The sequence below is a fragment of the Callorhinus ursinus genome, unplaced genomic scaffold (genome assembly GCF_003265705.2).
Source record: "Callorhinus ursinus isolate GAN/ISIS: 27379988/994484 unplaced genomic scaffold, GSC_fseal_2.0 scaffold21, whole genome shotgun sequence".
NCBI lineage: Eukaryota > Metazoa > Chordata > Mammalia > Carnivora > Otariidae > Callorhinus > Callorhinus ursinus.
This window is the reverse complement of record NW_027397083.1, coordinates 15005804-15149982: the sequence shown is the minus strand read 5'-3', so window position 1 is coordinate 15149982 and position 144179 is coordinate 15005804. Positions and strand designations below refer to the sequence as shown.

At 43.0% G+C, this 144179-nt stretch overlaps 2 protein-coding genes, 1 long non-coding RNA gene and 1 pseudogene across 4 annotated transcripts; 2 read left to right on the top strand and 2 right to left on the bottom strand.

Annotated features, from left to right (window-relative positions):
* The first annotated feature begins 47488 nt into the window (after positions 1-47488).
* LOC112829780 (thyroid transcription factor 1-associated protein 26 pseudogene) lies at positions 47489-51039 on the top strand (annotated as a pseudogene).
* A 344-nt stretch (positions 51040-51383) lies between these two features.
* Positions 51384-54522, bottom strand: LOC112829082 (uncharacterized). 2 transcript variants are annotated; one of them, XR_012381840.1, is made up of 3 exons: positions 54383-54522; positions 52591-52683; positions 51384-51585 (listed from the first exon to the last, which is right to left on the bottom strand). It is a non-coding gene; the product is annotated as an uncharacterized lncRNA (long non-coding RNA). The 2 variants fall into 2 exon arrangements; XR_003209658.2 differs by lacking the exon at positions 54383-54522 and adding an exon at positions 54189-54360.
* CAT (catalase) lies at positions 54404-91688 on the top strand. The gene is made up of 13 exons (XM_025878438.2): positions 54404-54532; positions 69761-69932; positions 70878-70988; positions 71960-72090; positions 72540-72644; positions 73462-73587; positions 76307-76498; positions 77156-77308; positions 80486-80624; positions 83424-83554; positions 89030-89137; positions 90575-90658; positions 90985-91688. The coding sequence occupies exons 1-13, from the start codon at positions 54467-54469 to the stop codon at positions 91048-91050; spliced, it is 1584 nt and encodes a 527-aa protein (XP_025734223.1). The 5' UTR covers positions 54404-54466; the 3' UTR covers positions 91051-91688.
* Positions 91689-99091: 7403 nt separating this feature from the next.
* Positions 99092-127424, bottom strand: ELF5 (E74 like ETS transcription factor 5). The gene is made up of 7 exons (XM_025878983.2): positions 127251-127424; positions 120295-120419; positions 110674-110907; positions 107750-107800; positions 101656-101724; positions 100270-100465; positions 99092-99828 (listed from the first exon to the last, which is right to left on the bottom strand). The coding sequence occupies exons 2-7, from the start codon at positions 120413-120415 to the stop codon at positions 99732-99734; spliced, it is 768 nt and encodes a 255-aa protein (XP_025734768.1). The 5' UTR covers positions 120416-120419; positions 127251-127424; the 3' UTR covers positions 99092-99731.
* Positions 127425-144179: the final 16755 nt, after the last annotated feature.

Genomic DNA, 144179 nt, shown 5'->3' with positions numbered 1-144179 from the left:
TTAAGACATATCAACTAGTTAGTCATAATGTGTGGAATTTATTTGGAACTTGATTTTTTTAGATTCAATAAACATCTGACATTATGAAACAACCGGAAATCAGGAACACCGCCCAGATCTTTGCTATTTTGAAATCACTGTTATTTTTTTGATGTGGTAATGGTAGTGTGGTATGTTTATTAAACATTCCTATCTTTTAGAGATACATAGAGAAATGTGTGTTGTAATTTTTTCATTAAAAAAGGGAAGAAAATTGTTATGGGAAAATCTGGTAAAGGGACTAGAAAGTTATGAAAGATGGTTAAGATTGTAGATCTCTTGTCTTTCATATGTTCACCAAAGTCTTCTATTGCCAACTAGAGAACTGGACATACAGAGTGAACCTGGGAGTGTGTCTCTTTGTGTTTTGTGTGATGGGGGGAGAAAGAAACGGAGGAAGATATAGAGGACAAGATACATTGAGCCATGTTAGAAATTAACCAACTGATTGATTTCAGTTAGTCATTTGGGAAGTTGGCAAGCAGGGTGAAAAACTTTGGATCAAGAAAGAAAAGATATGGCTTCTTATACATACGTGTGTGTGCTTAACTAAGGCAATCTGGTGGTAATGTGCTTAATGTTAGGAATGCAAATTATATTAGAAGAAAAGGAAGTATCATCCCAAACCAGGCCTGGCCCAAACATCATTTTTGGAGAAAAACAACTGTCATGTAGCTGGACACGTTAAAAAGAACATGATGAAACCACGGCAAACATTGGGAGAATTCCCAGTGGAGTGAGTAATTAAAAATCTGGGATTGCCCATGCAAAAATTATATAAGGGAGGAAGCTTGAAATACAGTTTAGAAACTTTACCTTGGCTGATGTCTCATATTTTGTTATACAGTTTCTTACAAAATCAAAATCAATCTGGAGATTAGGGGACAAAATACCCTGGAATTTATCTTGAAAGCGAAGGGGTTAAAACTAAGTACAGACAGGACTCTCGTATGAGAAAGGTAGCTTATGTCCTTAATTTAGAGAGTGGCCAAGTTTCTATTTAGTTTGTGGATCATTTCTGGTAAATTCTCTCAATAATATTTATTGAATACCTACTGGGTCTAGACTGTGCTAGACACTACAGAGGTGCGTTAGACAATGTTCCTGCCATTAAAAACAACAACAACGCACAAACACACATGCCCAATATGCAGAGAGACAAGCATATGAGACTATTCTGCAAAATATGCTTTGCAGAACTGCTCAGAAACCACTGACTAAGGGCCACTGCCAGTTCCTTGACTCACCACACAGGTTGCACCTAGAGGAGACATGGCACAAACCCAAGGAAGAAAATACTCTGGAATGCAAGAAGGGTTGGAAAAGGTGCCAATAGTTGTACAAGCACGTGATGGTTAGCGGAGAAGTTTTGTGGCGGAAAATCAAGCAGAACCCTCAGTTGTTGAAAAGGGAACCAATGGTGTGGAAACTGTGAGGTAATCCTTCCATTCCATGCAGCCCATGTTAGCCCAATCCTGACACAGGGTTGTTGTTGTTTCTCTCTCTCTCTTTTTTTTCTGGACCTCATGACTAAAGAGACATACAGATCATTTAGAACAAAGAGCCCCCAAGATGACCCAGGGGAAAAGAAATACACTTCTCCCAAGCACGTTCTGCAGAATGGTGTCAGGGGTTGGTTTGTGAAACAAGGATCAGTAGTTACGTTTGGGAATTTCTGCATTGTGTTTTTCCCTCTAGTATATTCATGATGGACAGTATTTTATTTCAGACTCTTTCGTATTTCCTTGAACCCAGCATATAGCAGGCTTAACTGGGCAAAGAACTCTTCCTGCCCCGGGGCTGCTGCAAAGGAACTGGGACTTTTTATTTAGCTCAAAGCAGAAATGACAGTTACCATGCTTTATGAGTCTGCTCAGGCAGTGGCGGTAAGGCAGAGGACCCTTGGAAGAAATCCAGATAAATCCCTGAACGGAACAAGGTTGCCCATCTAACCCCTGCATAAAGTTTGAGTTTGGTGATCTGTTAGACACAGATGTGACTCCAAAGGTCGATCTAAACCTAGAGCATTGGTCCACAGGGGAAAAGGAGGTGGTGTGGGTTTGGGCACCGGCACAAGTCAAAAGGTTTACAGAGTAAACAAGATGGGGGGGGGGATGTCTCTCCGAGGGGGAAATTCTACTTATTAGGCAGCTGGTATTATAGACTTGTTAGCTGCTATTAGAGACGAAACCATCAGCACCTGGCGATTAAGGGCAAGAATTTTAGGGGATGGTCTGGAACTCAAAACTACAGAGCTGAATTCAAACAAGAGGACAGAATACCAAGGAACAACCTCATGGGGGTAATAGTGCCAAACCCCCACATCTGGATATTCTATGTGCCAGTCAGCAACGCACGGCCGCTGTGCTCTTCTGTCCCGGTAAAGAGAATATCTAGGGTGGAATATGATATTCAACTCTGCAATATTTACTAAACAGTCATCTTGTGAGATGCATCTGGCATTCTTATTGCAAATCTGAAGTCCCAGTCCCCTTTCTTGAAGGTCCTGATTCAGGAAGCCTGGAGTGTGATCCAGGTAAAAGTATTTTCGACAAGCATTCCCAGAATGCTACGGCATTTGTCTCTTAAACCTCAAAGTGCCTGGGGACTGGTATAAAAATGCTTATTCTTGAGCCATACCTGCAGAGTTTCTAATTCAGTAGGCCTGGAGCCTATGAAACATCATTTTTAACCTATGGGTCTCGGGTGATTGGAGTGCAGGGAGTCCAGAAAACTTGCTCTTCAAGTTGCAGGGCAGGGAGTTCAGAGGTCTCCAGCAGGTGGCGCTCTTGTTCGTTTTGCTAAAAACTTGCTCGTTAAAGAAATTAAATTCTTGACTTATGAGTTGGATCTTTAAAAGAGTTTTAAAGGGCGCCTGGGTGGCTCAGATGGTTGGGCGTCTGCCTTCGGCTCGGGTCATGATCCCACAATCCTGGGATCGAGTCCTGCATCAGGCTCCCTGCTCCTTGGGAGCCTGCTTCTCCCTCTGCCTCTCTCTCTCTGTCTCTCATGAATAAATGACTGGAATCTTAAAAAAAAATAAATAAAAGAGTTTTAAATTTCTCAAGTGGATAGCTCTGGGACCAAATAGCTATTCCTATTTATGAATTCACTGCATAATCTGAAGATGTCTCTGTCTTCTCTGAAGCAAGGATGCTCAATATTACAGGAGTGACTGTAGACAGCTCCCAGCACAGGGATGGGCCTGCAGGGAATGTCCCTCAGAGTTCAGGCAGTGGTCTCTTCAGCCATTTCAAGGTTGAAGACAAGACTATGGTGGGAATATCTCTTAATTTAGCACCAAAGCTTTATTTTTTTAAAGATTATTTATTTATTTATTTGACAGAGAGAGCACAAGTAGGCAGAGCAGCAGGCAGAGGGAGAGGGAGAAGCAGGCCCACTGAGCAGGGAGCCCAATGTCGGACTCGATTCCAGGACCCTGGGATCATGACCTGAGCCGAAGGCAGACGTTTAACCGACTGAGCCCCCCAGGCGCCCTGGCACCAAAGCTTTAAAATTGAACCCTATTTTAGTCTTTTTAAAAAGCAGTCCAAAATAAAGAATCAAGTTGGAATTAAGAGGTTAGTGGACATTAGAGATGATCCCTTATATTACAGATGAACACGGGAACATGGAAACTTTTCTTGACTCAATTTGGTCAGCAAACCAGAATCAGACACATGATTAATAACCAAGATTTGTTGACTTCTACTTGAATAATTTTAGTTAAAACTTTTTATTACTGAGAATTCCAAATGTAGACAGAATTTGATAATGAACTCTCATGTACCTATAACCCAGCTCTCATGATTATCAGTTTGTGGCCAGCCTTGTTTACACTGTCACCTACTTCCCCATCTCCCAGTATTTTTTAAAGCAAATCTCAAAGGTCATAACATTGGGTAATGTCTATGTAAATCTGTCTGCTAGGCTGACTCAGTGGTTTGAAGCAGGCCTAATAGGACCGTTCTTTTTTTTTTTTTAAGATTTTATTTATTTATTTTAGAGAGAGAGCGAGCATGAGCAGGAGTGGCAGAGGGAGAGGGAGAGAGAATCTCATGCAGACTCCATGCTGAGTACGGAGTCTGACGCCAGGCTCAATCCCACGACTGTGAGGTCATGATCTGAGCCGAAATCAAGAGTAGGCTGTTCAACCAACTGAGCCACCCAGGTGCCCCATAATAGTACCATTCTTCATTTGAGTCCTGCGAGTGTCACATTAAGAGAACATGTGCCGGGGTTGCAAAATACCGCCCCTGATGCCAAGAAGACACTTGCAAATGTGGGTGCTGCTTTAGATTATGGGGCTTAGGGTACACTTGATGAGGTTTTCCCCTCCTATGTGAAAATAATTGTTGTTACCAGTATGAACGACCACTATTAATCTGTTTTCTTATTTTCTGAATTGAAGCCAATACACCTCCCACTTATACCAAGGGGCTGTCTATAGGATGTTGAAGGGAGTAATTCTCTAATAATTATTTTTCCTGTGTATGGTTTTGGTTTTTAAATCATCACCCTCCCCTAAGTTAGAAAAGAAATCCTTTTAAAGTTTATATTAGGAGTCTAGGATAGCAACTTTATTTCTAACATTTACATGTCTTTCTATATTTAAAATATAAATATAAATGAAAAATAAAATGAAGGTAAGTACCAACCATAAACCCACCAATTAACAAACTATACAGAGTAGGAAGTAGAAGTTCTTTGTTTATTCCTTCAGGCTCATGCACCTTAACAATTGGGCCTTCCAGAATTTTCCCTTGAGCTTGACAGATACATCTTTTTCTACACACATAAACACACACACACTTCTTTTCTTTTCACAGGGATGAGTTTATGTTATGCACATGTTTTGCAAGACATCATGTGAAAAGATAATGTGGACATCTTTCCAAGTTAGTAATGTATTTTACTGCAGTCTTTTCAAAGACAGAATAGTATTCCATTGTGTGCTATACCAAATTTCTTCAGCTAGTCCTTTATTGAGGGGCTTCTCTTCTTCTTTCTTCCTGTCTTTTTCTTTCTTCCTCCTTCCCTCCCTCCGTCTCCCTCTCTCTCCTTCCTTCTTTCCTTCCTTCCATTTCTGTCTCTCCTCCTCTGCTGTACAAACAATGCTGTGATAAACTTTCTTGTACATGAATCTTTCTCCCCTTTTAATTATTTCTATATGATAAATTTCTAGAGGTGGGATTATGGGTCACTGGGTATGCTCTTTATTTTTTTTAAATATGTATCAACAAATCTCCCCCCCCCCCCCAAATGTTATACCAGTTAGTATGCTGCCTTCTCAAATCCTACATATCTTCCTTTGAGCAGAGTTCCTACTCCTAGCTTCCAGGTGAAATTTTGTCTAGTAGTCTAGCCTGTATGAATTTGTAACTTACTTATCACTCAGTGCCCTTGTCTGTTTCATACCTAACTGTTCTGAAAACAATGTACTTTGTTAGAGAGATTTAATAAGCAAATGTTATGCCCTCACCCCATTTCAAATGTTACAGGGTTTTCACTTCTTAGAATTTGTGGTAAGGAAATTAGAATGAGCTCAGGTATTTCACAACAACAACAAAATCCATTGCAGTATTGTCAGTGATTCTAAAAAAGATAGAAACAATGTAAATATCTAACAAGGCTTACCTTTCCCTGCTTCAGTCCTGGATCTGTTATTTCTCCAGAAAGCCCCCGTTCTTTTTAGTCAGGCCTCTTGGAGTTATCTTCCTTGTGAAGCTTTCTATAACCTTCCTGTACCCTATACCACCCCTCAATCCCACTTCTACTGTAATCATCCCTCATCATAGTGTGATGAGACTCCTATTTACTTGTCTGATTTTTTCCATTTTACTGTAAGCACCTTGAAGGCAGAGATTTTATTTCATTTAACTGTGTATCCCTGATTCCTACCTAGCACAGGCCCAGGGAAAGCATTCAGTATTTTTTTTTGAATAGATGAATGAATGACATTTATCATGTATGCCCAAAACATGATTGAATTGTTTCTTGGGTATGTGTCTTTTCTTTCCAACAACATTACCTCTTTTTGGAAGAAAGCTGTTCTATGTCTCTTGTTCTATACCCTTTTCCTTCCAGAGCCTAGCACTGTTTAAACCCAGAAGAGGCACTCAATAAATATGTGTTGCCTCAAACTCAGTGAACTTACACTGAATTATGCAACACTCATTGCTCAGAAACTGAGAACTCTATCTCCTTGTAGGGCTATATACAGTTTGCTTGTGAAGCTTGTACAGCAAAGGATTTACAAATACTCACTGAGCAACTACAATTTAGAGCACTCTTTCTTCAAAATGAAGATGATTCAAGGTCAGGTAGATCAGCTAGAAAGAAACCAGTATTGTAACAAGATACATCATTTATGACAGCAAACAGGAAAAGCCACCCCAAACACTCAGTCCACAGTTAAAAATTACTTAATGAAGTAGGTCTCCCAATTACCTAACTACCTCAACTACAAAAATTCTATTTTCAGGGAGCAGAAGCAATAGAGTCAACGTTCTTTATTCTTGCTTATTGTTAATATGACAATTATATAAAGTGATGACTCAGACTGTGGCCATCTTCACATCCATTCTGGCATCTTAATGACAAGAATAAATGCCATTTGCCTCACCCACTCACCCATGAGTCTGAAATTACAACCTGCCTTCTGAAATTCTTCAGGAGTAATTGATGTAATAATGCTGATGGGGCAACTCTGCTTTGCTGACATCTGCTTCTTCTTCTTCTTTTTGGCTTTATTTCTGTAGAGCAGTTTTCGGCTCATACCAAAAATAAGAGGTACAGAGGTTTCCCATATACTCCCTGCCCCCAAATATACATGGTCTCCCCATTATCAGCATCCCTCACTGCAGGGGTACATTTGTTACAACTCATGAACTTACACTGACACACTATCATCACCATAGTTTTTGTTGGGGTTCACTCTTGGTGTTATACATTCTATGGGTTTGGACAAATGTATAATGACATGTGGCCACCACTATAAGATCCTACAGAATAGCTTCACTGCCCTAAAAGTTCTGTGTTCCACGTATTCATCTCCCCTCCCCCAATGCAACCACTGATCTTTCTACTGTCTTCATAGTTTTGTCTTTTCCAGAATGTCATATAGTTGGAATTCATCTGTCATATAGCTGGAATTCACTTGAAAAGTGTAAAAGAATGGAGTAAGACTTTGCCAGACTTAGTCTGGAAACCGGTGACCTAAGAGGGGCTAGTGGAACTCAGGGTATATTCTTGGGGACTATGTCTTTTCGTGCTCTATAATGTGATTCCAGGGTTGTTTCTAATATTTGATAAACTGGGGCACCATGAAGTTGGAAGAACTGGGCAAGCTGTGTTGGAATCATTGGACCTGCCTTGGAGGCTCTGGTTCATTGTCATTGAAGGAATCTCCCACCTCCTTGTCTTGCTTTTCATTTTTTTGAATAAGACTATAACCCCCAGAGAGCAAACTGCTCTTTATTTGAGCAAAATTAACATGCTGACAGTCAGGTTGGAGTGGAGCAAGGTCACATACAAGTTTGCAAAGCAGGAAATATACCCATGGTTTTGGCAAGCTGCAGCTAAATGTGGCCCAAGCAGGATCTTGCCAAGGGTGCACTTAGATAGTCTGAGTTACAAATATTGACATTAGGAAAAATATCTAAAAAAAAAAAAAAAAAAGTGGGGAGGTAGTCTACAAATTATCCCAGGCAGCCTGCCATTCGGGCTTCAAGAAGACATTACATTTCAGAACTAATCATAATCTTGTGTTTTATAGCATGGTGATATCTTCCAGCCAGCCACACCGGTAAAAGTCATTGAACTTTGGCCCATAGTTCATGCACCTCTGATTGAGTTTATTGACAGCAGCTAGTACTAAAACCCAAGACCACAAAAAACAACTGAGCTGGGAGTCTTGTGTTGTGGCCATTGTCTCTAAATCTGACTACAGGTGAAGTACTTTAAATGTTACAGGGTTCCTCTTCTTGGAATTTGTAGTAAGGAAATCAGAATGAGCTCAGATATTTAGCAACAACAAAATCCATTGCAGTATTGTCAGTGATTCTAAAAAGATAGAAACAAAGTAAATATCTAACAGTAGGAGATTGCTAAAATAAATAATAGAATATCCACATAGTAGAATAATATGTAACCATTTAAAATGATGTTGTAGAAATATCTTTTATCTTGAAATATGTTCATGATATATTAAAAGAAAAAAGCAGATTATAAAACATGTATGTTTTGATCCTACTTTTGTTTAAAAAACAAAACAGAAAACAGCTTAAAATCCTGAAGTGGTAATAGTGGCTCAAGGTAGATAAAGTAGATGGGGTTATAGTTTTAAAGTTGGAGTTTTTCTGTTTTTGTTTTTTGCTTGCCTGCATTTCCCAGTCTTTCTGAAGTGAGTGTATATTGCTTTGTTACAGCAAAACAATACATTCTGAAAATAAAAGTGTAAGGCCTGGCCGTATTAAGTGTTATGAAAATAAATGAATGAACCGAAGGTTACTTAATGTCCAATTGTCCCCACAGAGCAATTTGTGCTGTCATGACGTGTGAAAAAAATGATTTAATAGTATATTTCACGTTGCATTGTGATGTATCTGTTTACATATCTGCCTCCCCTTCAGCCCAAGCTTCTCCAGGGCTAGGGTTATTATTATTCATCTTCATATCCCTAGTACCTAGGTCTAGAATGGAGAGGGTGATGAGTAAATGTTGAATAATTGAGTATTTGGCACACCAAAGAATGTTGAAAGATTTCAACTTTAGTTTCGAAGCATGATATTCACAATCACACCATCTGTCTTGCTCTAACCTAAGAATGTAGTCGATGTATTTATGTTAAAACAAACTTTGATTTGAAAAAAAGCAGTGGTTTTCAAACCTAGATGATGATCAGAAATATCTGGAAACTCTACTCTCAAACAACCGGATCAGAATCTGACATAAAGATTCTCCAGCTGTAAATATGCCAAAAATCCAATCCACCACAGGAGGTCCTCCAGGCAAAGTTAAGAAAAAAGGTCAGGGGCCCAAGGGCTGAAGACAAATAATTTGTAGAAATCACATGTTTGTGTTGTGGGTTCTACCTCAAAGACACCATCAAGTTTGGGATCTCAGAAAGTATTCAGGAAAACTGCAAACAAAGCAAATGATAATACTTAGTGCTTTTAAGAAGGATAAAGAAATAAGTGCATACTTTAATGCATATTTTCTGGAGATCGGGTGAAGCATATTCATCAAAAGCTTTAAAAATAAGCATAACTTTTGACCTAGCAATTTCACTTCTGAGAATTTATCCTAAGGAAATTATCGTGGATGTGCCTAAGAAAGTCACTCTAAGGATCTTGATCACAGTTCCATGTATAATACCAAAAACAAATAAAAGAACTGAAAATTAGTAATGGGAAATCTCTCTAAAAAATGGAGTCGGGAGGTTTCGGCAGGGGGAGCTCTCATGCCCTACCACTCTGTAGTCAATTGCAGACCCAACAAGAAGAGACAGACTCGACCTTACTCAGATTTAACCTTGTGGTTAAAGCATGTGGAAACCACTCTACTGCTCCAGCTGAAGGAGGACATGCTTTTCTTATCTCCCCAGTTCAGCCAACGAGAAGCCACCACACTTTTGAACTGCTAGTTTACTCCAGTGGACTTTTTTTTGTTTTGTTTTATAAAGATTATTTATTTGAGAAAGGATGAAAGAGAGAGAGGAGGGGCAGAGGGAGAGGGAGAGAGAATCCTCAGACTCCACGCTGAGTGCGGAGCCTTGACATGGGGCTGGATCACAGGACCCTGAGATCATGACCTCAGTGGAAATCAAGAGTTGGGGGCTTAAATGACTGAGCCACCCAGGTTCCCCACTCCAGTGGACTTTTAGTTCATAACAGCCTTTCCAAATTATCCCTTTTCTCCTTAAAAAAAGGGGGACCTCTCTTTTGTCCCCCGACTTACCTATGGTTTTACTGCAGCATATTTGTGCCAGATTGCAATTCTCTTTTATTCCCAAATAAGCCCATCTTTTGCTGGTAAAAGAACTGTCAGTGTCTATTTCTAAGGTTAACAGAACAAAAGAACTAAACCAAAACAAACAATATCAATGCCCAACCCCAGAGAATTGACAAGCATAATTATGGAATACCCATCTAAAGGAATAATTTGTGACAACTAAAAAGATACCATAGAAATATATTTCTAAATAGGAAAAGATGCTCCTATGGGACACCTGGGTGGCTCAGCTGGTTAAGCACCTGCCTTCGGCTCAGGTCATGATCCCAGGGTCCTGGGATCAAGTCCTGCATCGGGCTCCCTGCTCAGTGGGGAGCCTGCTTCTCCCTCTGCCTGCCGCTCCCCCTGTTTCTGCTGTCTCTCTGACAAATAAATAATCAAATACATAAACAAATATGAAAAGATGCTCTTAATTTAATGTTAAAATTTTTAAAAGGGCATAATACAGAGCAGTATGCAAAGTAGACCTAATTTTTGTAAACAAAAATATATAGATGAGTGGGTGTGTCTGGAGGAGGGAGATTGTAGATTGTTAGAAGTTTCTTTTGTTTCTTTGTCTTTTCTAAGTTCTTTGTAGTAAACCTCTATTGCTTTTATAATAAGAAAAACAAAGAAAACTAAGACTTTAACAAAAACATACACATATTAAAGCCTAAAATCAATAAGTTTAGAGGAGAAAGGTTTTAATTTTGGAAGCCAGCTCTTACATCGCACGTAACTATATACTGTGTATGCCATCAAGTTACTTATATTCATTAACTGTTTAATCCTCATTACAACCCTGTGAATAAGTCACAGAGTGAGTGGAGCCTGGATTTGGACCCTGGGAGTCTAGCCCTAGAGTCTGCACTCCTGGTGAGCACCCTACTATGAGGGGACAAATCTTGGTCTGTGTCTCCCTGTCATCATATCTCCATGATGTCCATTTATCATGTCTCGTTGATTTGAGGCAGATGGTAGGGCAGCACATACTGAAGAGATTCTGCCTTGCCCCGAAGGAGTAGGCTTTGAGAGTTATCCTGGTCTAAGCTCCATGGGTGAAATTGACCTCTCAGCGCTTTCCGCCCTACCTGCCCCGCTTGCTAAATTTAGTGCCTTCACCTGATTATTGATACTAAAGTTCTACTCTAAATGTCTGGAGATTTCCTGGTAGATTTCTACCATGCTGAAGCCTAGTTATCTTATTAGTTTAACGGGTGGCTTTATACTCAGCAACTGCTAGCCAATCTTCAGAAACGAATCAATGCTAACATGGTAAAGAGCACAAGTGTGTTGGTGGTATGTCACACTTCCAGTCCACACATGTATATATAAATAGAGGCCTTCTAGAAATTACTCCTCAAGCCAAAGAATTCATCATTCTCATGTAGATATTTTGGACATTGCAGGTGAAATATTTTAGGCATTCATAGCTGAACTGGTTGAGCAACAGCTGTTTCTAACTCCCTTAGCTCCTGCCAACTTCCCTAACAAGGCTGCAAAAGCTAAATACTCCTGTCCCCAGCCTCCTTGCAGCTAAGGGTAGCTATGTGGCATGGTTCAGCCAATGAGATGTAGTTTGTTGAGGGTTAGGGACGAAAACTTCCACTTTTCTGATGCTTATACCCTCTAGAGCCTCCTCCTGCCCCACACTAGGTGCCTTCAACTTCATATCTGGAGCCGTTTTAGTCACTGGTGACCGGCAAGAAAAGTTCAGAAGAATCTTGAAGATACCAGCCCACAAACTATTGAACCACCGAGCCAACACCAACAGCTGCCCATGTCCAGATCTTTTTTTTTAATGTGTGAAAAATAGTCTCTGGGAAACCACTGTTAGTCAGTTGCCCTTCATTGTCAGCCCAAGCATTCCTGACTGATAGACACATCTTTAAAAACAAACTGCAGTTCAAGTTCATGGCTCTAGTTTTATCCAGAATGTTGAAGTGCAATTCCAACACATAACAAGGCAAACAAAACCAAAGGTCCACACCATTGTGGAGTTTGTTCGCAGCATTCCTGAGCGTGCCACAATCCCATATGGAAAAAAAAGAATAATAGGTATAAGTATGATGTAATAAATAATAATGAAGCAAGGCACTGGGGTCAAGATCCATGTGCTAGCCATCTTCTGTTTCTCCCCCTAGATCCATTGTCTGCCTGCTGTTGATCCTGGAAGCTGACCAGTGTGGACTCATGAGCAACTGTGCTGTCTGACTCCCTCTTGGGTCTGGCTGATGGGGAGCCTCTGCTGGAGATCTGAGGAAGGAAAGAGAGTGGGGACAGGGCACCTGTTCCCTTGGTTCCTAATGTGAGATCATCTCAGGCTGGCTGTGCCTTTCCACTCCTCTTGACATGGTAGAATCTACTTAATTTTCTATCCTTCTGATTTCAGGGACCAAGCATTCTCCTTGTCCCTGCAGGCCTAGGCGTGGTAACAATTTAGCTGCCGCTGTCCCCGGGTTGTTTCCCCTACCCCTGTACCTTTGTAATTATTGTCTTATAAATGAATACTCCTCAAATAACCCTATTTTGAGTAAGCCTGCTGTTTCCCATTAGAACCTTGACTGTTCCGGGGCGCCTGGGTGGCTCAGTTGGTTAAACGTCTGCCTTCGGCTCAGATCATGATCCCAGGGTCCTGGGACTGAGCCCCACCTCAGGCTCCCTGCTTCTCCCTCTCCCTCTGCCTGCCCCTGTGCTTGTGTACGCACGCTCTCTCTCTATCAGATAAATAAATAAAATCCTAAAAAAAAAAAAAAAAAGGAAACTTGACTGATCTAAAATAGATACCACATCATCCAATATAGTAGCTACTGGCTTCAGGTGGCTATTTAAATCTTCGTTTTAGTGAAAGAAATGAAATAAAATTCAGCATTCCGCTCCTTGGTCACACCAGCCACATTTCAGGTTCTGAATAGCAACACACGACTAAAGGCTACAAGTTGACCCAGTTGGCTGGCTCAGATAAAGAAAATTTCCATCATCCCAGAAAATTCTACTGGACAGCACTGATAGAATATTGACCATCCCCAGACCTGCCTTTCTCCATCAGGCTTCTTCTTGCTTTTATTGTAATCACATCCTTGCTTTTCTTTATCATTTTACCACCTCTGTAAGCGTACTAAACGATATGTTTTAAGTTTTGCCTATTTTGAACTTTAAAATATAGTTTTACAGTATGTGTTTCTGTTGTCTTGCTTCTAGACTGTTTTGAACATCCACTCATATTATATTTAACTAATGTTTGTTCATCATCATTGCTATATAGTATTCCATTATATGAATATATCACATTTCAGTAAAAATCCATTCTACTGTTGCTGGATGTTTGGGTTGTTCCCAGCTTCTGGTCATGAGAAACCATGTATATGCTTCTTTGTGGATGTTTGTGCTCATAGGCACATTCCTGGAGTAGAATTGAATTTCTGGGTCATAGAGTATGCATTTCTTCCCCTTTAATAAATCATGTCAATCTGTCTTCCAGAGTGACTGAGCCAATTTACACTCCCATCGGCTGTATGTGAAAATACCTATTGCTTCACACCCTCACAGCGCTTGGTATGCGTGTGAGGTATCTCCTCACATGTGCAGTGGTATCTCCCTGTGATTTTTAAATTGCATGTGCCTGCTTACCAATGAGGTCAGTACCTTTTAGGTCCAATTTCATTTTTTCCCACAAATATAGTCAAGTATCTTGGCATCATTAAAAAAAAAAAAGACTGTCCTTTCTCCATGCCTTGTGCCGCTTATGTCTAAATCAAAGTTCATATATGTATGGGTCCTTTTTTAGGATATGCTTTTCTTATCTGTTGGTTTCTTTGTCTATTACTGTATCAATTCCACACAGATTTAATTACTGTAGCTTTGATATCAACATATCTTGGTATCTGTTGGAGCAAATCCTCTGACATTGTGCTTCTTATTTAAGATTATCTTGGATAAGGGCACCTAGGTGGCTTGGTTGGTTAAGCGTCTGCCTTCAGGTCAGGTCATAATCCCAGGGTCCTGAGATGGAGCCCCATGTCGGGCTCCCTGCTCAGTGGGGAGTCTGCTTCTCCTTTTCCCTCTTCCCCCCTCTACTCGTGTTTTTTCTTACTTGCTCTGCTCTCTCTCTCTCTAATAAATAAATAAATAATCTTTAAAAAAAAGAGATTGCCTTGGATATATTTGGTCCTTTGCATTACCATATATGTATGTTTTAAAGTCAGCTTGTCAAGTTCTAAAACAAAATAATACAGGACAAAACCCCAAATTCTGTTGAGTGTTTTGGCCAATGAATATGGTATATCTTCCCATTTAACCAGATCTTCTTTAATATACCTCAATATAATTTTATAATTTTCTCTGTAGAAGTCTTGTATAATTTTAAAACAATTTGTTTCTAGGTACTTAATATTAACAATGATATTGGTTATACTAACACCTTTTCAAATTTTATTTTCTATTTGTTTTTGGTACAGAAATGTTGTTTATTTTTCTTTATTGACTTTGTATCCTAGCAACCTTGCTAAAATCTCTCACTGCCCTAATAATATAAAGTAGATTCTTTGGGTTTTTTAATGTCATTATTATATAATCGGTAAATGAATTTTTCTTTCTTCTTTTCTAATTGCTGTGTCTTTTATTTATTTGTCTTGCTTTATCGCACTATCTAGGGCCTCTGGTATACCCAACAACATTAAGTAGAGGTTATGAATAGAACTGTCTTTGTCTTGTTTATAACCTCCAAGGGGAAGAATTCAATGATTCACTCAGTTGATTATTTGCTGGGTTTTTTTCCAGGTACCATTTATCAGATTAAGATTAAGGAAGGTTCCTTCTATTCCTGGTTTGTTAAGAGTTTTTTTTTTTTTTTTTAATCATCAATGGATACTGAATTTTATCAAATCTCTTTTTTGTATCCATTGAGATGATCATATGCTTTCCTCCCCGTCCCCATTACTTATATACCAGCCTCAGAAAATAAGCTGGAGAGTTTCTAGGTCTATTTTCTAATGCAAGTATCTTACAATGTGAATCTGTGGGTGTATCAGTTTAGGCTCTTTTGATTGCAAAAATAACATAAGCCAAAAAGGGAACTTACTGTCTCATTTAACCAAAACTTTGGCACAGGTGAATTTAGGCAGCAAATTATGTCATCAGGACTCTTTCTTGTCATCTCTGTGTTGGCTTCCCTGCATCCCCCCTCCCCCTATCTGGGGCAAAAGATGGCCAAAAGCCATCGCACCTTCTTCAAGCTTCAAGTTCAACAGAATAAGGTTAGGCTTCTTTCTCTCAGCTTTCCCAGCAAAACTGTCATTCTATCTCACTGGCTGCAACTGGGTCATGTTCTCACCCCTAAAGCCATTACAATGGCAGTGTCATCCAATGACCTGACCCATCAAGCTTTAGTCATGAATCTGGGGGTGGCATCAACTCATGCTTAAGCAGATGGATTGGGGGGAGGGGCAGGATGTAGGTGATTTCTGAGAGCAAAACTGGAGTATGGTTATCAGAAATAGAATAAAAGGATGTCTCTTACACCAACCCAGATCTTTACTACTACCAGTATGCCTGCCATATCTATTACACTCTTAACTTGCTGACTAGATTTTTCTTAGTTTATGTTTAATTTGAATAATTAAGTAAGTGCTTAGGCAGGGTGCTAAGTGCTTTAGATGAATTGCTCCTATAATTCTCACAACAACCTTAAGAAGTAAGTACAAATATTACCCACATTTATAAAATAAGGCCTAAGTGACACAGTTGAATGGACAGAACTGGAATTGAAACTCAAATCTATTTATCTCCAGGGTCTGGGCTTTTTACATCACCCAACACTGCTTCTCTACTCATCTAACTCTAAAATACAAGGTTACTGACATTGGTAAATCTAATTTTCTAAATTTAAGCCCCTTTATCTCATTCCAACAGAATTTTGAAATATTATCCCTGAATAACGTTTTATAATATAACATACCCCAGAGGAACAAACAAATGCAAGGATATTTGATTTGTCACAAAGGATGTGCTTCAACAAGAAAGCTAAAGAAAACAAGGATCAGTGCCAGGTTGTCCTGTTGCCCAGCCTTCATTAGTGTCATGGGGCCATTTCTGAATTTAGATTCCCTGTGAATCAGCCACCTAATCCCAGAGTGTCATATTAAGGAAGTATTATCTGGTTGGCAACAATGGCATGAAGAGAGTAAAACGTCCCCAGGACCATGTAAAGTGTTCCCGCCCTCACTTTCTCCATGCTGCTGCCTGAAGGGTGAGATTTTGCAGCATCTAGTGCCTTGTGGTCCCCCATGTGTTGGATCCCTATATGTCTCACTGTGACCCACCTTCTCTATTCCCTGGTTATCAGTGTCTGCAGAGATGCTGCCCTCTGATAACCATTATAATTGGAGAATGAAACTCTTCTCTGATCCAATTATCAGTATACTGCTTTTTTTCATTAAAAAAAATCTGTTTTCTACCTAAACTGGACTGCATAGCATTCTGTTGTATTTCCTATCTAATGCAATGTTTCTTTTATTCTCTATACCAAGAATGATGGGAAATTGGGTTAATTTAGGTTTGCTAAGACAAACTTTGCAAGGGCATAGTTTTTTTTTTTTTTTACTCATTTTATTGAGGCACCACAAGTGTCAAGCACATAATAGGTACTAAAAAAAAAAAAATTAGCTCAATTAGTGTGCTGAGTGTCACAGTTGATTTGTATTCTGGAATGAGCTCCTTACCTCATCACGGAGCCTTAGCAAACAGTTCATAAACGGGCATATGTCCTTGGCCCTCACTTTGAGTAGCCCTGATCTTGTCCAGTGTTTCTCTATGTGTGGCCTTCAGAAAAATGTAAACTGCCTAGCATGGGGTCTTTGAATTGGCAGGTTTTATGAGTAACCTGGGCAATTTTTAGGCATCTTAACACTTGAGATCCCTGATCAAGTCCAATATCTTATTTGATAAAAAAGGGAAGTAACTTACCCAAAACCAAACATTTTAGGTTATATTAGCACTTGTTCCCTCTTTCTCTCTTCCTAACGATCTCCAGGCTTTGGTTTGAGCATATCCCCCATTCACAGCCTGTGTGCTTTGGAGGAAGGTGGACAACATCCCCCTCAACTTCAAGGTTGTACCCTGAATGGCATATGTAATCCCTCTGGACACAGGAGTTGTTTCAGAAGTAGACACATGACTCAAACTGCTCTAACCAAGGTGAATGTTAGAATTCTCCCATGGCATGCTGACATGGCAGAATTCTCTCTTCTTGAATACCTGGGATGGTCTTCAAGTCTGCAATAGTTGCAGCCATTTTGCATCACAGGGAAGCCAGGTACAAGATAAAACCGTTGGGGAGGCACATAGGACAGACAGGCAGTGCTGACCTCACTGAGCTGTTGAAGCAATCCAACTGGGAAAGAGGCCCTACTTACAGGCCTTTCTGTTAGTTACGTGACTGATCATTTGCCTTTATTATTTAAGCAAGTTAATTTGGATTTTCTGTTACTTATAATCGAGTATGTCCTAACCGATTTATTAAGATGTTCAAAGCAGAGAATTTAAGAACTTCAGCTCTTTGTGATTCAGTTTTATAATTAGTAAATTAATGGATTGGAACACATCAGTGGTTTTTAAGTACATTTTTAGCCATCAAACCCATTTTTTCAAGCAAAGTTTTACATGGAATGTACAAATACATAAAATACATTTCAAAAAAGCAACAGAGTCTCATCATTGATGGCAGATATTTCATTGTTTGTTGAAACCATGGAAACTTTTATTTTCCTTGGAGCACAATTTAAAGTTCACTAGCATAGACAATAAAATATGTGACATGTTATATATAATAAAATATATAAGATGTACATATATAAAATAGGTGCTACTTATTGCTCTTTGTGCCAGGGATTGTGCTGAATGCTTTTTTTATGCATGGCTTTATTTTAAATTCAACACAGATCCATGAAGTAGGTACTTGTATTTAATAAAGGGGACTACTAATAATACCTAAATTGTGGGACTACTGGCAAATTCAAATAAGATCCTAGACTGAAGAGTGAGTACCTTTTCATTGAGCTTGAACCTAGAAGAATGAACAACTGAAAACCTTGCCTATTCCTGGGCTTTTTAATTTCAAATCAATATATTTCCCCTGATATGGGAGCCTTAACTGGTACAGATTCTTTCTGAACTTGACCTCAATATTCTCATCAGCAAAAATGAGACTCAATTTCTGTTTCCTCTTTAACTCTGTAATATGTGTTAGTTCTTTTGGCGACAGAAAATCATACCATCAGCAGCAGTACTTTAAGAATGAAAACAATAATATATTCATAGACACCACAGAATGTTTGTGCTGAAGCCCTCATAGTCATGTTAGTTTACAGAGGAGCCACAGAGAGGTTTAACAGCTTCCCTGGGTTGCATAGCTCATTAGAGTCCAGAGTTGAGACTCAAACCCGGTGGGCTCTGACTTCTGGGCCAAGGCTCTTCACACTTGATACTGCTCCTAATTGACCTCGCCAAACTTGATCTCTAATAGCCACTGAAGTTAGCCAATAAGAAAGAAAATCTGGTGAAAGCAAGTATGTTCCACTTGTCAGGACTTTCAATAGCCTTGTGAAGAAAAGAATATTTTGTGCTCTGATTTTCTGTGTACACAGAGGTGTGACTGTGGTTTTGGAATCTTGTTGTAACCCTTCACATTGAAAGGTCAAGTACAGATCCACTGAAATAATGTTGGTAATTCTCCTAGTTTTTGCCATTTCTCTATTAGCTAGGAAACTAATGCAATGCCCTCAACATTTTAGATGTTATTTAATTTGCTTGAGTGTTCAACAGTTCCTCAGAGTATATATATATTATATATGAATATATATATGCATATATATGAATATATATATGCATATATATTCAATGTATCAGATAAATTGTTGCTAATGTATTACTTGTCTTTGATTACATCCTCTCTAATGTGATTGTAAGTTTTCTGGGGATGAGATCATCTTTTTATCAAGTATATACAGTCTTATCATATTTTGCCTTATCATATTTTGCTATTTTCCAAACATTTAAATGTAGTCCAGATGTTAGCTTAAGCCTCCCACTGCACATCTTCGCCAGAATTTCTGCACATTCCTGGTGAAATTTTGTTCTGGCCAGTTCCAGCTCCCACAGGACTCTTGGTCTCACTTGAAGCAAATCTTCTTTGTAGGCACCTGTCCCTAACATTGCATGGCCCAAGTCAGGGTGGGCAATAAGAAGGGAGGCTCACATACTATTTGCTTAAATATTTAAAAAACTATTAAACTATTAAATATTAAACTATGAAATAAAATTTGTACTGCCCTACCTTGACAAAGTTGCCTTCATAACAAACTACAAACTACATAACAAACTTCATAACAAACACGACAAACTCACAAACTTCATAACAAACAGAATTCTTGGACTTCTTCTGGTTCCCTACTGGAATTTGGCAGTGTGGGGAGAGCCAGACCCTGCCCACCAACCCCCCACCCACTCCTAGTACATGTCCTTCTTTTCTTCCTGTGCCCCCTCCTTCATCATCTCACACCATGGGGATTTTCATATGCAATTATGGACATCCCTGCATGTCTAAGCTCTGTCACCTCACCCTCAGATAGCCACTCCTTGGAGTGGACCTCAGTCCTGGTGGTATGCACACCAGTAATGTGGGCTATAATCAGGAAGATGGACCCATGGACAAAGCTTGTGCTAGGTGACCCTTAGGGCAGGATGCCTGGTGTATGGTCTAGAAAGGGAGAGAGTATGGTCCTCAGACCAGAAGCATCAGCACTACCTGAAAGCTTGTTGGATTTGCAGAATCTCGGGTCCATCAATGTGTTGCAAATGGCAAGATTTCATTCTTTTTTGTGGTTGAATAACATTCCATTATAAATAAATAAATAACTGTGTGTGTGTGTGTGCGTGTATCACAATTTTTTTTTAAATTCGTTTACTTTATTTTTTAGTAATTTCTATACCCAGCATGGGGCTCAAATTCATGACCCCAAGATCAAGAGTTGCATGCTCTTTTGACTGAGTGTCAGGCACCCCTATATATACACCACACTTGCTTTATCCATTCATCCATCAATGGATACTTAGCTTGTTTCCATATCTTGGCTATTATAAATAATGCTGCAATAAACATGGGGGTGTCTATATCTTTTTGAGTTAGTGTTTTCATTTTCTTTGGATAAATACCCAGAGGTGGAATTGCTAGATCATATGGTAGTTCTGTTTTAATTTTTTGAGGAAGCTCCACACTATTTTCCATAGTGGCTGTACCAATTTACATTCCCACTAAGAGTACATAGGTCTCCTTTTTTCCACACTCTTGTCAACATTTGTTATTTCTAGTGTTTTTGATAATAGCCATTCTAATAGGTGTGAGATGATATCTCATTGTGGTTTTGATTTGCATTTCCCTGATGATTAATGATGTAGAGCATCTTTTCATGTATAAGCTGACCATCCGTATGTCTTTTCTGAAAAAAAAATGTTCAGATCTGCCTTTTTAAAGATTTTTTAATTTATTCATTTGAGACACAGAGACACACACACACAGAGAGAGAGAGAGAGAGAGAGAGCATGAGCAGGGGGAGAAGCAGAGGGATGGGGAGAAGCAGACTCCCTGCTGAGCAGGGAGCCTGATGTGGGACTCCATCCCAGGACCCTGGGATCATGACCTAAGCTGAAGGCAGACGCTTAACCATCTGAGCCACCCAGGCGCCCCAGATCTGCCCATTTTTAATCAAGTTTTTTTGGGGGGGTTTGCAATTCAGTTGTAGGCATTCTTTATACATATGGGTATTAATCCCTTATCAGATATATACTTTACAAATATCTTCTCCCATTCAGTAGGTTGCCTTATCATTTTGTTGATGTCTTACTTCACTGTGCAAAAGCTTTTTAGTTTGATGTAGTCCCACTTGTTTATTTTTGCTTTTGTTGCTTTTTCGTTTGGTGTCAGATTAAAAAAATCCTCACTGAATCCTATGCCAAAGAGCTTACTGCCTATCTTTTCTTCTAAGAGTTTTATGGCTTCAGGTCTTATGTTGAAGTCTTTAATCCATTTTGAGTTAATTTTTGTGAATGGTATAAGATAGTGGTCCAGTTTCATTCCTTTGCATGTCATAAATAGGCTATATATGTATGGGTTTATTTCTGAGCTTTCTATTTTGTTCCATTAATCTAAATCTCTGTTTCATTGATCTGTGTGTCTATTTTTATGCCAATATCATACTGTTTTAATTATTAAGTCTTTGTAATGAAGTTTGAAATCAGAGAGTGTAGTGCCTCCAGCTTTGTTCTTTCTCCCGAGTTCTTTGGCTTTTCATGGTCTTTTATGGTTCCATACAAATTTTAAGATTGTTTTTTCTATTTCTGTGAAAAATGACATTGGAATTTTGATAGGGATTGCATTGAATCTGTATATAGCTTTGGGTAGTATGGACAGTTCAACAATATTAATTCTTCCATCCATGAGTATGGAATATATTTCCACTTATTTGTGTAGTCTTCAATTTCTTTCATTAATGTCTTGTATTTTTCAATACATTTCCTTGGTTAAATTTATTCTTAGGTATTTTATTCTTTTTGATGCAATTGTAAATGGGATTGTTTTCTTAATTTCTTAATTTCTCTTTCTGATAGCTCTTTATTCGTGTATAGAAACACAACAGATTTTTGTGTATTGATTTTGTGTCCTGTAAGCTTACTGAATTCGTCTTTTTTTCTAACAGTTTTTTAGGGTTTACTACATATAATACCATGTCATCTGCAAATAGTGGCAGTTTTACTTCTTACTTTCCAGTATGGATGCCTTCTATTTTTAGTTAAGGGATACACAAGATAAAAAGATGGAAAATGTGACATCAAAACCATAAAACCTGTGTGTGTGTGTGTGTGTGTGTGTGTGTGTGTGTGTGTGTGTGAATAATACAGTTGAACCCCTATTTTAAAATTGATAACTTGAGGGGGGGGTGGATGGTTCTTTCTGGCTTAGTCAATTGTCCTTTGGGAACAGTTGACTTCCTAATTCCTAGAACAATGATATTGCTAACTGGAGAAAGAGTAGATGTTCAGGTCTGTTGCGCAGAGACCATGACTGTTTACTAACTGTTGAACCTGCATTGCCTGCATATGTAGATGCCCAATAAGAGCTTTTTGAATGCTGAACAACTGAGGACGGGCTAGCCAGCAGAATTCAATTTTCAATTCAGAGCTAGTTTTACTTAACAGCACTTAAGTTATGAATCAAAAGGTTCATGATGAGTGTACATTTGGAGAAACTGCAAAGAAAACTAAATTCAGTTACAGTTTCCATTGGTGTAAGGGGTGAGATTCCAATACTCCAGCCTACTATTGACAGGTTAGATCACTTTATGACATATCCAAAGAACATGATTTACACTGAAAGCTCCTCATGTTAAACAAAAGTCTTTTCTCAATGGAACAGATGTCTACTGTATTGACATTGCCCTACCTACAATAACTGACTTCCCCAGTGGATCCTGATATTTTTTATTCCCCCTTACCCCTGGTATCTACCATCATCACTCTTCCCTTATGCCAGTGGCAGTTTTCTGTGAGTCCACATATAAAATCAAGCCCCAGGAAAAATTAAGGAAAAGCAGGGATTGTGTTACTGGTGCGCATTGCTCTCACATTGACGAAGTGCAACCTCAGCTCCACCTCCAGAGATCCAGTATAACTGGATATTCCATTACAAAGCTGCTCAATGGGCTGGACACATCCCAGGAAGGGTGGGGAGAGTTATAAAAGCCATCTCTGCCCTTTGTCCAACACAGTCAGTAAGCTGCAGAGATTGTTTTTCCTAAACTTCAGTTCTTAAAATATGAGAACTTCTACCCTCAGAATTTAATAATATTGTTTTGCTCACAATTACATTTTGGGGGGGTGGTTAAAAACATTTATGCCAAGTATCTTTGAGGTTGGCCACATATTTGCCACTTAATTCTTTAAGTTCCTAGCTCATGGGAAGTTGGGTATCATTGTTGTAATTTTCTAAGGAAGCTTTAACATGTCTCATCATAACCACATTGTATCTTAAATGATTGTTTAGCAATGTTGAGATTGAGAGTTTCAATATGGATTTCTCAACAAAACAAATCATAATTAGATATATTTTTTTTCTTTCTTTATTTTTCTGATGCCTACCTTCAGAAATGAAGCTCAATACTATGGCACTTGACTTCCAGTAACATTTGGATGAACCATACTGACATCTCATTAGGTAACTTCCAAAGTGACTCAAAGACAGCTAATATTTCCTCTAGTAAACATTTAATTATAAATTAAAGAATTTTAGTATTAGTAATATTCTAAGTTCTTCCGTTTGGATGCTTCACTTAGTAGATGTGGAAACTATGTTTTAAAAAAGTTAAATAATTTCTTGCAGACCACATTGCTGGGAGATGGTAGAATTAGGACCCAAACCTAAGGCTCCTGACTCTCAAATCAGTCTATTTCTTTACACCAGTGATTCTCAAAGTGTGGTTCAGAAAACCCTGTAGGTTCCCAAGGCCCTTTCAGGGGTCAATGAGGTAAAGATTATCCTGATAATACTAAGATGTTACTTGCCTTTTCCACTTTCATTCTCTCACAAGTATACGGTGGAGTTTGCCAAGAGTTACATGACATGATATTGCAGAAGATGGAATGCCAAGACAGGTATGAGAATCCAACTGTCCTTTGTTATGTCAGCCATGAAAGGTTTTGCTAAAATGTAAAACAATCTCATTATTCGCACTAATTGTTTTGAATAGGCTTTTTGTTTTTATTTTAAAATAAAGTAAATAAAATAAAAAAATTAAAAAATAAATTTCTAAAATTTCTCAGTTGCAATTTTTATCCATATATAAATATAATTCCAACATTGATAAAAGAAAACTCTTTGAAGTCCTCAATAATTTTTAACATTTGACTTTTTAAGTCAAAATTTTGAGAATTGCTGCCCTATACCATGTTGGTTGGAAATAAATATTGATCAAGATAGGCCTATAATAGCTCCAGAAACTGTTCCTTAAAATGCATCACATTAGGGCGCCTGGGTGGCTCAGTTGGTTGGGCGACTGCCTTCGGCTCAGGTCATGATCCTGGAGTCCCGGGATCGAGTCCCGCATCGGGCTCCCTGCTCAGCAGGGAGCCTACTTCTCCCTCTGACCCTCCCCCCTCGTGCTCTGTCTTTCTCATTCTCTCTCTCAAATAAATAAGTAAAATCTTAAAAATAAATGCATCACATTATTTTGCTTTTTACAAGTTGTATCAGTCAGGATCACAGCAGGAGATAGCACACTCTGAAGGGATCATTAAGGGAATTTTCATGAAGGGCCTACACAAAAAGTGTGATTAGAGTTAAGGGAAAGCAACAGGGGAGGATGAAGCATCTGTGATTATCAGGTAGGCTTTACCACCCCTGGGTTAGAAGAGGCAAAGACAAAAGGTGAATAATTACACCTGTAGCTGTAGGAAATGGCTCTCTTGAGGAGCTGTGGGCCTGGTAGGGGTGGGTCCAGATTTTCGGGGGTCTGACACTTAAATAATTTGCAGTACCTCATTAGGGAAAAGAACACAAAATAACCTTTATTTCTTTAAAAGAAATCACAACTTACAAACTTGAATAATCTGGTAAGTACCATACACATCACAAAATCCGGGAAAATAGCATATTTTATATAATACAAAATGTATTTTTGATAATGATGAATTGTCAAATTTGAGGAAAGCAATACTTTATTTTATATAAGATTTGTAAGATTTCAGGACATTTAAAATTTTCTTGTGTCATGGCTAATTCCAAATACTCCTTGGATTGATGATGTATATTAACCATTCTTGCTGTGATACTGTATTATGAATTTTATGTCATCTTCAAACTAGCAAGAAATTAATAAGAACCTAGGTGATTGTAATTGGGGAAGACTATTTCAGGCCAAGGCAAGACATGGGCAATGCAAGCAAGTTTCAGCAAAGGCAAGAATTCTAGCTTGGTAGAGTGAAGAGTACAGGTAAGGCAGAAATGGGAGATAAGACCCAGTGACAAGACCACAAAAGTGTGCTGGAGTCTGAAGGGAAGTGGGAAAAGGGTGTCAAATATTGGGAAGAGGCTGAGAAATCAAAGGCTCATTAATGATCACCAGACATGGGAAAGGCAATACAGATTCTTAGTATTAGAATCAGACATAACTCTGCCACTTTCTAGCCTATGAAACCTTATGAACAATAACCTAACTATACCTGGAAGAGACTATGTACCACCATAATTAAATTCCACTAAACCCAACTAAGTGAATCTCCAACTCAGTGTCTCCTTAGCAGGATGCTAAAAATAACCACAGCCACCCCAACAACACCTGATAAAAGGATAGTGTGATGGAAGGGAATTCAGGGTCTAAAGAGACAATGGTTATATGCAATTGTGATTAAAATATCTTACCCTTTTTCTAATTGGATGAAAATACATTACATGTAAACACATCGTGAGAACTCTTCCCAGGAGTTTAACAGGAACATGCACAGGTGAGGAACTCTAAAGTTGAAGCTTCATCAGCTTTAGCTTTGCAGCTGAGGTATGAATGTCTTGGCCTGTCCTCCTAACCTCCCAACTCATGCCAGCCCCCCTGTTGGCTGAACCCAGCAAGAAGCCAGTGTATCATGGGGCCAAATGGATGATGAAGTCAAGATTCCTGAGTATAGATAGAGAAGGGTGGAGAGTGGATCTGGAGGAGGAAACAGAGAATGTCTACTTTTCAAGTGAAACAGAGAAGCTAATCAATGACCTGGAGAGATATTGCAATTGATCCAATTCATAGTGGGAACTAGAAAGAATCTAAAGTCCTACCACTGAATAGCAGAGATCTGGAAAAACAGGGTTAAAATAAGGAGACATATGCAGCAATGGGTCCAGGTGATGGGGATGTATACAGAATGACTGGAGAAACCATGTGCATTATTGGATACTTGACAGTTATTTATGGGCACTGTTTTTCTCTTTCTTCTTTAGGTTCTTGAACAGGTCTGGTGATCACTGTGACTTGGCAAAAATCTCTGGTAGCTCTCAATGGCAATGTTCACTTACATGAACTTGAAATACTTTCTTATGACATCTATTCATGTTGTTGTTTTGGCCAAAAGTTGAGAAGCTTGGGAGGAACCCAGGAGAAATGAGAGACAACATGAGAGGGAAAAGGAAAGTAGAGCAATGAGAAGAGGGGGGCAGCCAGCACTAAGGAGCAGTCATTGCATGGATCAGACGTATCAATGCGTCGTTACGAACAGCACTGGACTCAGGTGGTGGTAAACCAGTGGCATACCACTCAGCCAGCATAAAAGTGTAAAGAACCATTTTATAACATGAGAACCACTTGAGCCATATATTATGTTATAGTCCTCCATCAGCTATGGTAGCTTATACTCAAATGGAAGGGCAGAATATTGCCTTCAAGAAACAAATCATCCTGAGAAATGGATTCAAAATTTCCTCTCCTGAAAAGCTAGTCAGAAGTATTAAAAACAAAGTTTGTGCCAAATCTTAGAAGGCAAAATGTACTTGAAAAAGAATACATGGGTGGTTTAGTCTATTTATATCCAACACCACCCTGTCACATATCAGTGAATCAAGGGTCCTTGGGTGTATGCTACAAGACGATAGGCTTTCCCCCCTCTATATGTGTGCACATTAATGCTACTGATGCTGAGAAGGTGGATATAATGGAGTACCTGGTGGGACCATTGGTTTTTGTTTGTAAGATAGCGAATGTCATTTAAAAGATGCTACCAGTATCTGTTTTTGGGAGTGAAAATTTTCATTTACTTTGGGTTAGATGTTTTAGAAAGGCCTTTGAATGGACTCCTTTATTTACACAATGACTTAAATGGTAATACTCTAGATTAAGATGTCAAATATTATATTTAGGAGTATAATTTGAGTCCATCTTTAAAACCATGCCTCTACAGACATGTTTTTTCCCTTAAGTCTTGAATTTTAATGCTCTATGCCTGAAAATGGACAGGCTTTCCTTGTTTACTGCAATCCTCCCAGCCCTCCTCTTTCATCACTTAGTACACACTTAAAAAAAAAAAAAAAGATTTATTTAAGAGAGAGAGAGCACACAGGGTGCAGGGGCAGAGGGACAGGGCAGAGAGAATCCCAAGCAGACTCCCTGCTAAGCACAGAGCCAGACTTGGGGCTCTATCTCACGACCCCAAGATCATGACCTGAGCGGAAATCAAGAGTCGGATGCTCAACCAACTGAGCCACCCAGGTGTCCCACTTAATATGCACTTTAAAAAAAGATTTATTTAGGGGCACCTGGGTGGCTCAGTCATTAAGCGTCTGCCTTTGGCTCAGGTCATGATCCCAGGGTCCTGGGATCGAGCCTCACATCGGGCTCCCTGCTGGGCGGGAAGCCTGCTTCTCCCTCTCCCACTCCTCCTGCTTGTGTTCCCTCTCTCACTGTGTCTCTGTCAAATAAATAAATAAAATCTTAAAAAAAAAAAAGGAAGGTATCCCTTTAAAAAAAAGATTTATTTATTTTAGAGAGAGAGAGAGAGAGAGAACACAAGCAGGAAGGGCAGAAGGAGAGAGAATCTGAAGCCAACTCCACACGGAGCCCAGAGCCTGACTCAGGGCTCCATCTCATGAGCCTGAGATCATGACCTGAGCAGAAACCAAGAGTCAGCTGCTTAACCAACTGCGCCACCCATGTGCCCCTTAATATGCACTTTTTAAAAAAATCTGAAAACTAACGTTTTTCTTCAATTATTGACCCTTAAATATTCTCTCTATTCCATTCTATTCTTCTAGAGCCTAAAAAAATGTGTATTAGAGTGCTTTAATCTAGTCCCTATGTCTCTTAGTTTTCCATTCATGTTTTAATATCTTTACTGGTCTGTGTTTACTATCAGTGAATTCTTGCACTAGCTTCCAATATTCACAAATTCTTTGACTTTGTCCAGCCTAGGGTCCAGGCCATCCTTGCCTTGCATGGTACCATGTTAAGAAATTTGTGCCTATCTGGGGCACCTGGGTGGCTCAGTTGGTTTGGTTAAGCAGCTGCCTTCAGCTCAGGTCACGATCCCACGGTCTTGGAATCAAGTCCCACATTGGGCTCCTTGCTCAGTGGAGAGCCTGCTTCTCCCTCTCTCCCTGCTTGCTGCTTTGCCTACTTGTGCTCTCTATCTCTCTGTCTAATAAATAAATAAAATCTTAAAAAAAAAATTTGTGCCTATCTGTGTCCTCAATGATCACAGAAGGATGCAAGTGAGGACACAGTTCTGATGTGCATAAGTTGGGTTAACACTACACTGTGAAAAGTGAGAACTGCCTGTATATCCAGTTCACCATATGTTTCTATTTCCAGGACTATATTTTTCATCTACAGGATTTCTAATTGGTTCTTTTCCATGCCTATTGGTTCTCAATTTAAGCTGCCTTTTTTTTTTTTTTACATTTTCTTGTCTTTTTATAAGTATATTATTGCTTCACTTATTTTCTTGAATTTCTGAAATGTACTTATTTTAAAGTAATTTTGAGGTGGAATACTAGTTGCATTTTATGAGGAGTGAATTAATTTCTCCATTACTGAGTTCGTTAGCTGGTTATTTCTATTCATTCTCATTATATGCCCTGAAAATTTTATTTGAATATTTATCTTGAGTAGAAGTTTCTTTTCTCTTTTGCTCTGTCCTAAGCCTATCCTGTTCAGGCATTTTTGAAACTGACTTCCACTAGTTTCAGGACCTGCAACCAAGAACTAGGTGTACAATTGTAAGTTCAGGGCTCCTGTCCTGTAGTGATAGGATCCAATCATCCAGCCAGTGCAGAACTTGTCAGCTCTTGTCCACATGGTATTTTCTGCCTCCTCCAACCACCACATGTAGTTTATACCAACTCCTTTCCCTGTGGTTAAGCTCTACCCCAGCTCCCATTTCATACTGTAAGGCTAGATATGATTCTCTGCTATACATGGGGTGCTTTCGGTTCCTGTTGTCCAGCTCTGCCTCTCTACTTAAAGGAGATCATCCAAAGCATTATCAAGTTGCTTGATCTAACTTTGACATAAGGACCCCGGATGGTGTTCAGTTCTCTCAGATCTGGGTATAGCTCCACATGGTCAGTTGAATTGCTGCTAATAGATGTTCCATCATCCCTATACCCTGATACAGAATGGTAGAGAAGAAGAGGATAACTATAATACAAACAATTTAAACTCATTTAGAATAAGGCAACATAGGAAACATTACACAGGGGCCTCTGTTCCATAGCATGTGCATCTTAACAGGCAGGAATCACAAGATTTCCTTTTCTTGCCAGAAGTGTGAGCGAGCCCATCTGGTTAACAATGGTGTATTTTCTGGAGGTCACCCCTTGTCCACTGACAAATGCGGCCATATCTAAAAAGGACTTTGGAGTGGTGCCACCAAGTGTGAGCAGCCCTGATAGGGGCCAGTACCACACCAAAGTGATTCCTGCTCTAGAGAGAGGGGAAAATAACCATACAAACCAGTTTGATGTAGCCCCAGCAGTGGGCTGGGGGCAGACAGCTGGTCTAACTGCAGGCCCCACCCGCCAATGAAAGCTCCCCAGGGGATAACACAGGGAGAGCACCCTGCAGTTCAGTGCTACCACAGCTCTGGCAAATGCCTGGTCTGACCCAACTCAAGCCAACATGGCCCCAGACTGGCCCATTAACAACACAAGGACCCTGACCACAACAGGAGAAGAGAGTCACTGAAGATGACTGGACAGAAGGAAAAAGCTCAGCCACAGCAGCAAGGTGCATGCAACACACATAGGAGATACCTCTGAAGCACCAGGTTCTGGTGAAGAGGGGACACTGCACTGCAGGGCACCACAGGACCTCTTCTTCATAAGGCCACTACTTGCAAGAGTAGGAGACAGCTGACTTTCCTAACACATAGAAACAGGCACAGAGAGTTAGACGAAATGAGGAGACAGAGGAATGTATCTCAAATGAAAGAACAGGACAAAATCACAGCAAGAGAGCTAAATGGAATAGAGATAAGTAATATGCCTGATAGAGAATTTAAAGTAATGTTCATAAAAATATTCACTGGAGGGGTGCCTGGGTGCTTAGTTGGTCAAGCGTCTGCCTTCAGCTCAGGTCATGATTTCCAGGTTCTGGGATCGGGCCCTGCATTGGGCTTTCTGCTCAGCAGGGAGTCTGCTTCACCTCTCCTCTCTCTCTCTCTCTCCCCCTCTCCATCATTCATTCTTAATCTCTCTAATAAATAAATAAAATCTTTAAAAAAGATACTCACTGGACTTGAGAAAAGAGTGAAGGATCTCAGTGAGGACCTCTATAAAGAGATAGAAAACATAAAGAACCAATCAAAGATTAAAAACTTAATAACTGACATTAAAAATGTACCAGATGGAATAAACAGTAGACTAGAGGAAACAGAAAAATGGATCAGAGACCTAGAGGACAGAGTAATGGAAAGCAATCAAGCTGAACATGAGAAAGAAAAAAGATTAATAAAAAATGAGAATAGGTTAAAGGAATACAGCAACACCATCAAGCATAACAACATTCATATTGTAGGAATCCCAGAAGGAGAAGAGAGAAAAAGTGGCAGAAAATTTATTTTAGGAAGTAATAGCTGAAAACTTCCCTAATCTAGGAAAGGAAACAGAAATCTAGATCAAGGACATGTAGCGAGACCCTAACAAAATCAACCCAAAGAAGTCCACAGCAAGACACATAGTATTTAAAATGTAGTGATAAGGAGAGAATTTTAAAAGCAACAAGAGAAAAGAAAACAGTTATATACAAGAGAAGCCTCATAAGGCTATCAGCTGATTTTTCAGCAAAAACTTTGCAGGCCAGAAGAAAATGGTGTGATATTTTCAAAGTGCTGAAAGAAAAAAAAAAACCTGCCATCAAGAATACTCTATCCAGCAAGGTTATTGTTCCAAAATACAAGGAGAGAGAGAGTTTTCTAGACAAACAAAAGTTAAAGGAATTCATCATGACTAAATCAGCTTTACAGGAAATGTTAAAGGGGACTCTTTGAGTGGAAAGACCATAAGCAGGAGTAAGAAAATTGGGAAGCACAAAAGTGGTAAAAAAGTATATCCAGAGACGCCTGGGTGGCTTAGTCAGTTAAGCATCTGACTCTTTTTTTTTTTCAATTTTATTTTATTTTATTATGTTATGTTAGTCACCATCAGTACATCATTAGTTTTTGATGTAGTGATCCATGATTCATTATTTTCATATAACACCCAGTGCTCCATGCAATATGTGCCCTCCTTAATACCCATCACTGGGCTAACCCATTCCACCACCACCTTCCCCTCTTAAAACCCTCAGTTTGTTTCTTGGAGTCCATAGTCTCTCATGGTTCGTCTTCCCCTCCGATTCCCCCCTTTCATTTTTCCCTTCCTTCTCCTAATGTCCTCCATGCCATTCCCTATGTTCCACAAATAAGTGAAACCATATGATAATTGACCTTCTCTGCTTGACTTATTTCACTTAGCATAATCTCCTCCAGTCCCATCCATATTGATGTTAAAGTTGGGTATTCATCCTTTCTGATGGCTGAATAATATTCCATTGTGTATATGGACCACATCTTCTTTATCCATTCATCTTTTGAAAGGTATCTCACTTGGCTCTTTCCACAGTTTCGCTATTGTGGACATTGTTGCTATGAACATTGTGGTGCATATGGTCCTTCTTTTCACTACATCTGTGTCTTTGGGGTAAATACCCAGTAGTTAAGCATCTGACTCTTGATCTCAGCTCAGGTCTTGATCTCAGGGTCATGTGTTCAAGCCCCATGTTGGATTCCACAGCCAATTTACTTATTTAAAAAAATAAATAAAATTAAATTAAGTATATCTACAAAAATCCGTCAAAGGAGTCACAAAATAAAAGGATATAAAGTATGACACAATATACCTAAAATATGGGAGGAGAGGAGTAAAAATTTAGTGCTTTTTGAATGGATTCATGGGCACTTGCCTGGTTCAGTTGGTAGAGCATATGACTCTTGATCTCAGGGTTGTGAGTTCAAGCCCCACATTGGATGTAGAGAGTACTTAAAAATAAAATTAAAAAAAAAGAATGGATTCAAACTTAAGAGACCATCAACTTAATACAGACTGTTTTTTGCACAAGGTGTTATTTATAAACCTAATGGTAACCACAAATAAAAAAAGCAGTAATAGATATGCAAAAAAAATAAAGGAATCCAAGTATATCACTAAAGAAAGCCAGCAAACCATGGGAAAAGAGAGCAAGAGAAGGAAGGAACAGAGAAAAACAAAAGCAGCAGTAAAACAAGTAACAAAATAGCAATAAGTATGTACCTATCAATAATTATTTTGAATATAAATGAACTAAATGCTCCAATCACACGACATAGGGTAATGGAATGGATTAAAAAAAAAAAAAGGCAAGGCACATCTATTTGCTGCCTCTAAGAGACTTATTTCAGACCTGAAGACACATGAAGATTGAAAGTGAAGGAATGGAAAAATATTTGTCATGCAAATAGAGGTGAAAAGAAAGCCAGGGTAGCAATACTTGTATTAGATAAAATAGACTTTAAAACAAAGACTATAACAAGAGACAAAGAAGGACAATACATAATCATAAAGGGAAAAATCCAATAAGAAGATATAACAACTGTAAAAATTGCATACTTATTTATTTATTAAATATTTATATATTAAAGATTAACTTTATTTGGGATTGTGTTCCCTCTCTCACTGTCTCTCTGTCAAATAAATAAATAAAATCTTTAAAAAAATGATTAACTTTATTTGAGAGAGAGACTGTGCATGAAAGTAGGGGGGGCAGAGGGAGAGGGAGATGCAGACTCCCCGCTGAGCAGGGAGCCTGAAGTGGGGCTCAATCCTAGGACCCTGAGATCATGACCTGAGCTGAAGGCAGATGCTTAACCGACTGAGCCACCCAGGTGCCCTGAATTCTACCAAACATTTAAAAAAGACTTAATACCTATTCTTCTCAAACTATTTCAAAAAATAGAAGAGAAAGGAAAGCTTACAAATTCATTCTATGAAGCCACCATTTCCCTAATACCAAGACCAGATAAAAACACTACATTTTTGTAGTGTAGCCTGTAGTACTACAGGCTAGTATTTCTGATGAACATAGATGCAAAAATCCTCAACAATTAGTAAACCAAATCCAACAATACATTAAAAGAATCATTCACCATGATCAAGTATGATTTATTCCTGGGATGTATGTGTGGCTCAGTATTTGAAAATCAATCAATGTGAGACATCATATCAACAGGAGAAAGGATAAAAACCATATGATCATTTCAATAGATGCAAAAAAAGCATTTGACAAAGTACATCAATTCATGATAAAAATCCTCGACAAAGTAGGTTTAGAAGCAACATACCTTAACAAAATAAAACCATATATGAAAAGCCCATGGCTAACATCATCCTCAATGATGAAAAACTGAAGGCTTTTCCCCTAAGATCTGAACAAGATAAGGATGTCCTCTCTCACCACTTTCATTCAGCATAGTACTGAAAGTCCTAGCCACAGCAACCAGACAAGAAAAAGAAAGGCATCCAAATTGGTAAGGAAGAAATAAAACCTTCACTATTTGCAGATGACATGATACTATATATAGAAAACCCTAATGACTCCACCAAAAACTGACTAGAACTGATACCTGAATTCACTAAAGTCGCAGGACACAAAATCAATATACAGAAATATGTTGCATTTCCATACACTAATAATGAAGTAGCAAAAAAAGAAATTAAGAAAACAATCCAATTTACAATTGCACCAGAAATAATAAAATGCCTAGGAATAAACCAAGGAGATGAAAGATTTGTACTCTGAAAACAATAAAACAAGGATGAAAGAAATTAAAGGTGACACAAACAAATGGAAAAATATTCCTTGCTCATGGATTGGGAGAACAGATACTGTTAAAATGTCCATACCACCCAAAGCCATCTACAGATTTAATGCAATCCCTACCAAAATACAAACAGTATTTTTCACAGAACTAGAACAAATAATCCTGAAATTTGTATGGAACCACAAAAGACCCCAAATAGCCAAAGAAATCTTGAAAACAAACATGGAAGTACACAGATTTCAAGATATACTACAAAGCTGTAGTAATCAAAACAGTATGATACTGGCACAAAAATAGACACACAGATCAATAGAACAGAATAGAGAGCCCAGAAGTAAACCCATGATTAGATCATCAGTTAATCTTTGACCAAAGAGGCAAGAATATGCAATGGGAAAAAGACAGTCTCTTCAACAAATGGTACTGGGAAAACTGGACAGCTAACATGCAAAAGAATAAAACTGAGCCACTTTCCTACACCATAAACAAAAATAAAGTCAAAATGGATTAAAGACCTAAATGTGAGACCTGAAACCATAAAAATCCTTGAAGAGATCATAGGCAGTAATGTCTCTGACATCAGCCATAGCCACATTTTTCTAGATATGTCTCCCCAAGGCAAGGGAAACAAAAGCAAAAATAAATTATTGGGACTACGTGAAAATAAAAGCTTCTGCACGGCAAAGGAAATCATCAACAAAGCAAAAAGACAATCTACGGAATGGGAGAATATATTTGCAAATGATATATCCAATAAGCAGTTACTATCCAAAATATATGAAGAACTTACACAGCTCAACACCAAAAAGCCAAATAAACCAATTAAAAAATGGGAGGAACCATGAACAGACATTATCCCAAAGAAGACATCCAGATGGCTGAGAGACACATGAAAAGATGCTCAACATCACTAATCGTCAGAGAAATGCAAATCAAAACCACAATATCGCCTCACACATGTCAGAACAACCAAAATCAAAAACACAAGAAACAGTAAGTGTTGGTGAAGATGTGGAGAAAAAAGAACTCTTGTGCACTATTAGTGGGAATGCAAACTGGTACAACCACTGTGGAAAACAGTATGAAGATTCCTCAAAAAATTAAAAACAGAATTACCAAATAATCCAGTAATTCCATTACTGGCTATTACCCAAAGAATACAAAACACTAATTTGAAAAGGTATATGCACCTCTGTGTTTATTGCAGCATTATTTACAATAGCCAAAATACAGAAGGAACCCAAATGTCCACTGATAGATGAATGGATACAGAAAATGTGGAGTATTTTATATATACATATACGTGTATATGTATATATATATGAATAACATATGAATATTATTCAGCCATAAAGAAGAATGAAATCTTGCCATTTCCAACAACATGGACGGATCAAGAGGGTAAATGCTAAGTGAAATAAGTCAGTCAGAGAAAGATGAATACTGTACAATTTCACTCACGTGTGGAAACAAAACAAACGAACAAAGCAAAAAAGAGACAAACAAAAAAACAGACTTTCAAATATAGAGAACAAACCCGTGATTGTGAGAGGGAAGGCACCTGGGTGGGGGGGAGTTGGGTGAACTAGGTAAAGGGGATTAAGAGCACACTTACCATGATGAACACTGAGTAATGTACAGAATTGTTGAATCACCATAGTGTACACCTGAAACTACTATAACAGTGTACATTAATTATATTGGAATTAAAAATAATAATAAATTTAAAAAATAATAAAAAATAAAAAGGCTTTGGAGAGAAAGCTCTCAGTGGGGGGCTGTATCAATAACAAGATCATTTTATACCTCATGGATTTAAGAGTCTGTGGATTGCCTTAATGGCTAAGTAATCACAGGCTCTTATTGTTTGCTAGGCATGAATTTCTCTGGAAATACACATCTTCAAAAAAAAATAAGTTTCAACCTATTTCCATTTGCTTTACTCCAAGGTCAAGTAACCAAAGATTAGTCAGTCTTCAACTCTACCATTCAGTGTGATAATTTATTTTTCCTAAGAATGGGTGGTGCTTTGCCCATCCCTCAGTCCTCAGTTGAACTTGGGTTCTGCCTTCATGTTCTATCACATGCTGTAAGGAGTAAAGGACTTTTAGAGACAAAGCTGTATCTTACTTAGTCTCTGCTTTCCCATGGGCCAATTTCAACTGAAGGTTTTCTATTGCTTATTGATATTTTACCTAAGGTTGGAAGACAAAAATAATTCAAGAAATAAACAGACCATGTTCCAACCCAGCAGAAACTGAATAGTTTTCTCTTCCGGATTCTAGGGAGGTGGTGCACTTGTGCAAGGAGCTCGCCTAACCACTTATCTGGAGGAAATGGTCTGGAGTAAGACTACGGAAAGTTTCTCAAATAGTAAAAGAAACGTGGGCTTTGGTGTCAGGGTGACCTGTCTCAGAATCCTGGGCCTCACTCACTAGCTGGGCAAGTTACCTCCTCATTGCTGAGCCCCTGTCATAGCACCTACCCCTCCTGGGATGGTTGCAGGGATTAAATGACATGTGGCTTCCAAAGGAATCTCAAAACATGTATCGCCAACCGTCGGCACTAGCCCGTCTGCTTCTCCTGGAACAAGTTGCCTAATGAAGGAGCTATTGGTTAGGAAAGAAACTCTACTAAAATATGTAGAAATTCTTCCTACCCAGCACTGAGACGAGGAGTCAAAACTAAGAACTACTGGAGACTCTGAGAAGACGTGCAGTCTACTTTATGATTTCAGAGTACCACTTCCTTATCCACCATTTCTCAGTAGGCTCTTTTCAGACCATCCTTTTGAAAGCTTGTTTTATATTTATGACATGAATTCTTGCTTCTTCTTGCTTGGCCAGATCCCCTGAGCATAAAACAAAGGGGCATGCCTCCAGTGAAACCAGCTAGGGGCAGCATGTAGATGAAAGTTGGAAGTGGGGGCACCTGGGTGGCTCAGTCGTTAAGTGTCTGCCTTTGGCTCAGGTCACGTTCCCAGGGTCCTGAGATCAAGCCCCATATCGGGCTCCCTGCTCCGCGGGAAGCCTGCTTCTCCCTCCCCCACTTCCCCTGCTTGTGTTCCCTCTCTTGCTGTGTTTCTCTCTGTCAAATAAATAAAATCTTAAAAAAAAAAAGAAAAAAGAAAGTTGGAAGTGGATGTGAGTGGGGGAGAGAGAGACAGTGGATGCCTGACTTTGAAGTCTGGTGTGTGACGGAAATTTGACCAGAGTGGGAGTGTTGTGCATAGGAGAGAGGAGTTCTGTCATTCAACTTTTAAGAATTCTTCCTACAGGAAGACTTATAAAATTACACAAAAGTGTACAGTCAGGGCGCCTGGGTGGCTCAGTCATTAAGCGTTTGCCTTCGGCTCAGGTCATGATCCCAGGGTCCTGGGATCAAGTCCCACATCGGGCTCCCTGCCCAGAGGGAAGCCTGCTTCTTCCTCTCCCACTCCCCCTGCTTGTGTTCCCTTTCTTGCTGTCTCTGTCTCTGTCAAATAAATAAATAAAATCTTAAAAAAAAAAAGTGTACAGTCAAGGACAGACTTATGACAGCATTGTTTGTAAAAATGAACATTGGAGACTATCTAATGTCTATTACTAGGGGATGGTTAAATACATTATGGTGTGCACATCCTATAGAACATTACGTGGGGATCTAAAAGAACAAGGTGAAGTTGTATATATTGACACAAAAGCATAGTCCTAAGGTATGTTCGAGTAACATAAGCAATTTTCAGATTAGTATGTACCGTATGATGAGAGAGAGAGAGACGATGAGTCTGGCAAAAGAGTGGGTCATGAAGGGGAAGGACTCTCACTTTTTGTACATTTTATTTTTTTGCATCCTGTTTTATAAGCAGCACAGGTTGTTTTTCTAAAGTAAACAAACAAACAACCAACCAAACAAAAAACCCTGTTGGCTAAAGTATAAATGTATTAATGTTCAAACAAGTTAAAAGAGGAAGTTAAAAGCGTTGTCCCCTCCTGCACCTTGCCACATACTCTTTATACTCACACGTGATAATCCTGAGACACAGGTCAGAGGGGTGCTGGGTCGGCTAGTAGGCATTGGCCGTTCAGTTAAGATTTGGTGGTTGCTTTCCAACAGGAGAGGAGTTGCTAGAATGGGGTCATTATTGGAGAGGCCACTTTCTCCTTCATCTCTTTGGAATTGCTTAGAATGAACCATCCAGTGTATAAATCTGTTTTCTCTAAATGGGGAACACCACCATCTCAAAACAGAGTTCATGGCTCTCTTGTCAGGAAAATGCTAGGCATGCCCTCCTCTTGAAGTCTACTCATAGGGCCATAGGTGCCACAGCCAGCACTTACAATAGTCTCCTTGCCTGCAGCGCTGTGGGACAGCAGTTCTGACCGTGGATGTCGATGTCCGGTAGGCATGTGATCAGGGGACCCCGCTGAAATCTGACTCAAATCCCCAACACACACAGTCTGGATGGAGACATGACACTTGAAGTCTGGCTTCTCAGATTTTTTAGAATAAAGCACAGCAGATTTTCAGATTTCTCTTCATATGACCAGGCTAGCAATCTGAAGGTCTGGGAAATTGACATGTTCCTGTCTCTCCTTCTAGGACATTTTTTCTTTTAGATAAATAAAAAGGGAAAAATATAGGATGTATGTGAAGAATGTGTTTATCTGTTAAGGGTTTTGTACTATAGTTACAACAACACTGACATTGCATAATGACGTATTTTCTAGGTGCTGTTGTGGTTTCACTTTCAAAGGCATTAAACTTCAGCAATTTCATATATATTCGAGTTGCATCATTTATCATGATTTGCAAACATCATTTAATGATGTGTTGGATGTAGTGCCCAGTCCTCATCGATTCTATTTTACGGTCGCTCTAGAATCTATCCCACTGCCACCACGCTTCCTTCATTTTATCCGGACTCTTCTAGTGATCTTATGATTGCTCTTCTGATCTCCACTCTCCCCATTTTATGACCTCTTTTTATATGCTGACAAATTAATCTTCCTGAAACACAGTGCTGGGCATGCCACTGTGTGTTAAAACATTTTCAGCAGGACTGAGTAAGCCTTAGAAGTCCATGCCCTTTAGCCTGGCTTTCCAGGTCCCATAGAACTTGAGAGAAGCCTTGTTTCCCAGACATCCTCCAGTAACTTCCAGAGATCCTAAGTTCCAGGCAAACGGAATTATCCCTGCATTCCCCATGCAGTACCTTACTTCTACCCTGGGTTATCTGCTAATGTTGTTATAACTTGAAATTTCCTCAGACCTCACGAGCCTAAGGATGAATATGGAGGTACATTACCATCAATACTGCAATTTCACTAGCTTCTCAGATACAGGAAGTCCAAACCTCTACCAACTTTTCTTTCAAATATTTTGACAATTCCAGTACAGTGTCCCCATATATTGAAATGATACTTGAGCTGACAGGCAGGCATGCTGCTACTTCACTTTTCTAGGGGCCAGGGAACTCTCTGTGTTTCTGGTGGTACCACTGGCTTCCCCATGTCCTCCTGCTGTGCATCTTGAGCCCTCCTGAGGCCACGGTTGACCTTGGCAGAGTGAGAAAGAATGGCTCTCTCTCCTTTGTCACAGTCCGTTAGTGGTATGTTAAAGCAGTGTTGTCTGGGCTCTAGTGTGTTACAGAATATAGAGAAAGAATAATCTTTTATTTTGCAGTACCACTGGAATTAAACTTGCACCCAAAGTCTGCCTCACAGCTCCCAGGCTATATTTAGAATCGCCACTTCTCTTTGATAATTCAGGTTTTGTTCCTGGATCCTGTAGTTCATGCCTGGATTTTCTTCTTGTAGGATGAGTTGTTCTGTTAAGAGGTTTCTCAGGACCTCTGCAAAGAGATTTGTGTTGGACCTTGCTACCAGTTTACTAAACATGTCCAGAAACTCTGGCTCCTGATAGTGCACTCAACTTAAGTTCTTAATAGGAGACATCTTAGCCTTCAAGCAAGGAGTCTTTCCTTTTGCCTGCCCCAGTACTTTATCAGACATACCTCCATCCCATCTCCTACAGATGGACTCAGCTTGGGCAGGATTCATGTTTACAAAAGAACACATACAATGTGATAGCATTTATGTAAAGTTTAAAAATATGCAGGACCTGTTCCCCAAATATTTATAGAACATATGTGTTTGGCTGAACTATAAAGGCAAGCAAGAGGGAGGGTGGAAGGTGTCAGGGAGGGATATACAAAAGACATTACCCATATTAGTAATGTTTTGATTTTTTAGGCTGAGTGGTGGGTCCATGGTGTTTATTATTATTTATAATAATGTTTATTCATTACATATATATGAATTATATCACATCCAAAATATTAAATATGTATCATGTCATAATTAAAAGTTTGTTCTGATTTAAGAAAACATGTAAGTATTGATTTGTACTTTGCATTGCTTTCTTATCCCTTTGTTTTGCTTTTTAGTACTCCTCCTCTGTATTGTGTACTGTAATCTTCAAGTTCTGGAGCATCCTTTCATATTTGCCTTCTTTTTCTTACCTCAAGAGCTGTCCTTCTGTTTTCTTCTGTGATTTTTACCTCTGCTCCCTTCAAGACTGCGAGCTTCTTTATTTAGTTCTTTTCTGTGTATATTACATGATTCATTGTCTATTAGACCAGACCTCTGGGTTTTCTATCTCCTTTTTATTTTTTTGGCTGATCTTTGAAAAGATACAATTTTAGATATTTTATGGACTACTTTATAAACTTTTTTGGGAATTGGAATTATGGAAGATTTTTAAGAGGTGCCAATACTACAATGAAATGGAGATAGCCTCTAAGAAAAATGCTTTCTTAACAGTTTCTCCTCGGGAAATTTCTGCTGCCCCTACTCCAGCTAAAGAACACCTAGAGTAAGCATCTGTGGGATACCATGTAGCCATTAAAAATGATCATGTAGCTTATTATTTACTGACATAGAAAGATGTTCATGGCATATTAATAAATGAAAAGAAATATATTATGCATATATGCACAATTTTGTACATAACGTATATATTATATGATTTCATTTTTATTTAAAGGCTTCTATATCTAAGCACATATATATGCATTGATAAAACTAGAAGGACATATACAATATTAATTTCATCTAATTGATAAAACCATTAACAGTGGTTATCTTGGAGTGGTGGGATTTGGGATGATATTTTTGGCTAAGTTTATATGACTTTCTCTGTTTTCTAAAGCGCTTGAAATGAGCATGTGTGGCTTTTATAAAAACCAGCAAATTCATTTCCATTTTGATTAAAAAAAAGTTTTTGGTGAGATTAAGAAGTTTCTCCTCAAAAGACTTCAGGTTTTTAAAAAAAAAAAAATCTGCAAATATACTTATCTGGAAGTAACCTACCTGGTAGCATTTAGCATAACGTATTAGCAGATTTTAAAGTGAAAAAAAAAAAAAGAGTGAGAAATCCACATGGTATCTCACTGCACACATATTAGAAATCACAGTAAGTTATAGGTACAGGCCACATCACTCTGCTTGTGAGGGTAGGTCCTCCCTGAAGATAAGGGCAGTAGGGAGAGCGGGATGGACAAAGAGTAGACTGCAGAGAGGAAGGGCAGCTTCCTAGGGTTGCATAGTTTCATCTAGGGAAATGGAGGTGTCTGAGTTTCTCCAGGGGACCCAGCAGAGCACCCTCAAGGCAGAAGAAGAAGCTACTCCACTAGGTTTTCTTAGGACAGAAGTATGCTCCTGATTCCACTGTTCCCACCTCGAATTCTAAGACACAAGTCAGCGGCAGTGGCAATGGTGACCACTATGATGGTGGGATGCCAATCTATTCTGCTTTGCCTGGGACCTTCCTGTTTTAGCACCGAGAGTCCTACATCCCTGGAAACCCCTCGGTCCCAGACAAAACTGGGATGTTGGTCTCCTTATATGGTGGGAATATCAGCAGGGGTCAGGAGATGTATTTGGCTGAGTAGTAAAAGGTTTTTGGAGGCCATGACAAGCAAAGAAGAGGAGGTGGCAGTTGCCATAGTCACTGCGATGGGGTCTGTTAGAAGCAATGCCAAGCTACGGTGTTGTTGGTAGCAGTGATCTGAGCTGCAAGAGAAGAGCTGTGTTGACAGCTCCAGCAGGAAGGGAGGGGTTTCCACTTTTCCACCCTTGTTGTAATGAGGAAATCAAAGGTGTTGGGATGGAGGTGGTGGCGAGGGTCCAAGAACTACACTGACAAAGACCACACTTACCATTCTTGTCTCTCTGCAGCTTTTCAGGTGCCCTGCCCCCACACTTGGGGCTGGGAAACAGGAGCGGGTTCTTTTCAGATTTCATCCAGTTTTGGGGACTAGAGTCACCTTTTGCTCATTTACACATCATCGCTTATATTTCTTGTTCATGTTCTTCTGTAAAAAAAAAAAAAGGAAGAAAAAAGTCAAGTATTTCTTAACTTACCAGGCAATGGAACATCTATTACAGAAGAAACTCACTGAGTGGTTTTACTGAGGGGATTGAAAACTATCACCTGGATAGGAAAGAGTAAATCCACAGACCTGTATGCTGGTCCTGTAAACAATGACCTGTGGTTCATTGGTCAAGAAATACTTTGCAGTTGGATGCCCTGAGGTCAGGCTGGCCTGGGGGCGCTCAACTTTATAGTCCTAACCAGTTGCAGCTGCAGAAAACCAGTTATGATGAAACAAACACACAATGTTCCTCTCTGCTGTCTCTTAGGCAGGTGCTGTTCTAAATAGGATGTTTTCTAAGTGGAAAGGTCTCTTGTAGTCAGACTTTGCCCCCTCTACCTCTCCATTTTAATCCCTGCATCAGCCACCATTTCCAGGACTTCGCTGGAACAAATCCCATCTTTTTATTCTGGACAAATAGTACTTTCCTTAGTATTTCCAAGTTGAGTCTTGATCACTGTTTATTTTCCCAAATTTTTTCTTCCCTCCTCCCTCCCTTCCATTCTGTCTTCCCCACCCCCCCATCCTCCCTACTTCCTTCATTTTTTTTTTCTCTGATGAGGGCAGACTATTTAATCTCCATCAACTCACCCTTATCTCTTTGGTTCCTTCTAAGCTTCCTTTGCAGCCAGCTTCCCACAGCTACATTTGTCCTCAGTCCAACTATATGGCTTGGACTCTCAGGGAGTCACTAGCTTTGACCCCCCAGGTCATTGTTTCTTTTAGAGCCACAAGAGTATGAAATAATGACACATCTGCATTGAATTACGATTCAGCCTTCTTGGCCCTACAACCACAAATTTCTAATGCTTTGGAGGGAAGGAGTGTTTGCTACAAACATTGGCTGTAATGACAATGTTTCGATGTGCTTTTCATTTCCTAGATGTAGTCATAAACCCATGTAAACGGTGGCTGAAATGGTTGGAAGTGGAGTATTTAGAGGATCTGACATGGTTTAGATAGGGTTCTTCACATGGCTGCCTACACAATACTCTTTTTAGTTTCTTTCTTTACAAATATGCTTCTCCCCCCACCCCCTTTCTTTTAAACACTGGTACAGAACAACTAGAACTTTGACTTTGGTATCACAATTTATGTGGCCGATTTTATAGACTATTGTGTTTCATGTTATAGAATACTTCTGAGAGTTACAAATAATTTTTTTTTAGGGCATAGGGCTTTTGTGTAGGTATGTTTGGAAGGGACAAAGAGTAATAACATGGTGGAATATGATAAAAGGAGGGCATATACTTTTCCTGGTACAAGCCACATACCTCCTCTGTCCCCAGCCTAATGCAATGTTTCTGTCCATAGTTTATGTTGAATTCCCTGTCCACGCAGTCTGTGGTTTGCCACTGCTAGATCCTTCTTCCAACTGTGAGGCTCCCTGTGGGGTTCACTGTGGTGTGAGGAGGAGTCTTGGTGACTGACATTTTGGCATCCTTTGCTTGTTGTAGGCTTCAGCTGCCTCAACCCCTTTCCAATATCATGATACTCTCCTTTGCTCAAGATTTACTCTATGATTAATTTTTACTATAGACACTTGGATATCAGAAGTTAGACTGTTTAAGGAATGCATATTGCTATTAAGTAGGGTAAGTCTCCCACACAATTAACTTCAGGACTTGTGTTGTCAGGGTTTCTGTTAATGGAACGATATACAGAATAATCCCTAAACTTCACAGTGTGATCATACAGCAATATAGGTCATGTTCCAAACACCAGCAAAGGTGGCCATAGGATCAGGGCCTGTTTTGAAGATAATAGCTGATATTTACTAAAATAATCAACTAATTATACAGTAATGACAAAGTCAGAAACAAATGTTCACTGCTAAGTAATTCCTTACCTTGGGATAATAATATAAGTTAGCTTATAGTACTTTTGGGTGGATGACCTCAGGGTTTTATAAATACTAATACATTATATCTTATACATGGAAGAATTAAGAAAATTGTATGGCCATTTCTCTGTATAGCCCGATTGTATGTCTGTGTTTATATTTTCTTTTTAACTTATGTCTTTGTGTCTTAAATTGTTCCTACAGAAAAGACCACTAGGTCCAAGGCAAAACTGTGACACAGGTAGAGTTTGAGTTCAACAGCTTCTGCTTCATCCTCATTTCCGTTTGTTTTTTTCTTCGCTCCTGATATGTCTTCACCCCCACATAAGGCCTAAACTGGGCCTCATTCTGGGCCCCAGTCAGCTACTCCATAACTTATAATTAAGGTATTACCTGAGCAAATATTTATATATGACCCCTCCAAGGACTGTGCTTACATTTATTTGGTAAATGTTTACTTTGATATATTAAAATTGCAGAAAGTTACAAAAGTAATACAAACATCCCCAGTTTACCCTTTATGCAGATTCAGTAATTGTTTACATTTTCCTCTGTTTATCATTTGCTTGCTTCCTTTATTTGTATGTATGTATGTATGTATGTATTTTTTTTGAGCCATTTGATAGTGATTTGCAGACATCATTCCTCTTTACCACTAAGTGCTTCAGTATGTATTTTCCAAGAACAAAACATCCTCTTACATAACCACAGTGCAATGATCAAAACCAGGAAATTTAACACTGATACAATGTTATTATTCATATTAATTTTATAGTTTATATTAGGTTTGTAAATTATCCCAATAATATTCTTTAAACCTTTCCACTCATTCCAGATCCAATCCAAGAATACACTTTATACTTAATTGGCATGTCTCTTTAGTCTTCTTTAAATTGGGACAGTCTCTTAGTCTCTTTCATTTTCTCGGTATTTTAAAAAAGTGTAGGCCTATGATTTTGTAGAATGTCCTTCAATTTGAGTTTTGTCTGATGTTTCCTCACAATTAGATTCAGGTTATGCATGTTTGGTAGGAATAGCAAAGAAGTGATGTGTTCTTTTTGGTATAGCATATCAGAAGGCTCATGATGGGTGGAATATATTTCTTTTTTAAAAGAGTACTCTTAAACATGCGAAAGCTTTCATGTCATAAAGGACAATATATTTAAAAATGAAATGAGAGGATGTATTTGAACAAGGGATCTTATCAAATCCCTTAAGGGATTTTGTTGTCATATAGTTTGTCCTAGTATTAGTTCACCCATTAATTCATTTATTTGTTCATTCATTTAGTCCATGTTGAGTCAAACACCTACGGAGTAGTAGAAAACTTCCAGGTGCTGAGGATAAGCAGGAAGAACAAAAACAAAACAAAAACCCACTTTCCTCCTGAAGCTTCTATGTTTTAATGTGGCAAAATACACGTTAAACAATTTAGGTTGGTTATATAGTATGCTAGAAGGTAAAAAGGGCCGGGGGGGGGGAAATAGAAAGCAGGGAAGATATGATCAGGAATACTGTAGGAGGCTGTAACTTTAAGGGAGGTGATGGGGAAGGCCTTCCTGAGAAGGGAACGTGGTAAGCTTCAGGCCCAGAGGCTGAGCAATGTGACTTCTGTACTTTGAGGAGGCAGAGATTAAAAGGGCGTTCAGTGAAAGAACTCTACCTTTGAAAATTTTATTAGTGAATCATCTATAATTTATCCATCAAGTAGTTGAAATGTCAGAGGCCAGGGAGGAGGAAAGGAACAGTGACTGCTGTTCACTGGTATTTAGAATATTGGGTGGGATGGAACTGGGAAAGATGCAAGCCCAGTGCAAGGTTGCAGAGAACGAAGCTTCTAGTGCTTGCTAAGTAGAATACTGAGAGAAAGATAAGGTGGGAGACGGAGAAGGAGGGCTAGGAGGGATAAGTGGGGCAAAATCTGAACAACTGGCAGAAAGTAAGCTAGATAATAACATATGATGCACATATTGTATGCTGTATTTTAAGATTTTATATTTTAAGAAAGTAAATAGACTGTTGAAGCAATTGCATTTGACACTTGACACCAGAGGAAGAATTTTGCTTCATGTCACAATGTCTCAGAAATGAATCTGCTTATGTCCACCTATTCTAGAGTGAGAGTTTCATATAAGTGATAATATAGGTCAATGGATCCTCTTGCCTGGTGGAAAGTGAGTCTTTTAATGGACATGTTTTCTCAGGGAATATTCATTCTACTATCTCCAAAGTCTGAGGTTCCTGCTGCCCTTTTGCTGTCAGGATGGAGAGATGTCTAAGGATCTTCCTCATCCCTTTTCATCCTCACCGCCCCTACAAGGCCCATCTCCTCTGGTACCCTTTTCACCTCCTTTGGTTACCCCTGAATCCCATATGGTTCCCTAGGCCTGTAATGCTCTTATATCACAGCTACTTCTCATTCTTTCTTTCAAAGACACTCTGGAATGTCATTTTCTTGTGGTCTTTCTCACCTATGTGGGGTTCACAGTTGGTTTACATCAGCGTGCTACCCAGAAAGCCAGGTCTGCAGGTGGAGAGGAGGAGGTAGGATGGTAGGATGCTTCAGTTGTGTTCTAAGAATGTGGGACACTCACCCCAGATCTTCCTGCATTCCTGCCTGCTTTGTGGCAGGCAGGACCATGTCGAAGTTGAGATGTGACCTCTGGGGCCTGGTTTGAATCCTGGCCCTACCACTAACTAGCTATGTGCCTTTGGGAGGTTACTTTATCTTTCTGTATCTCAGTGTCCTCATATGTAGAGTGAAGATACTAAGAGTTCATACTTGATGGGGTTGTTGTAAAAATTACATGGGTTAATATTGGGAAATGCTTTTAGAGTAGAACCTGGGACATTGTAGGAATGATATACCTGCTTATTAAATAAATAAAATAGGTTTGAGATGACGGTTGTAGGGAACAGGAAGGTTTGGTTTAGGACAGTGGCTGGTCCTTGTTTATCACTATGTGGACCTGGAGCTACACTTGCAGTGACCAGGGGCAGTCTCTTCACTCCAGCACATTCTATAAGGGTGGACTGTAATACAACACCCTGATGCCAAGTATGCTGTATTTCCTCAAGAGCTCCAGCAGTCCATGAAAGAGCCATGTGTTGCTCAAGAGCAATACTGGGAAATGCTGGTCACTAGGCCTACTGTGCGCTCCATCTCTCTTGACCCTTGCAACAACCCAATGATGTCAGTGTGGCAGATGCTACCAGTTGACCACAAATCTCCATTTTCCCTTTCTTCTTTTATCATAGAATGCCTGAGTTTTGTCAAGCACATGGTCGCACAGCTGGTGACTATATCGCCCAGCTTCCTGAACAGTGAGGCATGGCCATGTAACCAAATTCCGGCCAAGGGAATGTGAGCAGAAATCAAGTGTGCCATTTCCAGGTTGTGCCTTCAAAAGGAACAGGCAGGGCACCTGGGTGGCTCAGATGGTTAAGTGTCCGCCTTTGGCTCGGGTCATGATCTCAGAGTCCTGGGATCGAGTCCCACATCGGGCTCCCTGCTCCTTAGGAGCCTGCTTCTCCCTCTGCCTCTTTCTCTCTCTCTCATGAATAAATAATTAAATCTTTAAAAAAAAAAAAAAGGAACAGGCATATGCTCCCTTTGCTCCTTTGTCCTACTCTCATTGGTTGGCATACAGTTATGGCTGAGGGAGGGGGGACAGACACCTCAGACTCGGAGATGAAAGCCTCATATCGAGGATGGCTGAACTGCCTAACCAGCCGTGCAGTCCAGGTCTGAGATGTTTTGTATGAGAGAAATAAACTTTTATATTGTTTAAGTCATGGTATTTTTGGGGGGTTCTTTTCATTTAGCAGCTTAGAAGGTGTTAATATCTCTATCTTACAAGAGAGAAATGGAAGCTTAGAAAGATTAAGTGACTCAGTTTGTAAGAAGCCATAGTGGGATTCAAACCCAAGTGCTCTGATGCTGGAGCTGAGACTTTTACTGTGCATCATGTCATTTTGCCCCTTGAAGCCCTGCTGGTCTATGATCTGGGTTAATGGGAAAGAGAGGGGGAGAAAGATAGTCCCGGCCCTCCGGGTCTACATCCCCCGCTACAACCAACAGTTCCACTCAGTATGTACAATTTACAACTATTAGTTTCTTCACAGATACATAACTGTGTGGTCTCAATCCATATTGAATGTGTTGATTTATCTATGAGGTTTTTGTCATTTTTTTGAATTGTCAGAGTTTAAGAACCCAAGTCTGGTTTCTGCATACAGATTTAAGCCCAGAGTCGAGCACAAATGCAACACTTAACAGCATATACCAAGGAGACCATCGAAATACCTCAAAGACAGCAGCCCTGGAACATAACTCAAGCCAGGCACAGCATCCCAGTAGTTCACACGACGGACTTGCACAGGCGTTGCAAGGGAGGGAAAGATGAGGAAGGAGAGTGGATGAACATCAGGAGCCAAAGCCAGTCTGAGTCAGATACAGAGGCCAGCACGCTTGGGCAAACTTGAGAAAGGCTGAACCCCAGCCGCAAATGTTCGCTTGCTCTTCTCATTCTAGTCAAGGTGTCACAACACCATCACTGATGAAGTCAGGCTTTCCAGAAAGAATGGAAGAAATCTCTTCAGATTTCTGTGGCCACAGTGGGGCTAATTTATTTGGCCATTATTTCCTTGGGGAAGCCTCCCATGACCTCTCAAGCTCAGGTTGGGTGACTTTCTTTGGTACCACTGCAACAGCTCTTATTTCCTTTCTCAGAACACTCTTCACATGGTGTTATTTCCTGGCGATTTGTATGTTTTTGGTTTTGTTTTGTTTTGTTTTTGCCCATACCCATCTCCTTTAGTGCTATGTTCCCAAAGTCAAGCATGCAGAGCACATAGGACACTGAAGACGTTCACTAGATGGACTGAATCCCATGGGGGTGGTGGTAATGGCTCAATATAATACAAAAGGTGTTGTTCTTTCTGAACAACCTAATAAAGATATGCATTGTATAGGCATCTAGAATGTAACTACTTACCTATCTTTAAAATTTTATTTCCAGTCCTCACTCTCAGTGTTGATGAGTGTCAACTGGCTCAAGTTTTGTAGAGAACAATGGACAATATGTCACAAGAGACTTCAAATATTGATATGATTTGAACCAAAAGTTACCTCTAGAAATAGGTCCTAAGGAAGTAAATAAAAATACAGAAGAAGGATGTTCACTATACTGTTATTCATACTAGAAAAAAATTAAGTGTTTCCAGTAAGGGAATGTGTAAATAAGGGATCAGTTTTTTTATTGCACACTGTGCAACCATGAAAACACACACACACACACACACACACACACAAATTTTTTCAAAGACTAATGACTCAGGGAGAATTTCATCCCACAAGGTTAAGCAAAGAAAGCAGGACATAGGACATGGTTGTTGTGCCATGGTGCCAGAGAGGCTGGCAGCAAGGTGGTGGACGGAGTTTTGGGATGCATGGCAATGAAGTTTCTCATCAGATTAAGGAATAAGAAATTTAAACCACAGTTGTAGTGACCTAACCATTTTGGGAGGGAGCATTCCTGACAGGCTCTGCATTTCAAGAAAACAGAAGATTCAGCTAAATGACAAGAGGTTGCTATGGAAGGAAAAGAAGGTTCAAACCTCATAGGAATCCCTATTCGCAGATGGATGCCCTGACAACCTGAAACATCTCTAATTAGCTGAAGGGGAAAGGCTCAGGAAGCAATTTAAAAAAGTTAAGCAGCCTCTGTCGGCAGAACAAGGTGTCCAGCCATTGCCAGAAGAACAATGTAGCATTGACCAGGCTTTGTGTGAAGAAAACCGCAGAGTTGACCAGCCTTAGCCAGAAGAGCGTAGCAAAAGTGTAGACTTCATTACTATTCCAAAGAAAAATTAATCATCAACTGAAAAAGCACAAGAAAAAGTGAACAAGTACAAGTTAAGTGTGCTGCTAAGAAACAAGAATCTTGAGAGGAGAAAATGAGAGAGACAAAGTTCAAAAGCTCTACAAAATGAAAAAAATGCAAGTGTTCAAAAGATTGAGCAAAAAGACTAAACATAAAAAGGGCTAACCAAACTTGAATTTACAAATGGTGTATCTTCTCTCTCTCTCTCTCTTTTTAAAGATTTTATTCATTTATTTGATGGACAGGGACAGCGAGAGAGGGAACATAAGCAGGGGGAGTGGGAAAGGGAGAAGCAGGCTCCTTGCGGAGCAGGGAGCCGGATGGACGTGGGGCTCGATCCCAGGACCCCGGATCACGACCTGAGCCGAAGGCAGATGCTTAATGGCTGAGCCACCCAGGCGCCCCACAAATGGTATATCTTTAAAAAAAATAATAAAAAACAGCTGTCAGATGCTTCGTCCTTAATCAAGGATTAAGCTATCTGCTGTCTATCGAGTTCTTTTGAATATGTAATGTACCGCCCAACAATTAACTAAATTTATCAACATAAACTGGAATGCTAAGCTATACAAATACCATGTCTAAATCTTCCATATATGATCTACAGAATATGATTTGTTTCTTATTTACCTCTGAGGAAAGTTGGCCTGAAGGATGACAGGTTTAAGCATGTAATACTTTTGTATCACATGAAATTCAGGGCAAATGAAATGTTTTTGAAAGTTTTTAAAAAAAGCAGCTTGTGGGTAAAGGCAGTGCCACTTTTGCGGTCCTGCAAATTTCCACGGTGGCCTAGGTGGGTGTGTGGGTGGGGGTCTTCACACCAAAGATGTCTCGACTCTGCTCCTTGCCCATTAGCCACTTCAATCCCCCGCACCAACCCACCCCCAAGCAACTCAGCTTCCTGGGTCTCCGCCAGTGAGGGGAGGGCCCTGACCCAGTATTAATGAGCAACATGAGGAGAAGTGCTCTGTGCCATGGTCTTTTTGGGGTAGTGGGTGGCAGTAATACTTCAGCTCTCATCTCCCTCAGGGGCAAGGAGCACCCAGGGTCTTCTCTGGGCATTGGGGAAGGGCTCCAAGTGCCTGCGGTGCCTCCCTGTCTCTAATGGTGTGTCCCGTACTCAGATTGGTGTAGACTGTTGTTATTTTGTATGAGCGAAATTGTTTTTACTAAACAGATTTAATACTTGAAAAAAAAGGCACACACAATTATATGTTCTGTATGATCATTAGTCTCTCTCTTTCTCTCTCTCTCTCACACACACACATTACATACATGAGAGAAAATATCAGCAAGAAAGATCTCTGTTTATTACCATCCTTGGATAACTGTTTATTTTACATATTATTTTGTATTTCTAAGCCCCCATTAGTGGGCATTCATTACTTTTAAAATGAGAAAAAAGAAGTTACGGTAATAACAAATGCCAAATTCTTATTCCTGTGTTTCCTTCTTCTCAAACACCCAGATCAATACATGGAACACGTGGCCTGGGGGAGAAAAAGCACATGGATTTTTTTCCTTCAGGATAGTTCCAACTATGGCCACTACCAGATGCCAAAGGACATGTGGGCTACCTCCTCTTAAGTAATTGTTCTTATTAAAGCAGGAGTAAGGTGTGATAAAGCAAAGTAGGCAGAGTAGAGGGTACATGCCACTACCACATATAAAACCACTGGCACTTTTTGCAAATTCTGCTTCCCTCTCTTGTCTGCTCAGGCCTAGCCCACCGTGGGTTGGAAACATACAGCTGCGGTAGAGTTCACCGTCCTCCCCTCACAGGGCATTCTGGATTGTAAAACATCTCTTTTCTTTGACACTCTCTTCCTTTTTTTTCCCACTCTCTCTATCCCCAAGTTACTCTGCCAGGTCACTGTGAAAGAATAAAATAAAAATATGTGGAACATGCTCAGCCCCTCAGAGGGTGGGTGGAATCAGAACAGAAAGAACAATCTCGGTTTCTGTTACTGCCCCTGCTGCTCTGTGTACCTGTCATCTAACAAAACATAATTCGTCCTCTCCATTCTTTTCTTTCAAGTAAGTGATGAAAGACAATTTGTTAATAAAGGTTCCTAGTTACACGGCCAGACTTTTCGCTTCAGCATTTATTGTATTGCCTACTTTGTAAGCCTGGATTTAGATTTGGTGATATCAGGATTCACAACATTATGTTTTGTGCCAGTACATTTTATTTCACTGGGCTCTGAAAAATCAGAGAACAGCATTTTCTAAATAACAATTTTATTCAAAACCAATGAAAATACTCATGCGTTTATGTTAATAAAATATAAAAATCTGGGACCAAATTTGTTTATTGAGCCAATCACTTGGAAGTACCTGTAGGAATCAAATAGATTTAATGTATTTTTTAACTAGGGCTGATTTTTAGAAGTGTTTTCACTTAAACTATGATAAAATGATAGTTGTAAAGTCAATGAATATAATAGTAGGTATGTAGCCAAAATAAATTCATTGTCATACTTGAAAGCACATACCTTATTTTAATGTACAAGATACGACATGATCTGAAAGTGTCTTGTTTCTCCATTTCTCTTTCACTGGAAATTCCTCAGGAATCCAAACCAACACTGAAGGAAACAGAGAAAAAAAAAAATAAACAGGACAATGCTCATGTAAAGAACAAAGGTTAACACATGACATCAGTTTTTGTTTACTTTGTTGAAATTTAGTCAATGAAGAAAATGATTAATTTGATTTTTTCAACATTTATTTATTCACCGAGCCATGAGCTCAGGAGATGGTCAGGGCTAGAATCCTGACTTTCTGCCTTAATAATGGTGTAATCTTGGACAAGTTACTTATTTAACCTATGCCTCAGTTTCCTGAGTTGTGGGTAGCAAAAGACATCACACAAATCACACAGCCAACAGCATCTTCACAGTTGTGTAAGTGTGACGAAGGAAAAATACAGGGCACTGAAGATTGATTTGGGGGCTGCTTTTTCAATGAACGGCAGAAGTTAAACTTTTATGACAGGTTCTTGGTATCACGCTTTTGTAAAATCAAGAACTTCTGAAATTTCTACGGTCATATGCCCACCCATTATTTGTAGCTTTACTGAAAAAAGTAAAATTTAAAAATTGAGCACTCTTAATTTGAAGATTATGGTATGTTTATGTGTATTAAGGTGTTTAAAAAGAAATCCTAGCACCTGAAGGGGGGGAGGAATCACTCAGTCCATTTGAATACAATGACAAACGAGTCAATAGCTTACAAATATTTAATTTTCCAACATGGCTCTTTAAAAACATAAGAGTTCCAAAATTCTTAGAATTTTTCAAAATACTTATTCTTAGAAAGGTTGGATAGAACAGAGGTTCAGGGCCCAGGCTCTGAAATCAGAAGACTGAGGATCTTGGCTCTGACATTTTGCTGGTTTTTAAGCTTTTGACAAGTTCCTCCACCTCTTTTCAGCCTCAGATTCTTCATATTTAAAGTGGGGGATAACCAAACTTTTCATCACGAATCTCGAGGCTGTTGTAAAGATTAACTGATACAGTCTATCAAACATCTAGCAGCATTTAGCACACGGTAGACACTCCAAAAGGGGGAGGTGCTCAGCCAAAAGGGAACTTCCTTCCTAAGGATTTGCCACTATTAAGACCATTAAGAACCTGTCAATGTTTCATTTTCCCGTGTTTTTTAAAAAAGGCAGTTTTTCTGTATACATGGTCTGTGGTCCAGGAACACTAACGTGACATTTGAGAGTAACACGACTGGTTAAAACTTCACTGCGCCATCAGTGTTTGCATTTACTCCAAATTCCCATCAATCCTTCAGTTGCAAACGATACTAACATTAGGGTAAGTCAAAAATTCATCTTGCACAGAGGAATTCAAGGCAGGATTTCTGACTTATTAAGAGCTGAGATCGCGTTTAGAGGGCAAAGCCCCACCCAGCAGCGCCTAAGCGTTCCCTCAGCAAAACCTGTAGGCCACCAGCCGTCGCGTCGCGGGGCAGCCTGAAGGATGCTGATAACCTGAGGCGACAGTCGGGGCCTCACAGGCGGGGCCCAGATCTGGGTTCATGAATCCCAGGGTTGGGGGTCGGGCTCTCCTCCCCTTTCACACACCTCTCTGGCCTCTCCCCGTCCCGGGGTTCCGTCTACCTCCAGAGGGGACCCAGCGCCTCGTCCGTCTCCTCCCGCCCATATTTGGGTCCAATCCCATCCTGCCTGGCGCTGGAGCGGCCAATCAGGAGGCGGTCTCCTCGCGGGGGACGGGACCAGAGGGGCGGAGCTGACTGGCGGAGTCTAAAGTCGCCTACTTAAGTCGCGCGGGTTCGTCGGCTGAGGGTGGAGACGTGTTAGCTGAGGTCGCTTGCTACGTTCTGCGAGGCCAGTCGCACACCATGGCGGATAGCCGGGATCCAGCCAGCGACCAGATGAAGTCCTGGAAGGAGCAGCGGGCCGCGCAGGTATACCCTGCGTCCCCCGAGCCAGCCGGAAGGTTTGCGCAGAGAGCTGGGCGTGGGCAAGTAACGGCCCCGGCTTTGCCTGCGCAGCGGCGTTGCGGGGGGCTGTACCACTGATCACGGGCCGGGGTGGGCGCCGCTTTTCAGTCCCGGTGGACTGTTCCATTCGCGGGGAGGAGAGGAGAGGGTTCTGGGGGGCATGCCTGCAGATTTTGTCGTTGGTCGCAGGGCGTGGGTGATTGGCTCCGAGTTTTGCAATTTTGCCAACTGGGACAGAGGTCGCAGCTTGAGGGAGAAATGAAGGCTCGTGGGGGAAAGAGGCAGAGAGCTACAGCTGCAAGAAAGGAAGTGAGGGGGGAAATGGGAACGGGGCTCTCGCCTTGACCTTGCTCCAGCAATAACCACAAGCTTCCATATTTGCGGGGTGCTGTGGGGGCAAAGATCGTGCTTTATCATCTCGATATCCCCAACAGCAGTCACAATACCAGATACCCCGTTCGCGCGGCATTCAACGACGAAATAAAGAATTTTACGGCCATGATTACATTTGCATTTAAAAACACCATACCTAACATTTTAGAGCTAGAAGCGACATTAGGGATTGGTTAATGCGTTTATTCACACGTATTCTTTGAGTGCCTGCTTGTGCTAGTCATTGTGCTGAGACAAGGTGTACAAATGCCAGTGAGGCAAGAACTGGAGCGTAGAGAACCTCAAAGTCTAGTCAGGGAGACAACACAGATAAACAGATGATTACAATACGGCGTGGTGAGGGCTCTATTTTTTTTTTAATTTTTATTTTTTAATTTTTTTTAATTTTTTATTGTATGTTAATCACCATATATTACATCATTAGTTTTTGGTGCAGTGTTCCATGATTCATTGTTTGTTCATAACACCCAGTCCTCCATGCAGAACGTGCCCTCCTCAATACCCATCACCAGGCTAACCCATCCCCCTACCCCCCTCCCCTCTAGAACCCTCAGTTTGTTTTTCAGAGTCCATCATCTCTCATGGTCCGTGAGAGGTGAGGGCTCTAATACAAGTTATCTGTAAAGTGTCAAGGGAGTGACGGGACTTGGCTGGAAAGCTTCCCAATGCACGTGACATCTGAACAAGAACTTCAAAGATGAGAAGGGAGTTCAGCTCCGTGGTGGTGGGTGAGGCATTCCTGGCCAGTATCCAGGGGCGCACAGTCTCAGAGAGCATCTTTGAGCAGGTTGGATTAGTTGGGAGTGCTTCTGATCTGAGTCTTCCCTTGTCATATTGGTCCAGAGAGTCTTGAGAGACTTGGCCATTTCCCATGGCAGAGAGAGGGCTAGAGCCATGCTTTTTCTCATCTTAATGCTCTTTCTCAAAACTGGGTTAGTATTCATGAACTGGAGTATTAATGCTAAGTGCCCATGGATGTTGTAATGATTTAACAACAGTTAATGATTCTCAAAATTAAGAGGCAAGCTAGTCTCAGAACAAAGTGGGGGGCGGGTCCTTTAAAAATGAATAAATTGTGCTTTATGAAAAACTCACTACATTGTCCATGTTTTTCTCAGTTCACAGAGTATCATGAAAACTTCAGTGTGAATCAGGATTTAGCAACCGCTAGATATAGAAAGAATCGTGCTCCCCAGCAGCTAAGTTCTAATCTTGACTCTGCCACTAACTAGCTGCTTTATAATTGCTTTATAATTCCCTGCTCTTGAGAAGGTTATCATGCCCCTCTAAGGGCCTGGCACATCTCTCTTCTTGTTTTGTCCTTTATTATATGCCAGGAGGGTAGTTCAGTTTTTCATGAGTTCCTAAAGTGAACCAGAGAGACTTAGAGTCTTATCAAGGACAGGCAGCTAGTTAGTGGCAGAGTCAAGATTAGAATTTAGCTGCTGGGGAGCACGATTCTTTCTATATCTAGCGGTTGCTAAATCCTGATTCACACTGAAGTTTTCATGATACTCTGTGAACTGAGAAAAACATGGACAATGTAGTGAGTTTTTCATAAAGCACAATTTATTCATTTTTAAAGGACCCCCCCCCACTTTGTTCTGAGACTAGCTTGCCTCTTAATTTTGAGAATCATTAACTGTTGTTAAATCATTCCACACTAGTGGCGATTTACGCTACATGGTCGCCCATGTGTGAAACATCTGGCTCATGAGAACACATCTATAATGGGGGGCTCATAGTTGAAATACTGTTGTCTCCTCTGCCTATGGCATGTCTGTGCACTGTGTACATGGTCCTGACTGGCAGTCACTTTAATGTCTTGTTCTTCACTTTTAGCTGCTCTTGGTGAAAACTGCTTATTTCTTTGAGGTGACCTCCTCCCCCTGATCCTCCAAAGGGAATTTTGCATATGTCCCATAGCCTTTATAATTTTCCAATGCTTTTTATGGAAAATTTCAAACATTCAGAAAAGTTGAGGGAATCATGCAGTGTATACTTATATATTCACCACATTTTGCTATGTATCTTATATTACATGTTATTTTATTTGTCCATCCCTTTGTATATCCATTAACCGCCCCCTTTCTTGTGGGTACATTTTAGAGTAGACTGTGGACATCAGTAGGCTTCACCCCTAAACACTAGGCATGCAAAACAGAGTTCAGTGTTTATGTGTTTAAGGTAATATGTACTGTGAAATATTTAAATATTAAGTGTACTATTGCATGATATTTTGATAAGTATATACACCTATGAATCCTATTCCCTCATCAAGATACACAATTATTGTTACCCTGGAAAGTTCCCTCATGCTGTTTTCCAGTGATTTACTGCAACCCTTGCAATCTTGCCCCAGGCAACCACCATTTTGATTTCTTTTTAACCATTGGCTTATTTACTTTTGTGTGTTAACACTTCTTTCATTCAGCAAAAATATTTCAAGATTAAAAAAAGAAAAAATGTTTTAAGCTTCATTCATGATGTTGTTTGTATCAGTAGTCTGTTATTTTTATTGCTGAGTAGTATTCCATTGGATGAATACAGCACCATTTTATATCCTGTTGCTGGGCATGTGGGTTATTTCCATTGTTTGGCTGTTAATGAATAAAGCTGCAATGAAGAGTCTTAAATATTTTTGTGCACATATGCTTTCATTTCTCTTAGGAAGTACCTGCAGTAGAATTGTTGGGTCATAGGGTAAGTGAATATTTTATGAGAAACTGCTAAAGCCTTTTTCCAAAGCATTTATACCATTTTACTCTTCCGTCAACTGTGTATGAGAGTTCCAGTTGCTCCACATTCTGTCAACTTTGGTGTTGTCAATCTTTTAATTTTAGCCATTCTTGTGGGTATGAAGTGATGTCTCACTGTGGTTCTTATTTGCATTGTTCTGATGACCAGTGAGAACTGAGCATCTTTTCATGTGCTTATTGACCATTAGTGTATGTTCTTTTGACATAGCTGTTTAAATCTTTTGTCCTTTAAAAAACTAGGTTGTCTTTTTATTATTGATCCATAGCTCATATTTGAAATTATATGTAGGCTAAGTGCTGTAATAATTCCGAAATGTGTAATGGTATAAGCATAATAGAAATTTATTTCTCTCTTACATGATGGACCAAAGTGGTTTGGGGTGAGTACCCTATGGCCCACAGTTATTGAGGGAGGGTTCCAGGCAGACAGAGACTCCCTCTTTGACAACACTTAGCTTTAAAGGTTGCCCTGGGCATCACTGTCCAGCCATAGAAGGATAAGAACATGGAGGAGGATATGTGGGAGGTTTAGGGACCAGGCTGTAAGTGGAGTAGGTCACTTCTACTCATCTTCCATTGGCTACATTGGCTTCAATGGCCTGCCTAACAGTGAAGGCATCTGGGAAATGCAGTCTACCCTTGTCCGGGTAGCCAACCTACTATGTTATCCAAACCATACATTCAGTGTGAAAATCTGTTTAGCCGTTTCTTGTGATGTGGTGATGGGCAAACAGATACAATCTTTTTTTAAAGATTATGTCATTTTTACTTTCTGACATTAAAATATTCTTTCTCTTAGAAAATTATAATAATGGATGATGTGTATCTGTTTGTGTGTGTATATGTATTTTTTTTTTTTAATCTCCCTGTACCTGGCAAATGCCTCTGTGTAAGTGGGCAGCTCTGTATCAACATCCTCCCACTCTCTGGTTTTTTATTTTTTTATTTTATTTTATTTTTTTGTAAGTAGGCTCCAACCCAGTGTAGAGCCCAACATGGGGCCCAAACTCACAACCCTGAGATCAGGACCTGAGCTGAGATCAAGAGTCAGATGCTCAACCAACTGAGCCACCCAGGTGCCTCTTTAGTTTTTATTTTTATTTTAAGGTTTTATTTTTGATAGGATTATTCTAAATGTTTGCTAATGATTGAAAACCGATAGCAATGTTTTGACCATTTTTTGCTGGAAGCCTTGATAACTCACCAAGAAGAGAGAGAGGAAAAAAAAAATCATTAGCAATTGTTGTGACACTTTGACTATTACACATACTGATATAAAACAGCCTGGCTTGAAAAACAAACATTTCCCATTTGGGTGAAGGAGCAAGTGTGTTCAGTCTGTGTGTATTCAGAGATCCAGCCATATGACCTTTAAGTCTGACATCTTCCTTGTAAAAGGCAACTTTTATTTTATTTTTTGCTGGAATTAAAACCACCCACTAGTTCTGTCTCTGGGATTTTTTTTTATTTTCTTGTGTCATTTGCTCCTCCTCCCTTCCCTCACTCAGTGCAACAGCATGGACAGGCAATTTTTTGCGTGCCTGATAGATCTTATTGTCCCTTGCTCAGGGCACTGTTGTTAGTCTAAGGCCATAAAAGTTGCAGATCTGGTAGCAGTTAGGACACTGCTGAAATGGCCTGTTTAGAAGCTTTCAGTATACCTTATTTAGTACCAATGGGATCCATTTGTGTTCTTTATTAAGAACACAGTTTGAATATTATAGTAACGTTGTAACAGATGGTGACTACACTTATCATGGTAAGCATTGAGTAATGTACAGAATTGTGGAATCAATATGTTGTATGTGTATGTTAATTATACTTCAAAAAAAAGGCTTGATTTTTTTTCTTACCTTTTTTGAAAAGATTTCATGTTTTCCACGATATGTTATTTAATATTTTTTTGAGTGGCCATACCCTAGGTGGAGGGTACAGGATAACTTAGACAATGAGTAAATTAGAATGAAAATCAGTCTTGCTTCTTGAGCTTAGAGTGACCTACTGACATTGACTTATATAAGGCACCTGGTAGCTTAACCATGATGAAGTCTGCTTATAGGACAAAGTGCATCCCAGTGATGAAGTCTCTGCGTGTAGCCCAGGAAGCATAGTTTTTGGTCATTAAGGCAATCAGAAACATTTCCCAGTGTTATCACTTCATGTATTTTGACCTTGTGAATCGCCCTGGTATGATGTGGCCTTAATTAAGGTAGGGTACCTTCTGATGCTTAGAATGTCTTAAGGTTAATTAAAAAAAAAAAAAACCCATCAGACTACATCTGGAATTTAGTATTAAATGGCCTATGTGGTAGTTAGGGTTTTCCACATTTTCTGGTGATGATAAGCCCTCTTTGGGCAGGAGCTGGTATTAACCTTCTGGTTGGTTGCCTAGTGTGTATTTTGTGTGCAGTGCTGAATTCTGCTCTTTGTCTTGACCAAATGGGTGGCTATAGGGAAAGAATTCAGTACGGAGTGTGGTCAGAATGAGCACTCACTTGTTAGAGTTACTGATGCAGCCTGCCCTTTCTCTTCCTTCACCTTCTTCCTTATTTCTTAGACATTTCTCCTTGATTCTTGGTGTAAAACAAAAACAAAAACAAAAACAAAAAACAAAAAAAACCCCTGAAGCTTCATATTGTGGAAAATTTCAAACCAGAACTGAAGTAGAGAGGATCGTGTAATGAACCTCCCAAGTGCCTATATCTCCAAAAAATAAGGACTCTTTAAGAATACCATTGTCACTCAGCCAGTCAGGGTGTTCACTTTCCCTGATTGTGCAGAAAAGAGTTCACCTACAGACTTGAGATGACTGTCTTTAGAAAGGCCTACTTGCAAAGGTGGCCCCTGGCTGGCATCTGGAGGTTGGATTTCGGGAAGGCTCCCCCACCTGAGCTGCTAAGAGTGGCTGACTGTGCTGGAGCCATGCAAACAATGTGGTATTTACTGAACCCCTGCTTTCCTGCTGGGAGCCAGGGGGCACCTCCACCATCAGCTCCTTATATGAACCCTGTGTGCTGAGTCTCTAATGAGCTGCCCTGCTAGATAACATTTCACAGGTGTTGCCACATCTCGGTGGGGGATTAAGCGTGTCCCATGTGACCTGCCCTGGGAGAGGACCCTGGAAGCTTACACTGGTTTCCTCTGGACTTCACTCCATGTGCCTTTCTCCTTGCAGGGGTTTTGCTTTGTATTAAAATGCTATAATAAATTAGAGCCTGAGTATGACTGGGCTGAGTCCCATGACTCCTCCTAGGGAATCACCTGGAGGTGGGTGATCTTGGGGACCCTTGGCACATCTTTCTTTCTCTCTGTCTCTCTCTACTCAAACCCAAATCTGAGTAAGGTTCAAAATTGCGCCGGTTGATATGTCTTTTAAGCTCTTCTTTATCTTCTGGTGGTTATAAACACAGTTTATAGTGGTTTCGTGAAGAAGTGAAGGGTTAGGCTTTATAGTCAGGATTCAGATTGTGGCTTGACTACTGGACAGGTTACTTCACCTCCCTCCCCCTTGGTTTCTCCATATTGAAAATGGGATAATAATTCTCCTTACCTTGAAGGATTGTTGAGGATTCATTTAGGTAATACATGTGTGTTAATTAATGTATGTCAATTACCTAGCTTATAGAATGCCTACAGGACCTGCTAGCTCTGTTGTTTTAAGAAATGCTGTAGTGTTGTGATTAAGGGTTTGGGTTCGTGAGTCAGTTTGCTTGGGTTCAGATTCTGATTCTGACCTTTTCTAGGTGGTGACCTGGAGCAAGTTGCGTAACTTCTCTGTGCCTCAGTTTCCTTCTCTATATAACGGGGATTGTACTAGTCCTTACTTCAGACAGCTGGACTAACTGTGATAACCCAGGTAGAGTTTAGAACGATGCCTCCGTACTGAGCTGTTGTTGTGCTGCGGTTTGAGAACGTCTAGTAAGTAAGACCTCTCACACACACATTCCATACCCAAGCTGAATCAAGAGTCAGCAGGATGAGTGAGTTCCAAGGGTTACTTTTATTACTGCTAGAGGCTTGATTGGAGAATGTGGCTTAGGAGTTTTGGCCAAGAGGGCTTGCTGAGATCACATCCCTGTGTTGAATTTACCTCTTTCATTTAGGCAGTGGAGATTACCAGGTCTGCCCCTGGGAGAGCAGGGTATGTACTGCCTGTGGCCACTGGCTTCCAAAGGGGAGAAGGGTGGGGGCCCTGTGCAGGCCTAGGTTCTTTTCCCAAATTGCCCAGTCCCTCAGAATGGGCCAGGAGGCCTGGAGCAGTCCAGTTTCTCCCCTTTCCCCCAAAGAAATTTGAGGGCCAGGACAGTCTTTGGTTTTCTGTACATAGGTGTGTGGAACATAGAGATTCCTCTTGCCAGGCAGCCTCTGTGGTCTGTGGGGACGGGCGTGGGGGGGAGGTGGGGGGGACAGGGACAATGCCAGTGGAATGAATGAGTGTTGAACTGAGGGTGCCTGAGGGACCCTTGTTCTTAATGAATCTTTATTGAATAAATATAGAGTGTTAAGCAATAATTTACTAGAAAATATCAGGTATATTCTGTGTTGATCTCTGAGAATGAGAAGGTGTCATTATGACTCCTTTGGGATTGAAAATTAGGGATGGGCTGTATTACCGATCTTTGTCAATCAAAAAATGGAAGAATGATGTTTAGTAAGTTCTTGGAACTTCTGTAAGCAGAGGGCACTAATAAATGGAAACTGTTGATAGAATATTTTATCAGACTCCAGCCAAAAATTAGAAAGAGCAAAGCCAAAATGGAATTTTACTTTGAGTCCCTACTTTTAATCATGGTGTCAGTTTTAGCCAAGCCAAAGTCCTTCTTTGCCAGTTTCTGCAGTTTTCATAACATTTGTCTAAAGATGTTTGATCAGAATTTGAAGGTATAAATTCAAATATTTCTCATTTATTTTTGGAAGGGGAGATGGATGGAGAGGGATAGACTTTTGCTGCTTCCTTCTCCTACTTAAAATAATCTTTTTTGGCCATTTTGTGTTGGTCCATAGTTTAATTTATTCACGTGTTGAATCCATAGGCATTTTTAAAAAGATTTTACTTACTTATTTGAGAGAGAGAGAGGAGAGGAGCTGAGGGAGAGGGACAAGCAGACTCTGTACCAAGCACGGAGCCCAAAGTGGGGCTCAATCCCATGACCCTGAGATCATGACCTGAGCTGAAATCAAGAGTCGGATGCTTAACCTATGAAGCCACCCAGGAGTCCCACACAAGCCTTTTTTTTTGTGTGTACTTGTTGATAACAGCATCGTGTCAGGTGTCAGGGATATAGATGTAAAACGAGTATACTGTCTAGAGAGGAAAAACAGTGAAGCAAATAGGGAATTATAAATATTTTGTTCTCTTGGTTCAGGAGAAGCATGTATAAATGTCATGGATAGTTGTCAGCCAGAAAGGTAAATATCTTAACAGGTACAAATGCTGCTTTTCATGAGAGAGAGAGAGTTCTTAGAATTCTCCAGCAATGAAAAGCTTTTCTTTCATTAAAAAATTCTAGTTCTAAAGTGATCTGAGTTTAAAAACAACAACAACAACAACAACAACAACAACATAATAGCAAGTTGGAAGATATCTCTTTGCCCATCATACTTGTATATAACAAGTAGACAGGTGCCCCAACATTGAAATCTGTGTAAAATCACTTAAATTTTCCAATCATACAGCATCACCCATTAAATGAGAGTAATAACGTCTCTCACTAGAATATTGGAGGCTTGAGTGAGGTGACTTATGTAAAGGTAGGTAGGATAAAGCCTCGCATATGGCAGGTGCTTCAGAAATGGTAGTTACTAAGGGAAATTAGGAATTCTGTACAGTTCTGTCAATTGCATTGATCCTCTGTCCTTCTTGGTTAGCTTTGGACCAGAAATGGCCACCCTCTATCCTATTACTAGAGAAAGCCCAGAGCTGGCATCCTGGGATGTTGTTTCTTTGGTCTGTTGCTTGCAAGAACCAGGCGCACAGGCTGCGGGGCGTGGCCGTGTTCTGGGTTACCGCACTCACTGTCCTGCAGGGGCCCCCCGTCCTGTTGTTTGTGCCGAACATAGAGATTCCTCTTGCCAGGCAGCCTCTATGGTCTGTGGGGACGGGTGTGGGGGGGAGGTGGGGCGGACAGGGACAATGCCGGTGGAATGAATGAGTGAGTGTTGAACTGAGGGTGCCTGAGGGACCCTTGTTCTTAATGCTGCACCCTCTGGATGGCACCATGAGGGGTCCATATTGGGATGGTTGAGCTTCTAATGTGACCCAGGTGCCCTACAGCTGCTTTTTGTGTCCTTGACCTGTAGACAGGCTCAGACTTACTGTTCCCTCCGGCTGTTTCCCCCCTAGCATCCGTATAAAGCCTGCACCTTATTGTTGCCCTCAGCCTTGTCGGGAGCCTGCTGGCCCCACTGTTTGTGGGCTTTTTGTTTCCCCTTCTTCTCTCCTTTCGTCCCCTCCTGACCCTCTGTCCTTCTCAGCTGGTGCTGGGAGTGGCTTCACCGGACTGGACTCCCCTAATCAGGCATCCTCTTCCAAGTCTTCCGTTCTGGCTATTTTTGTGGTGGTTTGTAGCCCCGGAGGACTGGTTTTGACTGCTCTCCACTTACTAGTTCAGAAGTATTCAAAATGTGGGAGATTGCTGCAAGTTTGCCCTAAACCAGAACAAAAACATTGTATTTAGAGTGGGGTTGATCGCAGTGCTTGGTGCGTGGTGCTGACCGTGGAATTGGACACAGGGTGCTCACTGCCTTCTGGCTGCGGCGCCACCCCTCCCCCCTTCCTTTTCTCACTGCTGTTCTAGAGACACTGCATTCATAACCTCTGCTTCCTTCCCTGCTCCGCATTCCTTGGCCTGCTCACTGTCACTTAAACCTGCAGTGTCACTGATTTAAAGTTGGACACAATGGTCAGAATCCTTTATTACAGGACCTCAGATGCTCCCCGTCTGAGTCCTCTTTTCCTTGGTTCAAGTCACGCTGTCAGTAGTGGTCAGTGGCTGGATCTCTCTCATTTTCTTATTTTACTTACTATTGAAACTGTCATGGGACTGGTCACCAGAGGCCCCAGGTTTCCAAGACCGGAAGCCTCTTTTCAGTCCTCAATTCTATTGGTCTTTGTGCAGCAAGTACCTCTGTTGGCTTCTGTCCCGAAATCTCTGTCCCGGAGTCGCGAGTCCATGGTAGGCTCTGTTTCTTCCCTGCCTCCTTGTGAGTTCTTTCTCCTTCGCTGCCTCTTCCCTTTCCTTGTGAGGGGATGGTGCTGTCCCTCGGTGCTCCGTCCTTGGTCTCTTCTATGTCACCCTGTCCCTCTTCCATGTCGGGCTCCCTCATGGTCACGGGCACACACACTCCTCCGCCCCTGCCTCTCTTCGGTCAGCACTTAGTGGCCATAGTTTTGGTGTATCAATCTTAACAAAGGAATTTACACACTAAGTATAGCTGCTTTTGAAAATATAGCAGATTTTAAGACCTTGCTTTCCCAGCCTTGAGCGAACATCCTATTTCATTGAGTCTGAGATGCCACGCCCTGTGAAATGTACCAGTGTCTTATACAGTACTCGGAAGGAGAAAACCCTGCCTGTCCAAACCAGGACTCATTGCTAAGATGCCACAGATGGTAAGACATACCCCAGTTTTAAAGATCTTAAACTATTAAAAAATCGTGTATGTTATCATTGATGAACTCTGGTAGTTAACATTCGTTTAAGAGCCTGTGCTCAACAGTGGCATGTTCTCTGAAGAATTTTCCCTCTCAGTTGTAATTATTTCTCTGAAGAAAGAACGTGGAGAAGAGGAGTCTTATTTAGGGACTTTCCTCATAAAAATGACTACATGTCTATCATATGCTTCTTTGTTTTCTATGCAGTCATTTTAAGCTGAAGATGTGGTAACTCCAAATGAAAATTTCATGTTTTTAAATTTACATGGGCAAGTGAAAATTAAGCATAGTTTAGGGAGTTTTTAGAAAGTAATTAGAAAAGTGATTAGAAGTAGACACTTGTGGTGATATAGTACCTTCATTAAAAATGTTTTTAGGGAGGTGCCTGTGTGACTATGTTGATTAGGTGTCTGCCTTTGGCTCAGGTCATGATCCCAGGGTCCTGGGATGGGGCCCTGAGTTGGGCTCTCTGCTCAGTGGGGAATCTGCTTCTCTCTCTCCCTCTGTCCCTCCCACTCATGTGCACACACGCTTTCTCTCTCTCTCTCTCTCTCTCTGAAATAAATAAAATAAGACCTTAAAAAATGTTTTTAGGAACTTTATGACATGAAGGTATATCACATTGCCTTCATTAAGTCAATACAAAATATAGATAATTTGAAAAACTTATGATATTTGATTAGATATAGGCAAAGACTTTCTGACTTAAAAATTATTTTAGGAAAGAAAATAGAAATCTAAAGAAAATTAAAATGACCTATAATTATATCACCTAAATGTTAAGATGGTTTCGTTGTTATTAAAATTTTTCTGTGGGTGAAATTCTTAATGGTGACATAATACTTCATTAATTAACTCTTCCTCTATTTTTGGATATTTAAACTACCTGTCAGCTTTTGCTGCTGTAAATATAACATTTAACACCCCCCGTAGACTGTGAGCTCCATGAGAGCAGGAATGTTGATGTTTGTTGCTGCAATCCCCAACACCTAACACACCATAGGCACCCCCTAAAAATTTTTGGAATGCTGTTGGGTGAATTTACTCTAAGTCTTAATGCACATATTCTTCCTGACTCTGAATATACCTAGAGAGTAGAAAAGGGAAGCTAGGGAGATGATTTAATTGCTTCTTTTGTAGTATTTTTGGAGCCATAGCTGGACTATAGTGTCCCTCAAGGCAAACAGATGCATTAAATAACTGCTTTTGTTTCCTTTTTGTCTTGGGTTCTGTGAGGAGGAACCTTTAGCCTCGGAGTGTCCATTGTCACTTCCTCATAACATCAAGATGAGAAAAGAGGGCATTTTGAGGCAAGACCGTTGCTCAAACTGAGCTATTGTTATCTTCTAGAAGTTTCTCTAAAGCCTTGCACTTTTTTCAGAATTTATGTTTAAAAATTTGTTTTCCATGGTCCATTCCCCATCCCCACTGCTCATTTTATTTAATACAGCTTCATTTCATTAACTCTTTTCTTCTCAGCAAGTAGATGACATCCTTCTCGCCATCTAAGAAATACTCTCCTCTCTTTAGTTCAGGTCGGGTTCTCTCATCAAATGTTGCCTTAAACAGCCCCTGAAGTTGGAGATCTTTTTCTCCTGGTCTTTGCCCTCCCTTTGGACTCCCTCTGTTTTGCTGACCCTGTTGAAGCTTTTTTTGCCACTTTTTTGGAAGGCAGATTATATATACATTAGCATGTGTGAGGAAAGCTGTTAAAAATGAGGACCAATGATCTATTCGAGCAAGGAAGAGAGGCTGGATGCTACATTTGTAATGGAGAAACCCAGGTTCACTTCTTAGAATGAATGGTGTGGTGGAGGACATTCCTGCATTGGGTGGGAGGGAAGCCCCATGGCGGAAAATTCCAGCATTCTCATTCCCAGCTTTCCACGGGTCCGGGCCATCAGGAGAGACCCTCTCATTCTTTAGTTCTTCACTCAGCCGTCCGTTCATCCACCTTGCCGTACATGTGCCTCCTCCGGGTCTGGTTTTTATTCTTGACCATATCACTCTGACCTGGTCATCTGGAGGGGACGTGTGATGTTCCCTTACTGCTTTCATGAGTGACATAAATGACAACTCTGACCTGTTTACCTTTCTTTTTCCGGAGCCTGTTGGTATTCTCTGTCGTGCTTCTCTCCTTTATGCGATGTCCCCTTGATTTATTTATTTATTTATGTTAGAGTCCCCTTGATTTATTTATTTATTTATGTTAGATTTCCTTCAGTGCTATGTTTATGTGTTGAAAAGAGCATGGTAAAGTGTGGACAGATTGTTTGCTCAGACTCTTTTATTATTTTAATTGTGGATCATCCCAAAGCTTGAAGTCAGTAGTGCTTCATCCTGGCTTCACTTAGGAATTACCTGGGGAGTTAAAAAAAATCCTGATGCCCAGGCCTCACTGGGACTAATTACATCGGAAATCTCTAGCTATCTATGCCTTAAAAAGCTCCCCCGCTGATTCCAGTGAAACTCAGAGTTTTAGGTTTAAACCAAAGATGAAGTTTACAATTTCCCCCTTCCTTTTTCTGATTCATTTTCTACTTTAAATGAAAGAAAAAAGTAACCATTGTCCCATGTATTAGCACATGTGTATCTTCAAAACAGAGTGGCACGATTGGGTGGTACCTGCTGACCAGACCCTTAAACTCTCTTAGATTTTGGAAGAATTTGCTGCTGGATGAGGAAGGGATGGGGCAAGAGAGTCTGAATGGATGCCTACACACGTGTCATGGTGGTTAGATAAAGAAACCTAAAATGCTTTGCTTCTGCTATCAGATCACTTCACATAGCCAGTAAAATGGTAGCGTGGGTGTGCCTGCTGTTCAGTTTGTAGTTTGGCCTGTTGTGTCTTCCTAAGTGTTTAATCGATCCTTTCTTTCCCTGTGTTTTCTCCTCTTCCCCCTATTCTTCTCTTTCTCTCCTGGAGCCCTCATTTTGCATGAATTTAGTGCTTTCAGTCCGCGGATTAACTCTGGGAGATCGTTGTTTCTTGTCCATTTTGCACATGCAGAATTGAGACTCAGAAATAGCAAGTACTATGCTCGCACATACACATCTGGTGATTGGCAGAGCTGGAAGTTGGACCCAGGCTCTGTGATGCCAGCACTCACGATTTCCCTAAGGTTCCATGTTGGCCTCTTCCCGTTTCGATGCGAAAAGAACTCTAGTGGGTGTATGCGTCTTGTTTATTCATTCTGAAGATTCCAAGATCTCTGTTGTTGAGTGCATTTTCCCAAAGAGCTTATGGTATTTTTATGGTTTTTAAAGTGACCCCTCTCCTCCTAATATCCCCTTCTAGGGAAGAGACAGGTATTGACCTTCTTTTAATATTCAGAGCAGGTGTACCTGGAGAGGAAGAGTTATACACTCCACTCCAGGTTTGTGAAAATTCTGTGCATAGTGCTTTTCTGGGCACTTGAAGTTGGTACCATGGACTTTCATCACTAGACCTTTTTGAGTTGTTCTCCTAGAATGGAGATGACTTGGCTTTGCTTTCCCCATACATCTCCCCTGGTTTCCCAGTGGCCAGGGGAAGACATTGGAGAGGCAGTTGTCCCTGTTTAGGAGTAGAGGGTGTGAGCCAAGATGATGCTAAGAGCTGCTTAGGATCATTTATTGAAAAAGGCTGCTGCTCTGTTCTGGAGAAGGGGTAGCCGGGAGGCTTCCAATGTAACTGATCCTGGAGAACTGGGTGGATGAGAAAACTAATTCTTTGTTACACTAAAATAACCTATCCCATTTCAGGGACATTTGACATTTTTAGAAAATTAATACTATAATCCATCTTACCAGCAACAGTTTATTTTCAGTGACAATAAAAGCCATTGACTTTTTTGACTTTTTTTTGTTTTGGAATTGGAAAGAGATGTTTGAAAGAGCTGGGCCCCCGCTGCTTGAGAGAAGTGAATGCTATCCGGGATGACCCACTTGAACATCTGTAGCACTCAGAAAGCAGCTGCAAGTTGACCATTGACCAGCATGGCCTCTCCAGAGACCATCTTCTCACGATGGTCTCGGATTTGGACATTCCGTGTTAAGTGCATAGGATCCCCCTCTCCGGAGGCTTCCTGTGTTGGAGCCCGGTGGCTGTATTGAGAGCAGGGGCTGAGCGAGTTGGCGGCTAATTTAGCCATCTTTCTGCTCATCAGAGCAGATTTCTTGGCAGATTGGTGTTGAGATTTTTCAAGGATTTCTGAGACCCGCCTCTGAATTTCAGGCAGTGGCATATCTTTGTAGTATTTCAGCATCTTGGACACAGGAAATTTAAAAAGAGTTTGAGCAGAAGGTGTAAAAATTGGAAAACAGTGTGCCCTCTGCCAATGTAAATAATGGTTTGATTGTACTGACTCTCCAGTGCTCTTTGTCCTTTTCTGTTTGTTCACTTAGAAACCTGATGTCCTGACCACCGGCGCCGGTAACCCAGTCGGAGACAAGCTTAATGTTATGACAGCGGGGCCCCGGGGGCCCCTTCTTGTTCAGGATGTGGTTTTCACTGATGAAATGGCTCACTTTGACCGGGAAAGAATCCCTGAGAGAGTCGTGCATGCCAAAGGAGCAGGTGAGAGCCATGTTTATTTGTTGTAAAAGGATTGTTTCACAACTCCATCAGGAGAGGAATTTGTAAATGATGGTTATTTCTCTGGATTGAACATGATATATAAAATATTTTAGTAAAAATGAAAGGGGTCTTCCTTTTCTTCCATTGTACATTTTAGTGAAGAAATAAAAATATGAAAATACAGACATGGGCATGCTGAAATTGTAGCTAGATTTAGATGTGCACTGAGGGGATACATACTGGAGCGAACGGTGCAAAATTGAGGATAGTTGTGTTCGGGGGTGGGTTTGTGGTGATTTTTCCTTTTTTGTCCAAAAGTTGTGTAAAACTTTTATCTTGCTTTTATTGCAGAAACGCAACATAGGGTGGTGTTTAAAAGAAAGCTGAAAACTCAATGAGACAAGAAATCTTGATAGAAAGGAAGAAGATGTTTTTCTCTTAGCTGCTTGCTCAGACTCCCAGTTAGAACTTTCTAGTTTCTTTATTTTTTCCTTCCATCTTCTCCAGCTTTTTCTGTGTGGCTTTTCCATCAGGGCTTTGGTATGCTGTTCAGTTTGTAGTTTGGCCTTTTGTGTCTTCCTAAGTGTTTAATCGATCCTTTCTTTCCCTGTGTTTTCTCCTCTTTCCCCTATTCTTCTCTTGTGTCCTTCCTGTACTTGGGCCAGACCCTTGTGTCCTTGGGTCAGCCTTGACCTGCTACTTCCAGCCCCACTCATCTCTCCTTCCTCTTGGTTCCAGCTGCATAGCACTCAGTGTAGCACTGAGTGCTTTGCATTTTGCCCCCATCATTTTGTGTTTCGGCATCTGTCTTCCCTTCTGTCAATCTTGGAAGCTCCCAGAAGGCCAGTGCTGCACCATCTGTCTCTCTTGTCACCCAGATGCCTATGGAGGGCCCAGTGGTCTGCGATGGTCTCACGATGAGGATTTCTGTATCTTTCTCATTAGGGGCTTTTGGCTACTTCGAGGTCACGCATGACATTACCAGATACTCCAAAGCGAAGGTGTTTGAGCATATTGGAAAGAGGACTCCCATTGCGGTTCGATTCTCCACTGTCGGTAAGTCCGTCTGTTTGCGTGACTGGCATTGCGCTAACTCAACCCTGTACCTTCTTTGGGGCATTTATAACTACATTTCAAGGAAAGCATATTAGAAGATAGAAAAAAACACTTCTCCAAATGATAGCCAGGTTTTACAGTAGAAAAAATATTTTGAGACATGCAGAAAGTTCCTTTTCATTCTGTTTGTTGAGGTCTTAGGAAATCACACTCAGGCAGAGGCCAGCACTACAATTCTGTGACATTTGGAAGGAACTTTCCTCTAAGTGGTTGCCTCAGATGAAAGCGTAGAGTGGAGCACTTATTCAGCAACCACAATAGCTGCCCTTTATTGGGAATTAACTCTATGGCACCCATGGTTAGATGCTTTACAGACATTAGCTGTAATCTCATCTGTAGATCTACACTGCACGATGGGGTTATTTCTATTTTTTTCAGTAGCGCTAGTATGAATTAGATCTATCATGCTACATCTCAACACCCCACAACGCACGATTAATTCCATTTCTCTTCACTCTGTGTTTGTGCATTTTAAAATACTGTGGATGCAAAAATAAATGACATTAAGAATAAGAATCTACATTTTCACTCATTTTCTTAATATTAACCTCATAATTTTAACGATTCACTTATTCTCCTTGTTTACTTTCTTAATCTTTATAATTATTTTCTTCCTTTATTTTAATTTAAATTTTCATTACCTGTTTAAACAAAGCTGTCTTGTGTTAAATGGCTAATCTTTTCCGCTTTTACAGTTATGTGCTCTCTTATTATTCTCAATTCTTTTGTTTCATTGGTAGACTGAATTAGCTGGTAGATGGTAGAAATAATAACCCAGGCACTTAAATATCTGACTTCCTTCGAGGAAGTAGATTAGAAAGGATGGATCCCAGTGTTTCTTTATGACTTTACATTTTTTGGATGCCAGGTACTCTGGCTTATGCTTCATTTTTCCCATTTGAATTTTCTAGCTGGAGAGTCAGGCTCAGCTGACACAGTTCGTGACCCTCGTGGGTTTGCAGTGAAATTTTACACAGAGGATGGTAATTGGGATCTTGTTGGAAATAACACCCCCATTTTCTTCGTCAGGGATCCCATATTGGTAGGTGATAAAGTATATTGCACTCTACAAATGTTTGATTTAAATTGATTTCAAACACTCTGTATTGATTGGCATTTGAGGAGAAGCCCTGGGGAAAGCGGAAAGAAGGGAATTTGGGTTGGCTGGATTGCCTTTTTAAGCACATTTTTCTGTATTTAATATCTTTTTATAAGATCAAATAACAGTTACCGTTCATCTTCAGTTTGGCATTTCAAGATTCACTGACTTCCTGGGAATAGTCCAGTTTTCCTTGTAGAGTCTAGAGGATTAATAAAAAGAGGCACTTTGTCTTGGAAACATGTAGAGGGTAAATTTCATTTTAGGCTTTGGCAGTGTAACATTCTAGGATTATCTTGTTCCGAGTTATAATCTAGTAGGCAATGTATAGTGTAAGACACCAGGATTCCTATAAACTTAGTTTTGGGATTTTTTTCTCTTTTTCTGTTTAGTTTCCATCCTTTATCCATAGTCAAAAGAGAAACCCTCAGACACACCTGAGGGATCCGGACATGGTCTGGGACTTCTGGAGCCTACGCCCTGAGTCTCTGCATCAGGTGGGAACTCTTCTTTTTCACTCTTTTATAATGTTCCACCTGAACTATGCCTCATCATGTATTTCTCAAACAACTTTGGCTATATCTCATTGGACTTGGTTTCTGACTTTCTTTTTTTTTTTTTTTAAAGATTTTATTTATTTCTTTGACAGAGAGAGACACAGCGAGAGGAGGAACACAAGCAGGGGGAGTGGGAGAGGGAGAAGCAGGCTTCCCGCTGACCAGGGAGCCCGATGTGGGGTGGGGCTCGATCCCAGGACTCCAGGATCATGACCTGAGCCAAAGGCAGATGCTTAACGACTGAGCCACCGAGGCCCCCCTCTGACTTTCTTTTTGGGAGGCTTCCTCAGATTTCTTGACCCTGAAGAGTTTTATAATGACTGATTTTGTTAATCTTCCCCCATTCATAGCCCTTAAGTGATACTAGAAACATTATCAGTTGATATTTAACAATATCAAGGATTAAAATCTCTAGTACGAAGTAAAGCTCTTTGTATTAGGGAAAGAAGGGAGAAGTGTTACCAAACATATTTACTGTTAAAATAGATTTTGAGTAATAAGGTAGGCTACTTTTCAGATTTTTTTTGCTTATCTTTATTGAATTCTGAGCCATGAGTTAATGGTTTACATATCATTCTGCTTTAAAATTCTTGTTATTTTGTATAAATGATACTAATGATAATCTTTCCTATGGGAACTTGCTTAGTGTGTTCCATGTCATTAAGAGATTCTTTGGAAACTTAGGAATATCTTTTAAAAATCTAGGATGTTTTGATTGAAACTGGAAAATTTTAGGATTTATTTTTCTGTTCCTTAGGTTTCCTTCTTGTTCAGTGATCGAGGGATTCCAGATGGACACAGGCACATGAATGGATATGGATCGCATGCTTTTAAGCTGACCAATGAGAAGGGAGAGGTGGTTTATTGCAAATTCCATTATAAGGTACATGTTGCCTTCAGGACAGAAGGTACAAGGCTCCTACAACCCACATCTCTTTACTTCTCCTGAAGATTGGGAGAAGATTAAGCCCCCTCCCCGCCTTTCCCTTACCTCCACTCTGAAGGCTGAGAGGTACTGGTCCAGTTGACTTGGACCATGACTCTTCTCTTGGCTCCGCCCAAGTGAACAGGTACATGCTGCCCAGTTAAGGGAACTGTGTGGGCTCTCTTTGGTCTCCTCTTTCCATGTGGCCAGAGGGTAGGAGTACACAGCTACTAACAATGGTCAGGCTTTCTTCTCCTTCTGGGCCCTGGGGGCAATGCGTAAATATTTGGGGAAATCCTCATTTAATGCTGGTTCTCTGGTTTAATATTCCTGGCGCTGGCAGGTGAATATCCATTCTCCCTGGAGAGGGAAGACTTAAGGTTTTGACTTGGGCTCAAATAATATAGGCCTCTAGGCTATGTGAAAGATTTCTACCAGGTTTAGCCTAGCTTTCTAGACTTCTTTGTTGGAGCTTAGAATTAAGCCTTAGCAAACAGTGAAGTGTTATGTTGCTTTGCCTTTCCTAGCCCTGAGTCATGGTCCTGAACATAGATATCTTTTCTGGTCCAAGAGGGGACTATGGCAAAAATGGGGCATTCCTGTCTGTAATACCAACCTCACCATCACTTTCAATCTGATGCTACCTTTCCAGAAACATTTCTCCTAATTTTTTTTAAACTCATCCATCCATTTATTTAGCATTTATTGAGGGTGTATTATGAGTAGGGCAAAAAAAGTAAAATCAGTTACAAATGTAAAAAACTAAGAATTGTCTTTTTCATTTACTTTCATATAATCATATCAAATAAGTTACCTTCAGGGGAAGCTTTGAGAACATTTTAATTAACTGAAGTGTTTGAAAGAGCTCTCTCTTATGATCTTGGCATTTGTTACAGTAAGCAGTATTCTCAGAGAACTCTAGAAGGTATTTAAAAAAAGCCTCTGGTGGCCTAAGAATGTGTTTCCAAATACTACTGCTAAAATAAGCACAGCCCAGAAGTGGACTCAGGACAAATATAGTCTCCTTAATGGTATCTACCCAAGACCTGTTTTCTTCTGTTTTGTCTTAATCTTTATCTGAACAACTTATGTAGGTATATGGAAAACTGTTTTCCCTCTTTATACTTATATCTTGGATATATATAATCTTTGGCAGAGGACAGTTTTAAGTAACAGTTGCCCCATTGGCTTGTAACTGCCAAAAGGAGCAGTGTTGTGTCACAGAGAGCAAGGGCTAAATGACTGTGTCTGGGGCACCCGCATGGTGGTAGCTTTGCAGGCAGACCAGTCTGAATTCAGATACCTTTTCTAGGTAACTCTGACGTGGTCATATTATTAAAAGTTCTCTGTGCTCCAGCTTTGTCACTGTGAAATTGGGATAATAATAGCAACTGTCCATGATCCTGGAAGGATTGGATTGCTTATGGGCCTGTTCAGCAGAGGGCCCTGGGGTAGCCTGAGACCTACTTGGATATATCAGTGTGGATTATTCTAATTTATGACCAGTCTTTTCTAAGCCCGAGGGATTAAGTTAAAATCAGAAAGGTATTGCAATATTATTGCACAATTTAATATATTAGGTCTCTGGGTGATCTGCAGATGGTGACCTCCATTTTTAAATCTGGAAGGTGACTTCTGGTCTGACAGTAAGAAGGGTTCATATCTTGCTGCTGGCTAGAGAGACTCGAGATTTCTGTGGTAGAATGAGTTTCAGAGTTGACTTTGATGAGGAAATCTTTCCATGTTTGGCTTGTGGGGATCCTTCAGGATAAGATACAGGTGAGAATCTGTTGAAGGACTGTATGGTGTGATAGTAGGAGTGTTGGTGAAAGTGACTAACTTAGTTGGGTCTTCATGGCTTGCTTGGGAAGCCAGAATACTAATTTTGCCTGCTCGTAGGCAGAGAATTAACTGGTTCAGAGCGGCTCTACTGAAGTTCTTTTCAGCTCTATGAACTATGATTCTGTGATTTCTGAAAAGAAATAAAAGGAAGAGAGTTGGGGTAGAGGGATGCTAACCAGCACAATCTCAATAATTGATTTGAGCTATTACAAAACAGGGAAATAAAAAATTACTTCATGCAAAAAAAATTATTTGCCTATTTTGAAAGTATTTTTTGATTTTTTTTTCTGATTTGATAAGTAACATGAGTATAAAAATTCAAATAATAACCACTCTGGAAAACAATTTTGAAGTTTCTCAAGAAATTAATGTAGAATTACTATGTGATCTGGCAACTTTATTTTGAGATGTATTCTAAAAAAATCCACTGAATTGGACACTTTAAAATGGTTAAAGTGGTACATATTATGTTTATTTTATGCCAAAAATTTCTCGGCTTTTCTGAAGACAGTAGTACAACATTCTTTATATGGGTGAGAAATTGAAAATAAATTATATGTTAAAGGTTAAAAAATTCAAATAATACAGGATACAGAAAGGGAAATATAGGATTAATTTTAAATATGAAATGTATGTACAGATTCCCTTAGCATTTAAAAGAATCAAGATAACCGAGTAGAATTTCTTGTTGATGAATTCCTATTTGTATCAGATTTGAACAAGGAAAATCCAGTGTTTGAGTTGTGTTACTCATCATCCTTCAGTGCATAACTGGTTAAAGTTCTATAACTTTGCCAATACATTTCAGTTTGAGCTGCTTTCTCTCATTCTGTAGACTGACCAGGGCATCAAAAACCTTTCTGTTGAAGACGCAGCTAGACTTTCCCAGGAAGATCCTGACTACAGCCTGCGAGATCTTTTCAATGCCATTGCTACAGGCAACTACCCCTCCTGGACATTTTACATCCAGGTCATGACTTTTAATCAGGTGGAAACCTTTCCATTCAATCCATTTGATCTTACCAAGGTGAGTCTGTTAACAACGAAATTGTTTTCTTTTTTAAGTCTCTTTGTACCTAATTTTACAAATTCCAGTCAAGTATTCATAACGATCATGAGGTCATGTATGAAATGCCATGCAGCTGCTTTGCAATTTCCTGGCCTGTGGATCTCACTTCTAGTTCCTGTTTGCTGAGTTCATTGAGTTCCTCAAAGTGGCTTGATCTATCATTATTAGGAGGGAACAAATCTTGAAACAGCTGATGTCCTTTTGCCCAGGGAAGATGTCAGTATTTACTGTTGTGAAAGATTGAACCAGTGCACTCACCTAAGTTCTTTTCACTTTATTGGATTAAAAAATTATTGTTATATTAGATTCATTATATTAGAAAGCTGGTAATGTTTTTTAAAGATTTTATTTATATATTTGAGAGAGAGTGAGCAAGCAAGCGAGCATGAGCCGGGTGGGGGGAAGGGCAGAGGGAGAGGGAGAAACAGACTCCCTGCTGAGCAGGGAGCCCGATGCGGGACTAGATCCCAGGAGCTTGGGATCATGACCTGAGCCAAAGGCAGATGCTTAACCAATTGAGCCATCCAGGCACCTGGAAAGCTGGTATTTTTAATAAGTACTTTAATTTCTTTTAGTTGGTTGTTTGGTAATTGTGAATATGACATTTATTTTTAGATTTGGCCTCACCAGGACTACCCTCTTATCCCAGTTGGTAAACTGGTCTTAAACCGGAATCCAGTTAATTACTTCGCTGAGGTTGAACAGTTGGCATTTGACCCAAGCAACATGCCACCTGGCATTGAGCCCAGCCCTGACAAAATGCTTCAGGTAAGCCTGGTGGATGGAGATCTTCTGAGGCAGGAGTGCAGGTGTGTGCACGGGCGAATGCATGCACGCGTGAGCGCACGCACATACACACACGCTATAATTTGGCATGACCTTTATATAAAGAATTAACTAGAACATCACTTAAGTTTTAATTAATCTGGGTCCTTAGTTCCTGTGGGTCTGACTGAGGCATCCTGACATTACAGTATTACAGTATAAAGCAAATTTCAGAGTATGTTAAGACTTTGATATTTAGTCTCTTAATTTAAAAGAAGTTACATTAGAAACGCCTCAGGTATTTGTAGAGTAAAGCACTCTTTGTTCAGTCTGTCATTGATGGGAGGGAATGTCGTTAAATGTTCGATATAACTTTTAATTGTACACCATCCCATGGTGATGCTTGAATTTTTCTGTCTGTAAAAAGAGACTGGAGATGGTTTTTATGTCACCAGTGATTGAAGGCAGTGGGTTAATTTAGCCATTTGTTTCAGTAATGTTCCTACGCATTCCCTGTTTTTTCATCATTGTCCACTAGGCTCTTTCAAGAGTAGAAAGAGTGAAAAATACTTTTTTGGACCAGAAATCAGTAGGAAAATAATTTGCTTAATAATTATTGAGTAAATCAATCTCTTGTGTTTTTGGACTCTGACCATGAAACAAAGGTGAAAGATTATTACCCAAGATCAGGCCACAGTGACTGACGGCTGCTTCTCATAGAAGCATCTAACTCTGGTTCAGGTGTCACTCTCCATGGAGACAAGCTAAGATTCCACTGCTTTTTTTAAAAAAATATTTTATTTATTTATTTGAGAGAGAGAACGAGTGAGAGAGAGCACAAGCAGGATGAGGGGCAGAGGGAGAAGCAGACTCCCTGCTGAGCAGGGAGGCCAATGTGGGACTCGATCCCAGGACTCCAGGATCACGACCTGAGCAGAAGGCAGACGCTTAACCGACTGAGCCACCCAGGCCCCACCATTGTTTTTTTTAATAGTAACTTTTCTGCTTTGACATTGAGAACATCTAAGACTTTTATAGAAAATAAGTGTTTTATTAGCTTTCAGTTCGATTTAACATATATATAAGTATATATGTGTGTGTATTTTTTTTTTTTTTTGAAAAAGAGAGATGACCTACATGTGAGGGGGCAAGGGGCAGAAGGCGAGGGAGAGAGAATCTTAAGCAGGCTCCATGCCCAGCGTGGAGCCTGATGTGGGGCTCGATCTCACAATCTTGAGATCATGACCTGAGCTGAATCAAGAGTTGGACGCTTAACTGACTGAGCCACCCAGCTGCCCCTTAACTAATAGAAATTGAATACCTCTCTGTGGATGATAGACTGCTCTGGCTGCTATAACATATAAAAACACAAGATAACTATAAGGCAGAATGCCATTTGAATTAGGAGAAATCTTGTCTGTTAGGAGGATGACGACAAAGTTTCAAGAATGAGGTAGCATTTGAGATGGCTTTTGAAGAATGGGTAGGATTTCAGTTTTCAACAGAGGTAAAATGGGGCAAGAGAGAGACCTGAGTATAGGCACAATGGTGGGCCATGTTGGGTCTATATAAACTGCAAACAGTCACTTCTTCCTAAAGTAGAAGAAATAAGACTGGGTACATTGAGCACAGGTCAGAGGGGACTTTAGTGCTTGAGTGGAAGTTTGTACAATTGTTCCTTTTAGGAAAAGGTTTCTTCAGTTTTGAGAAATGTGATCTGTGTGTATCAAGTAGAATCAGTCCAGTTGGCGAACTGGAGGTTAGGGAATAGAGAAGGAAAGCCAAGCAGATCACAGAGCACAGGCAGAATGCTTGTGTTGAAAGGAGTAAAGGAAGCCAAGCCCTGGGACCCTGGGCATCCAACCTTCCCTCCCTTGGGGTTGGAAGGGAGCTGAACCGTGTGAAGGAGCTTACTGGGATTTGCCAAGGCATGAATTTATCATGGGTAAAGCTAAAACTGCATAACCCTGGTATTGAGGGAACAGGTTAAAGAACAAATATTATCCAAATTCTTTTCACAATTCAGGTCACCAAGGGTCTCTGGGGCCACAGTGAGACCTGGAGACAGTTAACAACACTGAGTCATACAATTAGAAGAGCTAAGAAGCACTGGGTGGAGGCCTACGTCCAGGGCAAAGGACCACAGATCATATCCATGTTCTCTGCAACAACAAAAAGCAAATGTCTAAGACATTTCATTGAAACTGTTGGGGAGAAAATCCTGAGAAAAGATGATAAACTGCAATCATGCAATTCTATTAGTGAATTGAATTTATGAATGAATCCCATAATTTCTGTCGGTATTAATTTTGGCTATGGCAGACATATTTTAAATTTAATGTGCTGTCTTGTTTTTTTTTTTTAAAGTGTGTTTAGAACTTTAATTAGTAGGTGCAGTCAAGATATCAGTCCCTAGCCCAGTCTTTCTACAATGTGAGTCAGTTAGCTGTGAGTTCTGATGCCAGAAAGCATGGGAGGAGCCATACATACAACAGGGAAGGACTGCTGTACTTATTTAGCCGTTTGGTGACCAGTGAGGAAATGTTTCAAGTTTTTTGAGTAAGTTAAGTCACATAATCTGTGTGAGGTCTGAGGCTGATGCTTTTGGCAGGAGTGTGTAGGACGGTGATGGTGGAGGAGGGACTGGAAGTGGCGATCCAGGTAGGGGACCTTTGAAATCACTCTGATGGGGACTAATGAGCGTCCCAGGGTGATAGTGGCTGTATGGTCATGAACAATGGTCTCCATTACCTTTCAACAAGATCGTGTTAATGAACTTTAAAGCGTTATCCAAAGCAGTAAGCCAGATCACAGTGAAAAGGACATAGATTCCAGTTAGTGGGGTTCTAGCAGATGTATTTTACAATGTGATAACATCCTTGAGAGTAGGAGGTAATACAAGGCAGGGCACTAACTTGTTATTTGAGGGGAAAAAAGAAGTTCTTACCTAGAACAGGTGTGAAGACTTGTGGCTCTTTGGCTGTATGATGGGGAAGATTAAGGACTGTTCAGTTCGGGAGAACTCATTTCATGAGAGAAGAAACTTCGCTCTTTTGGGGGGCTAGTCACGGTTTGGTGGTAACACTGTACAGAGTGCTTTGTGCTTGAATGAAGTGTACAGACCATTCTGCTGTGTGTGTGACTGCACGCAGTCAGTGCCTGTTTCATTTATAACTGTAGGGCCGCCTTTTTGCCTATCCTGACACTCACCGCCACCGCCTGGGACCCAACTATCTTCAGATACCTGTGAACTGTCCTTTCCGTGCTCGAGTGGCCAACTACCAGCGTGACGGCCCCATGTGCATGCTCGACAATCAGGGTAGGCCTCAGACGTCTGATTTAGGGGGGGGGGGGGGGGGTGCCAAGGGCGCCACTGAGCAGAGGGCAGGATGCCCTGCCAGGCCTGTGGTCTTCAGGCTTCTGCTTTATGAAGACAACCCAGGGGACCGTCTGCTCTGTGAAGCAAGGATGGTTTAAACTGCCCGAAGACTCTATACTTTTATCTGTTTGATATGTTTTATTGAGAGTTCCCATCTCACATTTTCCTTGCCGTCCATCAGATAACCGTGGGAGAAAGAACTCTCACACTGGCTGTTGAAGAGTAGCATTCAGCTTAGGGGTTAGGTTTTAAAGACTTTTCACAAAGTGGGCAGTTCCTTATCACTCTTAAATCACTAGGACTTAGACTCTTGGAAGTGCAAAAGTGCAAGAGTTCCTGTTTCTTGTTTTCCATTGCACTTGGCTGGGGTCAAAGAGGAACAAACGGGGCACGGGACAGGTTAGAATAAGGGAGACAGAGTGAATCAAGGAATCCTCCCTCACTTTTTTTTCAAAGTGAATATAATATAGTTGAATTCATGTAAATCAGCTGGTGAGATGAGACTCTACTGTATTTTGTTCTTTGGAGCTCATTTATCAAATTTATGATTTTCTTTTCTTTTAACTACTGTCTTTGGTGCCATGTATAAACAGCCTCTATTTTTGATTACTTGTTCTTAATTAGTGAATCTTTGATTAATGTTTTTTCCTTTTAATGCTCCCCAGTTTAATATCGATCTTAATTTTCTTTCTTTTGTTTTCTTATTTGGGCACATTTTTTTTAGTAATAGGCTGCTTACATTGATCCCTTCAGAAATTTCACTGATGATTTATATTTTTAGCCATAGATGTCTGTATTCAAACCGAGTTTACTTTTCTCTGATACAAATAATACATGTGCCCTAAAGAAAATTTGGAAAATATAAGGGAAAGAAGAGAAGGGGAGAAGAAAAACCCACTTACAGCCCCAACACTCAGAGGCCACAACTGTTGCATTTTGCTTTATTTCCTGCCAGTTTTCTCTGGGACTATTTTTTATAGACTTAAGATTATTTTGTTTATATGAGTTTGTGCCTTGCATTTGTTACCATTATGACTAGGCCTTTGTATGTATTAAACAAGTTTACTTGCTCACTAACTGATTACATCAGGTGTTTGCGGCACTTTTGCTCCCTGAGGTTTATAGAGCTCATGGGGTGTGCTGTTGCCCAAAATAGCTGATATTTCCTGTGTTGGTCTTCTGCACTTTTTTTCTAAAGTGATTTCTTCCTTTCCTATTTGTCAGTCCTTTTGTTCCTGAGACTGGCTGTATCGGAGAGGTTCATGTATATTCTGGAACTTCATTAATAAGTACTTGCTTCATGTTTATCATTGTTGTTCACCATGATGGTGGCATGTGTATGAAAAACTACTTAAGGATACATTTTGACACACCCTTTACCTACTTTTATAAGCTGAGCATTTGGGTTGTGCTCTTGAAGTTTAATGAAAGAGCTTAATTGTTCCCAGCAGTCAGTGACTTGAAGACAACTCCCAGAGGAAGGGTCAGAACTCATTTGGAGATAGAATTTTAAAATTACTCAAATAGGCACATTTCAAAGAACTAATTCTTAGTGCAGAAGACCACTGTGGTAGCTGGTTGTTGGAGCATTTTGCTGACCTGGAATGAATCCCAAGGGCTAATAATTGGGCCCCATAATAGTATGGGGCCCTCCTTCTTCCTGCATGCACTTGATGGGTGTGATCTATAGGCACCTCTTGATTATTCATTCTGCATAATCTATCCTGGCAATGAGCTGGTTAAAATTCTAACCTCAGATTGGTTTGTTCAAAACACTCAAGATATTTCTAGGCCACTCGTGCTTAGGCAGCATGTGCTCAGGTAATTCAGGCTTCAGCCAACATTAGCTGAAGCAGTTAGGAAAATAAATGTGCCAAAATGAAAAATTTAATTTATTCCAGAAGTCAGAAGATATGTTTTGATTGCGTTTGTCATTATTTTTTCTATAAGTCCAGATAAATGAGTGCTGCCATACTAGAAATATCAAACTAAAAAAACAATCCTTTTTTATTTATCTGTGGAGGGAAGGGAAAGGGAAGTTAGAATTGAGTAAAGTCGTAGTCAATAAAGGAAAGATACTCCAAGAATCTTAAAACCTTGAAGGAATAGTGAAATAGAGTTGTGTAATGGGAATATAGTCTGTGCTGGAATGGAAGAGACAAAACAGATCCTAGATCCCAGCTCTACCACTAGCCACCATGTGACCTTGCAGCAGGCAGTTAACATCTCAGGGCTCAGTTTATATGTGTCTGTAGATTGAAGGAGCAGGGCTAGAACTTTCAGTTGCTCCCAAGAGTTCCGTGATTCAGTGTCTGAATTGAGCCCAAGCCCAGATGAAACTCAGATTTGAAGTGTATCTTTGGGTCTCATCTTCTGTGGGGGCCAGATCAAACATGTATAAATATATTTGTACCAATAAGCTTCGGAAGATTTTAAAGATCAGATCACTTGAAGTGTTAAAGAAAACTTGAGATCTCTTCATTAAAACTCAGAGTGAGACCGCCCATGAGAGCATTTGGAAGGTGGCATTATTCTTTAAGAATCTGAGTCCTGCCTATAGCTAAATAGGAGACGTTAAAAATAATATGTACATGACCTGCATATGTAAATTGTGTGTGTATATCTAGGCATGCACGTGTGTGTGATTGCCACTTGAATTATATCTTATTACATTGACTGCTTGTAGACTTAATTCATTTTTCCTCTCCCTAAGTGAATCTGTATGGTTTTCTTTTGAAGGTGGTGCTCCAAATTACTACCCCAATAGCTTTAGTGCTCCGCAACAGCAACCTCGTGCCATGCAACACAGCAGCCGGTGTTCTCCCGACGTGCAACGCTTCAACAGTGCTGACGAAGATAATGTCACTCAGGTACCAGCTCGGTTTGCCATGGGAGTCACTTGATCAGCTTCCTTGTCGATGTCTACATATTTCCCCCCACCCCCCCCAATTTTAAGATTTTATTTAGAAAGAGCGTGCATGAGTGGGGCAAGGAGCAGAGGGAAATGGAGAGAGAGAATCTCAAGCAGACTCCACGCCGAGCGTGGAGCCTGATGCAGGGCTTGATCTCACAGCCCTGAGATCATGACCTGAGCTGAAATCAAGAGGCAGACGCTTAACTGATTGAGCCACCCAGGCCACCCTATTTTCCCCCTCTTAAAGTGTCTAATATATCTTATGTTGAATTCATGGAAGACATCTCTAATCATAAATCAGTCCCTTTATTAGATGGAGTTGAAGTGTTACTATGTGCTTTCAGTACAAGGTATGGGAACTTATTTCAGTTCCCCTAAATTTTAATGAAGGGATTATAGGTTGGGGCCAGTGGGGAAACAGGGACTCATAGAAATGTAAGAAATGTGCAAATAAAGCTTAAGTACAACCGCATCTGAGAAGCTAGGCAGGACAGCCCAGATTTAAGGGACTAGAACAGGACTCAAAATAGCTCTAGGAGCCTCAGTAGCCAAGAATGTAGGGTAGGGCCCACTGTTCACGGGACTCTGCTGCTCTCTACCTGTCAGCTTCTATTTTTTGGTGCCAGTTGTTAATTCTTACCATGTTCTCCTGACTTCCTCCTCACTACCTCATAGCTTCTGTTTTAACGTTGCTGTGGCTTTGCTGTGACCTTGGCCTAACTCTTCTTTGTGGCTTCTTTCTCCATATATTACTTTTTTGTGGCGACCCTTTTCCACTCTCTCTCTCTCTCTCAGTACTTCTCTATCAGATTCTGGAGAGAGGGAGTCGAATTGATTTGACTGATCTTTTCACTCTAGGCTGCATCACTGACCTTTGGCCAGCCTGTGGTTAACTGCCCCGGGTCAAGTGCCCACCCTCTTTCCAATCACCTATGGCTGTCCGAGTGCTGTTCTCTCAGAGGTTGCACTGAAAGAGACCCTTTGACTTTGAAGAGCAGCCTCCTCATTAATGTGTCCAGTGCAACTTAGACCTCACACAAGAGAAGAAGGAAATTAAAGTCTAGTTGTGCTAGAGTTCGATTTGGGTGGTTGGTGTTAAACTTAGTATTTAAATTAGAATAGGAACTATATCTAGTTTCTCAATTTATAAATGTGGGTTCTAAGTAAAAGATGTTTAAATACATGAATTAATTCACTGTGAAGATATCTTTATTTGAAAGGGACGCATACATAGATATGTATATATAAAAAAGAAATTATAGTAGGATGTAAACCATATCTAGATGAAATTAAACATCTTCTAAAAGCCTTTTGTAGTTAACTGCATTATTCTTGGTGATGTGGATGATACCAAGTATATTATAATACAATTCCTGCCTCTCAAAGAATTTTGCCTGTACGAGGCCTATTCAGGTGTTAAACTAGCTAATACTACCTTGCAAAAATTAATTTAGATAATACGTGGCTTACAGAGTAAGAGAGTATATATGCAGTTCATCTAACTAACAACTCATGTCCAGAATATGTAAAGAACTCCGCCAGGGCAGTGAGAGAAAGCCAAAGGAATAGAAGATGGGCAAAGACTTGAACAGGTACTTCACAAAAGAGGATATCCAAATGACTGAAAAACATACAGAAAAGTGGTTTATCTCCGTAGTCAGCAGGATGTGCAAAGTAAAACCACAAAGAGATAGCACTACATATGCACCGGAGTGTCTAGAATTAGAACGACCAGCCAAGTCAAGTGTTGAGAGAACGAGAAACAACTCTAACTCTCCTGTGACTGTAAATTAGTTCAGCTGTTTTGGAGAACTGTGTCTCAGGATCCATTCAAGCTACACGTGTGTGTCTTTTGACCCTAGTAAAGTACACTGTTGTGTAGGAACCTAATAGAAATGTGTACATATGAGCACCAGAAGACACGTACAAGACTGTTCCTGTTACCCAGATGTTCAACAAGAGCTTGGATAAGCACATTTGGCAGAACACATTTAAAATATTAGAAATCAAAAGAATTGCCTTTGGGGAGACAGTTGGAGAAAAGGGGATAATGACTGGGAGGAGGGACTCTGGTGGGGAGATTTCTGAGGTGTGAATGATGTTCCTTCTTCATCTGGGTGGTGGTTGTGTAGTGTGTTCACTGAAAAATCATTGAACCTCACACTTAGGGTTAGTACCCTTTACTGTAGGGCCGTTACACTTAAAAAGCTTACTAAAGAAAAAAAATCATTCAATTTGTATATAGTAGTAAAAATATCACATTTCCTTTAAAAAGAGTTTGGTCCTGCTATCAAAGGTCTATGGTTAGAGTGTTGGAGCTGATAAATCCATTTGGAATCTTTATCTGGCTAATAAAATTGAACAGCCATCCCGTGTGTGGGGTCTGTGTCCCCCTATAGTGAGCAGCTGAGTTGTATGTACATTGGTGGCTGCTAGCCAGGTGTAAGGATATGCAGATCAGAGCACCTTGGAGACTTCTTCAGTTTGACTTCCAAGCCCTGCTTGCCTTTTGCCTGAGCAGCGTGACTGCTGATGCCAGGCTCAGATGGGTAAGGGTTCCATACTATTTACGTTGCACCTGTCTTGTCCACATGCTGAGATAGGGGTGCTGTTTACCTTTGTGTTTGTACATGTGCTTTTTTTGTTAACCTCTTGGAGCTAGATTAACCAGATCTCTAGGAGAGCAAGTATTTCATATGGGTTTTATTGAGTGCTATGTTGATAAATATTAACAGTCATGTGCAGAGGGGAAAAGCCCTGGTTTATAGTGTTTGTCAATTTTCTTTCTCTCTTTTTAAAAAATTTTATTTATTTACTTTTAAAGATTTTATTTCTTTATTTGACAGAGAGAGAGAGACAGTGAGAGGAGGAACACAAGCAGGGGGAGTGGGAGAGGGAGAAGCAGGCTTCCCGCGGAGCAGGGAGCCCGATGCGGGGCTCGATCCCAGGACTCTGGGATCATGACCTGAGCTGAAAGCAGACACTTAATGACTGAGCCACCCAGGGCGCCCCTCTCTCTTTTTTTTTTTTTTTAGAGATTTAATTTATCTGAGAGAGAGCATAAGCAGGGGGAGGGGCAGAGAGAGAAGCAGGCTCTTTGCTTAGCGGGGAGCCTGACAGGGAATTAATCCCAGGACCCTTGAGATCATGACCTGAACCAAAGGCAGCGGCTTAACCAACTGAGCCATCCCGGCGCCCTATAGTGTTTGTCAATTTTCCTGATGAAAATATTCCCTACAGCTGATTTCCAGCTAGCACCATGGTGTCACTGAATCTGTGGCTTTGGGACATGAGGTTCCATATCACACTATTATGTAGTAGTTCTACCGTAGTGATACAGTAGACACAAATAATCTCAGGAACATAAGTAATATGTATTAATTGGGAAATCATACATTTTGAAGGTTTATTATTTTTGTTTGTAATATAATTTAATTGTAAGTTTAGGTACTTGAAGTTTTAATAACGGCCGTGTTTAACAACTCACAAAATTCTTAAAAAGATGACAATCTGGTCTCATGAGCAACTGGGCTCCAGCACACCAGTGGAATTGCGGGACCAGTTTCCTTTTAGTTTGATGGTAGATTGATGGGACGTAGGAGGCCTCACTTCTACTTGTCATACATGGACATGCTAGATTAAAAAATTAAAAAAAAAGTAATTGAGCTAACAAACAAATCTCTGGGTTCTAGAAATGGAATCACAATAGTGCATGAACATGGTGGGTAACCAGACCCTATTTACATCTTATTAAGATTTTATGACTCCAAGGGGCTTGGAGTTTAGGCTGCAGGCTCCATGTGTTGCAGAGAGCTAGAACTGGGCTCTTGACATATGACATAATGATGAGAGCCAGGAGCTGGTACTCCATGGGAAAAACTACCCACCAGACAGAGGCTGCAGCTTGCCAGCCTATGGGCTCTAGACTTCCTGAGAAATTGGGCGTCCCTTTCCTCTCCGGTGAGGTCTCTGCATTCTTGTTCCACTTAGAACCACCTAGAAGTTCTGACCTGAGAAACAATGAGTCAGTGAACCCTTCTAGGCCTTTGCAGAGATGGTGAAAAAAATCACAAGACACCTTCACAATTTGGACCCAGGTGTTTCTGCAGGTGTTTCTGCAGAAGATAACTCCTGTTGGAGATGAGTCCCAGGGAAGAATTACAATACATGTAAGGAAATCCAGTGCCCTGAGAAATTACACATGCAATAGATGGAAGAATCATGTACGTGATAGAATAATCTAAAAGAGCTTTGAAATAAGCGTGTATACTGTATTAAAGGAGATAGAGAAAGGAATATGATCTATCAGATAAAAATAAGATATGGGAAAACAAAAACAAATAGATTTAAGAAAGAACCAAATAGATGTTTTTAGAAACAAAAAGTATGATCTTTCAAATAAAAATTCAACAGACACAGTGACTCAGTGGTTGGTTAAGCAATGTGTTAGATACAGCTGAAGAGAGAATTAGTGAATTGGGGGATAGAGCTGAGAAAATCCCCATAATGCAGTACTGTGATTGGATTGTGTTCTTGTCAAAAATTTGATTTTTTGAACTTTAGTATCAAATGTAAATTTTGTTCAAATTTTTAAAAAATGTTTTTATGGTTTGATATTTGATGACACACTTAAAAGCTATGAACATTTTGACATTTTATGAATTTGATACTTTGGATAATTGGATATTTTTGGACTTTATAAATATTAGTAGAACAGGACATAGAATGGTGCCTGATATAGGGACTTTATAAATAAGTTCTGGTTGAATGAATGAATGAATGAAATGTTAGAATAAAATCATAGCTGTACTTAGAAATGGTTGATTTTAGAAGTGAGCAAAACCCTTAGGACTCATATACCTTACTTCTAAGCTCCTATTTTTCATTTTAATCTATTGATATTCATTTTAGAGGTAAGCTCAATCATATAAATAAAGTATGACTACTAACGTGTCTTCTCCAGGATTTCACTTGGCTTCTGAAAAACTAAGGGTATATATTAATGAAGTAGGGTTTTTTCCTCTGTGGTTCTGGATGAATTGAACAAAGGTTGGAGTATGCGAAGTTTCCATTTGATGACAGCTTGCCCATTCTGGACTTGTCAGTAGCAAGGTGTGGTGGGATTCTTAATTGTAGGCTATACTGTGTGTTTTGTTTATAAGAGACATATAAATATGACTACAAAGGACATTACTAAGAAGCAGTTGTGAGCTATTATCAACTGAATTCTTCCTGTTCCACAAAAAAAGTGAGGAACTCCACACAAACGACAGTTTTCACTAGAATTTTAAATTATCCTTAAATTCTAAACACTTTTTCTTACACCAATGAGAAGTCTTGCTTTTTCATTTCAAAAGTGGAACATTGGGTGAGTTTTGTTCATGACAGACTGCTTATTTGACTCTCTGCACCATGCATTTTCCCTGAGCAGGTACGGACGTTCTATACGAAGGTGCTGAGTGAAGAGGAGAGGAAACGCCTATGTGAGAACATTGCTGGCCATCTGAAGGACGCACAGCTTTTCATCCAGAAGAAAGCGGTGAGTGATACTTTGTAAGCTGACGGGTGACATCTACTGGCCGGAGAAGAGAGTGCAGCTGTGTGAGAGACCCCTTAAAAGGAAGTGTCGTTTCTATTCTATTAATCGAACTTAAAATAATTAGTACAAATCCCCAGCCCACCTCCGATTCTTTTCTCTGCATGTTTTATCTCTAGTGAATGTGGCGTATCCATTGATCCTTTAGCTCCTTGTCCAGTGTATAATAATTGAGTTGAATTCAGGGTGAATTCTGCTCTATGCTCTTCATTGACTGTGGCCAAATTCTGTGCCAGAGTCATGCCCAATATAAAAATGTGGGTCCTGCCACAATTTTGCTTTGACTTTAGAAGAAAAGAAATATGGATTGCATTTTTGTGTTGTGAATCCTGTCTAACCACTCGGTGTCATGACACCTGACCCTCCCTCAGAAGCAACTAGAAACTTGGATGCTCTCTGGGGAGAACTGAGCTGCTTCCAAAACTCAGGCTGAACTGCTGGGCTGAGGTGCCAGGGAATTTCCGATGGGAGCTCACTGCTGTGTGGAGCCTTCTCACTTGCAGTTTTCGGGCCTGCCACGGGGGTCAGCTTCTTGGAAACGGAGACAACCCCACAGTTGCCTTGTGTCTTGGTTGCTGCTTCTCTGTTCAAAGGGGCTCTCTGGGATGTGTTCAAAGGCCTGAAGACAAGTACCAGCAGGCTGGGCGCTTCTCTGTAGGCAAAATTCTATGTCTTTAACTGTCTTTCACAAATGTGTATATAAAAATAACCCTTTAAATTGCCGGGGCACTATTTACACATTGCTGTCTGTAGCAGAGAGCTGGGCGGTTGCTCTGTGAGGTAGGTGGGGCAGGTTTTATCTCACTGATAAGAACGAGTGGGACAGTGTGTAAGTAGCACAACTGGGCTTGGACCCTTGGCCTTCTTCGCTCGCACGTGCTGAAGCTGTAGGGCTTCCTCGGGGTTCACGATGCCCCCTTCATGCTTTCCACTCGGGATCAGCCCATGGTCAGGAGTTCCTGCTCCAAGTCTGTGGAGTTGCCCAGCACGGGCCACTGTTTGTGTATACCTGGCTTGAAACTCAGGCGGTGTCTGGGCCCATCTCGTTATACAAATCGCTGAGACTTGTTGAGTCACCCTGAGGTCGGCTCCTTACATGCACTAAGTGCCGCTCTCCTCATTCTCTGAGGTAGGTTTAATTATGTTGTTCATTTTATTGGGAGTGGACACTGAAGCTCAGAGGAATGACTTATCCAAGGTTGCTCAGCCAGTATGTGCCAAGGTTTTCCCTGGATCCCCCAAATCTTGCTCTGTGTTGTTAAACACTGTGTTGTTCTGCCTTCCTTCCTCCCCTACAGAGTAAACACTGTGCTGCACACGCTGGGGGCTGGCCTAGGAGGGGGGTGGGGTCATATTTACATTCTTTTCATTTGGTTTCAGGTCAAGAACTTCAGTGATGTCCATCCTGACTATGGGGCCCGCATTCAGGCTCTTTTGGACAAATACAACGCTGAGAAACCTAAGGTGAGCCCAGAGCAGCCTGGCTGTGGTAAAGGAAGGGTGTCCTGGATCAGACTGGATTGGATAGTTTGGTTTCCTTTTGTGATGATTCTTCTCAGGGACAACTATTAGATTTTTCAAGCTGTTCAGACACTCACTTGATAGGTAAAGAACTCACCTGCAAAGCACATCCTCTTCACTTTAGCTTTGGACCCCATAAGGTAGTGTAAGTAAATGCAATTCCCAATGGTTATTATCTTCATTTGAGCACAAATTAAAGCTAAGGTGAATACCAAGTTGCTGCTGCTGAGTGAGTTAATTAGCCTGCTGGTCTTGTTCTTTTAAAACAGAACGCGATTCACACCTTTATGCAGCATGGTTCTCACCTGGCTGCAAAGGAGAAAGCCAACCTGTGAGAGTCGGAGCCCTGGGCCCGCCCCGAGTTGCTCTCTGCCTGTGAAGCAAAGCGTGGTGTTCACACATTTACCCACTCTTCGCCGGACAGAAGATTCTCCTGTGCTAGGTGCACAAATGCAAGCTTATGTCTTTAAAATGATAATCCAGGTTTCTATAGCAAGTAATGTAACAGTGGCTTTTAGTGCTATTTCCCTAGGGGGAAAAACTGGTAGGGCTTAACAATGATGTAAAAGAAAATGTATTTGCTTTTGATGGTTGGATTATGCACTTAAAATGACTAGAATGAAAGTTTCTGGCAGAAATATGATTTTATTTGATAAGAAAAAAATCTCGGTGAAATCAGTATGTTTACATATCATCTCATGGCCTTAATTTATAAAAATTGGCTATAATTATATAAGAAGAAAAGATCATCTACTCAGAAATTTTAATTTTTCTCAGTTCCATATAGGAAAAACACATTTAATGCACTGAAAATAATTCATTGACATCATAGCTTAATGCTTATTCCTGCCTGGAACTGATCGGATGTTTTTAAATTTGGAATTACATCTATGCTAATATAGCATTGATTTTGCAACAGACTGATTTGTAATTGCTACATTTTTACAATAAAATAATCTGTACATAAGAAGAATGGTATTTGATTTCTTTTGGCTCCATTATAACTTGGACTCTTAATCTAAATATCCTGTATTATCAGATGTTTACCCTTAAAACTGAAAATACCAATATCACAAGGATACTATATTATTTGTTTAAACCAGTAGCCTTTAGACACAGCTTTCTGAGACACTGTGGACCAGAACTTTTAATTCTATTGGGAAAATAGCAAATTTCCCAACTTTGAAAATTACTTAGATCTCTTGTCCATTAACTCACTTCCTTATCTGATTATGAATTTTTATTTAAGAACCTCCTGTTCTTTTCTTTCTTTTTTTCTTTAACTCATCTTTGCCTATCATGCTTAAAATCGAATGGAATGCTCTAGAGGTGAGTTCTTGAGTACTAAATGAAACCTGTTTTCTTTGAAAATGCTTATTCTCTTCACCCCAGCTCTTCAAAACCAGTTTGTACTCACAGGAATTCCCTGAGATCTTGGGCTTCAGGAAACCATTGGACCCCTAGTAGATACAAACTTGCAATCTTTTAGCTAAAACTTTTTTTAACCCCCCCTGCCAAATTCTCCTGCCTAAATCCTTCCTATACTTGTGTTTGCTTGGAAACTATTATATTTGTCAACATAGAAAGTAAAATTGTCCATTTGTGCCTAGTGGTGAATACTTTCAATATAGTGACTTCACTACAATTCTGGCTTTTTACAGTATTAAATATATAAGATAAACTCATAAAAATTAACATAATTTGACGACGGGGAAGGAGTTTATTTAAAAATTGGTTGTAAGCACAAAGATGGAATTTTTGAGATAATTTTCTGCTTTGGTCTATTCTGTCGTCTAGAAATAAGTCAGCAGTTAAAAATCACATGTATCTAACAAGTTTCCGGTATGTAAGGATCTGACACCTGGAAGTGTCTCCACTTTTGCTCTGGAGACCTCTTTTTATAATTTTCAAAGGTAAATATTGATAAGGTTAACTTCCTCAGTTAGGTTTTACTTCCTGGGAAGTAGTACTGAATTACATTCCTTTTAAGTGACATTAAGATATATCTTAAGAGTTTCTGAGCCAAATTTATAAGAATAAAATTAGTAATAAGAGGTGGTATATTACAGAGGCTTTAGAACCACAGAGACCAAGATTCAAATCCATGCTCTGCCGTTTTCCACCTGTGGATATTTGAGCACGTTGCTTCACTCTCTATTAGTTCCCTCATCTCTAAGTGGGACCAATAATTGTTCTATCTCCCTAGGGTTGTGTGATGATTATTCAAAATATTTGACCTTGACCACCACTTCTTTCCAGCTCAGCCCCCCTAGGACCCCATCTTGTTCAGCTTTTGCTTTGTAACAAACCACCTCAAAACTGAGTGACTTCAAACAATAATCATGTATCACTCATGTATCCAAGTCAGCTAGGGATTGGCTGATCTAGGCCGGGCTCAGTTGTGGCAGCTTGTTGATGTGGCTCTGTGTCACACGTCTCTCATCCTCCTGGGACGCATGGTGATGGCTAGTCCATAGTGATGGCAGAAGTGCAAGAATGCAAGAAAAGGAAACCTACTCTTTTTCCTTTCTCGGGAAATGGAGACTGCAAGAGTGAAATCCCAATTGCACAAGTGTTTTTCAAGCCTTTGTTCATGTCATGCCCACTAATATTTCACTGGCCAAAGCAAGTCATATGGCTAAACCCAAAATCCAAGGGTGAGGAATTGTACCCCACCCATGGAGGTGACTCTGTGCGTGTGTGTGTGACTCTATCTGAACATTAATTTACCGTAGACTTCCCCTCCCACTAGTTCTTCGACACTACTAGAATTTCCAATTAGTTCTCAATGGTCTTCACCCTCTTTGTGTCCTTACTTCCCTTCTTACTTAGTTTACATTTTATCTAGTTCTAAATAATAACTACTCCAGAACTCAGCTTTGGTCAAGGACGCCTCTTGGTGACTCAGTTCTTGCACTGGAAATGACCATGGCCGAACCAAACCACAGCCCTGTTGACTGGGCTTTTTAAAATTTGACCACAAACCTCAAGTGAGCCCTCAGTGCTGCCTGGAAATCTGTTTTTCCCTCCTCGGAACCCCCACTTGGCTCCCCCTCTCCCTTCAGCTCCTTAATTCACCAAGGATAGAATAACTTCCTTATCTTTTCCTCCACCAGAGTCTTCCAGCTTGCCAGCATCACCATCCCCATGCTCTCCTTCCTGTTGACAGAGATGAGTTCTGCTCCTGCTGAAGGCCAGACCTCGCATGCGCACTGGCCCCATGCCTTCCCTCCTGCTCTTGGTTCCCCCTGCCCTCTCCTACCTCATTCCTGTTAGCTTGCAAACCTGCTCTTCCAAGTCTCATCAAATCCTCTCTTGCCCTCATAGGGCTCTCCTGTTATTACCCCCTTTGTTGAAAAATATCTTAAAAAGAATTTCCTTTACTTGCTATCCCTCCTGTCTTCTATTCTCCCTTGAACCTACTACAGTCAGGCTGCCCTTGCCAAGGTCACCAGTGGCTTCCGTGCTGCTAAAACCCAATGGTCCCATCCAGCAATGCCACTTCTGGGTGTATACCCAAAAGAAGTGCAAGCAGTGACTTGAAGGGATATGTGTTCACCTGGTGTTCATAGCACCATTACTCACAATGTCCAAAAGGTGGAAAAAACCCAGGTGTCCGTTGAGGGATGTATGAATAAACAAAATTTGGTATATCCAGACAATGGAATATTATTCAGACTTAAAAAAGGAAGGAAATTCTAACACATGCTAGAACATGGATGACCCTTGAAGACATGACACAAGGGAAATAAGCCAGATGCAGATGGACAAATATAGTATTGTTCCACTTATATGAGGTCCCTATGGGGTCCCCAGGGCTGCGGGAGGGGGAAACAGATAGTGTTTAATGGTTACAGAGTTTCAGTTTGGCAACAGGAGAAAGTTCTGGAGATGGATGGTGGTAACGGTTGCACAACATTGTGAGTGTATTTAATGCCACTGAATTGTACACTTAAAAATGGTTAAAATGGGGTGCCTGGGTGGCGCAGTTGGTTAAGAGACTGCCTCTTGGTTTCAGCTCAGGTCATGGTCTCAGGGTCATGAGATTGAACCCCATGTCGGGCTCCACGCTTAGCACGGAGTCTGCTTGAGACTCTCTCCCTCTCTCTACCCCTCCCCTCTCTTCTCTCTAATAAATAAATAAATCTTTAAAAAAGTTAAAATATTAAATTTTGTATTATATATATTTTAGCACAATAATGACAATAGTCATTCTTGACTCACGTGGTCTCTTAGCAGTGTTTGACACAGTGGATCATTGGAACCTCGTTTTTTAAAAAAAAATAAGAGCTTTTTAGAGATAATTTATATACAATAAAATTCAAACAAAGTATACAATTCAGTGGTTTTTAGTATATACACAGAGTTGTGTAATCATCACAATCGATATTAGGACAGTTTTGGCACCCCCTCGCCCCCCAAAAACCCTGTACCATTAGCAATCACTCACCATTCCCCCAACTGAATCCTGCGCCAACTCTTGACCATCGCCCATCTAGCTGCTGTGTTAGATATGCACATTTCACTTAAATGGAGTCCTACAGTGTATGGTCTTTTCGACTGGCTTCTTTCACTTAGCATAATGTTTTCAAAGTTCTTACATGTTGCGGCATGTGTTAGTACTTCATTTCCTTTTATTGCCAAATAATATTCCATTGTATAGATATGCTGTGTTTTATCTGCCCATTCATCAGTCAGTAGACATGTGGTGTCTCCACTTGTTGGCTACTATTAATAGTGCTGCTGAGAACGTTCAGGTATATGCTTTTGTGTGGATACATGTTTTCATTTCTCATATTCTCACCTTAAAAGGCATTTCACTTAACCTCTGGCACACCACTGTCTAAAGATCAACTGTTATTATATTATTTATTTTTAAAGATTTATTTATTTATTTGAGAGGGAGTGTGTGCATGAGTGGAAGGGGCAGAGTAAAAGGAAGAGAGAAACTCAAGCAGACTCCGGGCTGAGCATGGAGCCAATGTGGGACTCGATCTCACAACCCTGAGATCATGACCTGAGCTGAAACCAAGAGTCAGACTCTCAATTGACTGCATTCCCCTGGGTGCCCCTCAGCTCCTGGTATTTTAAAATCAATTGCTTGCTCTTCTGAAAAGAGGACTAGATCTGGGCTTTTAAGCTCTGGGAAGGATCTCCTTGTTCTTTTCAAATTCAGTGTCAGAATTTTGGTTTAAAAATACATTAATTTTGTGTTTCCCTAATAAAGGAGTATCACTTTAACTTATCTACTAAGGAAATGAGTTTTAAGAACTTAGCACATGCTTTTCTGAGAGAAAAGTGGCCAAGCTACTTGGCCATATCTTTGCCTCTTAGTTCGTGGTACCACAAAGCAAATGGCCAAATTTCACTTTAAATGAATTGATAAGACAAATTGAAGGCTTTAAAACCCTTACCAGAGCTTTTAAAGATGTGAAAGGTTGGTAGAGGTGAACTCAAAAAGTTCTGTATACTTTTGAATTTTGGACAATTTTATTTTAATTAAAAAAAATTTTTTTAAGATTTTATTTATTTATTTGACAGAGAGAGAGACAGCGAGAGAGGGAACACAAGCAGGGGGAGTGGGAGAGGGAGAAGCAGGCTTCCTGCTGAGCAAGAAGCCAGACGCGGGGGGCCCCCATCCCAGGACCCCGGGATCATGACCTGAGCCGAAGGCAGATGCTTAACCATCTGAGCCACCCAGGTGCCCCAGGGTTAGAATTTTGGACAATTTTAAATAATCACATATGAATATACTGAAAGTTTTCTATGGAAAGCTCTATTGTGATCTTTTTTATAAAGAATCTTACTCTCTCATTTCACTGTTTGATAAGTAAATTTTACATCATTGTTTTAGGTTTTTGTTTTGCTTTGGTATCGTTTGCTCAAAGTGGGGTATTTTAAGCAGCTCTTTGTATTTTCCATTCTTCAATGAATTGTGTCGTGAAGCTATATGTTTAAGTTCACATTTTAAAGAGTATAGTGGGTTGAATGATGTCCTCCAATAGGAGGACCATGTCCCAACCTCCAGAACCTGTGAAGGTGACCTTATTTGGAAAAGAGTTACAGATGTCATTAAGTGAAGGGTCTCAAGATACGATAATCCTGGATTATTCAGATGGTTTCTAAATCCAATGATGAGTATTCTTTTAGAGGCCAAAGGGGAGAAGGAGGGGCAGGTCACATGCTGATGGAGGCAGAGATTGGAATCTTGTAGCCGTAAGCAAAGGAGGCCTGGAACCACCAGAAGCTGAAGGAGGCAAGGAAGGATTCTTTCCGAGAGCCTAGGGAGGGGCGTGGCTGTGCCAATACCTTGATTTCAGACTTCCAGCTTCCAGAACTGGGAGAGAATTAATTTCTTTTGTTTTAAGCCTCCAAATTTGGTAATTTGTCATGGGTAGCACTAGGAACCTAATACAAAGGGAGGCTGATTTAATGGTTTTTTAAGGGGAAAACTTTTTTTTTTTAAAGATTTTATTTATTTATTTGACAGAGAGAGACACAGCAAGAGAGGGAACACAAGCAGGGGGAGTGGGAGAGGGAGAAGCAGTCTTCCCACGGAGCAGGGAGCCCGATGGCCAGGGACCCTGAGATCATGACCTGAGCTGAAGGCAGACACTGAGCGACTGAGCCACCCAGGCGACCCGACAATCTCTTCTTTTAGTGGGACTGTGGGCTTTGATCCTGTCCATTGACATGGTACTTACCTCTTTAGATGGCCGGGACGGGGTTCCCAAATTCAAAATGTACAAGCATTCTGGATGTATGAAAAAAACAAAAACCAAAACCACAATAATGCAAGAACAAAGCTGAATGTCTGGGAAGAAGGTATGACGTGGTGACCAAGTGCTCTGCCCCATAAAGGGGCCGTTTCTACTTAGCTCCAGGAAATTATTGCCACAAAGTATTAAGAAACTAGCGTTGCCAGATACGATTTTTTTTAAAAGATTTTATTTATTTATTTGAGACAGAGAGAATGAGAGAGAGAGAGAGAGCACATGAGAGTGGGGAGGGCCAGAGGGAGAAGCAGACTCCCCACCGAGCAGGGAGCCCGATGCAGGACTCGATCCAGGGACTCCAGGATCATGACCTGAGCTGAAGGCAGTCGCCCAACCAACTGAGCCACTGAGGCGCCCCAGATACGATTTTTTTTTTTAAAACTTTTTATTTATTTATTCATGAGAGACAGAGAGAGAGAGAGAGAGGCAGAGGGAGAAGCAGGCTCCCAAGGAGCAGGGAGCCCGATGCGGGACTCGATCCCAGGACCCTGGGATCATGACCTGAGCCGAAGGCAGATGCTTAACCATCTGAGCCACCCAGGCGCCCCCAGATACGATTTTTTAAAAGAAGCTGGAAATCTGGATTTTTCTGTAAATTCCCTGATTTTTAGATGAGGTAACTAATTCATAGTAAGAAACAAAACCAAGCCTCAAAACAACTAGCAAAAAAAAAAAAAAAAAAAAATTTGTGTGTGTGTACCAAACAAAAACATCTGTAGGCCCCACTGGCCCATATGGTCCATTTTGTCTTAGGATGTGGAGGTGGTGGGTAGGATCATTACATATATTTCTTGCATCTTCTGGGGCTCTTTAAAAATCTCCATCTCCAAAATGCTAGGCAATGGAAGTGTCCTCAAAGGTCTAATAGGTCACTAACACTTTCCTCGGTCTGCCTTGCCGAATTTAACAACACAGAGACACTTTAACATGTTAAATATTTTATTCACATTGTTTACAAACTATATCCACCTGGAAAACACATGAGTCCAAAAATAGATTATTTTACAGTAATTCACATTTTTTTTTTTTTTAAACACGTTGCTTTTGAAGTGAAGCTCTAAGCACGGAGGTCCTGAGCCTGTCCCGTGGTTCAGTGCCTGGTGGCACAGAGCTTCCTGCTCTGCCGGAGAAGCAGTCCTCAGGGCAGGCCACCTCCTGTAGGTCACTAATGGCTTCCCTACCACTGAGCGATGAGGAGATGTCAGTGCAGACTTTTAACCCATGAACGTTTACTGATAGCAATTCACCGTCGCTACTTTAGTCAAGGAAATACGTTTTAAGAGCTTGAGTACATGCCAGGAAGACAAAACAAAGGAGACTTATCGTGATTGGCCATTACAGAGTTGTCAGGCCCTGGCCAGTTCTATAAAGGTTTAATGTCTGGGCCCACAGGCAGAATCAGCAAGTTACAATTTTGTGGTGTTGACGGCCTGGATCAGAAACAGTGGTGATTTGGAAATCGGCGCAAGGACCTGTGGACTAACTCTGCTGCCCCGCCCCCCACCCCGCACCACCAGGAGAGGAGGGGGACTAAACTCAGCAGGAAGTAATAATGTGCCTAATTTTAAGTGTGTGGCCCTAGAAAGATGGCCGTGGGAGTTTTGCTGAATGGCCCAAAAGATGCCCTGGTTCAGACACTTACTTGAACCTATGCTAAATCCAATCATGTCCCAGCTTGATGCATTCACTCTTTTATTAATTAAGAAACTTTTCTATGGCATTTGACTTTAATGATTGAAAATCTACAGGAGCTTGTCTTACCCACATCTCATCCCGTCCCGTCCCTACTGTACTAACTACCAAAGAGTCACTTTTCCTGTTTGCCTTTGCCAGGTGCCACAGTCAAGTATGTGAAAACTTTTGAGCCCTTGGAAGGGGAGCACTGGATGAGTCTCACATGGCAGAAGTGGACCCTTTCCCTCAGAGTAGGCACCAATGGCACGGGCTCTTGTGTTTCTGCATCTTGATTAGGGAAGGAATGTTTGATCAAGGTACCACAAAAGATCATTCCTTCCTTCCCATGGGTAAGAAAAAAAGAAGGAATTCCTTCAAGGGTTGCTGTCACCGAGGGAGCAGACAACAACAACTCAGTCCAAATGTAAGCTGAGAAGTGGAGAAATTTTATCAGCGCCTTTGCAGGCAAACGACAACAACAAGGAAAAGACTTTCAAACGTCTATTGCAATGCGATTGATTGTTTTAGAAGACAAGGAATCCATACAAGGAGCTTGACGGAGCAGATCATAGCTTGTCTTCCTGCCACCCGTGTGCATTTTTTCCAAATTTGTACACTAGCCTTCGGTCGACCCGTTCCAAAATTCCCGTTTTGTAGTAGTACCTGAGAAAGATAGCAGAAGAGAAATGCGGGGAGGGCCGCACGCCAGGAAGACAGCAGAACATAAACACTCTCCTCGTTCCTCTCGGGTGACCAGGCTGGTCTTTGGTTACCCTGGTATTTTCACACCCTGTTATCAGCTTACACTTAAACCTTTCCCGGACACCATGAAGACTAAGCCTCACCACACTCAGCTCAAAACGAGTTGTGTGTGTGCGTGTGTGGGATGGCCTGCATTCAGAGTGATCCCCGGGGCTGCTGCCAAGAAGAAGGATGGCGTGTCCGTTTACAAACCATAATCCCACCTGTAACTAAGAACCAGAGTGTTGTCTCATGACCTTTCGATTATCAAGGAAAAAGCTGCAAAAACAGTTTAATTTTCTATGGCTGGCTATTTTATATAACTCTGCCCGAAGGCGCATGCGTTTCATACTATTAACTCACCTCAGAGCTCGGCTCAACTTTTCATACGTCATTCTGTCATTTTTCTTCCTTTGTCCCCACATCTTTGCCAGGGCTTCTGACTTTACCACCCGAAAAATACCTTGTTCCCTATCTTCCCATTCCAGAATGCCACAGTTTTCTTCAGGAGAAAGAAGCAGGTCTCGCACAAATTCCCATAGATGAGAACTTTGGAGGCCTTTTGAGAAAGAAAAAAAAAGTTACTTACAAATTAAAAAAAAAAAATTCTAAAAGTTGTACGATTTCTCATCAACTCATGAAAATTGCTGTTTTATTGGGGTTATTTTCTATGTTATGACTGAGTACTCTACTTGGACCCTTATTGGGCTATGAAATGTCTGTCTTCTATTAAAGCAATCATAAGGGACACCTGGGTGGCTCAGTCAGTTAAACATCTGCCTTCAGCTCAGGTCATAATCCCAGGGTCCTGGGGTCAAGTCCCGCATTGGGCTCCCAGCTCAGCGGAGAGTCCACTTTCTCTCTCTACCCCTCCCCCTGCTCCTGATCTCTCTCTCTCTCTCTCAAATAAATAAATAGAATCTAAAAAAAAAAAAGTAAAGCAATCATAAAACACACATATAGGGACACCAGATTTATACCGACTAGAAACGCCGTGGCTCCCAGCCTGTCCTTGCTCTGTAGAACCATGGACTAATTCTTAGGAATTAATAAAATGACAGGCAAATGATCTTTCTGACAGGCAGTATGGTGGTACTAAAAATCCATAGCCGCACCAGTCTGGGCAGACCAGTCCTACAATGATGTTTTTCATGAAAAGCTGGTGTTTCTCCTGTTCCATTAGAGTTGTGGTTAAAATTGATTCCAGTTGTCCAACTGCCTGGGTTTGGGTCCTGAATTCACCTCTTCCTAGCTCTGTAATTGTAATCTCTCCAGTTATCTGTAAAACGGGATCAGAGGAGTACCTACCTCATGGCAGAAGTTGGAGGATTATGATTTTACACATATCAAGTGACTGGCACCAAGCCTGGCAGACTTGATTGGGCCCTGGGTAGGTCTGTCTTAGGGTCGGGGAAAGGCTAAGAGAATTGCCAGCACATGGTGTTTACTATTGTCCCTGAGTCCTTAAGAGAGAGGGACCCTCAGCAGACCAGGAGAAATAAACCCTTATTCAGAAATTCACCATGGTTAGACAATTTCTTTGCTTTGTCATTTTAATTCTCACAACACCATGTCCAAGGGAAAGAAATGTAATTTTGATAACAATTTATAAAAGTCAACTTCTCTGCTGTCTTCTTTGGGGGACACCTGGTCCCCTTCAAACATTCAGTGGTCCAAGCTTATTAGAGTACTTCGTCTCATGAATGGTTTTCGGAAATTAGAAACGAGAAAGGGCATGTCTACACTTACTCGTTCGACTATGACTGTGACAGTCTTGGCTTCTGACGCCACTCGTTTTCAAGCAATTAGAATCAGCATCTGCAATAGAATGAGTTACAGCAGTAGGACTGGTTCAGACCTCAAATCACGCCAAAATGAGCAACTATGAACTGGACACTGTTGCGGTAGAAGACCCCACGTGAGGCTTTGGGGATAATTAGTAGGTGGGCGGTGTTTGCCTTTATGGGGCATTTGTGTTCAAACCCTAGGGACCTGCAGGGTGCCAGGTTCTGGGCTCCGTGTTGGGAATAAGCGAGAACAAGACAGCTCTGGTCCCTGACTCATGGGCAAGGTAAAATACAAGTCAAACAAGTCACCCACAGTAAGTGTTATGAAGGAAGCAAGAAATGGGGTAGAGAATGAAGGGCGGGGGCGGGGGAGTGCCTGCTTTAGATGGGGTGGCCAGGGAGGGCCTCGTGCGCAGGAGGCATCTGCACTGATGTGAGGGGTTGAGAGAGTCTTCCGGAGGGAAGGAGCAGCACAGAAAGAGAACCCGTGAGGCAGGCCTGTGGTGTGCCCAGGGGCGGGGGGTAGACAGTGATGCTGGGGCCTGAACCCATGGATATTCCAGGAAAGAGCACTCAGGGCAGAGGGAGGGCATGTGCAAAGACCCTGGGGCGGAAGGTGCAGGGGAGTCTCAGAAAGAGCCAGGAGGCCAGTATGGCTGGAGCAAAGTGAGCAAGATAAAATTTTAAGAATTTTATCCAGAGTGGTGGAGGCAGGACTTGAACCAGAGCAGTCCGTTCCAAAGCTAACGTTCAGAACTACTACTACTTTTTTTTTTTAAAGATTTTATTTATTTGAGAGAGAGAATGAGAGAGAGAGAGAGAGAGCGCACGAGACGGGGGAGCAGGAGAGGGAGAAGCAGACTCTCCGCTGAGCAGGGAGCCCGATGCGGGACTCGATCCCGGGACTCCAGGATCGTGGCCTGAGCCGAAGGCAGTCGCTTAAGCAACTGGAGCCACCCAGGTGCCCCAGAACTACTACTTTTATCTTGTCTTTCATAGTAGGTGTTCAGTGAGCACTCCGTGAATAATTATTAGCTGAGTTTGTTGAGTGTTTAGTATTGCCAGGTCCTCAATCTCACTCACCCTTGTGATGAACGTCTATTTCTAGCCCCATTTTACATAGAAGTAAATGGAGGCAGAGCGAGGTCAGGGAGCTCACTGCAGCCCATTCACTCATTCGTTCATGAGCGTTGAGCCACAGTATGCCCACTGTATGAGGTGCTGGAGGCACAGGCCGAGGCGGGTATCTCCTCTTGGGGACTTACATCCAAGTGGGTAAGAGCATCTAATGAACAGGTGATAAATGCTGAGAATATTGAAGCAGGGTGCGGGTAGGAAAACAGTGGTGAAGAGGGGTGAGCCAGCAGGCCAGACTCCCTGACGAGGAGGTACTGGAACAGGCAAGCAGCGAGCCCCGGGGATGTTTGGGGGGTGGGGGCACGGTTCAGGTCACGTGCCCGGCTGCTGGTGGAGCCCAACTCTGCACCCAGGCAGGCCGGCCGGCCTCAGAGCCCTCAGCTCTAGTAGCTACAGCACATGTCCGCTGGAACGAACAATGAGATGAATGCAGGCCTTCAGCTTTCAGGGTCCCCTCTGCACCCCTTCATGGGCTACAGCCTGGAATTGCATTGATGGGGGGACACCCGGCCCATGCACCCAGGCAGGTGTGTGCAAAGCACAAATGGATGCTCAGGTGGACCCAGGTGAGGACAGAACGTAGCTGCCGGCTGGAGAGGAGTGAAAGCAGGTGAGCAGGGCCGACCGCTGGCCGATGACTAGAAGGAAGATGGCTGCCCTTCTGTCTGGTGGAGCGCCGTGCTGCCTGGCGCACCCGCAGGGTGGACCTAGCGTTGCTTTAACTTAATCTTTGAAGAAGAGAGAAAGCAAATGGAGAGGCGAGATAAACCAAGGTGAGTTATGAACCGGTGAGCAGACAGTAAGCTTGCCCTGAAATGCCAAAATGGCCAGAAGAAGGAGGCAAAACGCTGCCCTTTTAATTTGTGTGATGTCTTCCATGTGCCGCAGGTGAGGGATCTCTGGCTTGGTTGGCTGAGCCCAGGACAGGTCCGTGTGAGGCGGGGTTGTGTGGACTGTGGGAGCCTCTCCTGGTGGGTCTTGCCAGAGATATCCCTGTTTTAGCTGCTCCCAGTTCCCCATGGTGGCTTTGACGCCACTCATGGCTCCACAGATTGGAGGCCTTGCTTGGCTGGGGGTGGCCGTGGGGTGGCCGTGGGGCAGAGGCCCTGCAGCCGTACAGAGTTAGCTGGGAGGAGGCAGGTTACCAAGCTACAGCGTCCAGCAGTGCCAGCCAGAGGCCACAGCAGCACCAGGACCCTACCGAACTTCACCGCAGAAGCCCCCGGTGCTCCGGGCGACAGGTCCCCTGGACGCAGAACTATCTTTGTCTCGGAGGGGTCCCCGCAGCTGGGCGGGGCCTGGTGCGGGGGTGACGGGGGCATGGCCTGGGTTCTCTGCTATCCGTGTGATTTGGAGAGGTTTGGTTGCCTTGAGACTGGAGACTGTTAAAATGTGGCCACGGGATATATTCTCGGTCAGTGACTGAAGTCCAGAAGCTGAGATGGGGGCTGGAGGGGCAGTTTCCCAAACCTGCTCATGATGTCCCCCATGCACGAGTGGGGCTAGAGAGCCCACGCTCCGTGCAGGGAGGAGAAGCTCTGAGCCTCGGAACAGGAGGCTCGCGGCGGCGACCCCAGGCCCGCAGGCTTGGTTTTCTGGCATTTCTGCAGTGGGGGTGGGAAAGGGCAGGTGGAGAGCAGAGACAAGTGGAGAGTTGCCGGGGGATGTCACTTGGGCCAGCCCGACAGCTTCAGAGCTTGTCGTGCCTGGGCCCCTTCCGCAGGTACTGAGTTGAAAATCATCTTGTTCTCTGGGTCACTGAGGAGCTGCAGACCCAGAAGAGTCTGGAGCCTTGGGTCTCAACTGAGGGGGCAGCGGAATGAAGAGAAGGGTCTGGGGGTATGTGCACCTGTCTGTGTGCATGTGTGTGAGTGCATGTGTGCGTGTGTGTGTGTGTGTGCACGTGTGGTGAATGGCCCAATGTATAGAAGCACAGACTTTGAGAAAATGAGTTGGAATCCCATCTGTGCACTTCTTTGCAAGTCATTGCTCTTCTGGTTCCTCAGATGTAAATGGGGGCAACCATCCTACCTCATGGAGTTGGAATGAGGATGAAATGAGTTAGAGCAGGTAAAACACTCTGCCTGGCGCTGCCCGGGGCACAGTGCTTCACAGGTGGTAAGGGTAGGTGTTCATCTTCACTGCAGACTGATGGGAACGCTGCCTGCAGCCCCAGGATGCCAGCTCTCCTCGTTGGCCAGGCCTTGGCCTCCGGCCGGCACATCTCATTTCTGCGTTGGGGGTGACTAGGATCACGAGACATCAGCGGGGCCATAGGCATCGTGATCATACGTCCTGGATTTTCTAGAACAGGCTCATTGTATAATCTGTCAGTCTGTTGTCTTCATTCCCGTTAAACTATATGTTGGGGGTTCTGTCTGGGGAGAGCTGTGCGAGAGCCAGAGATGGGCCTCAGGGGCTCCGTGGGAAGGCCACGGTTTCCTGGTGTGGTAGTGGAGGCCGCCATTCGGCAGAGCTGGGGTGCTGCTTTTCGGTGTGCTCACTGGACCACTTAACCCTGAGTTCAGTCTAGAAACGGTGCCTCTCTCGTTGGTAAGGCTGGGCATGGCCTGCACGGAGCAAAGCCTGGGGCAGCCACCGTTGTGCAGGGTTTGTCTCCGTAGAGAGGCCAGCTCAGAGCCCTTGTCTTATCAGCACCTTTACCTCCAGAAACTTCTCTCTGTCCCTCCCATCACCATCACTCTGCCTCCTGGACAATAGCGTCCTAGCTGGGCTCCTTCCTGACCCAGACACAGCAGTCTGGGGGATCTTCTTAAAGTGCAGATGGGATCTTATTGTTTCCTGCTTCAGCGACTTCCCAGCCTGGTCAGAATGAAATCCAAACTCAAAAGCTATATGTGACCTGCTCCTGCCCTGCTCTTGGCCTCAGCTCCCGCTCCTCCCTCTGCTGATGTTGCTGATGATCTACCAAGGTGCTATCCGAGAGAACCATAATGATGGGAATCTGAGCAGTCATACGTGGTAGCCACTAGCTGCCTGTGGCTATTGAGCACTTGGAATGTGCCTAGTGTAACTCAGCAGCTGAATTTTCACTTTATTTAATTTTAATTAAACTTAAGGGCCACATGTGGCTACCGGTCACTGCATTGAGCCTCCTAATGCTAGTTTTCTGATTCTTTCTCAAGGGCTCCAAAACTGTTCCTGCCTCAGGGCCTTTGCACTTGCCACTCACTCCCTGTACCCTTTTCTTCCCTCTTCCTGGCTAACTTCTGCTCATCTTTTAGGCTTAATTTAAATCTCTCTTCTTCTTGGAAGTCTTCCCTCATCCCTAATTGAAATGCAGTCTGTTCTCCGTCACACACACAGCACCCTGTCCTTTTCCTTTGTGGTATCATCATACTTAGCCATTACAAATTTATTACAGGGATTGTTTGTTTGATGTCGCCCTCACTTGCTTTATGATGGAAAGACCAAGGTTGCGCCCATTGCTGCAGCCATGGCACATAGTAGGTGCCTGGGCCTGGCTCATGGTAAGGGTACACTAAATGTTTGTTGAATGAATGAATGAACGAGAAGGGAAAGGAAGGGATGTGTGAAGAGAGGAAGGGATTAAGGGCTTCGGACTTAGACACACCTGGGTTATCTGTCACCTTCCTAACCTTGTCACCTTTAACCTCTAAGCTTGGTACTAGGTCTTGTCTTACAGGGTTATTAGAAAGATTACCTGAAACAATGTTGGTAAAGATTCTAGCACAGGGCCTGGCTCATTATAAGCACTCGGGGAAGGCTAGCCGCCATTATGATTACAGCAATGACTCTAATTGGGGCTAGTTCTATACTCAGGTAACAATTTCTTCTACAGAACTTACGGGACACACTATCTCTTCCTAGCTGTGAGGGAGGCAGGCTGGCAAAAAAAGACACCCATTTATAGACAGAAACACTGACCACTGGGAAAAGTTTGGGCAGGTCAAACTCACTGCTGCTTAGGAGCACGGCAAGCGCCTGCCCTGGGTTCAAGACTTTAGACAGACTCAGTAATGGCCCCTGGGCCTCAGTGGGCTCATTTCTTTCTGGGGGGGGGAGGGGCTTTGCCTGGACTGGGCTGGGTGGAGACAGCAGGGTTTGTACCCCGCAGACCGCTATGGATGGATGGGAAACTCCGCGGGAACTTTGTTCACAGGTAGGAGAGGCTCTGCCCTGCGGCCCGAGTGTGGGGAAAGCTCATGGAAGGCAGAACCACTCCTGATGGCCCCGGAGCTCTGTGGGGCATGGCGGGCCTCTGTAAGCCTGCAGTGTGTGCCTTATGGACGCAGCTATTCCTGGGCTCAAACTCTGAATGGAAAAATCTACATTAACCAGATAACCTGAATCCTCAGTTAATTGCTTGGGACTTTCAGGACAGCAAAAATAAGTCATGAGAAAACATCCATCCGTGTCTGCCCCTCCGAGGCCTCACGAGTACCCCCCCCCCCCCGGCCCCCATTCCCTATCCCCTCTCTGTGGATGAAGAGGCTGAAGTCCACGGAGGAAAGGGGCCTACCCAGGACCCGTGTCTCCCGCTGGTCCCCCGGCCAGGGCTGGTCCCCAGCTCAGATCTTTGGAGACATTATCAACTGCAGGGTTAGTCATTATGGTTATAGTTGCTCACAGCTAGCGCTGCTTGGAGCATCCGTGTTGCCAGGCACTTCATATGCACCGTTTCTCCAACTCACCACAACTGGGGACGGTCGCTCCATTTTACAGATAGGGAAACTGAGTCTGGGGGAGGACGAGGAATCCATAAACCCAGGCCCCATGCTCTGCCCACCACATTTTCCCTTGCTGTCTTCTTCTGGTCTGTGACTGGTTTATTAGGTCATCAACTTTTCAGTTGTGGTCACAAAAGAACCGTCAAGCCCATGGTGCCCACCAGCGGCCTTGGGACCACCTTGGGCCACGTGAACCTGGCTACTTACAGTCTTTGATGGCAGCCTTGGTCTCTTCAGTGTCCGTAAAGAAGGAGTAACCTGGGAAGGAAGAAGAAGTCCACAAATGGTACCAGGGGACCCTGGGTTCCCTGATTGGGAGAGCGGGTACTGGGGAGAAGGGGAGCAACTGTCCCCTCTGCGGGGTAGTTTTATTTCAGAAAGAAACTTTGAGACCCCCTGGCTCTTATTGGGCCATGCTGAAGCCACCTTTGAGAGATAACCTTCTCCTGGTTTTTAAAGGGCTCCTGGAGCAGGCCCTGGGGCCAGGCATTCCAGCAGCCTCGAGGATTTTCCGAGGGTGCCTGGGCCCTGACTGAGCTGGGCCGTGTCACCACCCCAGTGTGACCTCACTCAGTCTCCGGGCAGCATGTGACAAGACTCCCGCTGAGTGGGTTCCCCTTCAGCTCTGCTTGCAGGGTCTGTGATCTGTTTTGGGACCTCCAATCCCTTGGGGGTTTGAATGCCCCTTATGTGCTGGCCAAAGGGGAAAATGGACATAGGAGGCCAAAAGGAAGGCAAGACCCACCGAGAGGCTGTAATAAGAATTTGGGAGATTATGTCGGGGCCTTGGTTTGCTCCTCTGAAAAATGGGGTGGGCTGGGGGAGGAATTAAGAGTCTCAAATCAAGTTACCACGTGGTGGCACAGGCCAAGGGACACCTCTTTTCTAGTTTGGTGTTCAGCAGGATTAACTTCCTGTGACTGAGGGGCCTGGAACAGGACACATTTGTGACTGTTTATTCCCAGTGCCATTTTCTGATGGGTTCTGGTCAGCCAGGGCACCTGGGTGCACTCTGCCCGGAGGGCTGTCCGAGAACAGGATGGAGGACTGACCAATGAGGGACCCATTCCACTCCCACAGTGGAAGCCACCCACGGCCCCCCGCCCTCCCTGCTGGCCTCACTCTCCAGCGACCAGTGTCCCCGAGTTTCTGAGCCCTTGAATCCTATTGAGATACCTCCTGAGCCAGACAGCACACTGGGCCCTATCCCCCTCCCTGTAGCTCCTCCCACTGTCCAAACTTACTGGTTCTGTGTCCTGTTCTGCCGGAGTCCTGATCCATGCAGTCAGTAAAAGAAGGCCTAAACTAGGTAATAACCAGATCATCTAATTTATTGTACAAAGGCAGACCCTTTTGCGAATGAAAGATAGTGCTGGTAATAATTAGTCTGGGATAACAGGTGAAACACATTGGGACGCAGTAAACTCTGGTCTTACTGCATGTATTTCGATTCACGATACACAGTATACATTCCTGCTTGAGGAACATTTAAGGAGGAATTTCGGTGTGGAGCAGCTTGGTGGTGTAGGTAGTTCTACTGCTCAACACGGTTAACTACCCCGGCCTGAAATTCCACCGCTGGCGTTGGCCTTGTGACCCCAGGGATTCCTCAGGATGAGAGGCAAAATACGGCCTGTTGGAAAAACAATTGTGTTTGGCTTGTTTTGCACGGGCCCTGAGGTAATGGCAGAGATTTGGGGATGAAACAAGGGTCAGGGAAGGGAGGCACCCAGGCCGAGAGACCCCAGCACAGGGGCTGCCGGGGTCTGGAGACAAACTTGATTGGCATGATGTTTGGTGAAGGCTGGTGTTGCCAAGCTGCATCCCCTTCCAGGATGGAACACCTCCCTCTCTGTGGCCCAGGGAGAGTTCTGAATGGAGCCCCTCCCAGGGCCAACATCCATAGCTTTCCTGCCCTCAGGCAGTCATGATGGGGGGGAGCAAGGGGAAAGCAAAGAATCTTAGAGTTGGAAGGTCCTCTGTGGTTTTCTGCCCAAAGAGGAATCCCTGCCACAGCATCCCCATCAATCGGGGGCTATTAGCCTGCTTGATTATCTCCAGTGATGGGGAGCTTCCTACCTTTAGTATCTCCTGAAGCAGTCTTTCCAAAAAAAAAAAGAGGCTGACTTTTAGAAAAGTCTTTCTTAAAAGTGAACTGAGATGTATTTCCTTATTTTTAAAAATGTCTTTCCCCTTGGTTATATTCATAATGACAAAAACTGCTGCCATTTACTGCATTTGCATCTTTATATGCTGCTCTGGGTCATGTTTTATGGAGTCCTGTCACCTGTGAAGGTGTGTATTATTATCTCAGTGTACAGACGAGGCAGTGGAAATTCAGAGAGGGCAAACCCTTTGCCAGAGGACCTGTGGCTCCAGAGTGTTGGGAGTCAGGGTTGCAACACAGGCCTTTCTGAACTCAAAGCCCTTGCTTTGTGTTGACTTTCCACAAATCAACTCTGTGTGCTGTGTGACCTTGGAGAAGTCACCTAATCGCTTGGGACCTTAGTTCCTTTATTTGTGACATGGGGAGACAGAATTATATGTTCTCAAAGAAACCTTTCCAGTCTGAAAACACCCGTTCTTCCACATTCTGCTCTTGTGGAGCATTGAAATATTAAATAATGCCCCTGGCGCCACCTTCCGGCCGTTTGATCCTTGACCATTAGGCAAACGGTAATGAAATGCCAATTAATTGGACTCCTCTGGAAACGGGAAGGGAAAGGGTCTAGTTCATTTTCTTCTCCTCTGCTTAGTGAAAAGTCAAGCAGAAGCTCCTTTTTCCCCCATGTCTTCTGGTGGTGAATCTTAATTGACAGAATACATTATTTTGTTGTCTCTGCCTGGTTCCTGAATGTCTTTTTAGGTTTCTTTTCTTGTTATAAAAATACTCAACTTGCTTCCTTGTAACTTGCTCCCTTTGACCTACAGTCTCTAATTCTAGCAAAGGAGAACTTCCAGAGATTGAGAGATTTTGGTTAAGGGGCTTTTGGTGAATAGGGAGTTCCAGCTCATGAAATCCCACTGTGTGATTTGCACGGTGGGGAAGGACTTGGGGGACGGGGAGGGGGAGGTAAACTGGGCCCCACTCCTGGCCCCTTCCCCGGAGGCCCGGCCCCCTGGACACTGACCTTGCGAGCGGATGTTCTGGAGGATGAAGTAGAGGTACTCCCCGCAGATGCCAGCCGCCTCGATGAACTCGTCCTGCGTCATGCTGCACAGCTGCGGGCCGCTGATGTTGAAGTGGCAGAAGGAGATGCAGTTGACGTCCAGCTTGTACTGCTCGCAGCAGAACTGGAGCCATTCCCAGACGTGGCGCTTAGTCCAGTACTCGGGGTGGACGGACGTCCAGTAGGAATCGCAGGCTGCACCAGGAGAGAGAGAAAGTGAGGGACCGCGGTCCCCAGGAAAGCCTCCAGGGGGCCCCCTGAAGGAGGCTCCCATTCCTTTAACATCCACATCCCTCGGCTGTGAGTAAAAAGGACCTCTGGCTGTGGGGTGTTCTCCGGGGGCCCAGGCTTATCTGCTCCACCGCAAAAACCAGAGGAGACTGGATCTTCCGGGATCACCTGGGAGCAGGAGAGAGAAGGACCGGCGAGAACCGCAGTCATGGCTTGGGAGCACGGGGGCCTAATTTTGGTGCTTGGAAAGAGGGGGACTAGAGAAGAAAGGGAAGAACAAGGCCCTTGAGTGGTTGGGGTTCAGACAACAGGGTATCCAGAGCACAGTCTTTGGAGCCTGACAAGCCTGGGTTCAAACCAGAGTTGGGCTGCTTTTGACCTGGGCAGGGTCCATAGACAGTTAAGCCTCAGTTTCCTCACCTGTACAATAGGTATAATATGTCCAACTCACAGGGCTGTCATACAGTTTGGAGCTGACGCGTGTATAGGCTGTGTAGTGCCTAGAAAACTGTCAACCAATTCAATAGTTCCTGAATGCCTAGTGTGTGCCGGGCACAATTTGAAGCTGATTTGATTCCCTCTGCTCTTACGCACAGTTGCCGACACTAGCCACTGGTTTGTGCACTGCCTCTGGTCATCTTGTGCAGAGGGCCTCCAGCTGGCGAGATGTTGCCCAGAGGCCAACAGAGCTTGGGTCACCACAGCAGCCTCTGCTGGGGAAGAGGGAAGTGGGGGAGTTGGTTGTATTGTTGTTTTTGTGGTTTTGATGATGCTTTGAGGAATTTCCATCCTGAGGCCAGAGCCTCTTCCCTCCTTCAGAAGAGCCCCATACAAACCCAGACAGAGGTGGGCACCATCTTGTCTGGGAGGCTGAGAAGTGGCCATGCCTGGCTTGGAACAGAGATTGGGTGCTGCACAGTTCTGTCCCAATGCCAGGAGAAACAGAAAGGGTGGCAGACAAGGGGTATGGAAGAAGTGAGGTACCAGGTACTTGGTTAGGCTCTTGGACACAACTCTTGTGGCTGTCATGGTGCTCATTCATTCATTCAATAAATGAGCTTCAGTCTCCTCATTGGCAAAATGGGGAAAATGATAGCACCTATGTCATGGAGTTGTTTCGTGGATTAAATGAGCTATCATATGCAAAAGTACTTAGAACAGAGCCTCGAAGATTCTAATGCCATTATTAAGATTGTCATTGAACACCTGTTATGTGTGAAGCAACAAATTGTGAGCTAAAGATTCATGGTAAGAGGTTTGGTCCTTGTCCCCTAGAAGGTAACAGATTATGAACCTGAGGGTCACAGAGGACTTGCCCCAAATCTCACAGCCAGCATGTGGCAGAGCTGGGATTTAAACCCTAGTTGGAACTTGAAAGCCATCGCTCTTCCCATTCCATCATACCTGGTTGTCAGAGTGTCGGGACAGAGAAGAGATGAGACGTGGAGAGAGAGGCAGAGGCAGAGAGCAAGAGGGAGTGAGAAGGCCTGAGGAGAACAGTGGAGAGGAGAGTGTGGATGACAGAAAAGGTCACTCATGAGTAAGACAGCGCAGCAAATATCAATAAGGCTATTCTGATTCCCCCATAAATGTTGCATTTGCAGCCACTGTCCCCAGTGACTCTGTGGAGCTTCCAATCCCAGGCAGGAGAGATGTTCTCTGCCCTCTCAGGGGTATTGCTCCCTTGGGAGCTTCTTAGGCACCTCCTGTGTGTCAACTTCTCAAGTTCCTCAAATCTTCCCAAACAGGTATGATTTCACAAGGGAGGAAACTGAGGCTCGCCCTAAAAGTCAGAGCCCCAGAAATCTCCCTTCCCACAATAGATTTGTTTTAATTTATCTTAAATTTTTAATTAGACCTTTATATGCATGTGGATAAACGGTCGGTACTCTGCCAGGATGGTGGAGGTCAATGTTGTTGCCTCTCCCTGGTGGGTGAGGTGACAAGGGGGCTGCCTCTCTTCTTGCTTGCTGGTCGCTGGCTGGAGCCGGCCCACTACCCTGTGGGGGGGCCCCTTGTGGCCAATAGGGTCTCCTGAGAAAATAGGGTGGCCATTCTCCAGTCTGGTCTGTGCTTTCATCGACCGATTTCTGGCTTGAGTAAACCTGGGGGGCCTTTGACATTCCTGGTATTCTGATGAGGGACGTTTATGAGCCTTGAAATTCTTCCGCCCTTGGTCCTGAGCTGAGCCCCCAACAGAGATGGCTATCGGTGTGCCGCAGTTGGAGGACACACTTTATTTCTTTTCATGGAAAGGTTTCTAAGTCTCCATTCCCTCCTCTCTCCACTTCCACCCCCCCCTTGTTATTTTCTTTGGCACATGAACAGGGCCATGTTGTTTCTGGAAGCCAAAGGGCCTAGAGGATTCGGAGAAACGCCGGGGTGGGGGTGAGCACTGACACAGGGAGGTGTTGCTGGCAGGCTCCTTACCCCTCAGCTCTTTCCTTTGAAGCTCACCCACAGAGCAGGCTTTGTGTGCAGCTCCCTCTGGAGGGAAGCCAGAGCCAGAGCCAAGCATGGCGGGCTCTCCTCACCAGGAACTGCCTTCCCACAGCCTTGGGAGCTGAGAGGAAAATGGCTGTTCTCACTACACGGAGGGCAAAGAGAGCCAGCATCATGGGTGCTTTCTGGTTGCGGTGTGTTTCTGTGGTCCTATCCTCACTAGAGGGGTGCAGAGGTGAGGAAGGCCTGCTTCATCTGGCCCCTCCCCCTGCTCCCTCAGGATTGCTTCTGGCCCAGAACAAGGTCTCCATCTACCTTCTCCTAACTAATTCCTATTCATCTTCAAGACCACAGCTCACTTCCCCCATCTCAGGGAGACCCCCCAAACCTGCACAGCCCCCGAAGGTATCCTTCTCAGAAGGATTCATGCCTCATCCCCCTCCCCAAACCATGAACTCCACATGTCTGGCCAGCTCTGCTTTGCTCATCCTGAGTCAGGAGTGCTTGGGGACTGGTCTACCCTGCTGTGGGTGTCCAGTGAGTGTAACCAACTGGCCAAATCACCAAGGTCTATTATCCCCTCTTTACAGAGGAGGTTCTGGGAGATTATGGCCTACTAAGGCCACATGGCTAGTAAGTTAGGTCCACATCAATTTTTCCATCTTTAAATGTGAGAATTTTGCATCATATCATGCCTCACTGTTCTTGGTTGAGGAGGACCAAGTTGGACACACATCTCCAAGACTGACTAAAAAAGATTTGGACAAAGGCATATACACATATAAAATTATATATATATATATATCTTTTATACATATAAAAATCTAGGTTAAAAAAGGTTTAAAAAAATCAGAAAAAGGATGAGAAACTGATGATGACAAGGTTTGCAACCTCTGTGATGATATGAAGAAGACCCTCTTGCTACTTGGAGGAGGTGAACTCAGGGCAAATAAAAGAAGGGGTAATGCACCCACAGAGTATGTTATCTTTAATAGATTATATTGTCTGGAAACATGAAGTGTTTTTCTCAATGCATCTAGCATTTATAAAATAATGAAAACTCTTTGGAGAAGTTGAGTGTTGAAACTCTTCTGCCTATGTATATGGGTTGGGGACGAACCACATCCCATGCCTGGTAGCCTTAATCTAAATGTCCACAGGCCACTATTAAGCACAGTCTCAGTCAGCAACTTTGAAGCTGGAAGTAGGTCAGGACATTTGTTTAAGGGCCAGTTGTACTGGGAGGAAGGACTGAGCAGCTAAGGGGGTTTTCAGCAATTCTGGGGGCGGGATTCTCACAAGTGCTATTATAACTTGGGACATATTTAAATTCAGAGGGAGGGCTTAAGCCTGTAGAACTGGGGTGGCACACTCAAATGCCTACACGGTCAGCAGGGAATGTCCACGGAAGGTGCTTAGAACAGAGGCAGGCATGTAGTAAGTGCTCATCAAATACCATCCATGTATACTTGTTAATATTAAGATTACCCATACACCGACTTTATATTTCCTCAAATACTTGTAATATGTTCTTTCTCTCTCTCTGTGTGTGTAGGTCAGAAGCTTTGTTCCTTTCCGGAGATTTGGGTTTATATTCTTAATGAAAACTGAGGAAGTTATATTATAAACGAAGCTAATTTGTCCTTAAATGGCCAGCCTGAGTTAGGCGGCCAATACTGTTCAAAATGTGGGGATACTGGCGAGTCTGTGTGATTTTGTAAAATGCTTGGTGTTCAGGACACACACGAGACCCATGCTTCTGACACTGGGGTGGAGGGGCAGGGACAGGGGCTAATCCCCCGCCCCGGGGGCAGGGGGTGGACAGGGGGTGCCAAGGGTAGTTGAACCCACAGGATTAATGCCTGTGCCTCTCCCGTGTAAATGCCAGAGTGTGGGTCCAGTAATCCACAACTTTCTTTCTTCATTATAGACATTTGTGGTCTTCTCAATCTTAGGCAAAGTGCTCTTAAGAAAGTTCTAGGTGAGTCCCTTTGCCATCTTTTCCAAATGGATGGCTGCCCCTGAGCCCTTCCTACATAGAAATTCTGGAGCCAACATTGTTCATTTTGGGGGAACCTCCCTTCAAGCAAATATTTGGGGGGAGATTTTGACTTTTCTTATTACAACAAAATAGATATGCAGCAGAATGCAAAATCTGTGGGACTGGAGACTGTGAAAATTGTTTGAGCTTAGAGCTCTGAGTTAGGTCCCCAGACCCTCTGCAGGAGAACTTGGTCTTTCTCCTCCGCTGATCGGGGATCCTCAATGAGAAACTCTGTGAAGCTAAAGGAACCGGCCAGCTCCCGGAATTCAATCAGACTCTCGTCCCGTCCTCCATTCTACTGTTCCACTGAATGACCTGAAGAGCAAGGGACCTGCAGGAAGGGACCAGGAAGGGAGGTGAGGATTGTGTGGAGTTAACTGAATGTGGGCTGGGGAATGGACCTCCCTGATTTGCAGTCCTGGCTCTTCATCGTATTAGTTGGGCAACCCTAGCGGAGTCTCTTAACCTCCCTGGACCTCAGCTTCCTTCTGCAAAACAAGAATAATAGTGCCTCCCTCATAGGAAGTTTGCTGTGAAAAGGAAAAAAATGGTACATGTAAAGAACTTAGCCCAGTTATCTGGAGGACAGTAAGCCTTCAATATAAGTCACCTGTAATTCGTTACTATTTTGGGACTGTGTTTGTTCTTAGAGAAACGAGGCCACGCCCAACCCCTCCATCTAGCTGAGGGACAAGCAGAACAAAGCAAGCCCAGGGCTCGGCGTGGGGAGGCAGAGAGTCTGGGTCACAGGAGGCCTGAGTTAGACAGCCTGGACCGTAATTAGTGTGATTTATTAGCATAGGGAGATGGGAAAGTTTTTTGCCTGGGGCCGCACTGAAGAGAGCCTGCGAGTGGACTGGGTAGCACGGGGCACCATCAGTTGTGGCTTTGTCACTGAAAGGAAGGACTTTATGGGGGGCGGGGGGGAGCCTGAAATGAAAAATTGTTTCCAGGTTTCCTCCCAGGGAGGGTCGAGCTCCATCTAATAGCCCTTCTTGGCCTTCCTTCCAAGCCCGTGGAATGATTTAGACCATGAGATGGTGGAATGGGAGGGAAGCCCGGAGTAGTGTAAGAAACTGGATGGAGAAGAGACTAGAAGGGTTGGTGGGCATCAGCAAAGAGCTATGGCCTGGGGCATGTGGGGTTGGGAAGGTGCAGGGAGCACCAAGCCCCTAGTGGTCCCGAGGCCACAGCTTCCCAGAAGGCTCAGATGTGTGCACGGTGGGCTGCTGGTGGTGAGCACTGAGATCTCTCTCTGGGCGTGCTCCCGGGTTGTCACCACCGCCACAGGCCCACCTCACACTCTTCAATGATTTTATTTATCTGGTTTTGATTTAGAGATTCTTAAGACTCTTTTGCATGCGCTCTCAGACTTCTATACCCAGTGCGTGGATCTTGCTGAGAAAAGCCCACGTGAGACCCGAATGCCTCTCTCCCTGATCTTCTGGATGTTAATACCCAAAAGGTTTTGCACCTTTTCAAATAAAGTTCTTTTTTAAATAAAATTTCCCATGGTGTAGCAACAGCTAACATATTTGTGGAGCCCCTAGGATGTAGCAGTTAGTGTGCTCTGCCCTGTGCACCTGTGACCGCCCCCCTCCCACCCCCCGCCACCAGGTCCTCTGAGGAAGTGTCAGAGCTGGGGGTAGGTCATGTAGGGGTTCTCCAGCTCTTGCAGCTGGGCCTTCGTGCCTTCAAGGTGCAAGAGCCTTGCGTGACAGTGGGGATGGAGAGTGGCAGCTGAAGCCTGCCCTTCTCAACCGTCACCCCAGGTTCCTGAGGGACCTCTCAGGAAGCCCTGGAATGGCCCCAGTCTAGAAACCTTTGCTGCAGACAAAGTAGTAACCAGAATCCACCGCAGAGGGGGCACCGCATGTCGGCGTGGTCACCTTGGCAAACGGGAGGGCTGTGTGGCTGTGTGCAGGTTCAGGGCAGAGAGCCAGCAACGAGGTGTGAGGCCAGGGTACTCCATGACTTGTCAGAACTTGAGTGGAGAAATATCTTTAAAAAGTATCATATGCTTGTGAAGGACAGGTGGCCTGCCCTGCACAATTTGATAAAGTTTTCCAGTATCGGTAATTCTTTATTTTAAGAGAGCATAAGGGAAGCCCCAGAGGGAGTTAATGGAATTCTAGAGTATTTTGCAGTCTGTGACCGTCCACTCCCCGTCCTTGCAGGGAGGCCACGCAGAAGGCCTGCTTCCAAAGAGCAGGTCCGATCCTTTGTGGTTAGTGTGTGGCGGGCACAGATTCGGCTGCTGTCGGCTAAAGCCGTTGGAAAAGGTTGTGAGAACACCTGGTTTTCCTGACTAAGTTGATTATTCCTCCCTGCCCTCTTGTAGACATCGTTTGTCTAGTGGGCACATCATTTCTTTCTCCCTTTCTTTCCTTTTGGTCTCAAAGTATATAAGCTGTCAAATCCTGACTTGGAAAGGATGAGACGGGGCCCCTTGTTGCTTTTTTTATTCAATAGGAGAAATGAAGAGGGGGAAAGAGACTGAGCTGTTTTTCCACTAACTGGGCGTCGTGGGGCTGGAGGGATGTCTCACTGGGCACAGACCACGGGGAGTTTGCAGTCCCTTGCTGCCTCCCTCTCCGCAGACACTCGGATGGAGGCATCACCTCTCTGGGATAGAAAATACAGAGGAGGGTGCTCTGAGGAGAGCCAGGGCCTACAGGGCCCACCCAGTGCCCAGGCAGCTCTCAACTATCCTTGCACATCCAACTTCTCTCCACCTTTAGGAGGTCAGGGACATTCAGCTCCTTTGGGAATCCAGAGAGCCAGGTGGCAAGTCAAAAGTCGGGCTCCTCCCTCAGGGAGGGTTACTCCTGCAGTATATTTTATTTTCATCGGCCTCATGCCTTGGTGGGATTTGGTCTTCTCTCAATGGGTGGTGGAAGAAGAGGGCTACATCTGTGATGCAGGAATCTAAGTCCATTCACATGATTGTGCTAACCATCACCTCTGCCCGTCTCCAGGACCTTTTCATCTTCCCAAACTGAAATGAGTCCTTCATTTTTAAATGCCCCTGTGTGCTTGTCCTGCACCTGACTGTGTTCCAAACACTTCCCACGTAATAACAAACCGCCCTGATAAACATTCTACGAGGTAGGTGTTACTGCCATCTCCATTTTACAGATGAGAAAACTAAGGCACAAGAAGTTACAATGCTGCAGTTATTAAATCACAAAGCCAGACTGCATTTAGGATATCCGGCTCCAAAGTCTGAGCTCTCGATAACTGCAGAAACTGCTCCAGTGCCTGGAATACTTCCCTGGGCAGACAGGCCGTCCCCTCCTGCCACCTCTCTAGCTGCCACCTGGCAGAATGGGCAGGAAGAGGGGGCTCCCGGGATAGCAGGTCTGGGTTATGCATGTGTGGAGAGAAGGACCTTCTTTCTGGACCCTGCCACCATCAGACAAAGGGGGAGACAATGGGGACACAAAAACCTTCATTTTCCTCCTTCAAACTTGCCTCAACCAAATAGTGAGGGGCAGAAATAGAGGACGTTCTTCATTATCTCTGAATCAGAGTGTTTCTTAGGCCTAAAGGAGAACTGGAATATGTATCTGGCTGACTCAGAACCCTCCAGATAGGGTGAGAGACATCCTGTGCATGTGTGTGTACCTGCGATGGTGGCAGGAGCAGGGGCAGGACTGGGTTATGGAGGTAAGCGCCTCAAGTGTGTCTGTGACACCTTGGCCTCTGGCCTGGAGGCAGGGGCTTCCTTCTGGTGGGGGACATTTTGCAGCAGCCTCAGAGGCTTGGCTTCTCCTGGGCCTGCCTGCCTCCTGCCCCTGAGTGTGGACCATGCCAAGCCGGGATGCACAGGGTTAAGGCCCCGTGAGGACTGACAGCTTGATTAGGACTTGCATCACCAGCCTCGGGGCGTGCACCTGCCCTGTGAGCACTCTGCCAGGTTTGCTGTGATGTGCAGTCACCCGAACACCTGGGGACAGAGGCCCTCAGAGAGATGCTGGGGCACAGCTCAGCTGGCCCCCCTCTGGCATGGGATTTGCACAGGGCCCCATGCTTCCTTTTTAGGTGGAGAAAACTGTCTGACAGAGGAGGAAGGGTGGGAAGGGAGGCCTGGTGGACAGTGTAGGGATTCATGTTTACCGAGCACTTGCTTTGGGCCAAGCTATGTATTTTATGCAGTTTGGCGCTCTTAATCCTCACAGTGATTCTCATCATCCCTGCTTTAGGGATAAGGAAATAGAAGCTCAGAGAAAAACAGTAATATTCATAACAATAACCACAGGGTAACATCATTTATAAGATGACCATGTAGGATACTTAAGAGCACAGGTGCTCAAGTCAACTTGCATGAAACCTAATTAACCGTAAGACCTTGGACAAGTCACTTGACCTTTCTGTGCCTCAGCTTCTTCATCCGTAAAGTGGAAATAATAATTGTTCATTTCTCAGAGGGCTGCTGTAAGGATGAGATGGGTGCTTGGCACAGGGCCTGAACCATAGCTAGATTCAGCAAATGTTAGCTAAAACCATGATGATCGAGCAATCACAGCATGCTAGGCTCTAGGCTAAGGGTTTCTTTCCACTACATTGCTTAAATACAATAACTCCAAGAGATTGATTCTGTTAGCAAAACGAGGCCTGAAGATGTTAGTGGAGTCCCCCAAGGCCACAGAGCTGGGAAGTGGTTGGGGTGAGGATTCTGGTACTTTTCTTTCCGCAGAAGCTGCCCCGCCTGCTTCCCAGACCTCCTCCAGTTTTCTGCCCCGAACACTGGTGGAAGCTGGCATTTTCAGGCCCCCAGCATGGCCTTGCCACCTCCTAGACGCCAGCACCACCTCCTGCCCCAGCTCTTCCCAGCTCGGATAGGCTTCTCTGGATTTACGCACCTGTCTGATGCTCAAAGGCAGGATAATACTCTTCATTGCTGAACAGATCAGTCCACGACATCAGGGGGTCGCAGAAGGACGTGTTGGGCAGGAAGGTACTGTGTGTCACTGAGTCCAACATCACCCTACAATGGCAGGAGAGGGCTGTGAGGAAGCCGACGAGGGCCACACTGCAGGAGCCCCCCACGGGGCACAGTCGGTTTTTAATAGCAAACAAGCAGCCTCCTAGGAACCAGGTACCCCTCTACGTGCTTGCCACAATGTTATTCAATCCTTGCCACATCCCGAGAAGTTTGTATATCTGTCCCTGTCTTACATACAAGAAAACCTAGACAGTGGGGTTGAGACAGTTGCCCACGTAACATGGCCCGTAAGTGGCAAAGCTCAGGGTTTGACAGGAGGCTCTTATGACGCAATACAGCCTCTTTCTTTACTTTTCCTACCGGCTCACATCTGACCCCTGAACTCTGGCTTGTAACATTTAACCATATGCTTCTGAAGGCTGGGCAAGTGTTGCTGTATGTTAATACACCCCCAAACCCTTACCCACAATTCTGAAATCCACAAGCTCTGAAATTGAAAGTATGTGTGTGTGTTTGCAAACTTATTTCCCAGCAAAACACAAAACAAAACAAAATGAAAACCCATCCTAAATTATTGTTATATAGTTTTATGTACTGTTATGTATATATTACATCCATACATCTATACTCAGGCATATAAACCATGTACTAAACATATATGTACACACATGTATATGTATATAAGCAACATATTATACATATATACATTATCCCTATGCTATGTAGTTTTGTAATTAGAATTATAGTTTTATTGATTCTACTTGATGGATATTCATATGCTACATACAATACATATGATTCTCAGGAGGAAGACCCAGAGAAGAGGACTCTGTGTCCTGCGGTATATATATACTGTATAACCTTCCTAACACCTGAGGAGTTCTGAATTCTGCAGCACATCTAGTCCCATGGTTTGGGTTCAGAGAGTGAGGACCCGTGATAATTGGAACATACACCTACTACATTTTGGGCTCTGTGCTGAGCACTTTACAACTTTATACTCATTATTCATGGTCTCCTCGGAACAAACTCTGAGACAGGTTCTGTTTTAGTGATGAGGATGGATGCTTAAGATTTTAGGTCATATACCCCAAACCACCTGGTTGGCAGATGGTGGAGTTTGGATAACAACTCAGGTTTATCCACTTAAGAAGTCATGTTCCTAATCACAGGGCTCTCCTCCCTGCATACACTGGCAAGGAGGAAGATTTGGGAGAAGGTGTCTGGTTGAGGCTAGAAAGAAGGCAGAACGGAATGGGCTCGGGGCCCTCATTCATGTGCATTCCTGCCCATGCTGGTCTCATCTTTCAAGTTTGCTGCTTCCCATATTCCCACAATTCAGAAAAAAAAAATGAATTCATGTTTGGTAGATTAGAAAAATCTGTTTGCCCAACTTCTCTTTTCTGATTATCACAATAACGTTGATGAGATAGGGAGCTTCTACCCCCATTTTGCAAAGGGGACCCCCGCAGCTCAAGGTCACACAGCTGGTAGGTTAAATGTCAGACCAAAGACTGGATTCCAGATCTTGGGATATTAAGCATATAGAATTTTCAGATGGCCGGGGGCTTAATAATCTTCTAGTTCAGTGTTTTGCAAACTTTAGTCATTTGCCTACCATCCCAATAATTTACTTAACACGCTAAAAAAAAAACAACAAAAAACTTCCTTTTTGTTTTAAGACAACTACATTTATTTTAAAGGAAAACTTTGTATCACCATTATAGGTAGAAATTCTGTCTCCTTTTAACATGCAGAAAAATAAAGACATAGCATTTAAATAAAAACTGTTGGTCCACGCATCACCTAAATCAGGGGTTAGCAAACTACAATTTACAGGCCCAATCCAGCCCACCACCTATGTTTGGATGGTCCACAACGGAAAATTATTTTACATTTGTAAATAGTTACATAGTAAATGGTTATATAAATACCCATCTACTATAATCCATTTTGCCTTTGGGCGTGTATATCCTAAAATACTAACTACTTGGCCCCTGAAATAAAAGTTTGCCTACCCCTGACCAGATCTATTTCCTCTATCATGAGTGGTGTGAGCTCCATGTGTTGGAAAGTCCAGAGTTAGTCCAATCTTTCCCTTCACCCCATCATTGTATAGTTGAGACAAGTAAGGCCCAGGGAATTTGCGTAACCCGCTCAAGGTCATACAGTCAATGGGTGCAACATTATGTTGTAGCGAGTTCTTAAGTTTTCCGAATTTTGGATCATCTGCTTCCTTTTCTAGAAACACTCACAGTCACATCTGTCTACAGACATATCCCTAACACACTTACATATCAAATGGAACCCCAATACCGAGAAGGTCAGGGGTTGTGTGATTCTAGAATCAAAGACCAGTTCTTTGGGGGTGCTTGCAAATCTACCATCATTATCTTCATCAAATGTGCATCAGAACTGCCCTCCTGTTATAGAGAAATAACCGAGTTCAAATTCTCACACTCTGGCACCCTTTCTGGGCCGTTTTTGGAGAGTCACCAGACCCCACTGGGAAGCCTCCTTTCTGGTTCCCAGAGCGGGTTAACCTGCCCGCTGGATTATCATGTTCATGGATCTCCCCCCTGGGAGCCATATCAAACAGAGGTCAAGGCTGCTTGAGTTTGGACTCTGATTTTCCCACGGATTGGCTGGGTTTATATCCTGAGCAGGAGGTAGGATGAAGAGGGATGGGGGTGGGAGGTTATGAGGGAGGGGAGGGCCCCTGGAGCCCAAAGCCCCCCTTCTGCATTGTGGACTTGACCTCAGAGAAGCTCCCATAAGTGAGGGCTAATGGTAAAGTCTCAGAAAACTGAGGAAGAAGATGGCCGACCTCTGACATGACCTTCATGGGGGTGTTTGGAGAAAAGAGGGGTGTAGTCCACGTGGAAGAAAATAGAACTGTCCCCAGGTCTTCCCCATCAATTAGAAATCCTCCAGGTAAGGGTGCCTGGGTGGCTCAGTTGGTTGGGCAACTGCCTTCGGCTCAGGTCATGATCCTGGAGTCCCGGGATCGAGTCCCGCATCAGGCTCCCTGCTCAGCGGGGAGTCTGCTTCTCCCTCTGACCCTCTTCCCTCTCGTGCTCTCTATTTCTCATTCTCTCTCTCTCTCTCAAATAAATAAATAAAATCTTAAAAAAAAAAATCCTCCAGGTAAAAAAACACAATAGCAGGAGTGGGCACTTCCTCACTTACACCTGATCTAAATAGCTCTCAAAAGTCATTTGGTAAATTGAATTTGATTATCAAACATTAGGAATATTTTGATCAATAGGGTATTTACCTCTTTTAAGGATTTCTTTTCCTCTTTACAGCAACCTACTCACTTGCTGTACACAGCACCGGATCTGATTTCCTTTGGTAATCTCTTCTATGATGAATTATATCCATTGAGTTTTCTTAAAGGTGTACCAAGGGCTATGTTTTTTTCTGTAATTTTTTCTTGCTTCTTGAAAAAAAAAGTCTCTTATAAAAGCAGATTTATTTTTTATTTTCTGCTATTACAGTTGGAGAGCGTATTATTAACTCTGGGCTTTCCACAAAAGACCTTGGCCACTTAGCCAACATGCGCTGGGTGTGAGAGTTCAGGAATAATGGCTGCTTTGTATTCAGTAGCTTAGCTTCCTCGGCCCTTGAAAGTCCTTGCAGTAATTGAACATTTTAGCTCTTAAGAGTTCTTTAATGTAGGTGGAACAGGGTGAGGGTGGGGGGAAAGAACCAGCTGTTTGGGGCCCCATTTCTCAGCCAGTACCTTGAGGTCCAGCAATATGTAGGCCCAGGCTTGAAGTTTGACCGTGCGTTCCCCATGGGGGTGACATTGACGCTAGAGGGGAAAAATTGGTTCTTGGGGGGTCAAAAAAAATCCTAGACATTATTATGTCTCATGACCCTTTAAAGGGCCACAGTACATAAACGATATGCAGTAAGTACATCGATGGGGGCGGGGGGTAATGACCATGACAAAATTATCTAAAAAGCCGCCTTCGTTGGGAGTGACAATGAAACAATGGTTGAGAAACACTGGGTTATGTAGACCTAGAATCAGCAGCAGGGCAGGAAAGGAGATCCAGGGAGGGTCCTAAGCCTGCTGCCCTAGGCACACGTTTTTGTGTTTTGAGGGGCTGGCTGGTTTGTCATCATGGAAAGAGCACTGACTGGGAGTCATGATTCTGCCTTTCGTGCCTCTGCTCTTCATTTACTAAATGACCACGCTGATGGGGGGACTCTGAGATGTGCCCCGGCTCCATGATTTTCTGCAGGCATCCGCCTGAATGGACCGGCACATCCAAACATGAGCAGGCACACACGCATATATGTCGGTTGTACTGGATATTGTGGCCAAGCAAGCTCACTCAGTTGGAGACAAATCCAACCACCTCAAATGGAGATTAAACGTTTAGCTCGGCAAAGGCCCCCCAATTTCCTCTTCTCCCTTCCCTCCCATGTCCACTACTTTCAGCAGCGGTCTCTGGACATTCTTTGCCTGGGCTAGCCCGGTCCCTTAAGTGCCTTGAGCCCTCACTCACTGCCCATCCACACAGCCACAGCTGTTGGAATCTGTTTCCCCCAGCCACCACTGTAGCTGCCTAGCAAGTAGGAAAGGCTCAAGCACAATCCACACAAGGGAAGGGAATCAGGTGGGTTCCCTCCCACGCGTGAGAAAGGCTGGCTGTAGGGACCTAGTCGAATGAGACAGTGATAGAAGAGAAGCTCGGGTCCCCGATGCGTCCACCAGCTTCAAACCCCTCTGAGAGTCGGCTCACTCACCAGGTGTGCACGGGGCGGGGCAGGGGAGCGGTCCGCACAGTCAGAGGGACAGGCCTGTGGGCTTCTTGCCCTGACACGAGTCCGAGGCAGCAATCACAGGTGTGGTGCCCATGGCCTGATCCACCAGGCACCTCTGCTCAGCCTTCCAGAGAGAGGGGAAGGAGCAAACCACCCAGGCTTGGCCAGTTTGCCAGGGGAGGAAAATTCCTTCCTGACCCTGGCAGAGATCATCAACTTCACTCTGGGCATGTGACCAAAAATCTACCCAATTAAGCATCTACACATTGGCTGTTTATGCACCAAAACATCACCAGGCAGAACCAGGCCATGAGGGTGGAAACCATGGAATGGGGGCCCAAGAAGGGCCTTCTCTGATCCCCCCATCTAGGCAGTCCTATTGGGAAGAAGAAGTTTTTCCTCCTCCAAAGCCTCAGCGACACCTAAGTGTCCACCGGGTCTGCAGCCCTGGGGGCAAAACAGGGTCAATTTCCCACACTTTGGACCTCCCTAAAGAGGGACATGTGGGGGGAGATCTCGGTAGATTATATTGATGCTTGCTGCTAAAGAATTGGGGTGCTTGAATATTTGTTCTGAGAGAAAGCAGAGCAGCTGTGAGAATGGACTTGCTCATGTCTTGCCAAGTGACTCCTCATTTTCCTCTAGCTTGTTTAGGGAGCTTGCATGTTCGTTTGTCCTTAGTTGTTTCTCCAAAGGTGTGGCAAAGCCCCACAGAAGGTAAGCCACATGGTTTACTGGGGGTTCCTATGCAAAGCTTATCGGCTTTGGGTGAAATCCTTGAGGGGTTAAATCCTACCTCTGCCACCCACAAGGACAAGGGATATGGGACACTTAGGCGTCTTACTACTCAGCCTGTCAGAATTCTTTTTGTTTCATATAAGGTGCGGTCTATAAAAATCCATGCTCTTCTCTGAGCTCATCTTTAAAATGCCTCATCTTTTAAAATGGGATTTTAACACGCCATCCTCAGGATGTCCTGAGGATTTAATAAAATCAGATCACATATGCAAGAGTCTGGGCTTAACACATCGATCGATGTCTGTGCCAGAGCAGGGGAGAATCAACTGTCGTCAGTATATCGAAAAGCCTCCTACTCTGGTGACTTCTGAGAAAAAAAAGACAACCAAACGGTGAAAGTGCCTGCCTAAAACCCCTTGAGTCATGAAACACATTCTCAGAGACCACATGAGGACAAAGAATTAAGCCTTCACTTAGAGGAGCAAACGACCCCTCTCGCTGGGTCTTTAGACTAAAACACGAAGCTGTCTCCCTAAATCACTTTACCTTTCTGGGCCCCAGCTTACTCATCTGTAAAACGAAGAGGTTGTACTTAATGACCTCTGACATCCTTTCCAGTTTGTAAAATTTTTAGTCCATCCAAGGGTGGGTCCCCAGCCTCAGGTGGAGACGGGGGCATGTGGGCTACCGGTGGTGGCCAGCAGGGGGCAAATGCACACCAACCCCACACACTGCAGGGTCTTGGAAGGGTCTGAGAACACAGCGGGAAAAACCCTAACCATTGCTTTTCTGGAAGCCGTTTAGACGGCTAGACCACTGAGGTGGTGTGAGAGGGCAAAAAGGGTTTCTTTTAAGCTATTATGTGCAGACAAATTCCTGAAAAATGCCCCAGACTGTAACAAGGCAGCTGTCTGCTCTGTATCAAGGGGGAGCTGTGAGCCAACGGCAGAAGGAGGAGTTTAGCCAGGGGGCCGGTGGGCTTTCCTTGAAGCTGACTACTTTTGGGTGCAAAATCTAGCTCCCCTTCCTAAGGACAGTTTTAGGAACTGAGTAGAGAATTGAGTGCCTCTACGTATTCTTTGCCAGTCGCCCTTGGTTTAGCTGAGGAGGGGGTGGTTACGCAGCCCCAGGAGGCAAAAATGACTCTCTCAGGCAAGCACTTAAGTCCCTGTCAAACAGCTCCCAGGAGGCATTGTGACTGATGGAACTGGCGGGGGGGGGGGGGGGGGGGGGGGGGGGGCGGGGGGCGGCGATCCGGAGCTGGAGACCAGATGAACAGACCCAGGCCCCAGCCCTGGGCTCTAAGCCCTGACGCCCCTGACAATTCATCGAAAAGAGCAAAGAAAAGGTGCTTACGTGAGGACAGCGGTGGGTGACTAGGTCCAAAGAGGAGGCTTTCAAGGCAAGGCGCTCCCAGCACCAGCGTGCGATGGAAATAAAGGCACCTGTAGCCTTGTGATATAAGTAACACCTACAGACAGGTCCGTTTGGTTTTTCAGGTTTACGCACAGCCCCTTTGATGACGGTGACATACAGTGTGACATGGCTCCTTGGAGGGGGGGAATGGTTCTCACATGCAGAAAGTTTACCTTTATCCTGTTTTTGTGCCCAGCTCACCGCCCCCCTCCAGGCTCCGCCCGCCCCCTCCGCTCCCCCTTTCCAGGGGACTCAGTAAACAAGCTGAGAATTCTTGCCTCTGGGAGCTTTGCTGGAAGTGCCCTGCGTTTGCTGGGAATTCTCGTTCCTGCAAGCTGGAGGGGAAACTCGCCATCCAGCCCCGGTGGCTGTCTCTGCCGCCTCCCTCCTGGGCTGGCGGAGTCCTGCACTTGTGGAAACCCCGTCATTCTCTCTTTTCCCCCTCTGTGGGGCAAAGAGCAGGGGCAGGATGGGGCAGGGGTTAAGAACACAGGCTCCGCAGCTAGGTGGTTTTGGGATTCAAATTCTAGGTCCTTCATTTTCTAGCTGTGTCACCTTGAATAACTTAACTGGCTAGCTAATAGCTTAACTGGGTCGAGTGCAAACAAGAGTACCTACCCACTGGGCTCCTGGGGGGTCACATGAGGTAATGCGAGGGAAGCACTGAGTAAGCCCCCTGAGAGCTGTTTTCCTCGAGGGAGCACATCAGTGAGAAACCCCCTTCTCTACCACTTCCACCAGTCTATGCCGTGCAACTCGATGAAGGCGACAGCTGGCCTGTAGGAACGACGTGGGGGCTGTTCTACTTTGTCTCTCGAAGCCATCATTTCCTTGTTTCACTTCTAATATGAACTTGCTTAGCTTCTAGCATCTTCGGATGCAATGAGCCATGGGGAGGCTTTCTCCCTTCCCCTTCCTTATGGATGGAGAGAGAGGAAGAGATTTAGTGGCCCAGCCGGGTGTCTGTAGCTACGAGGTTGGGGGCCTGACTTGCATGCCAGCTCTCAGGTGTCTGGCTGAGAACTACGCACTTTGTAGCATGCCCCCACCCCCCCAAAGCAGAAATTCGACCTAATTTAGGCTGTGAAATGCAGTGTCCCCAGTAGCCTACGGATCAGCGTTTATAACGCTATGCCTCTTTGCAGTGTGCTTCCAGCTCTCTTGGGCAGCCAAGACACTGTGTCCAAACTGCAGACTCCAAGCTTTAAAGTGAGAGCAGGGACTTGTTGGTTAGGTTTTCTTGGGAACTCTGGGCACGGGTACAAACGCACAAATACAAACACACATGGTTAGGAGAAACAAAAGGCAGTTCATTGGAGGACTCAGGGTGTCATGGGGAAATTGTTGAAGGAAGGTAAGACCATACGGACTTGCTGTGTAGCCTCAGGCAAGTCCAGTAGCATCTCTGGGCTTATTTCCTCCCTTGGCGAAAGGAGGAGTTTGGATTAGAATCACGATCTTCAAATTCAGGGGCACAAATCCTGGGAAACTCCAGGCGTTCCCAGGAGGCCTCAGGGGGCTGCTGGGGATGGGAGGCTGGGAGCCGAGGGGGTCAGGCTCTAGACCTCTCCTCCCTGTTTCAATAAGAGCACCTCAGCTTTTATATAAATCTCCAGGGTAGGATTTCCTTTGAACAAAAGAATCTGCACTTAAAAAGAGTTTGCAAAGAACTGGATTAGATGGTCTTTGTGAATCCTTTAAGCTCTAAAATTCTGTGGTTTGCGTCTTGCTCCTTGGTGTCTAGGGAACCAAGATGGTCCTACACATCACATGCCCTGCTGCTGGGCACTTCCCATCCCGTCACGGGTTTCTGAAACGTTTCTCGTGTTTGGATCTGCACACACACACTCTTCTCAGTAGAAAGGTTTGCGAGGAAAACACCGTATTCTGCTTTTGTATTTGGAATACAGTCTTTTGGAGAAATGACCCCCCCCCCCTTTTTTTCCCCTATGCTGTCTTGGCTCAACTACTTCAGAGTGAAAAGTTTTCTGGCAGTCGACGCATGGGACAACAAACTCTGTTTCCTGGTCCTGAATGTATAATACAGCATCTCTGAGGACCTATATGGGAAATTACAGGCTTCTGGACCAGTGGATAAAAGGGGTGATTAAGATAAAACCAAAATAAAAGAGGAATTTGACTCTAATTAATTCTAACTATCACACTGAACCTAAATTTGATTGGAGCGGAGCTCTTCGACACCATCAAACACTCAGTTTATAACAACCATATTATGAATGTCGATCGAAGGCAAGAATTGGGAGTGGGGGATGCAGAAGAGGAAGGCAGAAAATGGTATGGAGCATTTTAGGATTTCCAGCCTGTCCTCCTGATGTCTCAACTGCACAGTAATAAGAGGTAACACTTAATTAGGCTCGTCAGAGCAACGTAGAGACTAAGACCAAGTTTTGGAAGGATCTGGTCTTCTGTTTGAATCCTTGCTTTGCCACCTGCCGGTGGGTTGAGCCTGAGAAACTTATTTGACGTCCTTACCTCCCAGTTCTCTCCTCCGCAAAATGTGGAAGAAGGGTACATCTCTTTTGGGGTTGTTGGGTGAATTAAATGAAATAAAACCTGGGGACAGTCGGTGTGCCTCTACATGAGTGTGCTCTCTCTCATTGCTGTGCTGTAGATTGGTCAAAGTAATTAAACAAGGACACCACTAGACTTTGGTCACTCTAATGTCTTGGGACCCTGCACAAGGAAACCAAAACCTAAGCCAGACTCAATTTTGAATGCCATGATATCCGAAAAAAATGAAATTTAAAAGCCACCAATCACAAACTGCCAAGTAGCCTTTTTCCAAATAAGGCAAGCACCTAAGCTCTAGCCTGTCAAATAATTCCCTTACTTGGCTTGCACGTCTGCCCTATAAAAGGCCTTCCCCTAGCTCTTGTCGGTGGTGGAGTGCCCCTAACCACTTTCAGTTTGGCGATGCCCAACTGGAATTGATGTTTTTTCAAATAAACACTTGAAAATTTTACATATGCCTCCACTTATCTTTTAATACATTCATGCTATTAAATTTTCACAACTCTTTGGTGAGGGAGTTACTTATTATCTCCGTTTTACGGATGAGGGAATGGAGGCACAGAGAGGTTAAGTAACTTGCCCACAGTCACACAGCTCATAAATGGGAGAACAAGGATGTTAGTCCAGGCTGCCTGCCTCCAGAGCCCATCCTCTTAACTACCATGATAACCAGTCCCTCGGTGCTCCTGGGGTGGTTGTGTGGGGTCAGAGAAGAAAGAATCATAAACACATGGAGCATCTACCATGTGCCAAGCATTGTGCTAGAATGCTCGCCTGCCTTACCTTGGTTATTGTTCACAATAACCCTGGGAATTAGCTACCACTACCCTCTCTTTTGGATGAAGAAACAGAGGCTCCAGGCTTGCTGGGTGGTGGCCAAGCCTGGGTTGAAGTCAGGCCTGCCTAGTGTTAAAACCACACTGTAGACACAGGAGCTCAGGTCGTCCTGAGCCTCTCTTCTTTTGCTCTGGCTTCAGCACTGCCTTCTGAAGGGATCCTTCCCTCTCTGTTGGTTCAAGATCCCTGGGTCTCATGGGCATTGAAGGCATAGTCTGTCTCTCACTGTAGAGTGGAAATTCTGGTACCTCATTGACTCCCTGGTATCCACGGTGTCCCATGGTTCTTGGGACGAAGAAGACACTCAACACATGCGTGTACTATGGGAGTAAATTCAAAGACAAGTCACTTGACATAAGACCAAGACTCCTACCCAATTCTTTTTGCTAGGTATAATAGGTTCCATGCTTTTCCTAGAACCTGCCCTGTTTAACCTCTGCCAATGTTTCTGTAGTCATATCTTCTCTCCTTCTATGTGCCACCCTTACCACCAGCCCAACCGGCAGCAGAGGCTGAAAACAGAAGGGGGTTACAAAACCACATTTAGGTAAAATTCATATACGATGCCATTAGCAAGGGAGATTTGCAGGGTGATGGTGGAATGCATGAGTTTTGGATCAGGATCCCTGTCTCTATTACCCTGATGCTATTTTTAGAAAAGAGTCTGCTGGAGAAATTCTACTTTTTAATGCCCTATTGACTCCAACATTGAAGAATGAAAAGTGTTCTGTCAGTGAGTATTTATGACAACAAACTCCTAGCATCTGCCACCTGGAGAACATTTGATGAGGCACAAACTTTTCAGGGCCCCGGGTTCCTCATCTGGAAGTACTTACTGTGATTTCTGGTGCACAGTCAGTTCTTGCCAAATGACCACTATTGTGGTCTCTGGAGAGAAATGTGGATGTTGGTTGAGATTGCTGACCTTTGAGCATTATCATACCGAGTAGGATAATGTTGCCCTTCTGCAATGAATAATGGTAATTGCTCCCATTTATCAGGCCTTTAGTGGGTGCCAGGAACTGTCTAGCATGCTACATGTATTAAATCATTGAATCCTTACATCATTCCTCCAACATAGATGCCATTATTATTATCCAAACTTTTCTAATGAGATAGGCATAGAGAGTTCAAGTACCTTGCCCAATATCACACAGCCAGTAGAACACAAAGAAGGAGTTGAGACTAGGTGGTTGCTCCAGCATCTACAAGCTTCACCATCGTGCTAGGATTTGGTACCTCTGGAGGAGGCAGAATCTAAGTTGAAGAGATACCAGTTTTCTTAGGCATCCCGTGTTGCTGGCAGGATCCTTCAAAGTAAGGACAAGAGTTGTAAACCCATTGTCCCCTAAAACACCCAGCATGGACTTAAGCACGAGGAGGTGCTCAAGAAGTTCTTGTTGGTTGATTATTGTGTATTTACTTTACTTCCTCTTGGGGTATCTTTCTCCAGACCCCTAGATCCATCTCATCCTTCAGCTCCTATGCTGTCCTGACCAGGAGCCCCGCTGCAGTAGATGGTCACAGTGAGGTAGCTCCCTTGATAATCCCTCCTTGGCCATGAGCCTCACAAAGGCAATGGATCTTTGTGTGAGTTCAGCACCAAAGGCATTAGGGAAGCTAAACAGTGGCAAAGTCAATGGTTGGCAGACGCGTAATGAAAATGAAGATAAGAATACTGATTTTGTCCTTATAAGGTTGAATTATGACAATTCTTATGAAACAGCCGTCACACCTGCTCGACTGTATTTCTAGTCTCCCTTTGTCCTATAACGACCCTAGAAGTCAAACTAACCAAAGTTGCCATGTTTTGGGTCAGCCTGAATGAATCTGAGGCAATAACAGCTTTTTAAGGCTCAGATCTCAGAGGCCCAGCAAAGGGAAGCCTTCTCAAAGAGAGAGCTCATGAAGACAGATTTTTCTTCTATTGTCTTCCTACCAAACATCAGTCCCCTGGTAGGCACGAGGGCTTGATTTCTGGAAGAGTTGTTGGGGGTGACAGTTTGAGGAATGGATGAGATTCACTCCTAAGGCCAGTCCATGCTGATGGTTGGAGGACAGCATGGTGCTCATGGTGCTGCCATTGGCATCTTGGCTGTTGAATGGACCAGTCCCTCCAGCAATGGGTGATCAGCTTGGTTAATCCAGGAACCCTACTAATGAAGGTTAGGCTTTCAGTAGAATTTCAAATCATTCCATTATTAGAGCCTTACTCTTCCTACAGGTGAGCTGACACCAGATTTCCTGGGTAAACTTAGCTATTTGAACCTCAGTTTCCTTGCCTGTCAGTGGGTATGATCACACACGTTGTTTGATAGTGTGTGTGACCACACTGACTTCCACATCTCCAGATTGAAATCCCTCGTGCCAGTTGTCATCCAAAAGCATGTCTTTGGTCAAGGGATGGGGGCTGCAAAGGGTGTGAGGATGGAGAGTGGAGGGTGAGGAGTGTTGCTACGGGAAATTTGTGGTCAGAGTCATGCAGATCTATCTTCCTCCATCAACTAAATCTTATTGCTAAGATGCTGTTGATTATGGTATACATCATTGATTTAGATCATCATCTTGGGAAGAAAGCATTATGTTAAATGTGCAGATAGATTATAAAGCTTATCCTGATTAAAATGTGAATGTGGTAAACATAGTAATTAAATATACATATTTATTTATAATTATTCAATATATATATTCAAAAATATATGCTTATATATTTAATACATATTTATATTTAATAAATAAATATTTAATTACTATATTTACCTTATATATATTTTTAAATGGGCCAGTATGCTCAGGAATATTAAAAAAAAAAAAAGTAAGACCTAGTTGTGTCTCCAACAGAGAATTCATGAGGAAACACATAGAGGTAGTATATAATTCCAAGCCAAACTTTGAATTAGGGGCTGTAGGTTTTCAGAGAGAGTATGGTCAGAAAGAGCTGCAACCATCAGAAACAGCTTCCTGTGGGTTGTAGCATTTGAGTGGGGCCATGAAAATTGGAATGACTAGCTAAGAATGGTTGCTTATTATGTGCCAAGCACAACAACTGAAGGAGTAGGGGTTGTTATTATCCTCATTTTACAGAAGGGGAAACTGAGGCTCAAAGGGCTTCAGTAATTTGTCCAAGGTCACATAGCTAACAAGTACCAGAGCCAGGTCCAATCCTTGGATGGCCTGGCCACTAGGCTCTGGGATGTCTGGGATGACCAGAAGGAGAGGCTCTTTCCAACAAGAGAAAGGCTACAGGTGAGTAGGAGGAGAGAATGAAGTGGAGATCCCCCAAGACAGCTCGTGGAAGGTTGGCCCTGGAGTTTTGAATACTGGTTATGAATGAGGGGAGTCTCTGGCCAGTTGATGAGGACTTTGAGTTTGAGGAGGTTCCCCAGGTCTTGGCTGCTCTCCTGGGGCAAATTTGTGCAGGTCAGCAACGAGATCTTGTCAAAAACCTTGATTTTTCTCTTACTCATTGTCCATGTATTTTTCTAGCATCATGCTGTTATTTCTTAGGGAAGTTTGATGCTGGGTTTTCTTCTTTCACCAAATGTGAACTAACATTGTTTCCAAATAGCTGTTTCCTTGCAATCCTTTTGCCAGTAAAAAGTACAATGGTCCGAATAACACTGAAATTTCCTGAGTTTGGTTTTGTCCAGGAACTCATTTAGAGATATAGTCTCCGTTGTAAACACAGAATGCATAAGAATTTAGGCATTATGCTTTTTCCAAAATTTCAGTCTATTACTATTATAAATTCTCCTGATTTATCCCTTTATCAGAGTTTGTCATCATATCCTAACCAAAATCCAGTGATTCCCAGTACTTATAAGTCTGAGGGAAGAGCCCTCAACTTTGGGAAGATGCCCAGGCTCACCAAGAGGCTCACATCAACACTGACTCCCTTGTGCCTTGAACTTGCAAACCTGAGGATGTTCCAGTTGGAAACTTGATGCTCCCCAGGGTGCTTGTCCAGGGGCTCGGAGTACTGGGAGGAAATGAAGACAGGTGTCTCCTTTGGTTCTTGCCCACATCTCTTTTCATGAAACAATGTTTCAATATCTTCTCCCTGTGGGAAGGCTGGTGGGCAGGATTCAGTTTCATTTTGAGTCAACAGCTATCCCTTTGTTTCCAAAGAACCAGTGAGATATGGGACACGGCTGAACATTTTCAGGTGATTCAACAATTAAACATGGTGCTGCTAGGAGCAAAAGCCAAATGAGAAAGTGAAGGAAAGACCAGTACTAAAAAAAGTAGGTAGATGTGGATTCAAATCTCAGTGTTATCACTTGGTAGCCAGTTACGTATCTCCTTGAGCCACAATTTCCTCATCTAAAAGCCTGGGTAAATAAATTGTTGCTTCCTAGAGTTTTGGTGAAGAATAAATGAGATAATGTAAGAAATACTTTGCTCAATGCCTGGCATATATTAAATACTTAATAAATTATGGTTGTACTACTACTACACATTATTATTACTATTACGATTAAACTTATCCGAGCCTTAGTTTCCTAATCAGTAAAATGAGAAAAATATTAGCTACTCACTAGATTAATTGAAATAATATGGCTGTATGCATCTGGCACGTAGATATTCATCCACCCATCCATTCATTTTCAGTCTCTTATCTGGTATCCGTCAAAAGTTTATCCACCTTGGGAGTTAGGAGAAGGCCACGATATTTGGCAATAGTTCTTAATTATCTTAAATATAGCAATACTTTTAGAAGATGTTTATTCCCTCATCCAAACTTTTTTTTTCCTGAGCTCCAGTTGCCCTTCTGGGAACCAAAGTAGCCCCAGGGACCCCCACAGCTCACTTTAGAGAGTGGCCAACAGGTCTGCCCCCTGGTCATCTTTCTACACAAGCCCTGCGAGTGGGGCTTTGGCAGGGTCACCTTCCCTCAGGACCCAGGGGAGAATGGTTGCCACCTGGTCTTATGGGAATGAAATAACCACCCGGGCTTCTTAGCTTTCTGGTTGTATCCCCCCCCGCAACAAGCCTACATCTGTCACTTTGAGCAAAGTTCAGGTGGCACCTCTGCATTCAGACAGAAGGCAGATTTTGCACAAGGTCTTCCGAGAGAGGAAATTACCAGTTGGGGTCAAGTCTTCCAGCCAGAGCAAGTGGCGAGTTGTGCCATTGGCCAGTAGATACTGCCATGCAGAGAGCGAGCCAATCCGGGTCTCGAATGCTGCAAACAAACTGGAGGGAAGGGCGGAGATGGCCAGATTGGCTCTGTGCCTGGTCCACGGTCTCTGGGCAGTTGTTCACCCTCAGAGAGGGGGAGCCTGGCCTGGGAGTGTTACCGGCCACCCGTCTGACCACTGACTGTTTAACCAAGTTTAAACCAGAATGGAGACTGTATATGGCACAGCTCCAGGGGCTGGGCCCCAAGGGGTTCATTTCTCCTGCCCTGAGGTGGGTGGCCAAACAGTATTCAGGAGGAGTCCTGCTCTTTCGGAATATCTTACAACTGACAAACTGGTTTAAGGTGATGGGCGTGAAAGTCATGCTAAGATAGGTCTGCAGATAAGATTTGAAAATTGCTGACAATTAGGAGCTGAGGAGGGTACCTGCCGGCGGAATCTGCATTCGGCAACTTTATAGACTCCAGCCAAGTGCAAATAGGGAAAAGTCTATTTTTTGGGAACAGAGTTCTGACAAATGCAAGGTGTAGTAATAGAAACAGGCACAATTTCAAGTCCAGTTGTGTGAACCTGAGCACACGCGCGCACACACACGAAGGCCGTCAGTGCTGTACCACAGAGCCTCCCACTCCTCATGTAGACAGCCCACGTAACACTGAGGTATCACTCCTAGTCACACCCCCATATCCACCATGCCCCCCCCAGACATCCTGTCCTCCCCATAGACCAACTCCACACAGCACAGAGCACCCCCCCAACGCCGTGCACACATTATACACACAGCCATCAGATAAACACAGTCTCCTTAGGAAGCCGATTAATAAAACTATGTTATCTTTAATTACACTTGACTGATAATAATGTCCTCAGAGCCTGCACGGTTAGATTGGCTCAGATTGTAACATCCAGATTAGGGTTGAACTCCCTTTGAACTCTGGCCACACTGCTGGGCTCTCCAGCTCAGAGATTACAAATGGCTTCAGCTGGATTCACCCCATGGCACTAGGAGGGTAAGTAGAATTCCAGTTCTCTTTGGTTCTCTTTTCTTTCCGACACTGGACAGATGATATCTCTAAACAAACACATGGCCAAGACTAGGAGGAAGGCCCAAATCAAAGGACCTCCTCCAGTTCACCACTGTGTACCCTGGTGGGTCTACTTCCAAACTAATGTCCATCTCAGACTCCATGAAGGAAGTTACCATGAATGCTGTCTTGAAGACTGACACTTAAAAGCAAACAGTTTAATTCCTGGATCTTGGGCTCTTGGGGGCAGGCTCTAGTGAGCCATAATTAACTCTTTTAAAGTCTTCACTGTGTCCTGCAAATAGTAAAGTATCTGGTTCTTTATGATGTAACGCTGAATGGAGGCAGCGAGGAGGCCTCTTAGGCTAATTACATGTTGGAATGAGGTTAACGACATGCCAAAGATTCTTTGCACGGCTCCCCTGACGTTGACAAGTCACTTGGTAACACGCTAGGGCTAAAGACAGGGATGACTTTTAAAGAGGGCGGCGGCTGGAAACTGAGCTAGACAGGCTGCTGACGTCATTTCCCAATCTCGTTTCTCCCCTGGGATGAACCTCCTCCCCGCCCCCCCCCCCCCCCCCCCCATTTCCAGGAGTTAAGAGATCTGGATTTTAAACTGGCTCTCAATGCCCTGTGCCTGGCGATGTGCGGTGACATCTGCAAAGGTCTCAGCTCTCTCTCATGCATTTTGTAGCAGCTGAATTTAGCCAGGGATGAAAGCCAAAGCCCACCATCTAGTGGGATGCTTTTGGGCTGAGTAGAAGGTATGTCAGTACAAATAAGCCAGGTGTACCTCAAAAGGACAGCTGGATCCCAGGAAAATGCCCAGTAAACAGGAATGAGTTCTGGTACCGGCCAACTGAAAGAGCTTAACATTATTATGATCCCATTCTTCAGGTGAGCACACGGGCATAAGTCATACAGGGACCAACTGCTCTTTCTCCATCCTTCTACTCGGGGCCAGCTATGACTTTAGTCACCTGCAGGGCTGTCCCAAAGGACTCCAGCCTGGGACTTGCGGGTGCCACATCCTGCACTGCCCATTCCCCAGCATTCCCTATCGGGATGAAATTGGCTAAAAACAAGTCTTCTCGGTAGGCCAGAGGGGGAAACATAGCTATAAAAGCCCATTGCGCTTCATAAGGAGACTTGTCCTACCCCTTAGGAGTGGTGGTGGGGGCTGGTTCACAGGTGAGAATGGATGGATAGGAGCCTCAAAATTTCCTTGAAACTTGAAAGAAGATACCCACTTTTCCTCCCTGGAAAAGGAGCCATTCCCTTTTCTTCCCTGGGGGAAGGATTGGGGCAAGGCTAGCTGGGCCCACTGCACCCCTCTCCCAACAGGGACCCTTTCCTCTCCCTGCATCCACAGACGCGTAGCACCCACCTCGGCTCACTTGTCCCGCCAGGCTGGGCTGGGCTTGGGTCCTCTGATGTCGTCATCAGCCCGTCCAGAGAGGGCCCTGGTTGGGTGGGCCCCTCCTCAGCGAGAAGGGCACTGCATGGCTGCCTCCAGGCAGGGACTGCCTCCTCTGGGTGTCCCAGCCCCACGCAGCCTCCCAGGTGCAGCAGGGTCCCGGAATGGCAGGTTGGTTTCCCACCTCTGCCAAGCCCAGGTGTTAGAAGAAGGGTAGGCGGGTCTCTTGTTTTGACGGGAGCTACAAATAGAGAGAGGCAGACCCCAGCGGAGAGGCACCTGCTTGTGTGCGGAGCGCTGTTGAGGTCTGGGCACGGCTGCAGGGGGCTGCCCACGGCCGTGGTCTCCAGTGGAGGCGAGGTGTGGCGACTGGAGGAGCCAAGGAGAAATGTGTCAGGCAGAGTTTGTCAGCACCTCAGCACCCTGCCAAATAGTAATTACTAGAGCCTCGTGCCACCCAGGAGAGGGAGGGCAATATTTTATCCCCATTTTATGGAAGGGTAAGTGGAGGCCCAGGGAGGTCAGGCAACCACTTTAACCAGCCAGTCAGAGGCTAAACTTGGCCCTGAGGGGGGCTGACTCAGAGGTTACCAGGGGAGCTTGGGTGAAGCCAGGCCTGGGGGAACAGTCATGGCAGCCATGGGCCCCAACAGTTTTGTAGTCTGTCCTCCTAGGGACTCCCTTATGTAGACCAGCTAGGCTTCCTCTACAGCGCTTATCTGACCCTGCTGTCTATGCCGGCCCATCTGGCATTTGTCTAAAATGCAGTCCCCCCCGCCCCGGGAAAAATGTTTGTCTCCTAAAATACTATGAAAAATGTCCCCAGCCAGCTCAGTTAGGACAGGCATGTGAGCCTACTAAAGCTCTGAGAAGTCTTCCAGAAAAGAAACCTGTTTAATTTCTCTTAACCCAGCATTTCCCAAACTTATTTGAGCCACTTTTTCTAGTAACGCCCATTAACATACCACCCAGCTACTGTTCCATCAGACATACATTGGGAAATCCTAATGGAAATGGTCAACTCCCCAAGAGAAGGGACTGTGCCTCTTTCGCTGGGGTGTTCCCTGCACCACCCACTCATGGCAGTCTCAGGAAATTGGGCAGAATTGAGTGGTACTCTCATTTCCCTAGTTCCTCAGACATGAAAACCTGAAGTCATCCTTCCACAGAGCCCTTGAGTGAAGCCGGCCACCGTGTCATGTTGAGTCGACCCCTCCTCGCCCCTGCCATGATACTTCTCCTACACGGATCCCTCTTATTGGCAGTGCCCCTTGATCTACCACCTCCACAGAGAGGCCTTTCCTGACCACCCTTTCTAAAACGTGGCACTTCTTCTGGGGGTGGCCATGTTGCCCAACCCCAAAGGGTGCCCTTTCCAGTAGACCACAACACCGATGGTACCTGTTGGAATCATGCAGTATGATGTCCCCCCTTATTCTCAGTTGCCTTGTTCATGTTAGTTTTCTTCCCAGTACTTTATACTATTTAACATGTATTTAGTTATATATTGATTTACTTATTGATCATCTTCAGGAAATCAACTAACTGTGCAGGTTGCTTGCTGCACTAGGAGATTGAGCCAGGCATTGTCTTGGGTCTTTTTGTATCATTCCAGAGTCCACACTGAGATAGCAAACTCCTGCACACAGTAAGGGAGAGGAGGCTGCATCTTCCCCTAAAAATGCTTTGATTAATTTGCACAAGAGAGATATCTGTTTGTCCAGCTGTGTACCTGTGGGCTGTGTCTACTCAGCTGGGGACCCTTTGTCTTATTTACACAAAGGTGCCGTGTAGGGTAGCCTCATGGTCTATCCCATAGAATGTAAAAACCCCATGACCATTGGGTGACCATTTACTTTTTTTTTAAAATTATCCAAACCAGGGCAATTTTGAGGATAAATATGGCACCATTTAATCATTACATGGGGACAACAGACAAAAATTAGGACTACCCTGGGCAAATCAGAACATATGGCCACCCTGTTTGTGTGGAGCAGACTTTACCCCCATTGTCTAGAGCAGTATCTGGCACATCATATTTGTGGAATAATGATTGAGAGAATGACTCCTGCTATAATCCCCAAACTGGGCTCCCTGCTTCAAGTCTCTCCCCTCTTCTAATCCATCCTGCCAGATTAATTCTCCTAAAATACCACTGCATGTGCATATGCCTCCCACTCCAGCATCTTCAAAGCTTCTGCAGCTCCGTTTCCCAAAGTGTTTTCAAAGAAACACTAAATCCAGATACCTGGCTGGCTCATTCAGTAGAGCAAGTGACTCTTGATCTTGGTGTTGTGAGTTTGAGCCCTATGTTGGGCATAGAGCCTACTTTAGAAAAAAAAGAAACACTAAATCTAGTGAGATGTGTTTTTTTTTTTTTTTTTAAAAAAAAAAAAAAAAAAAAACACCAAGAGTGCTATGAGTTAATACTTGGGAACATTTGGATGTCCATGATGACATGGTAGAGGTGAAAGAAAGAATTACACGTTTTTTTCACACAGAGCTCCTGCAAATTCTCCTACAGGAAACCTTAGGCCACTCATTCATCTAGTAAATGTTTCCTGAACACCTATAATGTGCCAGGCCCTGTTCCAGTTGCTGGGAACACAGAGGTGAACAAAGCAAACAAGGTCCCTGTCCTAGAGCTCACAGTCTAGATGACAATAAAGGAAAACGAATCCCTGTTTTAGCTGGACTGATCAGGGAAGGCCTCTCCAAGGAGGTGACAGTGGAGCTGAATGTCACCTGAACAACTTCAGTGTTAGCTAAATTGGTTTGCTTTTGGTTCCCTGAAGACAGCCAGTGCATCCTGTGTGTCTCTGAGTGTTGGATCACACTCTCCTTTAAATTTGGATTTTTTTTCCCCTATTCTCCTCCACTTCTCTAAATCTTATTTTTCCTTGAGTGGTTCCCTCCAGCACAACTTCTTCCAGGAGTCTTCTTGGAGACATCTAAACTCCCCCAACACGTTGACCCATCCCATGTTTGGCCCTTAGCACAGGCTACCTGGTGTTACCTTGTATCTCTTTTTTTGTGGGGGCCTAGACTGTAAACCCTTGTATACATTAGGAGCTTAATAAATGTTTGTTGATGATGAAGATATACTCTCCAACACAGGCTAGATGAGAAATGGGAGGTGACTTTTATGTCCCATGTTAAATCAGACTGATGTCTATGACTATCCTTGGAACTGTTTGGAAGGGTCCCGATGCTGTGTGTAAAGAGTGCCACGGTCTATTAGCGATGTTTTCCATGTGTGTGCATATGTGCGTGTGCCAGGCAGAGCATAGGCACACCTATTTGCTATTCCCGAACTAGACCTTGCAGAGGTTCAGTGTTATCAGCTCAAAGGACATTCCGTGAGTGTAAGACTGAAGGAATTCTCAGGTAGAAAACTCCATAATATAACCCACTCTCAGGAGCCCAGCCTCTGGGTGTGATACTTGTTAATGTTCTCTGTGCCAGAAGAAAGAAGGGAAACTGATAGGAAAGTCTTATTATTATTATTTTTTTTTAGAGAGGGAGGGAGAGAGAATCTTAAGCAGGCTCCACGCCCGGGACAGAGTCCAATGCAGGCGTCGATCTCATGATCCTGAGATCATGATCTGAGCTGAAATCAAGAGCCTGGCGCTCAACCGACTGAGCCACACGGGTGCCGCACATGAGTTCTTATGAGAGAGAGAGGCCATTTAGAGACAGGTGCACAGAAGAGGCGAGGTAATGTGAAGATGGCAGTGGAGAACAGGGCGATGTGGACTCAAGCCCAGGACCTCTGGCAGCCCACTGAGGCTGGAAGAGGCTGTGCATGGAATCCCCCGCAGAGCCCTTGGTGGGGAGCATGGCCCCACCCGCTCCTGATTTCAGACTTCCGGCCTCAGGAACTGTGAGAGAAGAAATCTGTGTTTTTGTAAGCTACCAGGTTTGTGTCAATTTGTTAGGGCGGCCCTAGGAGTCCAGTATACAAAGTCATGTGTACTCTCTGCCGAAAATGCAGGCAAATCCAAAAAGAAGAAAGGTCCCAGTAATTCCACAGTTAAGTAATTCTGTGGTTAAGGGACACACACACACTATGGGATTATTCTAAATACCTTTCCGTGTCTTATTGTTCGTTAGCCTGATTTTTATGACTTCCATCATATTCAGTCTTATGCAAGTGCTATAATTGAACTGATAATCCTCCTGTTTAGCGTTTTGGTTATTTCTGTTGCCAACACCATTGCAGGTCTTTTTGATGGTAGCAACTGGGGCCAGGGCTGGGTAGGCATCTCTCCACTGCCTCGAGTATTGTGAGCTTCCCAAAGCTGAGCCAAGGAATAGGCAAGTGGCAGGAGCCTGGGTGGGGTGGGGGCAGGGTGGGGAGGGTGCACAGGATGGGCCAAGATTACTGGGAGGAGGTAGTGGCTTCAGACCCACAACAATACTTTTTTTTTTTTTTTTAATGAATAGGATTAAGAAAAGATTTATGACCCAAGTGAGAAGAGCAGAAGGGTATTTTCAACTTTGGATTCAGAGAAATGAATGTAGATTGTAGATTTATGGGCAAATGTAGATTTATGGCTATGCTTGGAGTCAATGTTGGTTAGAGGCTCCCTGTTGCTTCAGCCCTGCCCCACCCATTGGGATGCAAAGCTTCACAAAGCCATTTCCTGCATAAAACACATCCCTCTTTGAAAGGGCAATGGGTGGCCATGGGCCTTCAGAAGAATTTGGAGCTATCACCAAATGCTATCAGGAAGACCATTTTGTGTTTCTTTGGAATGTAGTCACTGTCTCATGCATTATCATGTCTCCTTATTTCCATTTAGGAGGAGGGTGACCTAAATCGGTGGTAGAAACAAGGAACGAACTTAGAAGGAAGTAGTCCGAGAGGGAAGTTCTGACCCATGCTACCACCGTAAGACCTAAGACAAAGCCTCATGACATTACACTGAGTGAAATAAGCCAGTCTCAAAAGGACAAATACTGTATGGGTCCACTTGGATGGGGTAGTCAAATTCATAGACACAGAGAGAAGACGGGGGATTGCCAGGGGTGGTGGGAGAGGTGGAAGGAGGAGATCTTAATTAATGAGAATTTCAGTTTGGGAAGGTAAGGTCTGGTGATGGATGGTGGTGATGGTCACACAATACTGGGATTCTGTTTAATGTCACTCAACTGTACACCTAAAAATGGTCCAAGTGGGATATTTTATTAGATATATTACCAAAAAAATGCTCTTGTAGGAGTCCTAGACAAGAAGGTGAAAAAAACCCAGAGAGTCATAGGGAGACAAAGGGCCCTGTAGATTGGACTCACGGAACAACTCCCCGAATTTACACAGCAGGGCGATGCCAAGCGCTTTATGTACCCATCTCATGAATTGTCTCAGAGGTAGGTGGTGATTTTCCCCATTTTACAGACGTGGGGACTATGAGTTACTGAGGTCTAGCGGCTTCCCTGGGGAGCTCTGGGACAGCTGGAATTTAAACCCAGGTCTGGCATGTGCAGAGTAACCCACTTTCATTACATTTATGGAGTCTTGACCACCACAGGATGAGCCTTGCATATTTGTTTCACTGAATTAACATAACAAGTGGGTCAATTTGTTATGCTTGTTGCATATTATAGACAAAAAAACTAAAGACTTGGATGTTAAGAGGTTTGCCGAACTGTGCAGCTAATGAGTAGCGGAGTCTGGATTTGAACCCAGGTCTGTTGGGATTTGCAACCCATGCGAGGTTTTCATATGGCTTACTGGCTTTGACCAAGCTCCAGGGTAGAGTTTCTTCTACATTCTCCTTTCAGTCTGGCTGTCTGCTGCAGCAGGAGTGGGGAGGTTATTTGCTGTTGTTCTCTTAGATTAAAGATGGTCCCTGGTTTATAGGGTCTTTTCTCCAACTACAGAAGTTGGGCAAGTCCTAACTGGCCTGTCTTC

Bases quoted from the DNA above. Each gene is read 5' to 3' on its own strand.
- CAT (XM_025878438.2), top strand. From the start codon at position 54,467: ATGGCGGATAGCCGGGATCCAGCCAGCGACCAGATGAAGTCCTGGAAG. The intron at 72,645-73,461 runs GTGGGAACTCTT...TCTGTTCCTTAG, and splicing joins GCCCTGAGTCTCTGCATCAG to GTTTCCTTCTTGTTCAGTGA. The intron at 90,659-90,984 runs GTGAGCCCAGAG...CTTTTAAAACAG, and splicing joins ACAACGCTGAGAAACCTAAG to AACGCGATTCACACCTTTAT.
- ELF5 (XM_025878983.2), bottom strand. From the start codon at position 120,415: ATGTTGGACTCAGTGACACACAGTACCTTCCTGCCCAACACGTCCTTC. The intron at 107,801-110,673 runs GTCAGTGTCCAG...CTTCCTTCCCAG, and splicing joins CCAGAACATCCGCTCGCAAG to GTTACTCCTTCTTTACGGAC. The intron at 100,466-101,655 runs GTAAGTGTAGAC...CTTTCTCAAAAG, and splicing joins TCACAGTCATAGTCGAACGA to GCCTCCAAAGTTCTCATCTA.